This window comes from Nelumbo lutea, chromosome 7, assembly GCF_056320005.1.
Source record: "Nelumbo lutea isolate HS-2025 chromosome 7, American lotus-T2T, whole genome shotgun sequence".
Lineage (NCBI taxonomy): Eukaryota > Viridiplantae > Streptophyta > Magnoliopsida > Proteales > Nelumbonaceae > Nelumbo > Nelumbo lutea.
Genome location: NC_142690.1, coordinates 58,382,415 through 58,526,593, shown reverse-complemented (window position 1 = coordinate 58,526,593; position 144,179 = coordinate 58,382,415). Strand labels below are relative to the sequence as shown.

The 144,179-nt window shown below is 36.8% G+C and overlaps 2 protein-coding genes across 11 annotated transcripts; both read right to left on the bottom strand.

Moving 5' to 3' along the window:
- Positions 1-322: 322 nt before the first annotated feature.
- LOC148846555 (uncharacterized) lies at positions 323-1,257 on the bottom strand. The gene has a single exon (XM_088955014.1). It carries the CDS (start codon positions 1,220-1,222, stop codon positions 581-583), a length of 642 nt encoding a protein of 213 aa, XP_088811140.1. The 5' UTR covers positions 1,223-1,257; the 3' UTR covers positions 323-580.
- Positions 1,258-48,570: 47,313 nt separating this feature from the next.
- Positions 48,571-140,388, bottom strand: EMB2247 (protein EMBRYO DEFECTIVE 2247). 10 transcript variants are annotated; one of them, XM_088953289.1, is made up of 28 exons: positions 139,983-140,335; positions 138,496-138,580; positions 136,002-136,128; positions 134,271-134,354; positions 130,691-130,785; positions 125,580-125,671; positions 122,273-122,326; positions 121,461-121,513; positions 121,297-121,364; positions 108,593-108,668; positions 103,810-103,893; positions 102,569-102,717; positions 102,356-102,473; positions 102,132-102,248; positions 98,393-98,613; positions 96,266-96,355; positions 84,540-84,651; positions 76,588-76,698; positions 76,293-76,430; positions 75,655-75,693; positions 72,771-72,821; positions 72,580-72,692; positions 69,606-69,753; positions 67,284-67,388; positions 67,048-67,149; positions 52,642-52,714; positions 52,301-52,467; positions 48,571-49,254 (listed from the first exon to the last, which is right to left on the bottom strand). In XM_088953289.1, exons 1-28 carry the CDS (start codon positions 140,116-140,118, stop codon positions 49,126-49,128), a joined length of 2,937 nt encoding a protein of 978 aa, XP_088809415.1. In that variant the 5' UTR covers positions 140,119-140,335; the 3' UTR covers positions 48,571-49,125. The 10 variants fall into 10 exon arrangements, with proteins under 10 accessions (XP_088809415.1, XP_088809417.1, XP_088809419.1 ...); XM_088953291.1 differs by having other exon boundaries at positions 52,347-52,467; XM_088953293.1 differs by having other exon boundaries at positions 125,588-125,671; positions 139,983-140,286.
- Positions 140,389-144,179: the final 3,791 nt, after the last annotated feature.

Genomic DNA, 144,179 nt, shown 5'->3' with positions numbered 1-144,179 from the left:
GCAAATCTTCATTTATTCTTCATCAAATAGGGTACCCTTTGGATTGGTCATATGTTTAATGTGACAGCACACAGCACTTCTATAGTTCTATGCCCCACCATGTGTTTGATTTTTCTCCAAGAAACTAAAACTGTAGATTTTAAAGCTTCAAATTGAGAGAGAAGAAGAAAAAGAAGGTAATGTGTCAAAACATGTGGAGCCATTTCTTGGCTGCCACTTGAAAAGCTATCTGTCTAGGTTAGGTCACCTAGAACCCTCCCTTATCTGCACAACTTGCTTCAAAATGAGAGCTCAATTAATAGTCATCATCAATGGGAATATATTTCATAAAAAAGCCAACATTTCACTATTAATATTATTATATCAGAAACATTATATCCGTTACATCCAACAAAGAAAAGTATAAATCTAGTATAACTAAAACAATATTTGTGGGTAAAAGATCTAGTGGAAGGCAAATATATACATTAGTTAATGGTCCTCTCCATCACAAGTCAATACCTAACTTCCTTCCTCTTTCTACCTTCCTCATAAAGGTTTAACTATTGCTCCCCTTTTGCCTTCCCCACAGAGAGCAGGCTTAGGAAGCTCGAGGAAGGAAATGCTCCACAAGGAAGTCGTCGGAGACGGCCATGTTAGCTCTAGGGTTGTTATATTGATGAATAAAGGCATCATCGGAGCTATTTATATTTGAGAACATATATCGTTGTTGTGGCTGTTGTTGTTGTTGGTGTTGCTGTTGTTGTTGCTGTTGGATGTAATCATGATTATATCCTGTTGGTATTGTCATTGTTGCCGTGGTTGTAATTGAATCGTAAGAACGATTGTCGACCCCAAAATTAAAATTGAACGTACCGGCTTGGGACCCCGCCGAAAAAGGCGTACTTGGAATTCCGGTGAATTGTTGAACCATAGCTCGGAAATTGGTTGTATCTGTGTTGAGGAGTGTGGTAGGAGCCCTCCTAGAAGCCCTGGACCTCCTCCGGTTTGGTCTTGAGACACGACCTTCAGGGTTCAAGGCCATAGTACTGATGTTGGTGCTTGAATTGCTTGAGCCTGTAGGGTTCAGCGTCAGTGTGCTTACGGAGGTAGCAGTTGTGGTGACCGCAGTGGCGTCGGAGACTTGGCCTGACATGGCCGGCGGCACTCCCTGTCCGGCAAAGTTCCGCTGATAGAACCTCATCCAGTCACTAGGATTTGACATTGTATCACTCAAGGCCATGGATGACTTAACTCTCTTTTGTAAGAAGGAATAAGCAAAATCAACCTACATATATATAGAAACTTGGGGATCCCTTTGGTGAAATACTGACCGTTGATCCATGAAAAAGGATCTCAATAAAAGTTTGAATGGCACGTCAGCTGAAATTTCAACGTTTTCTGTGGTTCTGGAATCTTGGGGCTAAAGGGTGTCTGGTTTCTTGGAAGCTACACTCTTGTACCAATGAACTCATCCTCTAAAATGTGGACGTCAATAGCCGGCTCGTGGTAGGTGTGACCTTGTTGGTCTTTCCAGAAGAGAGAGAGAGAGAGACTTTGGCCATACGTAAAGACTTTGTTCGAGTTAACTCAATTGACTCACTGGGTTATAACACGGGTTTTGGTATTGATATTTAAAAATGGTGAACTGCGTGTTGGATATTTAGGGTCCATTTGGCTTGTGGGAATAGGGGTCTGCAATCAAAACCAGAATGTTCTATCTATTTAAATTCCAATTAATTTTTTAAAAAATGACATGGAAATAGAATCTTTCTGGTTACCGGTTTTTGGGTTGATGGTTCGACTGTCCGTTTCAAACGGATGACTTGTTTTGATAAATAAATTAAAAAAATAAAAAAATAATTAAGAGCAAAAACTGTTGAATGGGTCAATGGTTCGATCGTCCGGATCAATGGATTGTTGAATTTTTCAATGATTTTTGACCAAAGATCGGGTTTGAGGTAAAATGGAACCGGTTGCCTGGACGGTTCCCAAGCCAAACGGTTCAACCGTCCAGATCAACAGCGGTTCGAAAACCTTGATTCCAATTATTTGATTGGATGAAATTGGAATCCCATTTTCACTTCTGATGGAATGCTATTCTCTCACTTGAGGGAATGGACATCCCCTCCCCCTCCTTGGAAATAAAATTCCATTCCAACTGCTTTTGATTTTGATTCTAATTTCCATCTGAATCAAACAAGCAAGAAGAATAGAGTCAATAGATCATTCTAATTCTGAACTCTAATCTAAAACTAACAGAAACCCGTACTGAATTTTCACACCCAGAGATCAGCCATGTGGATTTGACCCTCCAGAGTTGACCGAGCCGATGAGTTCAAACTCACTGTAGGGTGGGACCATTAGGCCATGAAACAAGGCAGTGATCAGCAAAGCACTTCATTATTCATCACCATTTGTTTACATTTTTTCTCAAGAGGCAAATGGGCAAACTTCTTTTAAGACAAATTCGTGATCCAAATACTATTAAATAATCTTAGATTAGTGTGAGCTTTCAGTTTATAAAGATTGAGTTGTTGTGTGGATTTGTAAATATATAATTATATTCCTAAGCATGGAATAATTAATTAGCTTTTCTCTTTGGATCAATGTGAATCTTGTTTAACTTTTCTCTGTTATTTTACTTTATTTAATTATAATTTCTAGGTCGGATCAGGGTGCCGAAAACTTATTAGTCATGTTTGAGAATAAAAACCTATTTAGGGGCTCACCCAATCGTTTAAGCTTTTAAGTTAAATAGTTCCTTTGAAATGGTATCAAAACCTGTTTGACCAAATGGTCAAGCGTTCGATCCTTTTAACATAAGATATGGGTGGTCTTGTAGTTGTCCATGCTTTAAACCTGGTGGGCTTTATATCCATGTTAGAAAATAAAACCTATTTAGGGACCTTGCCTAATAGTACAAGCTTTTAGGTTGAACTGTTCCTTAGAAGTCATTCCACGATGTTTTCCATTTAATTAAATCGATTTCATGCACAAAATTAATGACAAAATGAAGGTTAACCCTAATAAAATTAAATTTTATAATTATATATTTTCTTAAAGTAGCTATAATGCGCTATGTTAACTATTCTAATTGATATATTTTCCTTGTATTAAGAACTTTCATAGTGGGAGAAGGAATAAACGTGATAAGGAAATAAAAGAGATGAAAAGAAAGAAAGAAAGACTGAGGCTAATTAGGGTTAACAAGTTTTACTGCCGGTCAAAGGCATTATTAACTCATGTTATAATATGAAGATAATGGTATTATAGTGATTTTTAATTATTTTGACTATGTTACATTAAACTTTGACTAAGTAGTAATTCTTAAATAATTATATGATATATTATATATATTTATTATGTTTCATGGACCCATTTTTTAAATATTCTTCTATTTTGTCAAATTTTTAAATAAATTACAAAATACAATGCATTAAATAAATGTAAAGTTTCTGACTATATTGGTAAAAAACTAATAAAAAAACAGAAGAGAATTTTCTACGGTCATACCCTTGTTGTCATTATCCAGAATCAAAATTATATGCCAATGGTTCTTTGTCTTTTTCTTTTTTTTTTTTGGTTTTATCTCTTAATTTTCTTTGTGCAGTGTGGTAAATAAAAAGATTTACAGCAATCACTTTTCTTTCTTTCTTTCTTTCTTTTTTTAATTTCCTTTTTTACTTGTATTCTCTTTCAAGAAAAAAATTCAAATTAATTTGGATGGTTTATGTTATGCATACATGTTATATATTGAATAAATACTTTCTTCTGAATTGAGGATCCACGATTATCAGTGATAAATACATCATGTAAAATATGAAAATTTACCTTATGAAATGATAACCAATAAAAAAATAGGGATTTTTGGACTACAATCCGTCTCAGAAATCTGAATTACAACCCCCTCCTAGTCTACAAGTAACTTCCTTATAAACCGCATCCTACTCGTTAATTTGATATCAATTCACAAGCAGGATTCATCTGACCTATACAGTATGGGTTAGATTTCTAAGGTGGACTAAACTATAAAAACCCATAAAAATAAATATCATGTGACTTTAATATGATTGACTGAAATTTAGATGCAATTCAAAGTTGAAAATACACTATATAGCTAGACTCCTAAATTAATCCAACAATCAGAGTATTGTCTGGTGAATCCATGAACCATGGACATATTACAGTGTCCACATGCATGATGTGGATGTGGGTCATACATAGGAAAGGAATCCAAGTCTTACATTTCTATCAAATATATGACAAAATAGAATCAATTTGAGCCACGGAATGGCTGATGAAATATTTGACGTCTGATTTGATGTGGGTCTATATGTGGGGCCATGTTGGCATCATAGCTGACGTGTGAGTGAAAGAGAAGGCTAACTGTAGCTGGATTTAACGCTAATAATCAGTCAAAGAAGAGCATATTATCTGCTAACAAAAGACTAAACTAATAACAACGGTAACAATTAGAAAGCATTCAAAGGCGTGATCAGAAAATTTATTTGACTCAGTCTTTGTGTCAGTTCAAATGAATCCATCAATTGCTTGATAACCGGGAAGAAAATATTGACCATCTAACCACCACAAAAAGCAATAAACAACAACTCCACAGTCTACACAGCTCCATTGTATATAATTGGAAAAGAGAGACAGCTAAGAAAAGAAAATTGTTCTAGACAAGATTACCTTGCTGTCTTTGCTAGGCGACCACTCATTTTCAAGCTACTAAGAGGAATATCATGGAGGGATGACTCAGGCCAACTTAGGCTGTCCATCAGATGGGGAGCTCTTTGGATTCATTATTTCATCACTTGTTTGTCAGCGCCTGAACAGTCCAAATTATCTCTTTTTTGATTTCATACTATACTTCCCAAAGCAATTCTAACAATTCAAGTTTTCAGTTTAAGGATTAGAAAAGAGAAAAAGGGGGTTTAGAGGGTGTGTTTGTGTTTGTCTTTCCTCTTTCTGTTCAATGGCTTTGTATTACCAAAAAAATTCCATCTTAACCCTTCAAATAGATAACCATTAATCAAACAGAAGAGATCAAAATCTACATCCCACAAACACTTCACATGCACATCTCAATATGCATTGAAAACATCTCCCTAAACTATCAGTGGTAGATATTCCCAATGCACGGTTGGGAGATGCTCAAATGCCTCATGAGCCCAAAGTAAAATAAAATGCTAACTCGAGCCACTCTCATGAGCTACAAATTATATTATAAGCTAGGATCAAAAGAAGAATTATACAACATATTAGTCATCCGGTTTGGAGGTTGGTCATACCAGATCCCATGAGCCCAAAGTAATATAAAATGCTAATTTGGGCCACTTTGAGCTACAAACCATAATATAAGCTATGATCAAAAGAAGAGTACAACATATTAGCCATCCAGTTTGGAGGTTGGTCATACCAGATCCCATATCAACTAAATTTTTAACATGCTGGTCAATTAAGATGAACATGTTTGATATCTAAATTTTTAACATGCGCCTTCTTAAGTCAAGACATTGTAGTCCATCCCTGCACTGACCCTTGTGGCTGGGCGGGTTTGGGGTGAGGCATCCATTCCCTATTGGGGATGGGGAATCCCTAAATTTTTTCATCCAGAGGCAACCATCTAAAAAAATCTAATTTATGGATATTTTACAAATAGGATTATGGGTCTTTGGGGGTATTTTAGGAATTGGATTATGACAATTTAGAGGTATTTTATAAATGAAATTATGAGATCTTAGGATTATAAGGATACGAGGAAAACTTAGTGATATTTTAAAGATCAATATTAAATCTATGATTATTTTACTAATTTACCATCAAGTTCGGGGAATTATATGCAAACCCCATCCCTAGTTTGGGGCAAAAATATTTTCCTTTTCCCCACCCCGACTCTACCCCATCCCCATTTAGGACTTGAGAAAACTTGCCCCGTTCAAGGCGGGGCAGGGTAGGACCGTAGTTTTACAGAAAATTGCCATCCCTACAATTCTAATAATTTTCTACAATTAATTAACTAATGTAAATTAAATAACAACAAATTACAATATTTTATGATAATTTCCAAAAAATTATTGAAATTGCTATTGATTAGTAATAATGTATAGTAAATTACTTTTATAGTAACAATAAATTAATGTAAATTATTTACTTTTTAAGCCTAAGTTTTTTACTATTAATCAAAGTAAATGTAATTATATTACATTAATGTAATTATGGCAAATTACATTATTTTTAATTAAAAATAAACCATTTGTTGTTAATTAATGTAAAACCATGTATGGTTGAAGTCAACCAAGTGGTCTAGATCAGTGTAGATAGACTTAATAAAATTTCTAAATTATTTAATAATTGTTCATTAAAATAATAATACTGGGTTTTTATTTAAATAATTATGAAACAATTTCTAATAGATTAATTTTCTAATTTAATTTTCATAATTTTTTAATAATTATTTAGTTAAACAATAATTATAGATTATTATTTAAATAGTTTTGGAGAATATTTTTTCATAGATTAATTTCTTAATTTTAAAATAATTACGGATGATTAGTTAGAGATTTTACCTAAATTATTTGATATTTGTTAACCATAATTATTGATTTTATAGAAATTAGTAAATTAATCTAATTAGTAATATATTTTATCGATAAATTATTATTTTAAAAATTTAATGAAAATTTATTAAATTACAATGATTAATGCAAATTTCACAAAATGTTGAAATTTTGAACATTTATTAATAACCCAAAATGATTAAATAATAGATTGTTTATTAATTTTTGGTTGATTATTAAATTATTTAATATTTGTTAAATAATGGATTATTTCTAAAATAATTATTTCATAATTTTGGTAAAATATTTTCTAGAAATTTTTAATAATTTTCATAACTAATGAATTATTTAAAAATAGATTATTATTTATGAACCGATTAGTTAACAATAATAGAAGATGCCATGGCTATAGGAAATATTGAATTCTCCTTATTCCCGTCTCTTTGCTTGAAATAACATCTATAGATATTGTTGTTACCAAATATGGAGTTGAGAGAAAAAATGTAATTTCCAGCATCCGTGGCCAACAAGTCCAACCTATTGAGGGAAAGATGTCGGAGGCCTCAGAAGTTATCCTAGGGGCGGAGACTCCGACGATCAAGTTAACCGAGAGCTATGAGAGGTCAGATGAAGCAAGAGATGAGACTTAGAGCTTAAGTTCCAGTATGTCCTTACCTCAATGTGGGAGCCCCTTTTTATAATCGGAGTTGCCTGAGAGGAGGAGTAGTTGGGAGTAGGTGGTGGCGGTTGGTAGTGGTTGGTGATGGGTGGTTAGGATACGCCTAATCGACACCATGTGTCAAGATCTGCAGGTTGGCTAGATACCTCTACATCAGATATAAATATTGTTTGATTTGGAAAACTAAATCTTAATAAATTATGGCCCTATTTTTATGGGAAAGTAGAGAGAATAGAAGGGAACTAGAGATAGAAGTGAAGGAGAGGACAAAACATATATTGAGCTAATTAAAGAGAGAAGTTAGGTTGTTCTAGAGAGTTGTGGGGGGAGAGAGAGAACCCAATGGGAGGGGAGAGGAATGAAGAGAGAGGGTGCTGAGGTAGCAAATTGAGAGTGGTGGAAAGGAGAGGAGAAAGAGTAAAGGAGAATGGAGGGTTGGGATAATGGAGCAAGGAGAAACAAGGTGATGTGGATAGATAAATAGATGCTCCTATCATGTGGAATGTGGACCGTCTTAGAAGAGTCACAAGAAAGATGCCCCCACATCAGCCTACTCTTCTCTTACTTTAATTTTAAAAAATATATTAAAAGTATATATTAAAAATAAAACATGGGCTAATCACAACTGATTTAATTTCCTTTTTCTTAGGAAACTTGTAATCACTCCCATCCCATGTAATATGATCATCTCTTCCTCGTGGATGGCATGGGCCTCTTCTAATATTTTATTAATTTATTTAGTTTCTTGGGGGGTAGCCTATTCCTCATCCCCTTAACCCTCCCAACCATGGTGGTAGTGGGATTTGATCCCATGTCTCTTCTACATTGCATGAGGCTCTTCTAGTACTTTCAATAAGTCTGTTGATACTTATAGATTTGCAACGTGGCCCCACCTGAAAAGCCTAAAAATAATGTTTGTTCAGAAATTTCGAGAGCTTGCCTAAATGGTGCCACTTATATTAGAGCTGCAAATGATATCTGATTGTCCAAATTCAATCCCGAATTTGATCTGTATATAATTGAATCAAATATATACGTCTATATGTACTTAAAGCTTATATTGGATCTTGTTAGTAGGTTCAAATTTTCTATTAGTCATCATTTTATTTTCTATACAAGTAATTTTCTATTTTCGTTTATGAAATATAATATTAGTCATCATTTTTCATTTTATTAATAATATAATATCAAATTAGGTCCTACCTATATCAGATTTGATACGATCAGTTGCAGCCTTAACTTACATGGCTCTCCATCTGAGCTTCAAATTAGCTTAGCTAAAGTAATTCAAACAAAGTTTAATCCCTCACAAATGGGGACAAAACAAAGGTGCTTTATGGTCTTATGGGTTGAAACTCCTGATGAACAAAGAGGAAACTCTGATAACCAAAGAGTGGAAGGCCTGAAACCTCTTTAATTTGGGTACGGATGTCAATGTGGTGGGTTAAATGATAAACCTAGCTTGGTCCCACCTATAGAGTTGGGTTAGGATTTAGATGGTTCAACACAAGTTGGGTTCGGGTCAGGTTTAGGTTTCATTAATCTTAGCCATCAGGCCTTGATACCCTTACATAGAGGGTATTCTTATAATTTGGTATGACCTCTAACCCTATAAACTTAAAGTGTAGGGCTTCTTTTCATGGAGGAAGTGCCACATTACAATCTATAAATCAAATTCTAATTTAAATTAATGACTCTTGAATTTTCAAAATATGTTAAAAAACATACAATGATTGAAAGATTGTGGATTATAAGGTTGGGTGGGTTTGGAAATTGCATGTTATTTAGGGGTGCTCATGGTTTGGTTAATCAAACTGTGGGGAACTTTTTGGAACCGAATTGGTAGTATTGGTTTTCGGAAAATTAGTAACCAGAATCAAATTAAAGCCAATCGGTTAACCGATTGATCAATTCAGTTAATTATCTATTTTTTGTTTTTTTAGTTTTTACAATATATTTTATAAAAATATATAATAAAAATTATAAATATATATAAAAACTATATTTTAAATAATAAATAATAAATAATAAATAATATATTATAAATATATAAATTTATATATATATAATACATATTTATTAATTTATAATATATAAAACATATAATATATAATATATAATATACATGAATATATATAAAATACATAAATGTATATAAAATATATAGAAATATATGTATACCGGTCGGTTTGATTAACCATCGGTTTTTATATTAGTTAACTGAAACCAAACTGGTACCTTCAATTTTTCAAAAACACCGAACTGACCCGGTTTGATTAACCAATTTCGATTCGGTTTCGGTTGATTTTTTTGGTCAATTCGATTTTTTTTCTCACTCCTAATGCTATTAAGTTGGGTGGGGTAGATTTCAGATCGGTGGAAGCATCACAAGCTCTGATTATGATGAAGACAAACTCTGAACCCAACCCATTAGCATCCTTAAATTAGGGTGACCAATTATATGAACTTCTATTAGGATGGATATTATCTTGTTTACCTTCCAATGCTTATTTTTTTTTTCTTTAGGCTGTGTTTGGTTACAATGCAAATTTATTTGCACTTCAATGCATGGGAGTGCAAGTGTAAAAAAAAGAAATGCAAATTCTTCTTCAATTTTGCTTTGCATTTTACTTTATTCTGCTTCATGTCTACTTCATTTGTATTGCAGACAAACAAAATAAGATAAAATTTGAATAATAATAAATCAGAATTTACACTCAAATCATTTGCACTGCTATGGTTTTGCATCAATGCAAATTTATTGGCATTGCAACCAAACACAGCCTTAAATGATTAAATTAGGGGGTGTTCAATACTATGGAAATGTGAATTATAATAAATGACTAGGATATTTTTTTTACTGACAATAAATCCACATCCATCCACACCACAATGCAAAACAACTATAGAGTGTGGCATGATTCAATTCATGTGGTTCCAACAACATTATAGTGGGGTTCAGTAGATTCAAACACAAAATAGAAGACAGAGACCACTAACTGAACACCAGTGGAAATCCCATTAGGTTTTTGCAGGAATAAGGGTCTGGAATCAGAATTGGAATGGGCTATTCTGATTCCAATTATTTGGTTGGATAGAATTGGAATCCCATTCTCTGTTCCTCATTTGGGAATGAAATTCCATTCCTGTTGATTCTAATTTTCATTTTCTTTTTATTTCTATTTGAACCAAAAAAATTATAAGAATAGATCATTCTAATTTCGATTCCGAAGAATTTTGATTCTAACTGCAAACCAAATGTACCCTAAATAATTTATTCTCAATAAAAACGATCCGGATTGCCTACCAAAACCTTATCTTTGAAACATTTTATGGCAGCTGTTTGTTATGTTTCTACTCTCTGGACCATGTACAGAAAGTCAATGCATAGTTTGGATGGCCAAAAGTCATCTACCTAACATAGACCCATTCAAACAAAGGCTCTCATACCATAAATAAACAACAGGTGGTGAGAAATGAATGGGGCATTGATTATATATTGCAAATCTGGTCCTATCTCCTCAAATTTAGATGATCATGACAATGCAAGTCATGGGTCAAAGCGTATATATAATTCATAGACTGGTTTTGGATGATACACCCATTAGTTAATGCATGTTAAGATTAATTCAAGGATTTTCATACGCAATGTTTCCAATGAAATGATTCAATTAATCAATACTAGATCATTCTACACTATTTTGGTAAAATCAATTTGGTGGACTCGGTGGTTAAACAAGGTTCAACCGAAATTGGACCTCTCACTAATCCAAACAAAGAGTGCATCAAATATAGGAACCAGAGGGTAAACTAGATTGGACCTGAGTTGACATTTTTTGGTCGAAGCTGCAGTCTATACTAGAATTGAAAGTGCTGAAATGCACCTGTTTTGGTATTGTGAAATGCACCTTAAGTTGTAAAATTGCACCATCATGCTTCATTTAGGCCGCGTTTGTTTAAGGTGTAAATGAGAATCGGAGTAAACTTTACACCCCGGTCCGACTTTGTTGGTGTTAGATTTACATAAAAAATCAGTGTAAATCTCTGCTCTAAGCAAGTTTTACATTAAAATTCGGTGGAAAGTTACCATTGATGAAATCAATGTAAAACTCATCTTTTCTATTGGTGTAAAATTCCCTGCTCGCACCTCCTCTCAATCACTGTAACAGTCAAATGGCATTGACGCTTCCTCTCAGCAACGATGCAAGTATGAGGACTCTTCCACCATAAAATGGCATGTTCTACAAGATTTTGGTACTGGATATAAGTAAGGTGTGCCTATCAGTCTCAGATTTGCGCCATTGAAGAAACCATCGTGGCGATCTCCTCTTCTTATCTAGAGAAGCCAGCGAAAGCCAAAAAAGTAGTCCAAGAAGCCCTTGCTACCTTGACTGAACCCAAGAAGAAAGAGGAAGAAGTTGTTGTGCCACTTCCACCATATCGCTCCTCAAGGATGAGAGGAGCGATGTGATTCATGTGTGAGACAGACAAATTTTCGTCATTTTTGTTTTTGGTTTATCTTCATGATTTTTGTCGTTCCATGCTAATCTGTGACGGCAGGTCTGCCTTTCTGCCCATCTCGGTCTCCCCTTGACCCACTCACTGCCCTACCTTTCTGATTTTCTTCTCTTTCTGTAGTCTTCATCTCCTTTGGTCATCCCTAACAGCATCGCCTCTATCGGAAAGCCTATTCTGGCACTCAGCCTTGACCATTTTGCTGAGCCTATAGCAAAGTTCAGACACACCACCTCAAACCATTCTCTGCCTCTTCCTTTCGTCCTTAAAAACCTTTTTAAGATTCCTGGAGGCCCTCTCAGCTCTACTACTGGAAACCCAAGTCATTTTTTCTAAAGCAAGAATACTTGTTTACTTCAACAAGATTTATGTTTTTTGATGTAGTCCATTGGTTTTGCTTTGTTATTCAATTAGGTTTTACTTTCTGTTTGTAGAAATTGATTCAGTCCCAAAGGCATCAACACCATCATTCAATAGAGTAAAGGGTAAATTTCGTAAACTACTCTTATGGTTTAGCTAATTGAGTGGGTGTGTCCTTACTCTTTGAAAATTGACTAACTACCCTTACTGTTTCTGACAATTGACTAATACTTCCCTTCTTGTTAGTGTACATTAACTGAAAGACGAAAAAGACTATTTTACCCTTTATTCTTTTTCAAAATTTCAAAATAAAACAAGGAAAGGAAAAATAAACGCTGGTTTGACATTTTAGGAATTTTCAGTTCGGTTTCTTAAATCAACTTTTGAAATAATAAAATTTTAAAAAGTCTTGTTCCTTTTGGACTTCTATGGATCGAAGGAAAGCAGGTGTTTCAGAGATAGGTAGCCAGATTTTGCAGAAAATAGTTTTGTTTCCAGGGTTGCACAGCTCGTGCACTACAATTTCCATTTCCAGATCTTGAGGCCTACATTGCGGGTTTTGTTTATAAGGGAGATCTGTGTGTACACTTAGCCCCCTTTCAGCAACGGAAAATTGAGAAAGAGTTCATGATCGTCGGTTGCTGTACAGGGGTTTAGCAGAAAAATGTCGAAGTGCGGGTGTTTTAGATATAGGATTGAAGGAAAGTGGAAAACTGAGAAGGGGTTCTTCTATGGATTGAAGGAAAGTGGTGTTTCAGAGATAGGTAGCCAAATTTTGCAGAAAATATTTCTGTTTCTAGATCTGCACTGCTCGTGCACTACAATTTTCATTTTCAGATCTCGAGATCTATATTGCAGGTTTTGTTTATAAGGGAGATCTGTGTGTACGCTTAGCCCCCTTTTAACATCGGCAAACTGAGAAAGAGTTCATGATCTTGGATTGCTGAACATGGGTTTAGCAGAAAATGGAAATTGTAGTGCGGGATTTTCAGAGATTGGATTGAATCAATGGATGAAAGCGGCAAACTGAGAAGGAGGCCTTCTATGGTTTGAAGGAAAGCGGGTGTTTCAGAGTACCCTGATTTTGCAGAAAATAGTTTTGTTTCCAGGCCGCACTTCTCCAGGAACTTACGGATTGCAAGAAATAAGTCAGTTTCTAAGTTCTCTAGGAAGCTAATTTCTATAGCTCCATGGGAATCGGGACGAGTAATATTGGGTTTTAAAAGAATTTTAAATATCACGTAGATATGGGTTTTGACGGAATAATACGGATACTAACGGTAAGAAGTATTAATCAATTGTTGGAAATAGTAGGGGTAGTGTCGGTCAAATTTCAAACAGTAAGGGTACACTTAGTCAATTAGCTAAACCATAAGAATAGTTTAAGAAATTTACCCTAGAGTAAATTCCAGCAAAGCACCGGTTCCATTTTACATCATTCATTGGACTGGAGCCTCAGTCGTCAAGGTGTAAATATGCATTTACACTTCAAACAAACACAGCCTTAGGAAAATGCAAATGCCTCTTCAGTATATTGAGAATGACATCAATTACAGATTCCAAGACATGTTTGCATTCAAAATTAGAGCAAACACAACAAACTTGTGCACTCAAAGTTGGTCAATATTAAAAGGTGGATTCTAGTCTTTACATTCTTATTTGTACCTATCACAAGTAAAAATCATCATTTGGCTGGGATAGAAAACTATCATTGCAAAACTAAATCAACTTTGCATTTTTATGAATCGGAAATATTTGCATTTTTAGTGATTATTGAACTTTTTTGTATTTGCACTCTTCCTAAATAGAGCCTGAGCAATTTTAATGTTGCAAATTATGTTGCAATATTTATGGATAAGGGTGCATTAGGTTGTACATTACAACATTTATGGATAATGTTCACTTTGGAAAGAGTACAAATACAAATATAAATATGTACTATACAAATAAATACAAAAATAGTACAAAATACAAGGTTTTGCACCCCACATATTTGTATTTATATTCCTTCCGAAGGAGTACAAATGCAAATATGTAGAGTGCAAAACTTATATTTTGTATTATTTTGTATGTATATGCATTGTACATATTTGCATTTGTATTCTTTCCGAACTGAGCCTAAAGTCTTATATCTATAATGTAAAAAGTAATTTTTTATAGATTTGATATATGAAAACAACAAAATTGTTCTTTTTTTTTGTCTTAAAACATTAATAATATTATCGTGGTTTTCAAAACCGGATCGGACCAGACAGGAAAAACCAGGAACTGGTCCTTTTTTTTTTTTTTTTTCCAAAACCAGATTTTCTCCGAAAACCATTGATTTTGGTCAGCAAACTGCTGACCCGGGTGATTAATTGTTTGAACCATTCAAACGGTTTGGACCATTTTTGATTTTTTTGTCAAAACAGGCTAATCGTTCGACCTAAGAATCGGACCCTTGACCGATTCATTCTCCGAATCGGTTCTAAAAACCTTGAATATTACCAAAAAAAGGTGGCCATTTTAGTTATTATGAGCCATTTGAAACATGTCTAAACTAGGATGAAAATGGGGCTGGGCAATGCCGGATTTTGCATGTCCTGTTACCGACCTTGAACTCAAAAAGCCCTCCCATACATACCTCAACGGGTCTAAAAATCTCAATCCCATCCCCATCCCCGCAAGAAACATAGATCCTCGAATTTACCTCGTCATACCTCGGGTCTTATTTGCAAATTATTTCTTTTTTAATTTTTAAAACCTACCTAAAACTATATTATATTATGCAATGTAATATAATAATACATATTAAAAACACACTTTTAATTTGGGTGGAGTGGACTAATTCCATCTCCACCTTATTCCCTGTCATCAAAGTTTTAGATTTTCCTGACCCAAAACCCACCTTGAACCTGATCAATAGTCAAAATGTCCACACCAATTGGGATGGGACGGGTCAGAGGAATCCGGCTTTTGTAAGGGCAAATTCACACGTGTTTTAGAGACGTATGCACACTTGAAACGTGCAAAGTGATTAAACGTTTTAGCAAGTTTCTCATCTCACACTCTCTCTCCACACCGAACTGAATCCATCCTTTTCATTTTTAGTTTGTCACTCTTTCCCTTTTCAACCGACGGCGATCAATAATTATGAACATTATAGTTGATAAGAGCAAATTTTGGATCCTAATATCAATAAAAATTTATATTTTTAATAAAATTTTAAAATCTTGCCGCCCACCTCAGACAATGCCTCCTCCTAGATCTGCAGTTTCCGCCCACCTCTGCCTCCGCCTCCAACAAACAACGTTGGGGGAGGTGGGCAGAAGCAGAGGCTCGACTACGATACAATTGGAAGTTTAGACTGGAATTGTGACCAGACTGGGCATTAATGTTAGAAACTAGTACAAGTATGAAAGACCGGGCTTTACTCTACGTCTCTTACCGACCAATTTCGACAAGAACCCAACAATTAATCAACAGGGTTTTTGGTCTTTAGGCTCGACTACGGTAGAGAAACCAAGAAGCGGTCAGTTGATTTGTCTCTCACTCCATTCCAAGCTCCTTCCATTCCATTTATTAATCGAGTAGCCTGTAGGCTAGCTTGTACCAAATGGCTTTTCCAATGGATTCTGCAATTCTTCATATTGCAACCCTCTTACTACTGCAGCTTCTTTTACCACATGGTACCACAGCTCAAGCCTATAGTAACGTAACTTTGGGCAAATCTCTTACCACCGGTGATGACAACACTTCTTGGCCTTCTCCTTCCGGAGACTTTGCATTCGGGTTTCGCCGGCTTGGCAACACCGACCTTTTCCATCTGGTTTGACAAAATACCAGTTAAAACCATGGCTTGGTATGCAGACGGAAATAACCCAGCCCTGAGAAGTTCAGCCGTTCAGCTTACAAGTGATGGAGGCTTGGAGCTAAATGATCCTTAGTGCCAAGAAATATGGAAATCTGACCCCAACAACGTTGTCGGAGGTGGAGGCAGAGGCGGAGGCGGAGGTGTGCGACGTAAGATAGAGAGATAGCAAATGTGAGTTTCACAGTGGCGAGCCCTAAATGCAACAGTAATATGTTGAGAGTAGTGTGAACATATGAGAAGTTGGAGATAAATGTCCACTGTAGCAATGGACTGTCCAGGGGAAATAACTGTAAGCAATATTTTGCCTTATAGTGTAGACCAATCCATGATATTGTGTGGTTTGGTCTACACCACAATGCAACTGAATCACTGGTTTTGGGTGGTGTGTTTGAAAACACAATAATTGGTGGTGCGTCCACACCACTGAACACCACCTTAATTGCTACCTTCAATTCAATTTTTGGAGCAAATTTCAATCAAATGAACCTTGCCACATATTCACAGCAAAGAAAATTTTGTGGTGAACAATTTTTAAAATTAAGTTAAAATTTTAATGAGTCTCTTAATAATAAATAAGTTACACAACTTAGGCCATATTTGGGGGTGCTTATGTTAAAAAAAGTATTTATTGAATAAGAGCTTAAAAATATGTGATTATTAGAATAAGCATTTATTTGCATTTGGTACCCAACTTTTTCAAGTGCTTATTTTTTAAAATAAGCACTTATTTCATATTGGACATTTGGTAGTCTTTTGCTCTAATAAGCACTTAAGCAAACATCTGTGACCATTTTGTCCTTCATTTTCTTTCAAATTTTATGAAAGAACTTTTATAAAAGTACCTTTATGAAATAACTTTTATAAAAGTACTTTTATGAAAGCACTTTAATAAAAACACTTTTATATAAATACTTTTATAAAATCATTTTTTATGAAAGTACTTTTATAAAATTCAACTATTGATAATTTTATAAGTGGTATTTTAAAATTCAACAAGGGATAATTTTGGAAGACAAAATTTGAATAAGTGCTTATTTATAAACACTTAGAAAAAGCTAAAAATCTGGGCTTAAAAAATAAGCATTTATTTTGAGTTTATTTCCCAAACACCAATAAGTGCTTAATGGTATGGTCGCGACACAAGTAATCACTTATTTCAAATAAGCACTTATTTTTAAGCACTCCCAAACATAGCCTTAATTGTATAAAATTATATTTAACAATAAAGCTATTTATGTCATGCATTTTGGTGAAATATTCATTTCCATCTTAATTCCGTCTTAAGTCTTAACAAATCGTAATCAAACTGTTATCAAAATATTAATTAGTTGTGCCTACATAAGAAGAAGATAGTGAATGAAACAAAATAATTATCTAAAGTCAAGAGTAGAATTTTGGAAGGTTCTAAAGGTGTATTGGAAAGATTCTAAGTGTAGAGAATGCACAAAGATTCAACGCTCAAGAAAAAAAAATATTACACTTCTATTCTTATGTATTTTCTCTAGTCATTCACAGCTAAGCTACGCTAGTTGGTGGTTATTCTTTTCAAGGATTGGACCCATATGTATCTCTTTTTTTATATTAGGTGTTGCCTTTTATTGTATTATATAGAAAGGCTAACTTTTAATGTTATATAGTGAATTGGTTGTTTGTGCTTTATTGTGGTTCAGATGGGTCTCTATCCATTCATCTTGTGATTTATTGGCGCTTTTATAAGGGTCATAATTCATTTCTTTTTACGGATATAATAATCATTTTTTTAGCAACAATGTAATAACTCTTATTTAAAGATGGTGGGAGCTAATAGTGGGATTCGAAACTGTATCTTGTCTGAGACTATCTAATTTACATATACCAACTGAGCCACCACTCAGTAGGCTGTGTTTCTTTCGTTGGATATATGTATTATACCTTTTCTATGCAGTAACTATCTTGTATATGGACTCATGTAGGAGCCTTTTGAAAAGGGCTTCTTGACTGTATTCCATTTATATTTGAGATTGTAGATCTATTCAAGATTCAAAGTATTGATATGTATTGTGCTGATGGCTTTCCAATACGCCCCTATAAGGATTATATTGGGTCAGACCATGGTTCAAAGGGTAGTAAAGACTTAAACCGACCCCTCTGAACTACTCTCTGAACTGGTTTTGAAAAAAATAAATAAAATATAAAAGAAAACACTGACACAGGCCGATATGGCCCGTGTCGATATTTAAAACCTTGGATCCATTATTATTATTATTTACCAATGAATTTAAATATAATTGAACCATCTGGAGAGATAGGAGCCACCTTCTTATATATTACATATTTGTTATACATTTTTGAGAGGTTTCTTTTTAATTTCATTATGTTTCTCTCATAAATTTCTTTAAAAAGGCAAAAGCCTTGATTTTGGGTTAGAGAGTCCATCCATAATCGGTTGTATTAGGGATGTTAACGGGTTGGTTCGGTATGGATTTATCTAAACCTAAACCTGACCTGAGGTAATACCTATTCAAACCCGACCTGCCCTCTGCGGTCTCATGTATAGTATACATGTATCCAATTGACGTTATATATACTAATTATCTTTAAAGCTCCGGTGGCAATGAATAGGGTCAGCACGGGTTCACCCTACATGAACCTCGCGCAAAACCCATTTAAGACCATTCCAACCCTAACCCAATATAGTCGGGTCAGTGTGGATTTACCTCCTACCCCGATCCACTGACATCCATAGGCTGGACCCATATGTAAATATTTTGTTATCTGAACTAGATTTTGTTGACTAACTCTTAATGGCTGTCATGTTGGTGGGTAAGTGACTTTAACTAGACCAAAAATTAGCTCAAGTCATTATTTCAAGTCATTATTTGGGGGTTTTTATTGTTCAGTCCATTCAGAAATCTGAGCCCATTATCTTACAGGTGGGATAAACCCTGACCGTGGATTGATAGGGGTCTACTAGTAGATCAGGAGGGGTTTATTTTCAAATGTGTGTTAATGTTGGTAAATTACAGGAAACTACCATTGTACTTCCAAGGTAGTTAAGGGTCTGAGCTTTCACTTGCAACAATGAGGTACTTTGTACTTTCAGATTCTAAAACACCACTCAGGATTTCCTACTTGATAGTGTGCGATCCAGATTTTCCTAGCTGGAAGGTAGTTCGCCTAGCTGGTCGGTCGAACTGGAAGGAAGTAGAGATCAGAGAACCCAGGGTGGCTAATTCAACATGGTCACTCCAATGCTTAAATTAGTATTACTAGCAGTGAGCTAAAAGTTTGAGAGTAAGAGAGCTAGAGTGCACTAAATTGCGCGTACGTGGGTCTCAGGTGCTGGTGCTCTTATATAGATGAGCTGCCGTGGGTCTCACGAAACACCTTCAAGATACTCGACTCATGTTGTTAGGAGTTAGTTCTGCTCTAGGAGGTAGATATCGTGCTAGCCGATAAGGCTTGTCGGGTTCGTCCAATCCGGGCGGGTTGAGGATAAGGCCTACATTCGTGCGGAGTGATCTCGAAGAGTTCAGAGACAACTGGCATGCTTCTAGAAGTTTTCTACATGTCACCTCGGTAGGCTGGGCCTTCCCAAGCTGCTCAGACCTCGGTCTTGGCCGAGGCACCTGAGGCTCCCAAGGTGATCAAGGTTCCCGAGGTGACTTATCCAGCTGAGGTGGCAGGAATTGCTTAGTTGTTGTCTAGTCATCAAATCGTTTCCACGTGTCTGCTGTTTAGTAGGTCGGGCTAAATCACCCCTCATCACTACCCATCTCTACCCACCATGAATTGGAGCCACACATCTCTATTATGAATTAAGAGATGTGTGGCTGGAATTCTCGACAGGTAGAGAGTGGGTAGGAAAAGTGAGTAGAAAATCTGGGCTCCTAAAACACCAGTCCAACGACCATATTTAAACATTTCAAAAATCTTAAAACTACATTTTGCTTATTCTATGCGAGCATTTTGCCCACTCCTTTATCGAGTCTCTAAAACCCTAATTCATCAAGTTGGCTTTGGTACACGTAAGGTTATTTTCTTTTATATTATTTGCTATATGGTATATGTTATGAAGTCCCGTTCATCACAATTAACAATCCTAATCCCCCCATGCTCTAGCTAATTGAAGGGGTACAAGTCGAGTATCTGATTTTGGGATTTTACAATGCTATCAGATCTGGGTTTTTGGTCAGGCCTATTCAAATTTTAACAAAATCCCAACCCAAACCTGTCCAAGTTGTTAGACAATGTATGCCCTTAGCTTCAATTAGAATGATGTACCTTATGACATTTAATGTAAATGAATAAAGTATATATTTGATTCATGTTATTATGGTGTATTTCTATGTAATACCCTTAAACTGGACACATATGAGACTCATGTTAGTTTAGAATCTTCACAGCCGTTGGATAGATCTGGGGAGATTTATCCTGCCAAGGCTGACACTGATGTGCCGCCAAGTTGGTTGGAGTGGCTTGTCTCAGCTGCCAGGGTGAGACCTGAGGTACATGTAGTGTGGATTTTCTTGAAACCCAGAACTGGACCAAAATTCCAGTATTGCCTTGGACCTTGTAGATAGATGGGCAAAACTGGATTGTTACACCTGACCCCTAGACTCGATTATGATACTGCACTAGGTGTCAGATTGGGCTGTTTTTGATATGCCAATCAGTGAGATCCTTAGAGGGAGTCAAAACTTGGGTATGTTGGGACAATCCGAGAATTCATCTGAGTGGGTGATCATAGTGACAGGATCGGCCCCTTTGTCAGACAAAGTGAATGATTGAGGATGCACTCTCTCTAATGGAAACCAAAACTACTAGTAGTCAATTTCAATCGTTGAAATTTGTTTTGCAATATATATATATATATATTATGGTTTCAAAATGTTTGCAAAAGGTTTTAATTCCCAGGATTCATGTGAGTAGAGAGTGCAACACTGTACTTTGCAGCCGAGGGAGAGGTCCTCTCTTGTCGGGCAGTGTTTGATCATTATGGGCTGAGAGGTTAAGTGTAAGACCATTGAGAGTAATACCTGATGGGCTAATCTTGCATCTTCCCACAATCCTTGGGTTTTTATAAGGTGGCTTAACCTAAAGACCATTTAGTGTAAATGTTGGGCCCATTAAGAGCTCATGGTGATGGAATCAGGGGTTCACTGTCTCCTACAGTGAATTCGGCCAGACCTTGTAACAGAGGCTGGGCTGAACCCATGTGGCTGATGTGTAGATCAATGTTTGGGTCCCATGCCGTACAAGGAGAGCCAATTGGGCAGCAGATTAAGAGGATAGGTGAGTACATAGACTTAATGGGCCTAAAGCCCAATTTGAATTGGCTTAATAAGATTAATTAAATAGGGGCGGTTCTGGGATTTAGATCAGCAGATAGGATAAGGGATTATCCATATCCACTCAAAGAGTCCAGATCCAAATAAAGATTTGGATTAGGAAACTCCTAATTTGATTAGGAAGCCTGATATTTATCTGTAGATAAGATAAGGATTATCCTTATCTCTTAAAAAGAGTCCAGATCCAAATACAAGATTTGGATTAGTAAACTCCTAATGAGATTAGGAGATCCTCTCTTTAAAGGCCATAAATAGAGGAGTAGGGCAAACCTCCAAAACACAAACAAGAAAACAGAACAAGAGTTCTCTGTTCGCAAATCAAAGAGAGAAGAATCTACAGTTTGATTGCTCCTGTCTTCTGCTATTTCCTGCTCTTGTCGCCCCTGTCAGTTCGATCTCCACCTATGGGAGTGATCAAGAAAGGTTCTTGATATTGCCTTTCGGTAGAAAAGGTAATCTGAAGTCGCGCTCAACAGTCCTCCATCACATTCTTGCTGAAGAATTTAGTTTTTGTTGAAGAACCATCCTGCTGATTCTGCTTCATCTTACACCATGTCATCTTCGGTGGAAGCATTCTTTGGACTTCTCCTTGGGCGTGAATACTTTCATTGGGGGTTTACTATTACTCCATATCAGGTATATTCCTCTCCTTCCTTTTGGTTTCAGATCTGGTCCGATTTGGATTCAAGATTGATATTTGAAAATGCAGTTTTATAAAATAGGGAATGCGATTCCCACATGGGAGAAAGAGAAATTTTCCTGCAGGGTTTGGCCATCCATATGATGAATCTCTCATCCCTTCAGAAAGACTAGTGAAGAAGGGTATTGTCTTAAGGGCCAGGTCTCTTCGAGGGCAAAAGCCAACCCAAAACTCAATTCGGTGCTCAGAGGATTCATGGAAGCAAACTCTCCATTGTAGACGGACTAGACCAGACTGCCCTCTTTTGGCCCCTGGTCCCAACTGACCTCTTAGATTTTGCCACGTAGCTCCTACTAGGATTTAACTCTCACATACTTGAGATGGGATTTGGGGCATGACCCACTAATCAGTCCCATGAGTGGTTATCGGTTATCACCAAATAATTAAGCTGATAGAGAAACTAATTTATGGTTAAAGTATTAGCTTAATATAATGTAACAATCTTAAGCAAGGATTAAAATATCAATATGCTTGGTACCTAGTATTTGTGTGTCATATAGTCGATACTCATTCTTTTTTTTTTAATTTTTATTTTGTAATTATCAATAGGTTGGGGAAGAGGATTGGCACCTTTTAAATGTTTCAAAAACGTGTATTGGTGTATCCAAGTGCATCTGGGTACATTGGTATTGATTCAATAAGCCATGTACTGATATTTTAATCCTTGATCCTACGAGGGAATGAAATTGACAATTTTCCCTTCACATTATTGGCATTCTAGGAATTTACTCTAGAAGAACCATTAGAGTGATTATGCATGAGAAATTGATAATGCTCATAGGAAGCAAATATGGGGTAAATTCCATGTTCCTTCCCCACTGTATAAGTAGCTGAAGCAAATACCCATTTATATCGTTTGAGCCGTGGATTGGAAATAACCCAAATTCATGCTTTACAACAATCTGAGTTTGAGCTATAATTTGACTAGTTAGAAAACAAATTGTCAATGATTTTGCAATAAGAAAAATGTCCAGACATCAGACTGCAAGAATTATATATTTTAATAAGAAAACAGAAACAGTTTGTCAATGGTTTGACTTGTTATTTTGGTTAAAATCGAATTTTATCACTATATGTATATTAATATATAGTATACATATTATATATGTATTATATATTAAAAATATAATATACAATATATAATGAATTATATTTTTAATATATAATATAATACAATATAATATATATTATACATATTATGTTATAGATAATAAAGTTTGATTAATTCAATTTTTTTAAATTAACTGAAATTTTATAAAACAGAAATAACTGGACTAAAATAACCAAAAACCAAAAAAAAAAATGAATCGAAAAGGTCGAAACCAAAAATTTTGGTTCATTTTTATGTTTTAACCAAAGAATGCTCACCCCTAACTATAGGAGCAAAGATGTATTTTTTGACCTAACGCAATTACCTAAGAACCTCAAACTAGAGCTAATTGGATGCTATCAACTATCAATTTCTTAGTTCGAACAAAGAAAAAGACAATTTCGTAGGTGTCCAATGAATCAGTTGACTCCACCCCAAAAGGCCTTTATATATTAATGAGAACAAGTTATATATGATCACAAAAGTCACCTTACATAGGTGTCCATTGAAATTGATATGTGGACATAAGCATCGGTTTGCCTATAAGGAATAGATGTTAGGATCTAGTCATAGCCTTTATTAAGATGTCACCAATCTATTCATGCCAAAGGCTACATTAGGAGGAGAAATAGACCCAACCAGAAACATGTCTCTAATAAAATGACAATCCACCTCAATATGCTTAATGCTTTCATGAAACACAAGATTTGATGCAATCTTGATAACACCAATATTATTAGCATAAAGAGGAGTAGGGGTAGGAATCTAAACACCAAGATTCATAAATAGTGATTGGAGCTAGATTGTCTTATTGCACATAAAAGGCATTGCCCTATACCTACTTTAGTAGAAGGCTTGGAGACAATCTATTATTTCATGCACTTTCAAGAGAAAAAAGAATCACCCATAAACATATACCACCCAGTAGTAGAATGACGAGTGTTCAGGAAACTAGCCTAATTTGCACTTGCCTCTTAATTGTATGGGTCAAGAGGAAGCCTTGAGTAATTGTACGACAAACATAATGGACTGCAAAATGAACTACAACAATGTGAGGCTGATGAGAAGGAGAAACAAACTAACATACAACCTGAACATCATGATAGATATCAAGCTGAGACATAGTTAAATAAATAAAAGATCCCACAATTTGTCAATATAAAGTGGCATTAAGAAGTAAGGAGCCTTTTGATTTAGACTAATTAATATTCAACTCTAAAGGAGTATCAACATGCTTATCACTTGTAATCTTGGCCAGTTTGACTAAACTAGTGATATTTTTTGCTATTAGACAAAATACCCTCAATCACTACATTGAGCTTCTAAACCCAAGAAGACTTTTATGTTAAATGAATTATGAAGAAGGTGTTTACCTTATGTGTTTTGATGTTAGCAAAGTCATTGAGAGTACTAATGGTGTGACTAAGTATGCCGTTATCTCAAATAAGCTTCCTTAAGCCTCAATTACGTAAAAGGAAGGTTGCTACGAAATATGAATATTGAAAATTCTACTTGATTAGTTGCTTGAGATTCATGATCTCATCACCATCATCAATTCTCTTCAGTGTGGATGCTCAAAGAAAATTCAAGCTTGACAAGGTTATTACAAGAACTAAATGATTTGGAATTGCTCAAATGGCTATTTGCTATAACAACTCATTAAGGAGGAAAATTACATAAATTTATGTTCAAATGTATCAATCTTTTAAGGATCTTGATGCAAATAATTGTTTAAAATGCAATATTTGTTAACAATATTGAACTTAGGCTAGGCAATCTTAGAGACCAATGGTTAGAATATATTTGGTTTCTAAGCTTTCGTGGACTTAAATAAGAGACTACAATCTTAAAATTTTGGTTTAAAAAACAAAGAAATAAATTCCAAACCATAGGATGAACATTTCCAAGATTTCTAAGTGTTGGGTTATTTGAAAGACATGTCATGCCAAGGTTATGAGACATAATCGGCTACCTTAAAAGGCATAATCAACTAATTGGATAGTTGAGGCATAAAAATGCTTTGCTTGAGAGAGATTGTTGACTATTAAAAAAACATAGTCAATTGACCCAAACAAACTAAGTTCAAATTGATATCATTCAATTGATTGAAGAAACCAACTTACTACTAGATGAGGAAAAAATTTCTTTCTTGTATATTGTAGTTGACTAGTAAAAAAATTTGGCAATCAACAACTTCAAAGCATTTAGTGTCATTTGAAGGCTTAAATGACTATTGCCATATTTGGAAAGCCTTCTATCATGTTGGAGCAAATTTGAATAATTTCTAAGTAAGTAAAAACCACTCCATAGAAAATGACTACTTGCTTTTAAACCATCTATAAATAGAGGTGTTTAGTTTGATTCAAAGCAAGCAAGAAGAATCAAGAGAAAAAAACAACCTGTGTTGTCCTTGTATATAATGTATAGTTATTTTTTAGAGAGAAAAAGTTAGCAAGAATCATTATTTTGAAAAGATTCTTGAGTTTTAATAGTTTTAGAGGTGAGAAAAATTTAAAGCTTTGATAGAGCTTTAGAGGCCTTGACCTTGTATAGTCTCATCTATTCGTAGCAAATCCCTTTACTAGGTTGAGCATCTTGAGAAAACTCTTTGAATATTAGTTTGAGCTTTTTGTTGATATATCTACCTACTTAGAGGTCTCTTGCTATACATGCATTATCTTGTGTGTAGGTAGGTGTTTAATATTAAACACTATTAAGGTCTTGTTAGCACCAATAAAAAATCCCAACTACAAGGTATTGTAGGCTCCCACAAGTCTTACTGGTTAGATATTATAGGCACCTACAAGTCATGCTAGAAAAGGTATTGCAAGACCTGGGAGTTTTGCTAGTTGTAAAGGCTTTGTTAGTGCCCATAAAGTCTAACTAGTTAGTAAAAATCCTTAGGGTTGGCCTAAGGTAGAAGATATAGGTAGGGGTTTCTACCAAATCTCTATATTTTCTTTGTCTTTCTTTATCTTGTTTCAAGTTTTTGTAGTTTACATGATACTAATCCTACTTACATCTCTTGACATCGGATTTATTGCTTTTATGTATATTTTTTGCAATTTATGTTGTTTTATATGTAATATGTATTATTTTCTGATTTTTTAGTTAGATATATATTTTTATATATGTTTTTATCATTTTTATGTCTTTTTGTTCTTTGAAATATATACATTTTTCATTTTTATGTTTTTTAGTTAAAATATATTATTTTCTGATTTTTTGGTGCACTATATGTTTTTATTTTTATTTTTCATCGATGCTTATGTTGGTCAATTTCAGGTATATAGGTTGGCCCAACCCAATTTTATCTCAAAGCAGTGGTTTGTTTTCCTAAATTGTGGTTGGCTTGGATATGTGGGTTTACACAACCCAGGTCTGCCATGTGCAATAATGAGAAGGAAAATTTTGATATTTAAGGACTTGGGTTGACCCCTACTATTTAGAAATTGACTTAAAGTACCCCCCAATTTTCTGACAAAGGAATGTCTCCTACCGTTGACTCCATTAACGAAAAGGTGGAAAAGACTATTTTATCCATCATTCTTCTTTAAATTTTCAAATTGAAGCATTTGAAAATTTTTAAATTAACCAATTTTGATTTTACTCTCCATTATTCTTCGAATTTTGAAATCTGCAAACCTAACTCTCACTTTTCTCTCCATCTCCATACATTGCTGCATTGAATGAAAGCTACAAACAGATATTTCAAAATTCCAAACCGAATATCTATGTCTCAAAATAATTTTTTGATGGACCCCACATGAATCTAAAAAAGAACATGGTATCTTCTTTCTTAGAGAGTGTTTGTTCCATCATTTGATACAATTGCTCCTCTTTGCCTTGAATTATCAGTGATTTAAAAAATTCTCTTCAATTCAATATGAGGAAACACTTTATACAATTGCACACTTACCTTTCCACAAACATTAGTACTTCCAGTGAGTTTGTTATCATCAAAACACATTGGCTCAACAAAACCTCTATAACATTCTAAGATCACCCAAAAACATGAAAACACCAATCTTCACCACCAAATTCTATAAAATCAGTGACAAAATTAGTGGATACCCATTAAGGGCTAGATAGAAATAGACAATGATTTGACACAAGTACACCAACTACTTGATCAAACCATCCTAACACACATAAAACATTTAAAAATAGGAGAAACACTAGTCCCCCATCCAAACTCTTTAAATCAACCTTGAACCCCATTTGTTACCTTTTCAAAGGTTTAGATCAATGGAACCGATGAGATCAATATTTGATATCCTATGAATGCTAAGCACCAAATCAGATACCCTCATCAAACCTAGGAATGAATTTCTCCTCAAAGCCCCAAATATCCACCATTAATCATACACATCATAGTTCTAATATTCCAAATTAAAAGAGTTGACAAGTTAGATTTCACACCATATGTACATAGTCCATCTATTCATACCTTATCACCACCATTGAAAGTTACACCAAACCTAACCAGAACATTGATTTTTAACCAAATATTCACTCAAGATTCTACACTTTCAAAGTCCATTGATTTAGCATTATCCTATGTCACACCTAGGGGTAGACTCAAGCATGCCAAGGCAATATGAGGCTCGAGCTTGAGCTCAAGCTTGGTTTGAGCTAAAGACTTGATCTTGAGTTCGGCTCAAGTCAAATGCTCATAAGCTTGAGCTCGGCTCATCTCGAGCTTGACTATGAGTCAAAGGCTCTATAAAAGTAAAAAGTTATATATAAAAATTTTATTTTTTATTTAATGTTTAAAAATCAATAATTATAATAATTAGTTATTATTATTGTATATAAAACTAAAATATTATATAAGTATGTATGTATACATATATGTAGAAGTTCGATTAGGCTCATGAGCCTCACGAGCTGAGCTTTATTAGGCTCGAGCTGGCTTGATTAGCAAACGATCCTATAATTGGACTCAAGATTAATTTAAACTGAATTAAGTTGAGCTCAAATAACTCACGAAAAGCTTGACTCATTGCCACCCCTAGTCATACCTTTTCAATACTCAACTAGGCCATCAAAACCACACAAAATTAAATTACCCACCATTTATACTCAATCAAATATTAGACAGTTCCATCTATCTCGATACCTCAAATGTGTTCAGTGTGTCAATTTTCACTCCCAATTTAAACATTTCATTGTTGATACCAACATGTGTTGTCTTGATCAAAATAACAATACTTTTGAAATAGAAAATTAAAAATTGTCCAAAAATGCCAGACCTAAAAACACCAAATTTAGGGGGTGTTCAACTATATGGTCGGTTTTGTTTCTCAAAACGAAAAAAATTACTACATCAGCAAAAACAATATAATTTGTTGATGTGATAGTTGTTTTTGTTTAAAAAATCAAAATCAACCATGTTGTAGAACACCCCCTTAGTGACCCACTAGGTTTGATAGCAAAACTTTCCCAATCAATTATTGATCCTCTATAGATTCCATTTCAATGAACCAAGTAGAACATTGTTAACATCTAAAAGTGCTTTCCCTATGAGCCCAGTCTCGTCCTAAAGCCCCAAAAATGACCCTCATTGAAGTTACTTAAATTCCCCCTAAAACGTCCACTAAAGATCCCCTAAAAATAAACCTATAAACTTTTCCACTAAAGCCCAAATGTCCAAGAGCTTCATCCGAATAAGCCAACATCGATTTTCCCTTGATCAAGCTAAGATTCTAATCTGAGTTCCTTCATTCACACAGGACAAGTAGAACCCCGACTACCAACTCCAACAAGAACCCTAACCATGGGATCCACAACCATGAGACCACAAGATCTTACACCAACATAAATCTAAGTCCAACCATAGACCTGTGGAGTCGTGGTCGCATGACCATTTGAAACTAAATCTATGTCCTAGTACTAGTCCCTAACTACGGATCCATTGGCAATGACACCAACTCAAAGACCTAATCATGAATCCATTAGCCACAAGACTAACCAAAGGATCCCTAACAACAAGTCTCTAACCCGAGACCCATTGACCATGAGATCCTCAACCGAAGTCCCATAATGGATTGTGTTCACTTTGTAATCCTAGCCCATCACAACTTACTCTAATCACAACCTGTGCCTCTGCCTCACCACTAGCAAGTTCCATCGTTTCACTATTCAACCCATCAAAATATATCACCATGTAACCTAGGGTGCTAAAGCCTAGTGTCGCCTCATTGCACCTTGACCCAATGCACCAAGACCTAAAACCAACCCATCATATCCCAATATCCTTACCTAAGTATCGCAACTTAACTTAGCCTTTTGCAATTACAAGCCTAACACTTAATCCCTCAATCTTTGCCTTGTAGCAACACATTTGACCACAACCTTGACCTCACAACTCGACATCTTCATAGCTTTGCTCACCTCGCAACCACATCAACCTCGTAACCCTAACCCCACCAATTTTACACAAGCCAACTCGGTCTCACTGCACTCAACTTTTTGAACTGATCTCACAAACCTAACCTCACCTTGTCACCTTAATGTGGCCTTAAAATTAACCACAACTCCCCATGAAATTGAACACACCCTATCACAAACTAAATTCCTACCTAACTCGATTTCCCAACGCTCATCACACTTACCCTTGATCACAATAGTACCCATCACACAACCCCCTATTGTAGATACAACCCACACATTTGAATTCCCTACACAATCCTACTCATCTCACCACCCCTTAACTTCCTCAAAAATCAAACTCAAGATCTCACCTCGCCCTCCCCTTGTAAACCCTCTTGCCAACTAATACCTAAGATCGATCACTCCTTAGTGCCAACCTAAAATCACTCCTCATTGAACAAACAAAGCCTTACCTACACTCAATCAAAGTTTAGCCTTGAAACCTTAGACAAAAACCGACCTAGTCCTTACCTATCAAAATGTTGCCTCGTCACAACCTTTGCCTTGAAGCTCAAGGTGTTCTACCCATCGCAACCTCCCAAACTACTCATCACACTCAACTTCACCTTGCTTCATAACACATCCCACTGCACTTAAGGCAACCCACCCCAATCCTTAAACTTATCGTGCATCCACTTAATAGATGCCAATCTCATCACAAAACCAATCAGCCCCAACTTCCAAAACTCCAAATGTAGACCTAAAACTCACATTTCTATCCACGACCATAGATCCTACCATGAACCAACCTTCCCCATTTAAACCATGGTTTAAAGATTAATACACCCAAATGTATTGGTAGGGGTGTATCAATACTTTTTTGGCCAGGTGCTTTATTGTTCCTTTTAGTTTTTTTTTTCAAATTTCATTTTGTGCATGTTCTTATATTATTTATTCAATAAAAATTAAATACCCCAAAGTTTACTCTTCGCTTCAACTATAAATAGAGGAGGGGAGAAACCCCTAGGGCCTAGAAAAGGACCATCAAGGGAAGGCCCATAACCTAGAGAGCACATTGGAGATCCTTCCCCTTTTCTTTCACTTCCATGCTTTCCTTCCTTTATGGTTCTAAGTTTGAGCTCTCACCTATCAAACACCCCTTGTTCTTCCATTCTTTTGCTTCACTATGAGGATTGCTTGGGCTAGGATGTAGAGGTTGCTGATCCTATGTGTTTTGATAATAACAAACCCATTGAGAATACTAATGAGTTATGCTAAGTGTGCAACTATTTTGGTTAACCTAAAAATGATTAAAGTGTTAGATAAAACAAAGCTAATGTGGAAGTATTAGGCAAATGTCGGTCTTTGATGAATCTCTCTAGAAAGAAGTCTTAGCTACAATGAGTAGAATGAAGCTAAAGAAGATTATTCAAGTCCAAGAAGTTTTCATTGGGTTATGTCTTGTCTAGGACTTGTTGTAATTCATAGGATTGGGATGCACACAATAAGTTCAATATTGTGTGCATCCCAATATTGTTGTAAGTATTAGGCAAATGTCGGTCTTTGATGAATCTCTCCAGAAAGAAGTCTTAGCTACAATGAGTAGAATGAAGCTAAAGAAGATTATTCAAGTCCAAGAAGTTTTCACTGGGTTATGTCTTGTCTAGGACTTGTTGTAATTCATAGGATTGGGATGCACACAATAAGTTCAATATCGACCAATCTATAAACCTGAACTTTTGAGAGTAAGTTAGAATAGATCTAGTTCTTAGGTGTTCTTGAAATAAAAATTTGGTTAATCTCTCCTTAGAAGTCTAAGGGATAAATTTCTAGACCTTTCAAATGAATCTATAAAAGGTAAGTTGACATTGTTCATAAGTTGACTACTCATTTTGAGGAATTCATTGCCTTTGGTAGCTGATTGGTGAGTCTAGGGATGCCCTACAACTCAAACTCATATAACATTAAACAAGTGAAGAAAAAGATGCATAATGGATCATTAATGACCATGGTTTTCAAATCATCATTAACCTGGATGGTCAAACTATTCGACTTGGAAACTGGTCAAGATACCAATTCTGCTTCACCCTAAACTATCCTTTTTTCCAAAACCAAGGGCAGGTTCCAAATCAGGGATCAGGGATGGGGGTTCATTTTTCTCCCCTAGGAGGATTAAATTGAGAACAAAGAGTTACTTAGAAATTGGGGTTGAGGATGGAGAATATGACCTCCACTAAACCCAACTTGTTGCCGAGTCCAGATCTCTTACCCACACAAACTCTGCTCACGTCTACCCACATATCATTGCAGCTACACATGGAGAAGATCTCATCCTCCTATATAGTATTATGCAGGGGAGATGTTCCCAATTCACGGGATAGTGTATTGTGGGTAGATGTGGGCAGAGTTCTTGTGGATAGGAGATCCGGAGTCCTTGTTGCCATTCACTCCATTCTTAAACTAAATTAATTACTTCTATTTAACTTAACTTCACTTAAATAGATTAATATGTTAATCATTTAAACCTCAAGTATAGCTTAACCAACCTCCCTTCTACTTATTTGACCTAGGCAAATACCTTCCCTAAACTAACATAGTTAATTTAAAAAACTTAATTAAGCTACTAATATACCAATTTTATGCACGTTATTTTCATTGTATAAGCGACATCATTAGTGTTTTTAGTGAAGTGAGTTCTTCTAAATTAATTAAACCCCTACTATAATTTACCGTCTACAAAAAACCTCTCATCTTTAAATTGTAATGCAATTTCCTAAATGACCTTGTTAGTTATTAAAATCAATGAATAAAAATCTAAAATTGATAAAAACATTTAAATCATAAAATTTCTTCAATTTCAATTTCTCCTCACAAAGCACGTGCATCGTATAGGTGTCAACTAGTATGAGCAAACAAAGATGTGGTAAAGTGAGATGTGGAGTATTGCATCCAAATCCAAGGATCAAAACTTTTTTATTTGATAATTAGGAATAAGAAAGAAATAAAGAGATATTTTTTCATTTGACAAAGATACTAAAAAGAGATTTTTAGGTGTATTGATTTGATTGGTGATTAAGTAAGACTCTATTTGGATAAGCTTTTGCTTTGAACCTTTTAGGCAGTCAAAAGAAATTTTTAGCCAAAAGAAGCATCTTCAAGTGTTCAATAAAAGTTACTTTAAATATAAATAAATAAATATAAATTAAAATGGGTATGGAAAGAGCACTCATTTTGCTTCAAACGGAATCTCAACATGTGAGGAATCTATAAACTCACATGAAGTATTTTGTTGTTTCAATACCGGTGGTGCATGTGGATGTTCATGAGCATTTGCTAATTACAAGAATATCATTATTTGTCACTTTAAATTCTTTACTAACTACAAGAGTGCCATTATTTGTCACCTTGAGTTTTTTACTAATTACAAGAATTTCGACATTGAGTTTTCATGTAATTACAAGAGTGTCATTGAAAAGTAATCAATGCCTCTTTTTTAGTTGTAATATGACATTGAGATTTTATGTAATTACAAAAGTGTTATAAAAAATTAATTACAATATTGCAACAAAATTGTTATTACTCTCTTTACTTTTCATTTAATACCCCTTCTCTCTCTCTCTCTCTCTCTAGGATTCTCAATGGGTCAGGGTTGGACCTGATAGATCCAAACCAATTGGGTCAGTTTTGGTTCCAAGAACTAGAGCCAAGGGGTCGTTTCGATTCTTGATATATTGTCCCGATTCTTATTGGGAGGTATATAAATTAAATTAATATTATATTGTAATGTTGTCAATAGGTTTATTACAATCAAGTCTATCGAGTCAGACCGGATTGTCTTGAGAACTAATCAATTTGGTTTTTGGTCTATAATTATAAACCCTATTGGGTCCGATTCAGTTTCAGGTCCTTAATAATTCTTGTTGGGTTCGTTCTAGTTCTACCTAGACCAGTGACCCGTTGATAACCCTATCTCTCTCTCCATTCCTACTATAATACTATTTTTATTTTTCATTTATCTTTGTTTTCAAATTTTCATTTATCTTTGTTTTCAAATTTTCATTTATCTTCAACCACTCTCCCCATAAACTTTTAATATTATTTACAAGAGCGTTGGGGGCTAATTGGCTAAGGGCAACCCCGTACCATTTCAGTAGCTTGGAGATCAGCGGATGAAGGGGAACCTGAGGCTGAACTCAAGGAAATGTTGACAGACATAGATCTCCCCCTCTTCCGACGTCCACAGCTGATCACCAGCGTCGGGGACCCTCAGTCTATAAGACCAAGGGATATAGTACCTCTTATCTAGGGACATCACTTGGTCATAAGCAAGGATACTTCCATGCTCTGAGCGTAACAGACACTCTATGTTCACACATCAAGTAGCATGCTCGGCCATTGTCCTCGGGTTGAGCTCAGGAACTGGTTCCCCCTCTACCACTAAGGGGGACCCCTTGGCCTCCCTAGGCACCTCACTCTCTAAGAAAGAAGATACCATAGTCCTGGTTTGGCTGAATCTATATAAATCTTGTGTGCTGTTTGGTTATTTTTCTCGTTATTCTTTACATTTTTTGTTGATATGAATTCTTCTTATTGTCATACTTGTTATATGACATTATTGCTTTCTATTATCCTTTAATAGCACTCCAGTTTTAGAAGGCATTAATTGGAGGAGGGGGGGGGGGGGCATGTAGAACCCAATTCACTCCTCTCTTGGGCTATCTAGGCAACAAATTTGATTGGACATGAAGTTTTTGTATTGTTACATAATGGCAATTTTTTATGAATTCTGGCATATTCAATGTGTTTAATCTAGGGTTATCAAAGGGGTTAGGGTTAGGGGATTGAGAAAAAATTTAGTGCTAGTTAACCCAAAAGAATAATTATGGTTGCAACATTTAATCCAAAAGAATAATTACGGTTACAATATTTTAGGGATAGCTTTGTCACATGAATAGTTTTAGGGTTTATGAGCCCAACACCTTAGCCATATCAGGGCAACAAGTTGGGATGGGTCAATGGGTCAAGTTATGTAGTAGGCCTACCATGACCTAACCCTATCATTAGGGGTGTTCATCGTCTAGTTTGGTTTGGTTTGGAGAAGATCTCATACCAAATTAGTAAATTATGATTTGAGAAATTCTCAAACCAAACCAAACCGGAACCAAAACATTTTATTATGGTTTGGTCCAGTTTCTAATGTGGCTTAGGCCATTCTATTGAGCTTAACTCAATTAGAAAGATCAAATAGCATGCATACCTACATAAATAACAAATGTAATTCAAATATCAAATAGAAATGTTAACATGTGCCACCTATTACTATTATATAAATTGCATTCACACTTTCTCAAACATAATCAATTCCTTTGGCATCAAATTACAAGTTAAAAAATTGAAACAAACAGCCATTGGTTTATGAATGGATTTAGGCTAGACTTAGGCTATTTAGCGGGGTGCAAGTTAGGTGAGCTGGACCAGGTTTAAGATCACCTAGGCTCGACCTATCCAACCAAGGCCGAGTCCACATTAAAATTTGACATAAATGTATACCTTTTAATTATGCATATATGCTTGTATGCATGCAATATCTATACTATCTATAAAAGTACAAAAACATAATTGTAATACAGGTCAATGGAAAAATGGCCCTTCTTTCTCATTTAATGCTTATTACAAAAAGACACAAAACTCCATTCTCTTTGTTCGTAATTATAATACACGTCAAAGGAAAAAATGTTATTTAACATTTCCATTTAATGCTCGTTAGGGAAAATACACAAAAATCCCTCTTTTTTTCAATAATTGTATAACAAACCTTGGTAATTGCTGAAATCTCTCTTAAAGTTTTTTACCATTGCCCAAACCTCCCCTAAAGTTTGGTAATTACAATCACCTCCCCTAAACTTCTTAACACATTTGCAAGTAGACCCCCTTTGTAAAATCCTTTAACAAGAGCCATGAAAATGTCCAAAATACCCATGTAATTATTATTGAGGCTGGTTTATATATAAAAAACAATATAAATGTTATGAACAACAAAAAAGAGAGTTTAAAGTTGTAATTTTACCTTTGAGCAATTGATATGAAGGGCAAATTTGGAAAACACATCAATTCTGAATATGAGATTAGAAGGGATAGGGTAGTGATTGATATGAATAAAAAATTTGGAAAATAAACATTTTGGTCAAAAGTAACTACATGGGTATTTTGGACATTTTTTTGCTTTTTGTTAGAAGATTCTAACAGAGGGTATACTTGCAACTGTGTCAAAAGGTTCATGAGAGGCGATTGCATTTACCAAAATTTAGAGGGGGTCAACAATGATAAAAAATTTTATGGGAGGTTTTAGCAACTTACCCTTTCATTTATTTAAATTAAAAAAAAAAAAGAAAATACAACGTATGTTCTCAATAATCAATGTTAGGCCACATTAACCACTATGAAGAGATTTCCAACTTGCAAATGGATTAACAATTTATTCTTTAAACTATTTTCTTATTTTTTAAATATTTTTAACATATTTTCATTGGCTTAGTTTTTGATCATTAAGGTAAAAATGGTTTTCTATTCTTTATTTCCACCATATGGTGGGTTAATTTGTTATTTTTCCTTTCCATTATCTTAAAGCCTACACCATTGGATGTAAAGATATTTGCAAGAGTAAGTGATATTTTTTATTGTAGTTCATTGTATGGTTTTCAATAGTTGAAGGAGCTGAAGTTGGATTTATCATATAGAAGTTATTTCTTGCAAAAGTAAAGAGAATTCAAATAAAATTCTGATGAAGGGAACAAATAAAAATTATTAATTTTATTAATGAAATTTTATTAGTTTTTGTTACCTTTGCAAGAATTTTATTTGGACATATCTTTATATTAATGAACCATAATAAATGTGATAAATAAGAATGTTTTTATAAATGTAGGAATATAAAAAAATGCAAAAAAAAATTAGAAATATATTATATACTATCACCATTACAAAATTTGTCACGTGCAATGCACGTACAAAAATACTAATTTATCTATATGTGCAATTATGTGGCTTCAAGAAAACAAAAAATACATGCAATTATGCATGTATGTATGTGTATAATTGGGTTGGGATAAGGTTAGGTTGGGCCCACACTACTTAAGGATTAGGCCTCAGCCCAATCCAAAATAAAAAAGTGAACTTTTGATGCGAGCCCAAACCATGAACCATGAATCCAAGCCCAGACTGTAAAATATTGTGGGTTGGGTGGATCCAGCTTGATTGGATCCTCCAAATTTGCATCCCTAGGACTATTCATAAAAGTATGAATTACTTTTATGACAAATGGCATAATGACATGAAAATATTTGTACATGTAGCCTTTACTAAGAGTAGGGGTATGACAAAACTATAGAAAGGGACATGTCAAGTTTGGTAATAATTCTATTTTATCAGAAACCAACCCAACATGGAACATAACCCATTCCTACCTATAAATAAAAAATCAATAGCAAGGTGCCAACCAGCTGATTGGTAAGGTCTTCTGTTGATCAGAATACTGCCTGCACCTAGGTTGGGGGATGGGCTGCCCCATACGTTGTGTAGCCCTTCAAAAGAGAAAAGAAGAAAACAATCAAGACGGTTTTTAGGTTTCTTGGTTCCTAGAAATGTTCTCTGTGTTTGGCAATGGGAAGTAAATATCACTATCATAACCTATAATGTTCAGTATTAAAAAAAATTAGGGTAAATTGTTGAAGCCTCTCTTTGACTGTTGTTGAAACCTTCCCTGAGGTTTGGTAATTGCAATCACCTCCCCTAAACTTTATGACACAGTTGTATGTAACCCCCTTTGTTAGAATATTGTAACAAGATATATGAAAATGTCCAAAATACCCATGTAGTTACTTACCATTTTGGTTTCTATAGAAAGAGCAATACAAAACTTTATAAACAATAACAAAATTTAAAGTTGTAGCTTTACCTTTGAGTGATTGATATAAAATGATAAATTTGGAAAATAAATCAATTTCGGAAAAGAGATGGAAATGTTTGGTCAACGATTCATATAAAAAGAAAATTAGGAAAATAAACATTTTGATCAAAAGTAACTTCATGGGTGTTTTGGACATTTTCTCACCTCTTTTTAGAGGATTCTAACATGTAGAGGTGTTAATTGGACTGGATTTGGTCCAACCTGATCCAATCCAATGTGAGTCCACTTACAAATGGATTGGACCCAATCTAGTCCAAATCCAATACATATCAAATCCAATCCAATCAATTAAATTGTAAATGGACTAGTTAGGATCCAATCCAAATCAAATGAAATATAAAAAATATAACATATAAAAAATTACAAAAATATATTAAAATGAAGAAAATCTGAAAATTACAAAAAATACCCTTTTGGCATTTTTGTAAAAGTTCTTTGACAAAAGTACTTTCGTAGAAATGCTTTTGTAAAATTACTTTCGTATAAGTGCTTTTATAAAAGTGCTTTTGTAAAAGTACTTTTATAAAAGCACTTTTGTAGTTCTTTATACAAGTTCTTTGGTAAAAGTGTTTTTGTAAAAATGTTTTTGTAAAAGTACTTTCCTAGAAGTGATTTTATAAAAGTACTTTCGTAGAAGTTCTTTTCTAGAAGTGCTTTTATAAAAGTACTTTCGTAAAAGTGCTTCTGCAAAAGTGCTTTTTTAAAAGTTCTTTCGTAAAAGTGCTTTTACAAAAGTGCTTACGTTGAAGTGCTTTTGTAAAAGTACTTCCGTAAAAGTGCTTTTGTAAAAGTACTTTCCTATTAGTGCTTTTATAAAAGTGCTTTTGTAAAAGTGCTTTCATAAAAGTTCTTTCGTAAAACTGCTTTTATAAAAGTGTTTACGTAAAAGTACTTTTATTGAAGTAATTTTATAAAAGTGCTTTCATGTAAAAGTACTTTTATAAAAGTGCTTTCGTAAATGTACTTTGTAAGTGTTTTTATAAAACCGCTTCTGTAAAAGTGCTTTCATAAAATTACTTTTGCAAAGCGCTTTCATAAAAGTATTTTTGTAAAAGTACTTTTCATAAAATTACTTTTATAAAAGTGCTTTGTAAAAGTATTTTCATAAAAATGCTTTTATAAAAGTAGTTTCATAAAAGTGATTTTATGCCAGTTTTAGTTTTGGTCGGTTTCAAATTGGACATGGGTTTGGCCTCATGATTGGATTATTGGAAATTTGGTTTAGCTCCAATTCATACCATTACGAATATGGACCAATTTATTTTAGATTGACCCAATCCAATAATTATAATGGACTGTTCAAATCTGATTTGATAAGGTTTGGATCGGATTGGATCCGATTTGAAACCGGTTGATTGACACCCCTACTAACATAGAAAATTTATTTTCAATTTTATCAGAAAATTCAAGAAAGTGATTACAATTACCAAACTTCTGGGGAGGTTTCAGTAATTTACCCAAAAACTATAATATTATTATAAATACTATATATGTGTATGTTGAACAATCGAATCAGATGATTTTCGACCCAAGACCCAATGACCAAAACAATTTTGTCTAAATTTGCTGCATCTTTCGGTGGGTGAAATATTCATATAGTCAAGTATTTAGGGAAAACGTGTCAATCCAATGTGTCATTTCGCAATTAAGGACCTTCCAACTTAATTTATTCAATAGACGAAAAGTCAATAAACAATTCAGTTCAGCCAATTCATCTATTATCAAATGGTCCCTCAACCTATATAGATCTAAACATGTGTTGTTTAATTCAGGATAGAAGTATTGTAACCTACATCCTTTAACTACAAATAAAATCCAATTTAATATCCTAAGCCCAATCAAGAAAATCTTCACATCAGCAAAAAAAAAAATATATATATATATATATATATCTTGAATCCTGTGTTTTTTGTTTTCAAAGGAAAAACAATTTGGTTTTGTTTAGAGAAACAATACATGTTTTTGGAACCATTGAACACCCTCCAAAATTAAATCGTATGCTTTATAGAACAGAATAACCAAATGAAAACATGTTTTTGAAACCATGAAGTGAAGAATATGTTTTTGGTTTCAGTAGTTTTGAAAACAAAAAACACATAAATGATTTTTGTATTGGAATTATGTTTCCAAAGTAAATAAACATATGCTTAATGGGTCTCAAAAACACATACACAATCAACTTATTTACTATGAGGCAAGCATTACTTGAACGCCCTTGGCTTCCAAAGTCAATTTGAAAAAGAAAGCCAACTCTATGGCTTTCAATGCTTGCCTCATATGGGTAATGGGTCTCAAAGTAAATAAGCATATGCTTGCCTCATTGTAATTAAAGACAAGATCATGATGTTGTAATGTTGTATTGGTATTTTGTTTGATATCTTTTAAATTTTGTATCAGAATCAGGGCAACAACTCTAGTGAGCTCAACCTGAGCTTTTGAGCTTTTCATGATATTCTTTGGGCTTAATTTAGCGGGCCTGAAGAATTGAAATCCAGACACAACCCATCCTATGTTCAATTTAAACAAAAACTTAGGTGGCATTTGGCAAGTCTTTTTAGGAAGATCTTCCAAAAGCTCAAGACCTCAAAAGACTGACGAGATTTCATAGGTAGATCTTTAAATACCAAAGACCGTTTAGTTGCAATTTTTTTTTAAAGATCTTTCAAAAGCTAGAAAGATCGAAAGACCGTTTGGCAAACATGCTTATCAGTTCTTCTTACATACATGTTAAATATTATGTGTGAGACCTAATAACACATTCAAATATGCAAATATTACTTGTGGGTCCCACTTACACATTTACCTAAACAAAATATTAAAACGGACCGTATTCATGCATTTTCTTATATAAAATAACAATGTAATCTCTATTTGCACATTAATACGAATGCAACATGTTTCGATTTTGTACTGTGCCATTTGGTATCAGAGCTCATGTTTGATCATTTTTTGGATTATGGCTCTTATAAGTAAGTTTCATAATCTATGATACACATTGAGAAAAACTTAGAATAAAAAAGTAGAATTCGAACTACCAAGAAGAAGAATTCTTCACTAAATAATTAAGAAAAAATTCAATATCAAAAACTGTCTTAGCCTTCCCCTAGCTACTCTTTATATAGGCATACAACCTTATGGCTCCTATTCCTAATATGAAAACACTCCATAATGGAATCCTACTAAAACCTTTCAAAAGGAAAGTCCTAATTGAATATAAATTTTAAATCTCTCTATAATGCTAACTTGGTAAAAATGAATTAAGATAGAAACTATGTAATGGCGCTAATTTGGTAAAAATGAACTAAGATAGAAATTTTATTACGATGCTATATCGGTAAATATTACTAAGCTAGGTTGGTGGCGTCATCTCTACTTCTTATGTGTCTTGGAATGGTCCCAACTTGTATAGAACTTATTTGTTTCCTTCTGTGCTGCATCATCTTCTTCATATATGTACTAAAATGGATCTTCAAAAACCAACTTTGTAAATGTTTTCTCAGTTGGTCCGAATCTGTCATTGGATTCATACTACTATGTGAGATTCATCCAACATTATGTATTATGTTTTGTTTGTACTTCTCTATTTCCAACTTTATAAAAGACAATTAGTGGTATAACCCTCTAATATGAATTGAAATTCCTTCATTACATCTCTTAACTTTTAAAACACAACTATTGATCTCCAAATAATTTAGTTCTCCATTTACTGACCATTTTGAACTTTGCAAAAATGATTGTCAATATGGATCCTCATAGACTTGTATGAAGACAATGCTATCAAAGCCTCCAGAATGATAAAAATTGTCTCCATCTTCTTGAAAATCATGATGAAGGATAACCTATTCTTCATGAGCAATGGGTTATTCATCCTAGATTGGAGGTTTGTTCCAATCAACATGTTGCTCTTCAATAGATGTTGAGGAGAATGGTCACGCAAGATTTTCATAACAATCCTCAACAATATTAAAGCAATCAACAAAGTCATAAAATTTGATTTTACCTTCTGACTCTGAAACTGATAACTCCTCCATGGAACTCCTATACATGAATTCATTTGAGGATATACCTCCATTAAACTCCGGGAACTCAAACTTGAAATTTGTTTTCCATCACTTCTGTTCACCACTTGCAACTATAGCCAGTTTGGTTGCTTGCCAAGTAGAGAAACCTCTATGGAACTTTGGGATCTCAATATTGAAACCAGTTTTTCACTATTTCTGGTCACTATGCACAACTACGGCCGACTTGGATGCTTGCCCTGATGATGAAAAAGAACGAGCGGAAACACTTGCATTGGAGTTGTTGTCCCCAAACAACGATTTCAACTCCTGAACAAGTGCCTTGACTTGTTTTCTCAGCTCTGCTATCTCTCCTTACGCTTTGTTGTTGGATGCTTGCTCCATGATATGAGCTATTTGTTTCTTCTTAGGATCCATAATCCGAAGAATGATCAAACATGAACTCTAATACCAACTATTGCAGTACAAAAATGAAACACATTGAGAAAAACTTAAAAGAAAAGAGCAGAAGTTGAACTAGCAAGAAGAAGAATTCTTCATTGAATAATTAAGAGAAAATTCAATATTAATTAAAAATTGTCTTTGCCTTCCCCTGACTACTCTTTATATAGGCTTACACCCTTATGATTCCTATTCCTAATCTGAAAACACTCAATAATAGAATCCTACTAAAACTCCTCAAAAAAGAAAGTCTTAATTGAGCAATCATAATCTAAGAAAACACTCCACAATAGAATCCTACTAAAACCCTTCAAAAGTAATGTCTTAATTGAATATAAATTCGAAATCTCACTATAATGTTAACTTGGTAAAAACTAATTAAGATAGAAATCTGTGATAGTGCTAACTTGGTAAAAATGAACTAAGATAGAAATTTTGTGATGATGCTACATCGGTAAATATTTACTAAGTTGGGCCAATGGCGTCATCTTTGCTTCTTATGTGTTTTGAAATGGTTCCAACTTGCATAGAACTTATTAGCTTCCTTCTGTGCTGCATCATCCTCTTTATATATGTACTAAAAGGGGTCTTCGAAAATCAACTTTGTAAATTTTTACTCAATTGGTCCGAATCCTGTACTACATCAAAACACAAAGGCCATGGAAAAAAGCTTGTGTCTTTGCCTCTAGCAAGTACATTTCTGAAGTGGAACACTCCTTGAGTAAAGATGATGATGATTGGGATATTGTAGAATGATACATGCCCCTGAAAGTTGTGACACTCACATAGGGCGAATTTTTCTATTCAAAAAAAGAAAAAATCCAAACTAGGGTTCAAGAGTCCAAGAATTTGGCTAGGAGAATGGCAAAATCGCATAGGAGAAAACTTGAGATTGTAACAGTGCTTGGTTGCCCAAGTCACCTCTATTAATTATTTTATGAATTAATAATTAATAGTTGATTTTACAATAAATAACAACCCACTTATTACTTATACAAATCAAAATATTATTTACAAAGTTAACTTAATTTTACATTAATAACTTTTGAAAGTTATATGACCATTGAATCATAGTCTTAACTGATAAAGCTAAAGAAGGATTAAATGTTATTTTTTTTTGGTAAAAATGCAAAATTAGATTTATGGACAATTACCTTAGAAATAATAAGTTTATAAGTAGAACTAAGATGGAATATAAGCAATATAAATTTAATAATAATAGGAGCAAAAAGTAGGGTAACCTTAGGATTGGAGTAAGACATTTCTGAAATCTTCTATCATATTGATTTGATGATTACAAGAGAGAGATTGAAGTGGATGTTTCTCAAAGAGTTAGAGCAAGCAAGTTTTAAAATATTGTCACATATTGGCCCGTATCAACTAATACGTATTGTATTGGAGTCTTCCCAATACACCCCTACAGGGGGTGTTTCAGGTCAGTGAGTGGTTTAAGGGGTGGACTGGCCTTAGATCCACCCCTCTGAACTAGATTAAAAAAAAAAATTGATACTGGCTAATACGCCCTACCGACGTATCACCTAGTATCAATATTTTGAACCTTGAGAGTAGAAAGGGCAAAATAGAGTGTATCTAAAGTCTTATGTTATGGGAGAATGAAGAAAAATTTTATATATTAGTTATAAAGCCAACAATATTGTATGAAGCAAAATGTTGGGCAATCAAATAAGAACAATATAAAAAAATGAGGGTAATAAAAATGTGAATATTTAATGAAACTCTCTACTGGGGGATAGAATAAGGGATAGTTGATTAAGATGGTTTAAGCACATCCATAAAAGACCATCCAGCTACAATAATAGTGTGATCGAAGTCATCTGTTATGTGAGCTGAAGTAGTGAGAAATGATTTAAGGGTCCTAAGAAGAATGTGATGCTTGAGAAGGATTTACTTGGCAACCTTATATGAATGGGGCAAGGCTTACGTGATGATGATGATGATGATGATGATGATGATGATGATGATGATGGTGATGCAATAATTAATTAGCAAAAAATAGAATTATTGATTTAGTAATTAGCAAATAATAATTAACTAACTATTTAACTTAAATTGATAATAACATATTAATGGTTTTATACATGTAATAATTGGTAAGATGCTACATTTAGGGCTGCAACTTGGGATGGGTTAGCCCCAACCCAACCCTGAACCCAGCCTGAAAAAGGTGTGTTGTGTTGAAGTTTGGGTTAGGGTTGAAAACTATGAGCTTGACTTAATTAACATTGGATTGGGCTGGGGTTGAGGCATTGGCCAACCTGCCCCAACCTGAACCTGATTGCAGATTTATAGGTATAAATATTATATAAACATGTATTTATATATGTAAATACTTATGTATTTATGTATTATTTTTATTGCAAGTATTTTTTCATTTATATATTGATATATCTACCTATTTTGTATGTCAAAATTGTAAAGTTTAAAGGAAAAAGCTTTCTAAAACATGATAACTAGGTTCTTTTAGACATAATAATGCAAAACTGAATTAATCTGAACTTTTCTAGCAAATAAGAACATTTGACAAAAGGAAGTAGTTAGGAATAGAAACGGGGTGGGGACCATACTCCCCATCCCTGACCCCGACTTTGAAACAATTCCCTGATCCTTGGCAAGGATAAAAATGACTCTATCCCCGATCCCTAATGGGGATGGATTCTCGTTGGGAACCTGAATCATGAAATATTTAAATTAAAACTAATTTTAGAATATATATATATATATATATATATATATATATATATATATATATATATTTATATATATGTGTGTGTGTGTGTGTGTGTGTGTGTGTGTGTGTGTGTGTGTGTGTGTGTTTAAATATTTCATGATTCACTCCCCATTACCTCTCCAATCCCTGCCCTGGCAATCTCCATCCCTAAGCCCATCAGTATAAGGAAAATTGTCATCCCTAGAAGTAGTAAAGTCAGGCCAACCCAAACCCAACATTAAGTTTTAGGGTTGGGTTAGGGTTGACCTCAACTCAACCTAAGTGGGCCCAACTTGTACCCCTATATGGTATGTGTATTGTACTCTTGGTTAGTGCATCATTAATAGTCATTGGATTGTATGTAATGTGCTAGTATATTAATTGTAATATATTTCGTATGTGTTTCTTATGTGTTTTTCCCCATTTATCACCGTTCTTTTTTGGTTAAATGGGGCTATACTACCACGGGGAGTAGCCCACCTCCTATGCTCATAACCCCCAACCCTGGTGAGGGTGGGATTTGATCCCAAGTATCCACTACAACCAGCTAGATACCTTATAATTGAGAAAACACCTTCCATTCATAGTTATTTCAACATTAGATACTATTAATGCATATGAAATTTGTGAAAGCTTTCTTAATGTTTAAATATTCATTCAGACCATTCCACCATATCCATGCATATCCAATGTGTATCCATTTCTGCTTTACTAATACATTTTTCCATATTGTTATTTTGAATCTTGGTGATTGCCATGGTGCTTTTTGCTTATTGTTCACAATATCCTACCATTCAATTGTCGTTTTTAAGGGAGAATTATTGGGGGGGGGGGGGGGGGATTTATTAGATGGAAGTGGAAAATGACAGTTTTAAACTTAACATCCCTTCAAACAAAATGGAAATGTCATTATTGTCCGTAGTAAAATGCGGGCAACAACTTTATTCGATAAAACTTGTTGTTTATTTGAAGAAGGAAGACACACCATTACTACCCTAGATGCCATTGTTCTCTCCCCATCATTCTATTGAAGCCTGATATTTTTTAATAGATCTTAAAATCAAACCTTGTTTCTTTCTAGAATCTTGATATGAAGTTTTAGGGGTACTTTTGGAACAAAAAACTTGGGCTCATGCCCTTAGACATTTTTCACTATTTTTATATGGTCATTTTACCATTTTTAGATAGAAATACAAAGGATTCTTGACAGAAGATCGATTATTGCAAACTATAAGGGGTGTTTTTGTAGAACATAAACTATAGGATAAGTTTTAGTAAATCCATTAAACTACAATGGGTGTTTTAGTAAATGACCCTAATAAAAATAATATAGTTCAAAACTTATATTACCTTTTATTGAATCGAGTAATTTAATTTGTAGATTATCATAATATATTAATATATTTCAAAACTTATCATTTATAATTTATAGACATATCACATTTTAAATTGAAGGAAAATGATCAAATCACTTAAGTGACTTGATGGTCAAATGAGACCATGGCCTTTGTAACCATGAGTGCTTAGGTTCAAATCTTCACATCCTCAAATTTTCTTGGGATTTTTTTCTAAGGCAAATTATGTTCTAAGGCCAATTCCACCAAGGTCAACCAAGGCCAGTTCTTTGGGTTGGTTTGGGTAAAGTATACCCTTAGACCTTGGAACCGGCCTAGGTGGGGTTGATCCTAGAATTTGGAACTAGAACCTACCCGGTAATAGGTTGGTCAGGGTTAGTTCAAGGCCCTAGTTTGAGGTCAATTCCATTTGGTTTTGAGTAGAACCTACCCATTTATTCATCCCTAGTGGAAGCAAAATCGGTTATGCTCCCAACACAATTTGGCCAAGCAACCCAATGGGGGATTTGGCAAGCAAGGACATGAGGCTAAACTACATAAGTGAAATTCTAAGTGAGGGGTGAACAAGGTTCTAAATATCGATACACCTGATATGTCAGTAGGGGCGTACCGTGCAGCATCGATACTGTTTTTTATTATTTTTTAAACTTTTTTTCAAATCCGGTTTAGGGGGGCCGGTTTAAGGTTCCTCCACCCCCTGAACCGAGTCAAAACTCCGATACACCCTCTATAGGGGTGTATTGGGGTGCTCCCGATATGATACATATCGGTCGATACAGGCTGATACGTAACGATTTTTTGAACATTGGGGGTGAAGAGTTTCTAGTCTAGACTTAGGTGAGGAAAGTTCATAAATATCCGAGGATCACAATACCTAGGGTGCAAGTTGTGTCTTTGAGGTCGTGGGTGAGCAAGATCATAACAAGGTACAAGGAACTTGATCATGGAGTTGGTGAGGCCACGACAAGGTTGTGAGGGGCAAGGTCACGGGAAGGTGCAAGAAGAGTAGTCGCAAGGTGGGCAAGACACTAGCAAGGTTGTGAGGGGCTAGGTCACGACAAGATTAAAGAAAAGCATGAGGGGGGAGATTGTGAGGTGGGCAAGCCCACGACAAGGTTGGAAAGGCTGTGGCAAGGTTGCGAAGCTTTGGATTGGCATAATGGACTAGGTTGTGGCGAGGCTAAGTTTGAGGTCATGGGGTAAGGGTGCTAAATTGAGGTACGAGGAGAAGCTAAATTATGAAATGGGCAATGTGGGGCGAGGTTGGCTAGACTACGATGAGGTTGCAAGGCTTTGGATTAACGAGGTTGCAGCAAAGATCATGTGGAGGGTAAGTGTAGGTGGAGATGTTTGAGCAAGGAAGGCTAGTTGCATGGTAGGCTCCATGATCGTGGATGCAAGGTTCAAAGTATCGATACTGGCCGGTATTAGTACTCTTTTATGTTTTTTTTTTTTTTTCTTTTCAAATATGGCTCAGAGGGGCCAGTTTAAGGCTGGTCTACCCCCTGAACCACTTGCCAACCTGAAACACCCCCTGGAGGGGCATATCAGGAAGGCTCCAATATGATACATATCGACCGATATGGGCCAATATGAATCGATACTTTGAACCTTGTGGATGGCAATGCGAGTTTTGGGAGTCCATGTTTGAAGTTTTGGAAGTTAGGGGGGTGATTAGTTTCGCAATAAGATTGATGTGCGATAAACTTAAGGGTTGGGTGCTTTGGCTTAAATGCAACGAGATGTTGTGAGGCAAGGGGGAATTGAATGCGATGAGTAGTTTGTGAGGTTGTGATGGGTAGAGAACCATGGGTTTCAAGGCAAAGGATTGATAGGTAAGGACAAGGTTGGACTTCAACTAAGGTTTCATGGCTTAAACTTTGAGATATCTAAGGCTTTGTGAGTTTGTTGGCTCAGTTGAGGAACGATCTTAGGTTGGCCCTAAGGGGTGAACTAAGGTGACTTTTGGTTTGTGAAATCAGTTCAAAAAGTTAAGTGAATTCAAGTTGGCTTGCTTGAGGTCAAGGACTCGAAGCTGCAGGGTTTTGGATTGGTGAATTCTATTCCACTACCGGATTGAATTAGAATACCGTAGTTTTGAAATTCACGGAAGCGGTTCTATTGAGCATGGTTTTCAAAACCGGACCAGACCGGACGGTCGGACCAGAAAAACTGGGAACCAATCATCTGACTGGTTCCGTTTTTCCCCAAAACCATTGATTTTGGTCAGCAAACCACTGAACCGACCGGTTAACAATTCAAACATTTTTTACCATTTTCCAAATTTTTAAGTTTTTTTTTATTTTTTTGTCAAAACAGGCCGACCATTCGGGTTGAATGGTCAGACTGTTTGAACCGGTAACCAGACCCCTGACCGGTTCGTTTTTAAAAACCATGCCATTGAGTATTGACTCCAATTTCCATGCCCATTCCCATCAAAACCCTAATTCAAACATGGTTTTTAATGAATATGAGAACACTTAAAGTTGTGAAGAATGAACAGTTTCTGAAAAATTCCTTCTGTTTAAAATTATGCACTTAAAATTCTGAAATTGCAAGCCATTTAAAATGTCCTAAACATTGAAAATACAACCTTTTTAGCTTAAGGAAAAAGTTAATAAGAACCACTTAATTGTGGCTTTTTCTTGCTTAAAAAGAAATTGTGTATTTACAAGGGGAGTCTACAAATAAAGTTATACATTAGAAAATAACTGACATAACAATACCCAAAACTCGCTAAGCCCTCAAAATTTAGGTAAGTGTACCTTAGATGATGCCATGACTTTGTTCAAAATTCGAACAAATACAAAGGACTAACTGCAATCCCATAAAATATCTTTTACCAAAATTTCAACTCTTCTTTTATTGCTTGAGGCTCCTTCTTGAACGGTAAACCATGTGAGACAGGCCAAAGAGTTTCTCTGTGATAGAAGTACCTGATTGGCACCAAATACTAACTCGACATGGTAAAATGGGGTATGAGAATGCCAACATGGCACTATGACATTAAATTTCATTAATTACAACTTGATAACATGCTCAATGGTTGCTGGCATATTCAAAATCTCAGGGACTTTGCTGATTTGATCTGCAATTACTCACATGAAGAGGAAACAAAGGATTCTTTGGGGCGAATTGGAGGCAAACCCAGTAAAAGCCTTGGTGAAACCTATTCTGAAACCAAAACTGTTGATTCAAGGAATGCTAGACGGTTCTTGGTTAGATTTAACTTCTCCTCTACTTCAACTGCCTTCTCTCTAACCCCACGAACAATATCCTCAGGAGCCTTCTCTACAAACTACAAGCAGAAGTACAATATGCACATATCATGAGGTACAGTACTTATGAATACACTAAAACTTGTAATACAAGAACTTGCATACATGCATGCTGTATGACTTTAGCAAGAGGATTCATTACTGACAGATAGTGAATCTTTGTATTATTTGGAAGGTTGTATAAACATGAAAGGACTCAGATTCGTTCACATAGAAGATATGTAAGCAAAACTTCGATAACAATCTGATTGGTAGACTTCTTTCTAAATAAGTTTCACCATAATTTCTTTTTTCTTTTTTTTTTTTTTATGGAGACTCACAGGTTTGGCATGTGCAAACAAATAACAAGATACCGGAGAAGAATAATTTATTAAGTTGAAGGTTGATGGCAAGGCAGAAGTGCAGTAGAAAATATGGTAGAAGAAGGGAGCAGGACACCTCTAAACTTTGTTCTAATATATAGGCAGATAAGAATGTCAAGGAGGAGAAGGTGTTCCTTGATTATATAAATGCATGTGCATAAATTCATTTTTACGTATAAATGGCATAGATTATGTCGAGACCTTTTCTCTAGTTGCTAAGTTGGCTTCAATGTGTATGACTATTAGCTAGATGTGAAAAATCCCTTTCTTCATGGTAACTCACAAGAGATTTACATGGAACAACCCCCTAGATTTGTTGCTTAGGAGGAGTGTAGGCTCCTTAATGGCTGAAACTGAAGTTGGGTAGATCACCACACCCTTGGGAATTTTATTATTTAATTTAACAACTAAAAGGCAGAGAAACAAGTCTTTCAGTTCAGCAACTTCAGCTATTATCAAGTTACATTATGGATGTTAGACTGTCACAATGAAAAACAAGTTACATTATCATCAGAAATGATGATAAACACATTATTGAGAAGTGTGCCGATCATCTATGGATGATTGGTTAGATTGAAGTGTGCCAATCATCTATGGATGTTAGACTGTCACAATGAAAGTATGTTCCTCACTTATCTTACTCTTAATAACTTATCATGACATCATATATAATAGTAAGACTAGTTGTCTTTCATGTAGGTATTCTAGGTTCAAATTACTTGACATGTGTATAATTTTTACATGCTGAATTTAAGTGGAGCTAAATGGCTTGAATTAGTGGGTGTTATGGCTAGAGTTAATTAAATCTTGGAATTAATTACAGTAGTTATTTATGGGTTAATGCATTATTTGAATTCCAATGGAAGGACAAGGAGAATTAACGTGAAAATGGAAGTTAAGACTCAATTACAGAATTGAGAATTCAGAGGGAATAGAAACAATAGAGAACTGCATTGGGAGAGAGAGCAGTTCAAAGAAAGGGTTGAGTGGGGAGAGAATATGATCAGGGAGAGAGTGTAGAGGGAGAGAGACTTGTAATCTCATTCTTGTAGCCAATCCAATGGGTTCCCACAACCAAACCCAACCCAACCAATTTAAATCTACCTAATGGGTGATTCAACACATTTCAACCCACTGAGTAAATGGGTGAGTTTGGGCAAATTATAAATGGGATGGTATGGTTCACATGGGTTGGGCCAAAAATTGCCAGCCCTATTTTATACCTATAGATACAAGGAGAAGTTAGTTGTAGAACAAGGAGAAATTATTGATGACTCAGTAGATATTATAGGCATTTAGTTGGAAACAAACTACCTTAGTACCTTACTATTACTCAACTTGACATCTCTTTGGAAGCAGTTTACCTCATATTAAAGTATCTGAAAGGGTCAGTAGGTTGTGGATTCTTGTATAATGATCATGGGAATCTAAATATTTTAGGGTTTACTGATGCTGATTCGGTTGGCTCACCTTCAAATAGGTGATCTACCACAGATATTATATTTTTCTAGGGTGTAATTTGGACTGTGTTTGGAATGGATTTAGAGAACTATTTTTGATTAATCTTGTGATTCTATGAATTACTTTCAAGTTGGATTTATGAAAATTGTTGGAACTGACATTCTTTTTCCATGTTCAAAACTCATTCTACAAAATAGTTCTTTTAAAAAATTTAGCTTCAAAAAGAATCATTTTTGGCTCAAAACTTGTTCTACAAATAATGATTTTTTGTAGTACAGTTTTCACCAAACAAAGCATTAGTTACCTAGAAGAGTAACAAGCACAGTGTAGTAGAAAGGTTGTGCTATGGCTCATACCACATTTGAGTTGACATGGATGAAGACCTTATAATAATTGAGGATGCTCTAACATTGACCATGGATATATATAACGACAATTATATTGCTATCCACTTTGCCTTGAATCTAGTATTTCATTAAAGGGCAAAGTATATCATAATTGATTACTTCTTATTTAGGAAAGGCTATTGAGTAAGGACATTTCTACACCTTATGTTAAGTTTGGAAATCAACTTTCTGATTTGTTCACAAAAGCCTTTAATTGGCCTGAAGTTGGGGCTATATGATATACACTATCCATCTTGAAGGGAATGTTCAAGAGAGAAGAGTAAAGTTATGTCTATGACATGTGAGTAGGGGTCTTTTTGGCATTGTTATTTTAATACTAATCAAGGGATCACAAGTCTTTTTCTCTTATTTAAGTGTCATCTCTCACAATCTCCTTTTTTTCAACTTCTCTCTAATTTCTGCTCTTTCACCACCACTTTTTCCTCTTTTTAATTCCATCGCATGTCAGATTATCAAGTCACAATAATATTTTGTATGTATTTTATCAATCATAGGGCTGCAACGGGTGGGTCTTGGTTTGGACAGGGTAGAACCAGGAACCAACCCGACAAGAAATATTAAGGAGCTGGAACAAACCAGACCTTATAGGGTCTCAGGTTGGGTCTGGGTAGAACCAGTTGTGAACTGAGAATAATTGGGACAATAGAGCAGGAATTGGAACTGAGCCATCAGAACAGATCCTGGAACCAGAACTGGCCCAATCAGTTTGGGTCCGTCAGGACAGACCTGATCCATTGGCAGCCATAATCATCATACATGTAAAGGTAACTAATACTTATGCAGCTGCACAAAGGAGCATGAATGTAAATAGGTGATGAGGATGGGTAAATATGTACACTAGGAGAACTGAGGCGAGCAATGAGTGAATTATACTCCACTTGCATCTTTGAAAGTCGCTTAGAAAGGCGCTGGACTTCAGCAGAGATATCTACCATATCAGAAAGAGGAAGATAAGCCTCTAGTCCTTCACCAGCCACAAGGTGAACTGATTGTTTTGCATAACCTGAAACATTGTCAGTGAAGAAAACAATAATTCATCATCACCTTGTGATTGGTTGGGTAGTATGAGATTACCTGAAAACAAGAGCCATCCAGAGGATAATGCAAAACAAATTGCACAACTACTTTATCTTTAGCCAAAAGAATTTATAACTAATAAAGAGAAAAAGAAACATGCCTGGAGGAGAATCTGTAAAATGGACATGCTGCAGATCTAATCTAGACAGTAGTGCAAGAACCTCCCTTTCCTTCTGCATAGTGTAAAGAAGACAAGTAAATATAATGACATAACAGTAAAGAGATCTATATACACACATTTAGGAAGAAATTTCTTGTAATAGGGTCGATGGGGGGGTTCCCTATTTGACTCTACCTTTGCTATGTTGAGAAATTTTGTGGATATCTGGAATGCCTATTAGATAGAGGACCCTCTGGATCAGCCATTTCTTCATTTCCCAGGTCCACCTTAGCACCATACTCCACCATGTACAGGAATTTAGTCCTATTAATATTAGTTGTTCAGAGTTTAGTTGTATTCTTTAATTCAACTGCTGCCTGTAAAGTATGATTTATGGTGAACACATGACAAGGACAAGGTCTTTTAGCTGGAATTACTCTGTTGTTAAAGGACACAAAAGAGGAGCATGACATCTTTTGCTCTCTGTAGAGAAGATGGGCCGAATGGCCCATAGGCTGTTATTCTTTCTTACTGTTTATGTTCCTTTCTGTAACGGGCCTTATTCTGGGCTCATCCTCTTCTATGTTATGTTCTTGTAATTTCTTGCCCAACCAAGGGCCCCCCTTGTAATTATTCAAAACTAACTTCATGAAATAGTATTAGGGTGTTAGAGGGAGAGAGAAGTTCGAACCTCTCATACTCTAACCCTCTTTGTTGTCATCTCCCTCTTCATCTTCTACTCAATAGAAGCAACCTTCTCTGCAGTTTTTTATTCCTTTTGATTTCTACATCTATTCTAAACAGTCCCACACACTCAAGGACTGTTTTTCTTCTTGGTATCAGAGCAGGTTTGGACTTGGCTTGGCTCTCATGTGGGTGTAGTCCAGCTCGCATGAGGGTGTTCTAGGGCTGGAAGCTTCAGCTTGTTCGCCTGATTCTTGGAGGTCATTGGAGGGTGCCCAAGACTCTAATCTCTTGGAGAGAGGTTCGGTGACCAGGAAGAATCAGAGAAAAGGACTGTTTGGTTCCTGATTTGGAGCTCAAATCAGAGATTGATGAGATTGTAAGTTGCACTCAGTTATTCTTGAGTTATATTTCTGTTTTGGGGACTGTTGAAGTGTTCGAAGTTCCCTTGAAACTGTACAGCTGTTCGGCTGTGGTTAATCTGGTTTAACCCAAGGATTTCTGGGTTGGTTTTCTCCCTTTTTTTGGACTGTTAAGCTACCGAAACCGGTGTGAGTTCTTGCTTCTGTTTGGTTGTTTTTTGGACCTGTACGGACTGCTCCTGAGGTGTTTCTCACTTGTTGACAGTGGGGTCTTCTCTGATGCCCACACAATGTTCGTAAAAAGGCCCCTTAATCACTACAGACTGTTTTTTTCTCTTTTTAGAGCACTTGTTGGTGAGTACCTAGAATCCCTGATTAGAAAAGGTACTTCAATTGGGTGCACAGTGCTTGGAGGTCTGTTGATTTCTTCTTGAAGGCTGAACCAAGCCATTTAGTGTCTCGTGTAGACAACAAGGTGCTGCTGCCAGACTTGGTTCTCACAGCTTCCGGGTGTGGTTTGGCCTTGTGTATTGCTGTGTTTGAGGCTGATTTAACTCAGTCCTAGCTCATCCTCATTCAGTACACTACTAGAAGTTGACTGAAACCCTATTTGAAGTGTTTACATGATGGACTCCTCAGAGATTGAGAGTAAGAATGTTGCTGAATTTGGACAAGTTCAGGGAACTCCAGTTGATTCTTTATTGACTGTGACCATAGTTAAGCTTGATGGAACCAACTATCTGGCATAGTCACAATCGATAAAGATTTATATATGTAGTAGAGGAAAGTGGGGGTTTATCTCCGGGAGCAAGAAGGCTCCCCCAGAGGATGATCCATCCTATGAGAAGTGGATGCAAGAGAATTACACTATTATTGGGTGGCTTGTGAACTCAATGCAGCCACTGATTAGCCAACACTATCTATGGATGAATTCAGCAAAAGAAATCTGGGACAGTGTTGCAGAAACCTATTCTCAGAAACTAAATGTGGCCAAAGCCTATAAATTGAGAAGTGATGTGAAAAATTTAAGGCAGGGGGAGAAATCCCTTGCTGTATACTTCTCAACCCTGAAGTCTCTGTGGCAAGAAATTGATCTAATAGAAGCTGTAACTTGGGACACCACCAATGATGCAGAGACCTATAGGAAACTAGTTGAAAGAAATAGGGTGTCTGAGTTTTTAACCGGACTAAACCCAGAATATGACATCACAAAACAGAATATTTTATCCAAGGAAAGTGTCTCATTGTCACAAGCATATGCTTTGGTGAGCAGTGAAGAAAGCATAAGGATGGTCTAGGTTCAAGGGGTTGGTATTAGTGATCACTTTGTGAATATGGGGGTTAAACCCAAAGGAGTTGTGGGGGCTCCCAGTGGCTTTGGAAAGAAAGGGGTTGTATGTGAATACTGCAAGAAGCCAAAGCACACCAAAGACAAGTGTTGGAAATTACATCCCGGTCTTGTTCCTATTCGGTTTCAAAAAAAAACATGATAGTAGAAGGACAGGGAGTGCAAATGTGGTTGTGGGTCCAGATACTGAAATTGAGTCTACTTGTGCACAGTTGGCAACCATGAAAGCAGAGTATGAAAAGTTTGGGAAGATGATCAGTCATCTCGAGGGTGTAACTTCTTCTTCCAACCCTTCAGGAAATTCAACTCCTTCTACATTTGCTCATTCAGGTATAAGGGCTTTTGCTAATTGTAGAATATCAAGACTGTAATCAGTCTTGAATCCTAAAAGGTTTTAGGTTTGTAAAACAGAAAAGAAGATGAGAGAAAAGGAGAGAATAGAAGAGAAGCAAGAGAACACAAGTTGCTGAAAGGAGGGACAGATTCTAACAGATCTGCCGCCGCCACTCTCTTAATATTTATAGGTTTATGTTTAGTACATGATGAAAGGACACATCTGCCCTTGGTACTTACATAATAAAGAAAGTAAATAAACTGAAATAAATAACAGCTGAATTAGCAAACTGACTCAAACTGACACTACTATAACTGAAACAAATACTGTTGTCCTACGAACACAATGGGGACCACTGCAGTGGGGCCCGCATCAGTGTTCTCTACACTCCCCCTCAAGTTGGGAGTAGATGTCTATCATGCCCAACTTGGATAGGTCTGTCTCTAACTTCTTCCTTGGTACAGCCTTGGTGAGGATATCCGCGAGCTGCATATTGGATGTGATGTACGGAAGACACACTTCTTGTGATATAACTCTTTCTCACACAAAATGTCGATCAACTTCGATATGTTTGGTTCTGTCATGCTGCATTGGATTGTGTGCTATATTAATGGCTGCTTGATTATCACAATATAGCATCAGAGGCTTCTCATACTCAATACCCAACTCCTCAAGTAGAGATCTTAGCCATAGGATTTCAGCCACTCCGTTGGCCATGGACCTGTATTCTGCTTCAGCACTCGACCGGGAGACAACACTCTGCTTCTTACTTCTCCAGGAGACAAGGTTTCCTCCCACAAGGGCACAATATCCTGAGGTAGACCGTCTGTCATCAAAACTCCCAGCCCAATCGGCATCCGTATAGACCTCCACCTTCATGTGGTTATTGTTCTTGAACAGTATACCTCTACCTGGGCATCTCTTCAAGTATGGTAGTATTCTTTCTGCTGCTAGAAGGTGCGTGGTTCTAGGAGAATGCATGTACTGACTGACAACACTAACTGCATAACTGATATCTGGCTAAGTGAGGCACAGATATAGGAGCTTTCCCACTAACCTCTAGAACATGACTTTGTCTTCAAGCAGCTCTCCACTCTCTGCACTAATCCTGTGGTTCTGTTCAATGGGTGTATCAGCAGGTTTGACACCCAGCTTTCCAGTTTCAGCCAACAGATCTAAAACATAATTCCTCTGTGAAACAAAAATCCCCTGTTTAGATCTAGCAACCTCAATACCCAAAAAATACCGTAGTGGACCCAGATCTTTCACCTCAAACTCTTGATGAAGAAGCTGTTTGAGGGACTCAATCTCATGGCTGTCATTTCCTGTCACCACAATATCATCAACATATACTGCAAGTAGTGTCAGTGAAGACTCCACCCTCTTGATGAACAGTGTATGATTTGACTGGGCATGTACATAACCGAACTTCCCAAGAGCTAGTCTGAATCTGTCGAACCAAGCTCTAGGTGACTGCTTCAAACCATACAATGCCTTATTGAGTCGGCAGACCTTCTTACCTGTCTCTGTATCATAGTATCCAGGAGGCAACTGCATGTAAACCTCTTCCTGCAAGTCCCCATTCAGGAAGGCATTTTTAACATCCATTTGGTACAAAGACCAAGAGTGGCTTGCTGCAAGAGATAATAAAACCCGAATGGTGGTCATCTTGGCTACCGGGGCAAACGTCTCCAAGTAATCTATACCATAAGTCTGAGTGAACCCTTTTGCAACTAGCCGAGCTTTGTACCTCTCAATGGAACCATCTGCATTGTGCTTTACAATAAATACCCATCTGCATCCAACTGATTTCTTTCCTTTGGGTAAGTCAACTAGCTCCCAGGTATTATTTTTCAACAGGGCATCCATTTCAAATTGCATTGCACTTCTCCACTCTGAGACTGATAGAACCTCTTGCACTGTTCTTGGAATAGGGACATTGGAAATGGAACTAAGGTAGGACCTGTAGGTAGGTGATAGGCGCTCATAGGATAAAAAATGGGAAATACAGTGGGCTGTAGATGTGGTACAATGTCATTTCCCTTTACGGACTGCAATTGGAAGATCAAGGTCATCTGTAGGAGGTGAAATGGCAACAATAGAAGAAGTCTTTGTGGGTCCTGGGGCTGTAATGCCTGGACCTGGAGCCGTAGATGAGATTGGAGCTGGCCTGGACTGCTAATGATCGGGATCAACCTGCCTGCACCGCCTGTGATAGACCCTCAACTCCTGATCCCTCTGACTACCCTCACCATTGCAGCTTCCCCTCAACTCCCGATCCCTCTGGCCACCCTCACCATTGCAGCTCCCCCTCAACTCCCGATCCCTCTGGCCACCCTCACCATTGCAGCTCCCATCACCCAATGGAATAGGTAAAGGAACTACCCCACTCTCACTGCTCTCCCCCTGAAGACATGGACCTAAACCCCTACTCTCACTGCTCTCCCCATGAAGACAAGGACTTAAACCCCTACTCTCATTGCTCTCCCCCTGAGGAGAAACCCGAGGATAATAGGGTGTCTCCTCAAAGAAAGTGACATCCATGGAGACGAACTTCCTCCCTGAGACTGGATCATAGCAGCAATACCCCTTTTGAGTTCGTGCATAACCAAGGAAAATGCATTTGGAGGCCTTGGGTTCAAACTTGGAGTGATGGGGTCCGAGAAGCTGAACAAAGAAGGTACAACCGGATGTCTTAAGGGGAATAGAAAACAACTCCTCATGTGGGTATAGAATGGAAAAAGGAGATCGCAAATCAAGAACCCGGGAAGGAATCCGATTAATAAGATAGACCGCCATGAGGATAGCATCACCCCAGAAGCGAATAGGGACACTGGAGGTAAACATAAGACTTCTACCCACCTCCAAGATGTGCCTGTTCTTCCTTTCTACAACCCCATTCTGCTGAGGTGTATGAGGGCAAGAGCTCTGATGGATAACCCCATGAGTAAGAAGGTAAGATGCCAATGACTTAGCAAAGTACTCCTTTGCATTAAACTGGGTTAGGATCATTTGGTGAAAGTTTTGGGTCAGGGCGGGAACCTCATCTCGTGAACGCATAAGATAAACCCAAGAAAACCGGGTATGGTCATCAACAAATAACAAAAAATATTTGTATCCACCCATAGAAAGAATGTGATATGGCCCCCAAACATCCGTATGCACGAGATCAAAAGGACGATTACTCCTTTTATTACTCAATGAATAAGAGTTTCTACAATGTTTAGCAAACTCACAGCTTTCACATTGCAACTGGGACAACTCAACAGACTCAAACAAAGTAGGAAACAAACTCTTTAAGGATCGAAAAGACAAATGACCCAATCGGTTATGCCAAAGCATAACCGAACTCACACTCTGGGAAACAAGTGGCCTCTTACCCACTGACTCTTCCCGACGAGAACTCTCCCCGAGCAGATAGATCCCATTCGTCTCACGGCCAGAGTCCCAATCACCTTTTTCGTCTCCAGGTCCTGAAAAACACACCGGTCAGGGAAGAAAGTTACTGAGCAGTTCATGTGTTTGGTAATACTACTGACTGAAAGGAGGTTAGTATCAAGCTTAAGAACATGTAAGACAGAAGACAAGGAGATCGTATCTGATAACTTAATGTCCCCCTTCCCAGAAATAGGAACCAGGGAGCCATCAGCAATAGATACTCTATCCCTACCAGATGACAAATGGTAAGAGGTAAACAATGAAGGCAAGCTAGTCATGTGGTCGGATGCACCTGAATCTATTACCCAACAAGGTTCAGTAGTACCTGGAGCTAAGGCATGGTAGGCTGAAGCTAGAGTACCTGAATTTACGGTTGTAAGCTGACAACCCATCTCAGAAACACTACCATAACTGATGCTCCCAAAGCTGCCTTCTGCCTGATTTTTAAATTCCATATCGGTCAAGTCTTAAAACAGCACTTGGACTACCAATCACAACCAAAAACAGTATAGGCCTGATTTGTATTCACAGTGTATGTGCACAACTGGGATAACTCTAATATGAAACCAACAAACAAACACAACAGTGGCTGTCCGTAGAGCTCTAACCCCTTTAAGAGAGTTCGAAAACCCCAAAAAAACTCTGAAAAACAGCTTAGAAGGAGGTCTGATTTGCCTTTGCAGAATTAGGGTTTTAATCAGTCCTTAAAGTGATCAATTCAGTTGCATAATCTAATCAGTACTATATAGATAGACTTGTAGTAGGGTTAATATGAAACCCTAGAATCTGATCAATGCCAACAATAAACTTGAGGACAGCTCTAGGTAGATCACAAGGTTCAGTCCAGCACTAGGGCTTGCCGCAAGATCACTTTAACCTACCTTTTCTTAGAAAAGTAAATGACTTACAAGAAAAGAATTGATCTGAAAGCTGAAAGCTGATCCAAAACTGATCTGATCTGAAAAGACAGTTACTTTTCAAACAGATCAGAAATACCAACACAAAAACGATGTGATCTGAAACTGGTCTGATCCGATCAGGAATACCAACACAAAACTGATCTGAAATCAATCGCCTATCAATCTGAGATGCTGTTCTCTGAAATCACTACTGTGGGGCCCACTACTGTGAGAGCAAAAATAGGGTTGCAACTGTAGGTTTGAGGAAAATTAGTGATCTGAAATCACTGAAGTGCTCAGCTGCACTCTCCAAGCAGTCCGCACCAGTGGGACTTGTCGTAGGGCACTGTGAAACCCTAAAAACTAATCCCCTTTGAAGAGGAGGGTTCTACCCAACAATCAAACCCTAGACACAAACTTAATCACAGTTCGGCAAGCCAAACCCTAGAGCAAACTTGAACACAGTTCGGCCCCTCTTTCTAGATAGGTCCAACCTATCTCAGCTGATTGCAATCTCTAAAAATCAGTAAAGAAACAAACTTACTTACCGATTACCTGCCTTCGGTGTACTGTCTTCTAGGGTTACCTGAACCCTAACCTTCGCTGCCTCTTCCTGATTACCAACTCTCTGCAGGCTGCGGCAAGTCTTCAACTGCTGCGAACCTCTCCTGGTAATCTCCAAGATTCAGCCGCCGAAAAACTTCTTCAAGACTTCCAACCCTAGCTAGTTCTCATGTGGTCGGCTGGACTAGATACACATGAGAAGCCCTAGATAGGCTCTGATACCATGTAGAAGATCAAGACTGTAATCAGTCTTGAATCCTAAAAGGTTTTAGGTTTGTAAAATAGAAGAGAAGATGAGAGAAAAGGAGAGAATAGAAGAGAAGCAAGAGAACACAAGTTGCTGAAAGGAGGGACAGATTCTAACAGATCTGCCGCTGCCACTCTCTTAATATTTATAGGTTTATGTTTAGTACATGATGAAAGGACACATCTGCCCTTGGTACTTACATAATAAAGAAAGTAAATAAAACTGAAATAAATAACAGCTGAATTAGCAAACTGGCACTACTATAACTGAAACAAATACTGTTGTCCTACGAACACAGTGGGGACCACTGCAGTGGGGTCCACATCAATGTTCTCTACACTAATCATGCAACCACTTTAGGTAATCTTAAGATCCCTTGGATTATCAACTCAGGTGCTTCTGATCATATGACCAACCTTTCTACTTTGTTCGTTTCATATGATTTGCTTCCTGGATGTGATAAATATGGTTCTCTTGCCTCTATTTCTGGCAAGGGAACCGTCAAGGCTACAAATTCCTTGCTCCTATCTTCTGCCCTTCATGTACCTAGACTAAATACAAAATTGTTATCTATAAGTAGTTTAACCAAGTCATTAAATTGTTGTGTAACCTTCTTTCCTTCCTACTATGTTTTTCAGGATCTGGAGTCTCAGAAGGTGATTGGGAGTGGCCATGAGGCGAATGGAATATACTTGCTTGATACTCCGGGACAATGCCCTGATCAGCCTGGGAATGTTCCTTTTGGGTCTGTTTCTTCAGAGTCTACTAATCGAATTATGTTGTGTCATCGTCGTTTGGGTCATCTGTCTTTTTCTGCTTTAAGCCATCTATTCCCTGAACTGTTCAAGAGAATTAGTGTGTCTAGTCTTCATTGTGAATCTTGTGAATTATCAAAGCATTGTAGAAACAATTATCCTTTGAGTAATAAAAGATTTTTTTTCCTTTTAATATTGTGAACTCTGATGTGTGGGGGCCTTACCACTTACCCTCTATGGGGGGCTACAAATATTTTATCTTGTTGATTGATGACTTTTCTCGGTTTACTTGGATATTCCTGATGAAATCCCGTGATGAAGTTCCAAGACTTTAAGACAATTCCATGAATTTGTTCTAACCCAGTTTGATACCATGATTAAAATTTTCAGATCTGACAATGCAAAAGAATATTTTGAGAAGAGCTTATCCTGCTATCTCTCTGACATGGGGGTCATTCATCAAAGTTCTTGTGTTAGGACCCCAGAACAGAACGGAGTTGCTGAAAGAAAAAATAGGCATATTGTTGAAGTTGCAAGAAGTATTTTGTTTGCCTCACATGTTCCTACAAGATTTTGGGGTGATGCTGTCCTCACTGCTACCTACCTCATAAACCATATGCCATCTAGGGTTTTAGGGTTTAAGTCTCCCTTCAATCTTCTTCATCCGAACAATGACCTTTTTCCTATTCCTCTTCGTGTCTTTGGTTGCACCTGTTATGTACATGTTCCAAGTGTCCAAAGACATAAATTTGAACCAAAAGCCCACAAGTGTATCTTCCTTGGTTAATCCCCCACACAAAAGGGTTACTTTTGTTTTGATCCAAAGACTAGCACTCGATATGTCTCAATGGATGTCACCTTTGATGAGTTTTCTCCCTTTTATGGTTCCTCTCTAGAAGGACATTGTCCACAGGGGGAGGGTTTTGTCACAAGTGTTTGCTCTTCCTCTCCCTGTCCCAGTTGAGTCTTTTGATGAGTTTGCATCTCCTTCAAATGAATCAAGGGAGGGTCAGTCATTCCATTCTCCCTATCCCAGTGTTCTTCCCTCTTTACCACCTCGTCCTATCCTCAATCCCAAGGTGTATCAAAGGCAAAGATCCAGGAATGAGCAGGTTGTTTCCCTTACAACACATGAGCATCATGCACTTCCAGTCACAGATGAGACAACAGGTACTGTTTCAACCCCTTTGGAGCCATCTTTCCCTGAGCTTGATATTCCCTTCATATTTTTCCCATCTCTCTTCAGTTGCCTCTAACCCTATTCCCAGGTCTGTGTCAGAAGCTCTTAATATTCAAGAATGGAGGGATGCAATGAGATCAGAAATTGATGCCCTACACAAGAATGACACTTGGGAAGTGGTTGATTTGCCTGAAGGGAAGGATCCAGTTGGTTGTAAATGGGTCTTTACTATTAAATATCGGGTCGATGAGACCATTGAGAGGTATAAGGCCAGGCCAGTTGCAAAAGGCTATACACAGACGTATGGGATTGATTATCTGGAGACCTTTGCACCTGTTGCTAAGATGACATCTTTTAGGGTTCTTCTATCTCTAGCTGCTCACTTTGACTGGCCCCTTTATCAATTGGATGTAAAGAATGCATTTCTGAATGGTGAATTACATGAGAAGGTTTATATGTCTCTTCCTCCAAGGGTGTATGGAAGAGATATGCAAGGGAAGTTATGCAGACTTCCTCCAAGGCCCCTTTATGGCCTCAAACATTCCCCTAGGGCATGGTTTGAGAGATTTAGAACAGCACTTATTAACTTTGGCTATGTTCAGACACAATCTGATCATACTCTTTTTGTGAAAAGGAGTGGACCTCTGGCAGTATACCTCATTGTGTATGTAGATGATATTGTTGTGACTAGTAATGATGTTTCAGGAATTCATGCTCTCAAATCTTTCCTCCACACAGAGTTTGAGATTAAAGACCTGGGGAATTGAGATACTTCCTTGGCATAGAAGTTGCTAGATCCAAGGATGGGATTCGTTTATGGGCCCGTGCGTAGGATCTCGTCACGGGTCGGTCCACGGAGAGAACCTCTTGCTTCCCCTTGCGCCTTCCCTTGCGTGCAGACCCTATTTGTGGAAAACCGAATGGGTGATTTGTCCAAGAGACCACCCAAACTCTCCTCACTCTTCTCTTGACTGGAAAACCGAATACTTTATTCCCAAATCACAGCTCCTTAAGTAGGAGATTGCAAGAGGAGACTCCTTACTCCATTCGACTAAGCTAGGACAATCCAGCTTTAAATCAAACTCCTATTTCTAACAGACTTCTAACAGAACTCAATTCCTATCTCTAATGGATAAGTAAGAACTAGTTAAGTAAGAACAGAACTGGAATAAGTAAACTATTGGCGAGCTGGCAAGGAGAGCTGACGTGGCAAGATAAGTTGTTGTGTGGGCCCCCTTCACTGCTGCTGCTGGCGGCGATAATTCTTCCCACGAATGCATCCACAACATTACTCCCCTCTTGGACTACGAGCTTGTCCTCAAGCTCGAATTCGGGATGCATTTCGGGAAACACCGTCAAAGGAATCCCAGATAGGTGGAATGACTTTGCCCTCCTGGATCGGGTGCCAATGAAGGGGGTTCATCCTCATCTTCCTCTTGTTTCACCAGGAGGTAGAAAAGTCTCTTGCACTTGTGCCCTACTGAGTAGAATTCATCGCAATTAAAGCATTGCCCCCTCGCCCTGCGTTCTGCCATCTCAGCCCTGGACAAGTGCTTAATAGGGGGTGTAACAACGCTGCTCCCCACATTGGATGCTGATTTGGAATTGGTGTTTGTCTGTGGCTTCTGTTCTTGGCTGGCTGCTGAATATGGAGCCACTCCGAGTGGTTCCGGAGATGCCCATGCTAACGGAGGCCGCCCCATACTGAAGGTTCCGTGGCTGAGTTGTAGTTTGCGTTCGAAGGCGCATGCTAGGTTCATGGCTGTGACCAGGTTGGGAGGGTGTTGCATCTCCACGTCCACTCTTAGGGGTTCTGCTAGCCCCGTGGTGAACATATAGACTTGCTGATCTGCGCGAACCGAGGTTGCTCTAGCGAGAAGGGTTTGGAACTGGCGTTGGTATTCTGCCACGGTTCCAGTTTGTTTGAGGTTGATTAACTCGCCCAGCGGGTTGCTTGTCAACGGTGGTCCAAACCTGAGGAGACAATATGATTTAAACCGCCCCCAACTGAGCCCGGGTTCTTCTTTCTCCAGTCGGTAGAACTAGAGCTGCGCCTCTTCTGATAGGTGGAAGGCGGCCAGACTAACCTTATCTGTGTCATCAGTGCGCTGATTACAGAAGAACTGTTTGCAGCGATACAGCCATCCTAACGGGTCTCCGATGTCGTTGTAAGATGGGAATTCCAGCCGGCTATACTTGGGAATAACTGCGACTGTCGGGGCAGCGATCTGTTATTTGCTGGACGCCTCTACCCAGTCCGGACGGCGACTGTTTGTGGTGGCGGTTCCCTCAGAACTCCTTTCTTTGTTGGAGAGGAATGCTTCCAGCAGGCGTCGCAGCTCCCGGACATCTTCCTTGACTTCACGAACCTCCATGCTGGTTTCTGCTAGCCTATGTCCCAGTTCGTGGACCCTGGAAGACAGCGGCTCCTGTTCCCCCATGACGGTAGGCTCTGATAACAGAATGTTATGGGCCCGGGTGTAGGATCTCGTCACGGGTCGGTCCACGAGGAGAACCTCTTGCTTCCCCTTGCGCCTTCCCTTGCATGCAGACCCTATTGTGGAAAACCGAATGGGTGATTTGTCCAAGAGACCACCCGAACTCTCCTCACTCTTCTCTTGACTGAAAAACTGAATACTTTATTCCCAAATCACAGCTCCTTAAATAGGAGATTACAAGAGGAGACTCCTTACTCCATTCAACTAAGCTAGGACAATCCAACTTTAAATCAAACTCCTACTTCTAACAGACTTCTAACAGAACTCAGTTCCTATCTCTAATAGATAAGTAAGAACTAGATAAGTAAGAACAGAACTGGAATAAGTAAACTATTGGCGAGCTGGCAAGGAGAGCTGACGTGGCAAGATAAGCTGCTGTGTGGGCCCCCCTCACTGCTGCTTCTGGCGGCGGTAATTCTTCCCACGAATGCATCCACAACAAGCTCATCCCCATTCAGTCCCACACTCTTAAGGACTGTTTTTCTTCTGTCTCCGAACTAATTTGCTGTAGAAATTTTGTAGGTCACCTATGGAATCTTACTAAATCAACTAGCAAGCCATTCACATTTGTGTGTATTTAACTATTTATACATGTAACAGTTCGCATGCATGCTCATGTGCATGGACAGAAGGATGCTTTGTACAGATGAGAGAGTACAAACAACAATGTGCCTCACAAGAGGGAGAAGTACTTGGTATATCGCACTGAGGGGTAATCTGAATATCAAACTGATTGGACACTCTGAACTCTTACCTACCTAGAGGAATGTGGCTGACCAACAATCAGACTATTGATATCATCAAGGTCACAGAAAAGGCAACTATGAGTTTTGAATTTGAATATTATATTTCTTGCTCTCACAGTGAAAAGAAGACCTGGTAAAGTTTATACCGATATTTTAAATGTGGAGGCATGACATGAGACATCCCACTATCTTCAAGGCATTAGAGAGTGAACCCATGCAATTAATGGGGTTGCATCAGGCTTCCCTTCTTGGCTTGTCAAGTATCTCATTTTACCTTTTCCATCAACAAATTGTGCACACTCAAGTTCATTGAAGTAATTTGATATTTGGTATCCAGTCCTCAAATTCTATCACACTACATCTACTAACATTATCAGAATGACTACTGAATGCTTTCTTTATTTCCGGACCAGTCTCCATAGCAATACAACCAATCACCAAACACCAGAAAACCACACACTTGCTCGGGTTTAGCAATTGACTTCTCTTCTAGCTCAATCAAGACAGGTGGCACAAAAATAGAGTGAGATTAATCTCAAAAGTTCTGAAAATCAACTTCCATTTGATTATGGGATTCACAAAATATCATCTGGATCAGACCTTTGTGGCCACTGGCCAAACAAGCTTTTCTGCTCTTGTCAAGTCATACTAATCCATAAAACATCCATCTGATTTTTAGGAATTTCAGAAAACATGGATGGCTAGGCAGAAAGGTTCAAGAAAAACACCAAATATCCCTAAAATATCATATGCTAGGAATGGCAACAGGCAGATTTCATAATCAATCATAAGGCCTTGTTGAACCTAAGCCACATGAGAGTATTGTTTTCTAGTTGTAGGTCAGAATAGCAATACACAAAGGGATCTAAGTGCTGATACCAACTTGGAGACAATAAACCTGTGAAAGGGAAAATATAACTGAAATGTAGAGGGTAAGATAGAAGATATAACCGATAGGTTGGCAGATGAATCGGCAAAACAAGGGGTAGAGAGAGAGAACTCATCTTGAGGAGGAGAAGGAAATTTCTGATGTATTTTATTTCTGTTTTGGCCATCCCAATCTCTGGGATGTAGCCTCTTCCTTTTCTTTTCCAAACAATTGGCTGCTTAAAAGATCAGTGACAATCAAAAACAAAATACACATTTTGGTTCTTAATAAGAGAACTAAAAGTCATACAAAAGACCATAAAGAAATAGACTGAAGTATCCATAATTACTTAATAGATTAACTAACTTAATCTGAAAACTTTACCTTCCTCCTACTTGTATATTATTTTTCTTATCAATCCAAAATATACAAATCATCAAATTTCAATTATAAAACTGTAGCAGCAGGACTGAGGATACTCACAGAGATATACTGGAGAACATCATCATTTGCGACTATAGAGGCAGATAAACGTTTTGCAGGCTCAACAGAGTATTCGGCTCGAGCATTCCGAATTGCTCTAGTCTGTTCCACCAAACCAAAAATGATAAGAGACTCATTCCCTCCATAAAAATATGAATACATTGACAACAACATTCATGAAGGGGATTTTTCTTTTTCTTCTTTTTTTCCAGGAGGGAAAGATTACTAAATCTTACCAGAGCTTGTAAGTTCTCAAATTTCTTTATAGAGTTGGCATCCCTTGGTAGTGATGTTTCAGGCCAATGAGATACAATAAGAGCCTGTCTTTGATGAGGTAATGCCTATTTAGATCAAAGGAAGCATTGTAAGAATTTATACATAAACATGCATTGGGTATTGTCATATTTATTTAGTCAAACTTCCACTCTCCTAGAAGAACCGCGACAGTATATTGGCTTTCACATGCCAGTTGAATTTTAAAGCAAACTGTTAGAAGGTTCATTATGTGATATACTAAGGGCAAATCATTATTTTCTCTTATTTAGTATATGAAGGGGCTGGCTAGTTGACTGGGTCATTAGACTAGTTGAGACCCTGCTTCTTTTATTCTCTTCTCTTCTCTTACTGCTTTTTTATTTGTTCTTTTTTTTTTCTTGCCTCTGTTTATTCAGACTTTCAATCAGAGGTTGGTATTATAGAACTTTCAAGAGCTTGAAGAATCAAACAGAGATCTGCTTATGCTGTTCAACATGTTGTCAGATGATGTAAGAAAACTAGCATGGATTCCATAAGAGCTTCCAAAAGCAGTAATTGATCTCTTCTAGGGATTAAATGAGACTGAGAAAACATAGTTATTGAAAAAAAATGAGACCCAGAAAACAGCAATAGCCAATCCTAGTAGATCTCTAACAGGTTTAACAACCCAACTTAGGTAGAAAGCTTCACCTTTATCTGATTTCTGGGCAGAAGCACTGGGACAACTTCTAGGCAGCTAAAACGGATTTTGAACCTCTACCAAAACCTCTTTAGGCTGCGCTTTTTATCAGTGTAAATGTGAATCAGCGTAAAACTCCACCGTCGGTTCACATTTACATGCATTTGTTTTCAGTGTAAATACGGACCGGTGTAAAACTTCACACCTGGTCTGTATTTTCACGCATTTGTTTCCACTGTAAAAGTTACATCGAAAATCGATGTAAACCATCTAATCGGCTGACATTTCCATCGACAATCAATGTAAATAAAACATCGATTTTATCGATGTACATTTACATCGATTATCACATAAAAAAACTCCAACAGTCCACTCAAATTTTAAACCAATCAACTGACTTTTCCATCGACTGACTTTTACATCAATGGTTTTTTCCACCAAAATCAAACGAAGCCTAAAGGCATGCAGTCAGATAAGAAAACTGATAAGCACCTCAATCACCAAGGTGCCCTGCTGATCTTAGGGATACATGGATCTACCATGCAAGAAAGAAGAAAAAGAGACTTGCTCTGATACCAACTTTTGATTTAATTTACAATAAACCCAGCAAACTTAAACAAATGTGTGCAGAAAACTGAGAAGAGTTGCAGCAATGAGAAAGGTAGAAGAAGAGAAGAGAAGCAAAAAAAGGAAATTGAAGAAATCCTCAAGTTCATGGCTGACAAGTGAGAACCCACTAATATTTATATTAAATTCTTAATGCACAAGAAAAAGACTATTCTTCCCTCTCCTTAAGTCAGCTGGGGCAGAATGTGAATACAGAATAAATAAAAACACAAATCTGCCCAAAACTCATCACCCACTAACATAGTACATCCCCAACAAAAAGGAAATAACAATACATAACAGGCCCACCAAGAGTTTGATCTCTCAACAATGTTGATAACATAGTGGTTATAGGCAGTTCTGATTGGACTCCCCTAAATGGATAACGTATTCCTGTTGGACATGCATTGGAGTTTGGCACTCCATAGATTCTTGATGACACTTCTACATGACATTTCCTTCTCCTACCTTATTTGACATAAATGAGCAGCTAATTTATGGAATGAATGCCATTTTTGTATTAAACATTACACAACAAGATTTTTGTTTTCCTTTGCAGGTATAGTGGTATACAATGTTAGAATTCAAAAAATATGAATTATTTTAATAGTATGCAGTTAGCCAAAGACATGTCCACAAGTCCATGTTCTCTGTTTTACGAGACTCCCATGTCTGCATGCATGCAACACTGGTTACAGGAAATGACTATAGAAATTATGTGGCAGGCAAATTTTCTTGCCATAGAATTTGTAATCAAGGATTAAGCAACTTGAAATATTCTTTGAGAAATGAAGTTGCAAGATCAAAGAAAAGGCACACTTATTTTTTCGTTGCAGTATGTTTTAGATCTTCTAAAGGAAACATGCCCCTTTTTTACAAAGATGAGATTGTTAGCAAGTTTGGGCAAAGCTCAACACAGTAGAAAAACAAACATGAATGGACAAAGTATATCCAATTTGAGGGCAGTTTTAATTCAAACATATCAAGGTTAAAAATAACTAGGGAGCAAAAAAAATACCTGCCACAACTCCTCAGTGACAAATGGCATAAAGGGATGTAGAATTTTCAATATATTCTCAAAAACATATAGAAGAACTGCTTGTGCTGCAGATGCAATTGCAGAACTTTCTGAGTGGTAAAGGTGTGCTTTGCTAGCTTCAATGTACCTAGGGTGCAAGTAGAAGAAATCAACCATCGCAAGATAATCCAATCTGTTTGATTGAAGAATGAAAATAAAACATCTAACCACAGTTGTTAAGGTTCATGGGTGATTCTAGGTGATTGTGGGGCACTTAGTAGCCATTTTATTAAAAAAACTAAGTTCTAGGTTAGTTACATAGTTTTACATACAATCAGCATGAATATGAATTGAAAAATAGCATATCTCCCTTTTTGCTAGAATTGCTAGACTGCCTGCTTCATCTGTTTCTATTTTGCCAAACTTTGATTCATAGGATGCTCCACCTCCTACCGCCAAGGACCTTTTCATCTTCTCTTGCAAGTGGTTATGCACTTTAGTCCTTGTGCCTGCGACCCCCCTTCCACCTAGTTCAGATCATCATCTCACCACTGCTCCTATAAGTGATACTTCTATTTCTGCTACTACTATTTCAGATGCTCCTCTTACCTATGTTCCTCTTTGCCATTCTACTTGTATCTCTAGACCTCCTAACCACTATGGTTTTCCTTTAAACCATAGCTCTTTGTCTGCTAATGTTATCTTCCACAAATATTCCTCACTCCTATCAGGAAGCCGTAGTAGCCCTTATTGGTAGGAAGCCATGGATGTAGATATTCACATTCTTTACATGAGAATGACACTTGAGACCTTGTACTTGTGCCTCCAAATGCTTCCGTTATTGGAGCCGTTGGGTTTACACCATTAAGTTGAAATCTAATGGATCTCTTGATCAATGCAAGGCTCAGTTAGTTGCCTAGGGATATAGTTAGGAGTATGGCATTGATTATGAAGAAACCTTTGCCCTTGTTGCTAAGATCACCATTGTTTGTTTTTTCTTAGCATTGTCTGCTATCCAATCTTAGACCATCTGCCAGTTAGATGTGAAGAATGCCTTTCTTCATGGTCAATTGAAGGAGATAGTCTACATGAAGCCGCCTCCTGGATATTGCAGTGATTCTTCTTCAGCATATTGCCTCAAAAAATCCCTATATGGTCTAAAATAGGCTCCTTGGGCATGGTTTGAACACTTTGGAGATGTTGTAGGTGCTACTAGATATAGTTAGAGTTCCTCTGATCACTTTGTTTTTGTTAGGTGATGACTTCAAGGTATTACCATTTTTTTGTTGTATGTTGATGACATGATATTGACTAGGAATTATGATGAAGGTATTTGTGAGTTGTGAGTTGAGAGTTGAAGTCCTTACTTCATGATTCTTTTCATATGAAGGACTTGACCCCCCTCACTTATATCTCTAGGTTTAATATTGATATTTAAAATATCTCTAAGTTTTTCCTAAATTCTTAAAACCCTAGAATCCCAAAATTCCATTTTTGAATTACCCCTAAAGTATTATAATTCAATTCCTAAAATACCCCAAATTCCTGTTCCTGTGTAAATTGTCCATAAATAGATAACTTTTAAGTAATTGTCTTGGAGGGGGGAAAATTCGGGGATTCCTTATCCCTAACGAGGAGTGGATGCCTCGCCCCACCATTAGGGACAAGGCAAAGTATCTTGACTACAGGACGAGGACAGGGAGGGGGTGCCCCGCCTCAAACCCTCCCCATTGCCATTCCAAGTAGTGATCGGGGGTATTTTGTTTGTCAACATAAATATGCCTCTAACATTGTTAAACTTGCTAACATTACTAATGAGAAACATGTTCATACACCTCTAGAGTTGAATGTTATCAAAATCCGAAGGTCCATTGCTTCCTAACACTACCTTGTATCGCTAGACACCAACTTGTGGGGTCTCATTTATCTCACTATGACTCGGCATGATTTTTCTCATGTTGTTCATGTTGTTAATTTATTTATTTCTACTCCTCGTTAGCCTAATATGGTTGTAGTTCATCACATCATTCGTTATATTTGAGGCACGACTTCTCAGAGACTGTTCTTCTCTTCCTCTCTTATTTAGTTGAGAGCATATGTTGATGCAAATTGGGCTGGTTACCCTAACATCCGTAGGTCCACTTCTAGGTGGTGTGTCTTTATGGGTGCTTCACTCATCTCTTGGAAGTCTAAGAAACAACAGACAATCTCCAACTCTTCCACTAAAGCGAAGTATAGGGCAATGCCTTCTGTTTCCAGTGAGATTGTTTGGTTATAATCTCTCTTTATGAATTTTGGAAATCAACTTCCTACTCCTATCCCTCTCTATGCAAACAATATGAATGCTATCAAGATTGCATCTAACCCTGTCTTCCATGAAAGGACTAAGCACATTGAGGTGGATTGCCACTTTATCTAAGACCTTTTCATTGTTAGATTTATATCACTTCCTCATGTAGCCTCGGACATGCAAATTGCTGATACCTTGACCAAGGCTATGACTAGAACTCGAGAACTCTTTCTTGTAGGCAAACTAAGGTGGGGGTCGACTATTCTGCACACCTCTAAGATTATTCTTGCTCTCTTCTCTATTTGGCCAAGAATGTTGACATTTAAATAGATAAGTTTCTAGGGAAGTGGATAGTTTTTTACACAACATATAAATTCTACATTTTTTGCCTTTTCTCTACTAGGCTTTGATTGGTGCAAAGTTGATATCAATGTCTTTATTAGAAGGCTAGAAGGAATTAGATTTTCTGAGTTTAGAACGAACTAGTTTTTGCATTTAGAGGAGAGTTCGCTCAAGATCATTTTCGGTGTTCGTAGGCCTTCTTCTATAGAAGTTTGTTTGTGCCCCTTTCAATTTTGAAAAAGGCTGCAGTATGGTTCATAGCTTTCCACAGGGTCTCCATGCCCCAAATCACTTATAAAAAGAAATCCTTTTAAGTGTAAAGAAATAAAAAGAGAAACATACCAATCAGCAAAATCACCCCAAAAGAAATCATAGGTTTCTCTTGCAACATCTCCAAAGAAAAACTTGTCATAGCTTGTTGTAACAGTGTCAATAAGCTGATGAAGTTTTGAGACCTGGAAATTGAACATATTTTCTGATCAATCATGGGGAGAAGAGAAATTCAGATCCCAGTGATTTAACAACTGACTTACCACCCAACATTCTGGCAAAGGTAATTTGAACAAAAACTCCTCCATATCAAACTGGAAAGAAACATAGTCCTCTTAATTAGAAAAACTATATGCTTGAAATTATACTCAACAAACATATGTAAATAATATTAGCTGTTACCATAAACAAAAAAAAAAAGAAAAAACAAAATGTTGGAAACAACAACAATAGGAAAGGAAACAACAAACAGATATGTTACAAAGCGTAGTGCCAAGCTCAAGCCAATAAAAATTATCTCCCTCTATTAATACAAATTTAATACATATAACATTTATTAGAGAGAGAGAGAGAGAGAGGAAATGCCTTCGCAATGGCAATTAGTTTTTGCCAGTCATATAACATTTATTAGAGAGAGAGAGAGAGAGGAAATGCTTTCGCAATGGCAATTAGTTTTTGCCAGTTTGATTATATTTCATTCAAACTAGATATTTGAATCTTTTGTGTGATTGATTATTTGTTTTAGAGAGAAAATATGGGTCATTGCTTGGCATAGTTGTAAAATCTTGGGATAACAAGCAAGAGAATGTGGATTTGAATATGAGTGGTCACATTGTACTAAAAGATGCTGAACATTAGGTTCATATCCCAACAACTTGAAAAGGTGTACCTCAGGCATGCCTAGGAACACCAGCAATGTGCATTTCAAAGCCCGTGCCTCGCCTAGGCCGAGGTGCAACTCCTTTGCAAAGGTGTACACCTTGTGCCTCAGTTCAGGCACGTGCCTTGGTTAAATTTTGCACTTTTTGAAGCATGGTGATTGAGCCAAAGGCTTTGCCCCCAGATCCTCGAACAAGCCCAAATAAATCCATGTTAGGGTCTTAAATTCTTAATTCATACAAAAAATAACGTCTTTATAATTTTAATTATCTTTTAAAAGAAATGTCTCGCATTAAGAAGAATGAACAAATAACATTAGCAATAAGGGAGTGAATCGTATAAAAATAGTAAAACAACCATTCAATCAGTCAATCCCTATTTGTTCTTTTAAAAACAAAGTTTTAGAAAAAAAAATGAGGGTTTTGATGAAGTATTTGCAAATTTCTAATGATATTATAAAATTTTAAATCTTAAATGTATAGTCTATCAATGAAACCTGAAATATTGCCTATATATTGAAAATATATAAGGAAATATTAGGAAAAAATGATTCTTTGATAATTTTGTAGCATCCCCTAGCAAAGCGGGGAAATTTCTACAAGGTTCCCTATGTATTGCCAATCTCATGAACCACTAGTAAGACATAAGTATGGGAGTTATCCAACTAGTCTTTGATACTAACTCTTGTCCTTTAACAAGTCTACACCACCAGCCCTTAGTCTATGATTAGGATCAAATAGGAATGCCAAATGTATTAACCCCCATGTTACCAGCATTCTTGAGCAGACATAATACATACATGCATTAAGGAATGAATAATCCCTGCTTAGACCAAGCAACCTCTACACTCAAAAAGTATCTTAGATGGCTAAGGTCTTTTATCTTGAATCTGCTACTAGAAATTTAGCTTGTAGATCTTAGTCGGATTGTTGCTTGTCATTACAAGGTCATCCACGTAGATTGAAATAACCTTGGTAGAGTTGATACACTCTTATGGTGTTGTCTTGACCAGAATAAAGTTTCATAGGATGACTCCATATCTCCTTGACTGTATCTAAAAAAATAATTTTGACACTTATTTTGGGCTCCATACTATTCCACAACCATGTCATAAATTTGAGCATCTTCTTGCTCCCATTCACTATACCCCTGAGATTCAGCCAAGGGTTTCTCATCTTTCAAATGCTTCACCTTCTTCTTGGCCCTAAGAAAAACCTCCAGCAATATGGCCCACGGTACATAATTCTCATCATTGAGTTTAATCGGTGCAATTTCCACACTTAGATAATCAGGGGGAAACATTACACTTGATTTTTTATCACTACTCAACTGCTAACTCACAAAAACAAACATCCACACATGAAATCTGTTATTACCTGGGCATTACAGCAGCCTACTTATCATCTATACAGCACTATTTAATCCTCACAGAAAAACGGGAGAATGTAAGAGAGAACTTTAATCACATTCTGCCACTATCTTCACCATGGAAACACAGATCACAGCTTCAGTGGACATCTACACTGTCAACCACAAAAATACCCTCCTGAAACCGCACAACACAGGGCTCACGTCACCAAGTGAACACCAGGACTTTCAATCATAATGACAGCAGTCAACTGGGTAGAAGAAAATAGGTTTCTGCAGCCTTCTACTGATCTATTTTTCACACCGCAACCCAGAAATAAAAAGAACAAAACTGGAATGATAACAATCTCCTAGAGAGTAGAGAGTAGCATCACAGCTTCCTTTTCCCTTCTTAGTGCTCTTATACCATGTTTTAATGGTTTTTCGGTTCTTGCTGGCTGCGGTCGTTGATAAAAAGGGAAAAAGAAAGAAGAGGAGAAGAGAAAAGAGAAATAATGGTCCAGTCTGGAGAGTCTAATTTCTCACCCATCCAACCAAGGTTCAAAGTATCGATATGTATCGGCCCGTATCAGCCGATATGTATGATGCCAATGGCTTCTCGATACACCCCTCCAGGGATTGTATCGGGTCAGACACTGGTTCAGAGGGTAGTCAGGCCTTAAACTGACCCCTCTGAACCGGTTTTGAAAATAAATAAATAAAACCTAAAAAAAAGTACCGATACTTTGACCTTGCATCCAACCTCAACTTTATATAGATTTGCCAAAGAATGTAAAGACTATTATGCCCCAATTTAAGTATGGGACATGTAACTTAACTAAAATAAAAGGGTCAAAACAAAACTTAATAAATAAGAGTGAAAAGACTAAAATAACCTGGTTTAGCTGACTCTAACAATACCTTTCCATTGTGAATAGCCATTTGCATCCAACTAGATACCTGTCATTTGAAAGCTCAATCCCATTTTTTTTAAATTAGTGTCTATTTCCAGATTCATAGCTTCTCTCCAGTCAAATTTATATAACACTTTTGCATGAAATGAAGACTGCAAAAACTTAAGCAACACAATAATAATTCCATATTTTCACATCTGACAATTGTCTCTATTTTTTTCTCCCTTACTTTGGATCTAGAAATCTAAGTAACATATTTGAGATAGAATTTCCAGAGAATGCTGTACAATAAGATAAAGTTAGAAACCCCTAAGGAATAACAAAACCGAGTAATGTGTTTCTGTTTTTTCCCTTTTTTTGTTGAATTACTGCTTGTTGAGTCAACCATGCCAGGCATTTGTCACTTACTTTTGGTTCAATCAAGCATTTCAGACAGTTGACCAGGTTCTCCATAAAAATCAAACAGTTCGATTTATTCCTACCAGTTTTTACTCAACTAGATTCAATAATAGAACTGAATTGGAATTGTGAGTTCCGGTTGAGCCTGGTCTCGCCATCTTTTCCATTTGGTTTTTAACACACTGAATTACAGTACAGGAAGTTATCACAACTTCATTGGCAAGGTAAAAGACAGAAATATCATACCTTATAAGCTAGTATGTTTTCCCAAGCAGAGGTATCATTTTGACTGGGCAAGTTCTGTAGGACAAACTTGCCGGCATTCCATAACTTGTTAGTGAAGGCCTTGTTCGAAGTCAATCTCTCAATTGACAAATTAAGGTCCTAAAAGAAGTAGAATTAAGTAATTACTCATGAAGAAACAACTAGCAACAAAATTAGGTACCAAAAGAAAAAAACTAGCTTAAGTGCAACATCTTTCCTGAAACTTTAAAGTAGCTTAAGTCCAACATTTTTCTAAAACTTTAGAGGCTAAACAAACCTGGCCAGCAGTTCCCAAAGCAAGAGTAAAACGTAAAGCATCTGTGCCAAAATCTTTTATCGTGTCAATTGGATCTATAACATTCCCCAATGTTTTAGACATTTTTCGTCCCTGAAATTAAGCGGATTGCAATAACATATAAGAGAATAAACTTAACAAGTGAAATTAAGGGGAGATATGAAATAACATTTTAATTTAATTTTTGCAACTAAATATTGAATGAGAACATTGATATTAATTTTTCATTACTCTTCATCCAAGGAGTACATGTTGAATATTGCAAGCTAATTGGGAGGTAGTTGTTGGAGAAGGTAGGTTATTGTTGGCATGGTTTGTAAGTTCAATATTGATGAACATTTCACCATGTAGAGTTGGAGAAATTTCGCTAATTTTGATAAGATATTTGGAATTAGTTAATAAACCTTAAAGAGATCATTAGAAGAAATACAATTGCACATTTAAGGCTCAAAAAACCATAGCAAAAGAAGTATACAAATAAAATAGGAAAAAACTATATAAATCCCTTTTGGTCTTTAGCCATCTTTTCTTCTTTATATATGCTAATTACTTGCCACTTTGACTTTTGCTTTTGATGTTACTATATATTTTGATTATATTGAGAATACTCCTTTGTAGTTATATGAATTTTTATTTTTCTTTTGAATTATAGTGACTTAGTAAGTGAATCATATCCTAGTAGTAAGCCAATTATCCAATCGCCAATTCCTTGCTGATTCTTTTAAGAAAATAATTTTTAAAAATTTTGAATTTATGATGATTTTAATGAAATATTAAAAGGTTTTTAACAATAACTAAAATTTAAAAATTTAAATATAGTCTATAAATGAAATTTGAATCATTGCCAACCAAGGTTCAAAATTTCGATATGATACACCCCATATCGGGCGTATCGTATCGTATCTTTTGGGTCCCGATACACCTGTTTACAGGTGTTTCCAAACCCTCCCTTTATTTTAATAAAAAAACATGCCTAAAAATCAAGTTTTGAAAAAAAAAGCTAAGAAAAAACAAAACATGCATATCGAAATGCCTCTGCCGATACATAGAAGCGTATCGATATTTTGAACCTTGTTGCCAACATATCGGAAGAATATTATGAGTAAGTGAAAAAAAAAAAAAGATTCCCAGAAGACTTTGTATTGCCACCTAGCAAATGGGGATATTTCACCAAATATCATCAATATTGTGAACTATGATTGTTAGCTACTTGATTGGGATAATCAAAGAAGCTTGGCGCACAAGGTTTTTAGATGCCTAGAGCAAAAAGGTTTATTCCTATCGGGAACCCAAGGGTAAGAGTAGCCTTAAGAAGGACTTACTAAGGGATGATCATTGTAAAACTCAAGATGATGGTGGGTCCAATAGCTACTTTGCATGACTGAAGAACATAAATAAATTGGGTTTCTGGGAGAACAGTATGATTATTCCAAGGACTTTTTGTGACACTTGAATAAAGGGATCCCTTAAATTGGAACATTGTTGGGGAAAGAAGGGAGCTTGAACATAATAAGCCTACAAATTTTTTGAGGAAGCCTCCAATGGAGCAAGAGGGAGGGGTAATAAGGGTTGTTCAGTGATGTTCTCTTGTTATGTTTCTTCAGTTTGTCCTTTTTTAGGTGTAGTCATGTTTAGGGGAACTAAGGTTTCACTGTTACAAGTGTGTGTTAGAGGGGATTAGGTTTTATGTATTAGTTCGTGAGAAAGTGAAGAGACAAGAGGAAAGCCAATAGTCTAGATCTATTAGGATTGATCAATCTAATCAAACCAACCCAAAGGATAGTATTTATATTAAAGAAATATGAATGGACAAGTTTGTCCTTACAAAAGAATTCAAGAAGATGTACACTAATGTATACACCTACTAAAATACAAGAAAGATAAAATTACATAACTACCCTCCATCTTCTCTATACTCCCCTTCAAACTGATGTTGGGGGATAAGCATCAGCTTGTCTATAAGAAAATTATGTCAGGCTTTGGTCATAGCTTTGGTGAAGAGGTCAGAAAGCTGACATTGCTCTATACTTTGCTTGGGTGAAGAGGTCATAGCTTTGTTGAAGAAAATTATTCTAGGGATTTTTTTGAGCCAGACTATTTCACTACATACTGAAGGCATTGCTCTATACTCTACTTCTATAAATGACTTGGAAATGGTTTGTTGTTTCTTGCATTTCCAAGAAACCAAAGAATCACCAAGAAATATACACAATCCAGTAGTGGAATGACGAGTGTTAGGACAACCTGCCTAATTTGCATCTACATAAGCTCGAAGTTAGGTGGAGGACGAAGATGAGAAAAACGAGCCATGAGATAGAGTGCCCTTAACATAACGAATGAGTCGGAGAACCACAGAGAAGTGGGGCTAATGTGGAGCAGATACAAACTGACTCGCAAGCTAGACCACATAGTAAACGTTCGGTCCAATCATAGTTAGGAAGATAAGACTACCTACAAGTTACCGATATAAAGTAGCATCAAGGAGAAGCTCACCCTCATCCTTGCTTATCCTATGGTTAAGCTCCATAGGTGTATCCGCTTGTTTAGAATCAGTCAAGCGGGCAAGTGTCACCAAATCATAGGCATATTTTTGTTGGTCAACAAAATAACATTGAGGACATCACTGAATTTCAAGCCCAAGAAAATAAGTGATAGGCCCAAGATCCTTCATTTTGAAGGAGTTTCTTAGAAGGAGCTTCAAATTGTTAATGTCATCCACATCATCTCCGGTGATAAGTATATCATCAACATATACCAAGAAAAGAGTCAACCCCTGTGCCTGCTGGAGAGTGAAAAGAGAGTAATCTGAAGCACTTTGCTGAAAGCCAACCTCCAACACCATTGTACCAAAGCAGTCAAACCAAACCCATGGAGCTTGTTTAAGACCATATAAAGATTTCTTCAGTTTACACACCATAAGAGGATCATCACAATAGCCGGGAGGTGGTTTCATGTAAATTGTTTCTTGTAAATGCCCATGGAGAAGGGCATTTTTGACATCCATTTGATGAACTGTCCATTGTCTAATAGCAGTAATGGCCAAGAGTAAACGGACTATTGTCATTTTGGCCACTTGAGCAAAAGTCTCATCATAGTCAATTCCATATTCTTGCTTGTAGCCTTGAGCAACTAACCAAGCCTTATATCTGTCTAAAGTACCATTTGATTTAAGTTTCACTGTGTAAACCCATCAACTACCAAGGATGGAGGCATCTGGGGGAAGAGTGACAAGCTCCCAAGTGTCATTCTCCAACAAAGCCTGAACCTCTGAGTCCATAGCATCTTTCCAATGCTTAATTGCTACAGCTTGGTTGTAAGATTTAGGAATGCCTGTGGATGACAAAACAACTAAGAAAGGGCTACGGCTAGAAAAAAAGCTATAGCAGTCAGGTGGACAAAATAGGGGCTCATTCCTTTGGTGCGTGTGTATATGTATGTATGTATTCTAGCAAATCAAACTCTAATTGATTCCAATCACATATGAATGCCAAAGGATCAAGAATATAAAATATAATGAGAGAAAACTGTGTGCTTAAACCAAAACAAGGGCAAACCAGTACTTTTCTTTCTACCTGTTTGTGCATGTCAACAAAAGCAAAAGTGAGACTGCCTTGTTTCTCTCTCCCCCTACACTTATCTTTCCTCTTCCTTCTAAGAACAAAAACAGGAATAGTCTCTCTCTCCATCTCTTTGTAACAGTGCAGGGAAGATAGGTGGGATTCTTAGGATTAACTTTTAGGATTTGGGGAAGGAATGGAATTAGAGCAGGATGGGGAAAATTGCAGGATGCATCCAAAGTCTTATGTAATAGGCAAATACTACTTAGGCTGAAAGTAATATTTTATAAAACTGTTCGTAAGACAATTAATTTTATGGAGCAGAATGTTGAGCAGTCAGAAAATAACATACCTAAAATATGTGTGGAAGAAATGAAACTGTTGAGATGGATGAGTAGAAAAACAAACAACAGGATCATAAATAATTCAATGGAGGAAACCTAAGAGTAGATCTAATAGGTGATAAAGTGAGGGAAAGTAGACTAAGATGGTTTGGTCACATGCAGAGAAGACCAATGATTTTACAAGTTGAAGGGGCTAGAGCTAGGGGCAGACCAAATGATTTAAGCATTCATAATTTAAGAATGCATATGGCATTGAATACAATGTGCTAGAAATTATTTGATTTCTTAATTGTATTAGGTGGTTGAGTATAAGAGTCTTTTTATCCTTTATTTGTTACTTAAGTAGGGGTATTTGTTACTTAAGTAGGGGTATTTCAGACATTGCCTCTTCCTCCTACTATAGAGGATTCTTGCCAATTGCTAACCCACCAGCTCCCACTGTTGAGGCTATTATGTGAGCACCTGTTCACAGAGGGTACACTAAAGGACTACAAGGGATTTTTTCTCCAACTCCGACTTTTTTCAAGCCATAATCATTTTTGTTGCCAACAGATCTGCCCATTGCACTTTGGAAGGGCAAGTGTGCTTGTACCAATCATCCTATTCACCGTTATGTGTCATTTTCTTATTTGTCTCCTTCCTACAACCAGTTTGTGTCTTTTCTTCTATATCTGTTCCCCATTCTTTTCAGGAAGCCCTTGCCTCACCTGAATGGAAGAAGGTTATAGATGAAGAGTTTCATGCTTTTGAATTTAACCATACATGGAAGCTCACCTCCTTGCCTACCAACAAATTAGCAATAGGGTGCAAATGGGTTTATACAGCTAAGCCAATGTTTTAAAAGCGCAAGGCGCAAAAAAGGCGCAGGGGTCAAATTGCACCTGAGGTGCAAGGTGCAAGGCGCAAGGCGAGGCATGCACCTTTTTGAAGCAAGGCACAAAAATACAAAAAGAATGCTAAAAAATCAAAAAATGCCAGAAAATTCAAAAAAAAAGCCAAAAATATTAAAAAATATTAAACATAATATTAATAAAAAATATAAACTTAAATTTTAAAATAAATGTTTTAAAAAACCCATTATCTAAAATTACAATACATAAACATAAGATGTAAAGCATATTCAAATGAGAATTTAAAAATAAAATCAAACATATAAAACATTTTCAAGCATGTAAAACCTCTAATCTCTTTTTTCACTCAGTTGCATTACTTCAAGTAGCTAATGTAATGTAAAACATATTACATTCCTGATTCTACAAGCCATCTTTGTGCCATGCCCCTCGAGGCAAGCCCAAACAAGTCCACGTTAGGTCTTAAATTCTCAGTTTTCCCACAAAAAAATAATGATCTTATAGTTTTAATTGCTTTTTAAGAAGACATTTTATTAGGATGAATGAATGAGCAACAGTACCAAATTGGGGGTTCATGTTTGGGCTTGCCCCCAGCCCAGCCGCTACATTCAAAAAAAAAGCAAAAAAGTGTCAAATTTTCGAAAGGCGCACACCTAGTCCTAGGACCTAGGCGAGGTGCACACCCTGAAAAGCACCTCCCCTGTGCGCCTAAGCATGCCTTTTAAATCACTGAACTAAGCATTGCCCTAGTGGTAGTTTTGATCGATAGTAAGCACGATTGGTAGAAAACAGGTACACTCAAATGCATGAGGTTGACTATACTGAGACCTTCTCCCCAGTTGCCAAAATGGGTATTCTATGTGGGTAATTGGAGGTTAATTTGGAGCAACCTCCTAGGTATGTTGCCCAGGGGACGTAGCGAAGGTGGTGTGTGGGTTAAAGAAAGCAATTCATGGTTTGAAACAGTCACCATGTGCTTGGCTTAGGGGATTTAGTACTGAATTAGTAGTGTGATTTACATTGGGTGCAGTGTTCATTTAGAGGAAACATGGTTACTAGGGGCTAAGCCAGTTGAAACCCCTATTAACCCAAACAACAGAGATCATTGATAGTGAGGGGAAGCTATTGGAAGATCCATGAAGGTACAAGAGGTTGGTGGTAAAACTTATCTTACTGTCACCAGACAAGACATTTCATTTAGTTTAGGGGTCCTCTGATAATCAAGTTGCAATTCACATCTTGTCCAACCTGGTATTTCATGGAAGAACCAAGCATATAGAAGTGGACTGCCATTCTGTGAGAAAAAAGGTCACTAACAGAGAATTGATTACCCTGTATGTGAGGTCAGAAGATCAGTTGGCTGCCCTCTTTACGAAATGATTAAGTCATACTTGTATGAATTACATTTGTAGCAAGCTGAAGGGGAGTGTTAGAAATCATCTAGTTTCTTAATTGTATTAGGTTGCAGGGTATAAGAGTCTTTTTACCTTTTTTATTTCACTTTTATTTATTACTTAAGTAGGGGTACTTCAGACTTTGTAATAAAAGAGGAGTGGCAGTTAGAGGCTTAGAGCTAGTTAGTTTTCTCTTCCTCTCTGCCACAGCCCCATTTTCTTCCATCTTCTCTCCTCTTCTCTTCTAATCTCATTCCAAATCAGTTCTGCATTTTTTATTTTATTTGTCCTTACTCCTTACCTATATCCTCTGTTTTTGGGCAGACCACATAATGGAATGGTAAAAGAGGATCCACGTAGCTGATACCATATAATTAGGACAAGGCTCAGATGATGATAGTGATTTGGGGAAGGCTTTGGAATGCTCTTAAGGTTCATGGATCATCCCTTGGGAAATTTTGGAGCTTATATATGCAGCCTTTACCAATAGAGAAACTATCAACCATAGGTTAGCTTTCACATAGGTTTAAGCTAGTTCTAGGGTTGTAGGAATGGCCCTAAATTAGGAAAAGTAGCTTTCACATGGGTTTCTTTTTCTCATGATGGATGTTTGATTCAGGACTAGTACAGAAGGTGAGGAGGAAAGGGCATAGGTTGGGCTGACTGTTTACTTTGGAGTTCAAGAAACCACAGGCTTTACAAATTTCTTTCTGTTTACTTTCTACTACTCCTATTTCTGAATTTGTTTGTAGAAATAATGTGTGGTGACAAAAGCCTTTGGAGGGGCTTGGTGAAAAAAGCCTTGCTTAGAGTTACCTTTGACCACTATCCTATTATGTTAGGCTAGGAACCCTTGGTGACAAAAGCCTTTGTTAGAGTTTCCAAGCTCTTGTTCCTAAAAAGATTGATGCTAAACACCCTAAAGATTTCAGGCCCATTAGTTTGGTGACAAGTATTTATAAAATCTTGACAAAGATGTCTTTGAGTATTAAAGTGGTTCTCCTGTCTCTTATTAGTCATGCTCAAGGAGACTTTGTACCAGGAAGGCGAACAGCCGATCAGATTCTAATAACCAATGCGTGTGAAGGAATGAGGAGATTTGTTGCTTGTAAGTTGGATTGGAGTTTCCTTTTAGAGGTACTTAGGAGTTGGGATTGGGGAAAGATGGTGTAATTGGGTTTTTGGCAGCCTCAATTCAATTCATTACTCTGTGTTAGTTAATGGAATGGTGACGGGTTTATTTTTTTTCAGCCTACAAGGATTTAAGACAAGGTGATCCTCTCTCCCGTTGTCTTCATACACTGGTGACAGATGTGCTTAATAGATTAATCTCAAAAGCAGACAAGGAGATAACAAGTGATTGGAATAAAAAAAAAATGGAAAAGACAAAAAATACCCCCTGCAGCTACATACTAGCAGAATTACAACATTACAACAGACTACAAAAAACAAAGCCATCAATAACATGTCCAATTATGGAGCAAGATACAATTACAACTACAATGATTTTCTGCTCCCTGATTTTTAGATAAGTTGCTAAATGGTTCTAAATGATTATCATGCTTCATAAGTAAAGCAAAACCAAATCATTAATACAGTTCAAGAACCATGCACCTAGTAAATAGAAAACATAAACACAAATACATAAAGTAAAAACTTACAACTAAAGTACTCCTAAATCACAATCAATTATTAGCTCTTTATATTTTCAAAATAAGGGATTATTTACTGAATACAGTAGAAAAACAAATGCAGCTATTCAGAAGCAACACTTATTTAATTATTTACTTGAGAGTCCCGGATGAGTCCATGCAAATAAACATTAGAAAAGGGAACAGTCCCTGTGAACTCGATCCCCATCATTATCATCCGTGCCACCCAAAAGAATAAAATGTCATGCCTGTCCAAAAAATAGAACATGTTAAAGACAACTTTACATAAAATAAAATTGAACTAAGAAAGGGAGGCATCAAAGCATTATTCAACCAATTAATTAGACAAATAATTTCCCCATGCCATTATGCAATTGACTAGCTAGAAAAAATAAAAAACAACACCAATAAAATCATATCCATTATAAAGGAAATAAACTTGACATGCTGCAAGGAAATTGAGATAAGTTTTGGGTCCTTATGATGAGATAAAGGTTGTTACAATAGAGTTTGGGATGGTTTGTGATTAGTTTAAGATGGAGCTTTGATTTTATTTGGTCTCTAAGTCTCTCAGTCTATAAATTGTGTGATGTATTTATTAGATTTAGCAATACAATACTTTCCATCCTCTGAAATCAAACATGGTATCGGAGCATAAGGTAGATCAGGCCTAGAAGTCGTTCAGCTAGCTCCTACTCTTCCAGCGGGAGGCCAGCACCTTTGCCACCCAATAGGTCCACTCTTTATTTTGTCTCACTTCCTTCAGGTTTACTTCATAGTTTTATTTTCTTGTGTCTAATGATAGAGGTACTTCTCTGATTTCTCTATCCAATTCAATCATTCTATCATATACCACCACCCACTAATATTCACTTTGATGTGCCTGCGTCCAAAAGGACCTATTCTGCTCATATGTGAAAATATCATGGTCATTTACTTGGTACTGCATAAAAATTCCTCACCTTTATCATTCTCCAACAGCTATAACAGGTTGGTCTGTCTTTTTCCTATCACCATTGAAGCTCTTACTGAACAGTTCCATCGCCAGCAAAACACACCTTCATCACATCTGTTAATTTTTCATTCCAGATTTTTTGAATTTTCCATCACTACCAACGAACCTGGAGTTAGCAGACCAAGCCAATATCCATTACAGTTGGGTTTCCTCAATTTGCAGCTTGTCCCGACTATCTATGAAGATGGTCATTCATACTATTGAAAACATGAACCGGACCATCTATCATCATTAACAGAGTTATCTGTAATAGTGTGTGCTTGTCAGTCTCTCACTTCCGCTGCTGTCGGATCGACAACTTATCTTAGATTTGAGTATAATGTTTTGTTTTTGCCTTTTTGGACCAGAATGTGCTTCATCATTTAATTGATTTCTAATATTTGGTGCAGCTCTAAAGCCTTATGCTCTATTTTCATTTGCTAGTGTATGCATCAAGTCATCGTATGCATTCCATTATTAAACAGGAAAGTGAGGTGTAATGATCAAGTTCCAAACGCTGGCATTTCTCGTCTTCATGGATGTTACTGGTGACTCCAAAGCCTTCTCAAAGGTTGTTTCATTCATCCAAATCATCCAGAGTGGTGAACATGTTTTCAATATATTGGTTTCAAGGTTTTTCTTGGTTGAGATGTCCCAGCACTGGTTGATCCATATCTTGTGCTGATTATTGGAGGTTGTGCACTGTCACTATGACTGGCGTTATGTTTATGAGCTCTATGATATCAAATCTGGATGGGCCCTGCTGTCACTACAAGTGTTTTTTAAGAAATGATTAACCCAGTTGGACCGATTTAGACTAGTCAATCTGGTTCACACCAGTCAAATGTGTTCAGACACAATTTTTGATAGCCCTGCTGCTCTTCTTCAATCTGGCCCATAGAGACCCATTTCAGGAACAAAAACAAAGAAAAAGGAAGAAGTTCATTGAGGCATTTTCGTCTTTGTTGACCCACTATGGGCCTGACGTGGGACATTATTGGATCAATTCCTAAAGCCAGTCCATAATGGCAGTTTTCGTTGACTCAATGCGGTCTATTGTTGGCCTATTTTGGCTCATTTCTGTCTAGCCCATGTTGGCCACTAACTATCTTCATAACCAGCCCATAGTGGCTCTCTCTCTCTCTAGAAGCAGCAAGACACTATCACAGTCACCATGATCATCAGTCTTCCCAGCAGGCTTAGAGTTCAGAAACATCATCGCATTGGTCTCTGAGTCTCAGTCCAAAATTTGTGTGGTATACTTCTCAGATTTATCAATGCAATTCATTCTAGCCTTATCTGAAATAACACATGCCATTACCATCAGTAAGAAATCCCACTTCACCTGTCCCTCTTGAATCCACTAAATACAATCAGAAAGTATGCTTTAACTTAGTGTTGAATCCACTAAATACAACCAGACCTGATTACATGCAGAACCAGTTCTAAACCAGACATTATAGGGTCTGTAATTGGGACTATCAGGTCTGACCCAATAAAACCTGATCATAATTGACGGCTATACTTCTAACCAGTAATTTGATAACATAGCTACTTGTCAAATTGACACATTTAGATATCATAATATGATAATATTACACAAATATCATCTGGCTGAAGCCTTTTAAAATTGAAAACATGTGGCTGAAGCATCCACATTTTTTGGATTTTGTTGAAGAAAGATGGAGAAGTTATTACTTTGAAGGAAGGGCAGGTTTTATTCTAATGAAGCAGCTAATGGCCTTAAGGGAGGATTTAAAGTGTTGAATAAGGAGGTGTTCGGGCACATTTCAAATAAAAAAGCAGAAAATCTCAATAAAATGGCAGAGTTGGAGAGGACAGAAGAAAGGGACATCCTATCAAGGGAAGCAAAGAGGGAAAAGATGCTCTTAAGGGGGGAACTAAAGGAGGTAATTCATAGGGAGGAAGTAATGCAGAGGCAGAAATCATGAGCTTTATGGCTAAAGGAGGGAGATAAGGAATACACCTTTCTTTCATGTGTTGAGGTTGGACGAAGAAGATAGAGTTATCAAGGATCCAAAAGGAGTTGTGGAAGCAATTATAAATTTCTACATTAACCATTATAAAGAATTTCTGTTTTTTTTTTTTTTTTGGAAGAATGGAGTTTGGAAGAATTGGGGAGGGTTTTAAACAGTGACTGGAGAGAGAGTTTGATGCAGTGGAAGTGTGGGAAGCGGTGAACAAAATGAAGGGTGACAAGGCTTCAGGTCCAAATGTTTTTAATCTCTTGTTTTATGAAAGCTGTTGGCATATCCTAGAAGGGGATGTAATGGCGATGATGAATGATTTCTAGAAGGAAAAGTTGATTGAGAAGAGTGCAAATGCTACATTCATTTTCCTCATTCCCAAAGTGGGGGGAGCTTGTAAAGTGAAAGACTTCAGACCAATCAGTTAGATTTCAAGCCCTTACAAGATTGTGGCAAAGGTTTTATCTAGAAGGTTAAGAGCAATACTGCATGAGATAGTAGGTCCAACCCAAATGGCTTTTGTACAAGGTAGACAAGTTCTCAATGGAGTGATGATTGCATGTGAATGTGTGGACACAAGATTAAAAACTGGCAAGGAGGGATTGATCTACAAACTTGATATTGAAAAGGCTTAAGATCATGCTGAGTGGGGCTTCATGTCTAGAACGGGTGTTGGGAAAAGGTGGGGAAGTTGGATGTTTTATATGTCTCTGCAATGTCTTTCACAGTGCTTGTTAATGGAATATCTACACCTCTTCTTTCAAGCTTCAAGGGGTAAAAGACAAGGAGATCCTTTCTCTCTCCTACTGTTTGTATTGGTGGAAAAAGTTTTAAAACATTTATTGCTTAAAGGAGCAGAGGTAGGATATTTGAGGGTTTTAAAATAGGTATAAATGGAGTTCCCATTACTCACCCCCAATTTGCAGATGACAATTTGAGGGGCTAGAAGGGCAAAAGAACAACCTAATGAAAAGTGTGATGATTGGAGTAGGAAACATTTCATAGAATCTCCTAGAAGATTGTTTGCAATCTTTGGGTTGTTTGGTGGTGTCACCAACTCGGCAACCAATTATTGATAGAATAGGTCAAAGACTGGCAGGATGGAAGGGGAGATACTTGTCACTTGGAGGGAGGATAACTCCTATAGTAAGTGTGCTTTCCAATCTTCCAGTGTTCTACATCTCATTTTTGAGAAAAGATAAAGTATTATTTACAGTAATAAAAGGTCCTGTATACAATGAGTAGCAGTACAAAAGAGGACCTCAAAAAAGGGGCACCCTCAAAAAACAATATATAATCAGAAGTTTTATCTTTGAATTCAGAATGTATAGACATCCAGCTCCTAATAGCCTCTACAGCCGAATTAATGACCCTCGGCTTCAGTACATCTCATTATTAAAAGTACCTTCCTCTATGGTAAATTCGATAGAAAAAACGCAAAGAATTTTAATGGAGAGTCAAAGGGTTTGAAAAGAAATTTCATTTAGTAAAGAGGGATAGGGTCTGTAGGGAGAAGAATGATGGGGGTTTCGGAATTAGTAAGTCGAAACCTTTTAATAAGGCGCTCTTGGGGAAACTCTTGTGGGAATTTGGGAGGGAAGCTTTATTGAGAGGGGTTGTGGCATGCAAATATGGGGTGATTGGGTTCGGGTGGGATTTCAAAGAAGTAAGGTCCTCTTATGTAGTGAGTGTTTGGAATGGCATAATGTGGTTTTCAATCAGCTTTCCTTAATCTTCTTTCCTTTAGAGTTGGAGATGGCTCAACAATTAAATTTTGGGAAGATTATTAGCTAGGATTTGGAAAGTTATGTATAAAGAGACTGGGCCGAATGGGCCCTAGTATATTCTCTTGTAATATCATTTCTTTTATTGTTGGCTAATGGGCCTCTGTTAATGGGCCTATTATTTCTTTTTGTTTAATCTCTTTATGTTACTGCCTACCTGGCCGCCCACTTAAGGGAATACTTGTCATTACCTTAACTTTAATTCTTAATAAAAAAAGGGTTAGAGGAGAAAGGAGAGATGATTCGATTTCTTCTTCTTCTTCCTTCTTTTCGCCATCTTCTTCTCTTGCATTGCTGCTCTTACTTCTCTTCTTCCTTTCCTTCTAATCTTCAAATTTACACCTAATATTGAGGACTGATTTGCATCTTGGTATCAGAGCAGGTCTATTTCTTCCTTTTCCTTTTCTTCTTTTCCCATACACCCTTAGGTTAAGAGAGTGTATGGAGAGATAGATTCTCTATAGTACAGAGGATCTCTGGCCTAGTTGGTAGAGGGTTTGGAGAGTTTAAATCTAGTTGGATATTGCCAAGAAGCGGTGTTGTTCTGTTGCTGCCCGAAACCCTAGCCGATTAGAGATTTTCGAAGGTACAGGTAAAGGTGAAGCTTGGGTGTGGCGCTCTGTGCTTGGGAGGTGTCTTGTGACTCCTAAAGGAGGGCGGTTCAAGTTTGGAAGAGATTGGGAAGGTCTGGTAGGAGTGCATCTTCTCTCTTTCTCCCCAATAGTTGAACAGAGTAAAACCCTAGTTTTCAAGCATCTGGGTACTGGTTTGACTTCAAGTAAGTTTATATAGACAAAATTTCAGGTTCTTTGATTTTCGTTTGATTAATGGAGCCATACGGAAGTGAGTTCAAGCAAGTGCCGGTTTCAAGCCTTGGCTCGGTAGATTCCGTTTTGACTGGTGTAACCACAATCAAGCTAGATGGGACAAATTATCTTGCTTGGGCACAGTCTATAAGAATTTATGTCTGTAGTAGAGGAAAACTCGGGTATCTCACAAGTAGTAAAGTGAAACCCGAAGAGACAAACCCTGAATTTGAAAAATGGATGCAAGAGAACTATACTATCATAGGATGGTTGGTCAATTCTATGCAACCTCATATAAGTCAACACTATCTCTGGATGTCTTCGGCTAAGGAGATATGGGACAGTGTTACTGAAACTTATTCACGGAAATTGAATGTAGCCAGAGTATATAAGTTGAAAAGTGATGTGAAGAACCTAAGACAGGGGGAGAAGAGTGTAGCAATCCCTATGGCAAGAAATTGATGTTATGGAAACAGTTGTATGGGAGAGTAAGAATGATGCTGAAATGTATAGGAAGTCGGTGGAGAGAAATAGGGCGTTTGAATTTCTCATTGAACTCAACCCTGAGTTTGACATCATTAGGCAAAATATCCTGGCCAGAGATGAGGTTACTCTTTCACAGGCATATGCTATGATAAGTAGTGATGAGAGTAGGCGGCAGGTTCAGTTGCAAGGTTCGCCTACAGAACACTTTGCACATGCTGGAATAAAGCCAAAGGGTCCTATTGAGAAAAAGAATAACAACAGCTCTAAGAAGGGCAGTCAGGTAGGAAAGCCTAAGACAGCTAATGTTGCTACAGTACCTGAAGAAGGAAATAAGGAGAGTGAAGAGAAATAATCAACCATTGAAAAGTTGGCAGCAATGAAGGCAGATTTTGAAAAGTATGGGAGGCTCCTAAATAACTTGGAAGCTACGGTTTCTTCATCTCACCCTTCCAACAACACATCATCTTCATCAGCATTTGCTCACTCAGGTATTCGCGCTTCTGCAAATCATGCTTCAGTTTCAGGTAATCATAAAATCCCTTGGATTATTGATTCCAGTGCATCAGACCATATGACCAGCCTGTCTAATCTCTTCTGCTCATACCACCTTCTCTCTGGCAAAGAGAAAATATCCCTTGCTGATGGGTCTCTTACTCTTGTCTCTGGTAAAGGAGATATAAAGACCTCTAACACCCTTTATTTATCCTCTATCCTTCATGTCCCTAAACTTAACACAAACCTTGTATCTGTTAGCAGCTTAACTAAATCCATGAATTACAACATAACCTTTTTTCCCACCTATTGTGTTTTTCAGGACCTACAATCTCAGAGGATGATTGGGAGTGTCCATGAGGCGAACGGAATATACTTGTTGGACACACCAGATCGAGCTTTGGGACCACCTCATGGAGTTTCCTTAGAGTCAGTCTTGTCAGAGTCTGTTAACAAAATCTTGTTATGTCACTTTTGATTTGGTCATTTGTCATTTTATGCTTTGAGTCATTTGTTTCCAAATATGTTTAAGGGAGTGTCTTTATCGAGTCTTCATTGTGAGTCGTGTGAACTGGCAAAGCATTGTAGACATTCCTATTCAGTAAGCAATAAAAGATCCCTTTCTCCTTTCCATATTGTTCACTCTGACGTGTGGGGGCCATATCATTTGCCAACTATGGGGGGTTACAGGTACTTTATCCTTTTTATTGATGACTATTCGCGTTACACTTGAATTTATCTCATGAAATCCAGGGATGAAGTACCAGTTATTGTGCAAAATTTTCATGAACTCATCCTCACCCAGTTTAACACTCGTATCAAAATATTCCGTTCTGATAATGCTAAGGAGTATTTTGAAAGAACCCTCTCCACCTATCTTGAAACTTTTGGGGTTATTCATCAAAGTTCTTGTTCCTACACTCCACAACAAAATGGGGTGGCAGAAAGGAAGAACAAACATGTGGTTGAAGTTGCTAGATCCCTCTTGTTTGCATCTCATGTTCCTATAAAATTTTGGGGAGATGTTGTTCTTACTACTACTTTTTTTATCAACCGTATGCCCTCCCGAGTCCTTGACTTTAAAACCCCCTTTAGCCTTCTCTTCCCAGATGCGGATATCTTTTCTCTTCCTCTCTGTGTTTTTGGGTGCACTTGCTATGTGCATATTCACAATCATCACAGGCACAAGTTTGAACCTAAGGCTCATAGATGTGTTTTTCTGGGATATGCTTCCACACAGAAGGGATATTGCTGCTTTAATCTAGTTCGTGGCACCCGTTTTGCATCTCAGGATGTCACCTTTGCTGAGTTGACTCCTTTCTTTAGCATTCCTCCTGAGGGGGAGAAATCTAAAGAGCCCTTTGCTATGTCTCCAGTTGTTCCTCTTCCCATTCCTCGAGTCCTATCATGAGGTGTCCACCTCTACCACTGGACCTACCTCTGATATTCCTATTCCTCCTCCTCCTGTTCTCCAAAGGTGGTACCAAAGGCAGAGATTCAGGCATGGGTAGGTTGTTTCCACTCCTTCAGAAGAGCCTCTTGCTCCTCCCATCATTCCTGAGGTAACAGGTCAGCCTTCTTCTGACCCATCTACAACTTTCCCAGACCTTGACCTTCCTATTGCTCTCCGCAAGGGCAAGCGGAAGTGTACAGCCCATTGTATCTCCAAACACCTGTCTTACAGCCTTCTCTCTCCTTCCTACTACTCTTTTCATGCATCTGTTTCTTCCCATGTGATACCCAAGTCCATACCGGAAGCCTTATCTCAACCTGAATGGAGGAATGCTATGATGGCTGAACTGGATGCTTTGCAATAAGAACCATACCTGGGATATTGTTGACTTGCCTAAAGGGAAGGAACCAATGGGTTGTAAATGGGTGTTTACCATTAAATATCACTCCGATGGCTCTATTGAGAGGTTTAAGGCTAGGCTGGTTGCTAAGGGCTACACTCAAATGTATGGCATTGACTATCTTAAGACATTTGCTCCGGTCGCTAAGATGACCTCAGTCAGAATTTTGTTATCTCTCGCCGCTACTTTTGACTGACCCCTACACTAGTTTCATGTTAAGAATGCCTTCTTGAATGGCGACCTGCATGAAGAGGTCTATATGTCTTTGCCTCCAGGGGTGTATAGGAAGGAAATGCAAGGGAAGGTGTGTAAACTGCAAAAATCTATTTATGGTCTCAAACAGTCTTCTCGGGCTTGGTTTGAGAGCTTTAGGGTTGCTCTTGTCTCCTTTGGCTACACACAAACTCAATCTGATCATACCCTATTCTTGAAGAGAAATGGCTCTCTAGTGACCTTCTTGATAGTTTATGTTGATGATATTGTGGTCACGAGTAATGACACTCATGAGGTCAGTAAACTAAAGAGGTTTCTCAACTCAGAATTTGAGATCAAGGATTTGGGAGATCTTCGATATTTTTTGGGCATTGAAGTTGCTAGATCTAAGGATGGTATCTTCATTTCTCAGCATAAATATGTCCTTGACCTCCTTGCTGAGATTGGTAAACTTGGAGCTAAACCAATCTCCACTCCTACTGATCCTAATCATAAGCTTTCTGCTACAGATGGTGAGCTTTTATCTGATAAGGGGGTGTTTCAGAGACTGCTTGGGAAGTTGTTATATCTTTGCATGACACGGCCAGATATTTCCTATGCAGTAAGTGTTATTAGTCAATTTATGCATTCTCCCAAAGATACTCATTTAACTGCTGCAGAAAGGGTGTGTTACTTGAAAGGTACTCCAAGGAAAGGTATTCTATTTGCTAAACATGGACACATGAAGCTGGAAGCTTTCACTAATGTTGATTGGGCAGGATGTATTGATGATAGGAGATCCACCTCAGGTCAATGTGCTCTGGTTGCTGGGAACATTGTGTCATGAAGGAGTAAGAAACAATCTGTAATTGCTAGATCCTCAACTGAAGCAGAATACAGGGCAATGGCACATGGTGTGTCAAAATTATTGTGGCTACGATCTCTTCTAGAAGAATTAGGGGTTGACTACGAGAAGCCAATGATGCTCTACTATGACAACCAAGCAGCTATCAGCATTGCACATAATCCTGTTCAACATGACAAAACTAAGCACATTGAGGTTGATAGACATTTTATAAGGGAAAGAGTTTCCTCAGGAGAAGTTTGTTTGCCATTCATCACATCAGACGAACAATTGGCTGATATCTTGACCAAGGGAGTTCCAAGAGGGAAAATGACACACTATATAAGCAAGCTGGGCATGATTGACATCTATGCTCAGCTTGAGGGGGAGTGTAAAGAGACTGGGCCGAATGGGCCCTAGTATATTCTCTTGTAATATCATTTCTTTTATTGTTGGCTAATGGGCCTCTGTTAATGGGCCTGCTATTTCTTTTTGTTTAATCTCTTTATGTTATTGCCTAGCTGGTCGCCCACTTAAGGGCATACTTGTCATTACTTTAACTTTAATTCTTAATAAAAAAAGGGTTAGAGGAGAAAGGAGAGATGATTCGATTTCTCCTTCTTCTTCCTTCTCTTTTCGCCATCTTCTTCTCTTGCATTGCTGCTCTTACTTCTCTTCTTCCTTTCCTTCTAATCTTCAAATTTACACCTAATATTCGAGGACTGATTTGCATCTTTATGCAATCTCTGCCCATGTTTATACAATTTGGGTATGAAGAATAGTTCAATTGCGGAGAAATTTTTATGTTAATCAAGGCAAAGAAACTTGGAGTCCAAAATTCAAAAGATCTCTTTGTGATTGGGAAATTTGGGAATGTGTGGAGTTACTCCCAAAACTATAATCAGCTGAATTGCAAGTAAAAAAGGAGAGACTCAAGATGGTGGAAAAAATCCAGGAATGGTTTGTTTTAAGTCAAATATTTATAGAAGGCCTTGCTAAGAAACAAAGGAGAAATAACTGAATTAAAGGGGGTTTGGGGAAGCCCTGTTCTTCTAGGGGTGGAAACTTTTGCTTGGCTAGTGGTATATTCAGAGTAGAGCCTTTCACTTGACCGTTAGGTGCTACTTATGTAAAAATGCAGGGAGAATGTTCTTCACTTGTTTATTGGATGCCCTACATTAGATTTGCTTGTCACTTTTCTTTGGTCTCTTTAAAGCTAGTTGGGTGGAACCTAGATCGCCAGAAAAATTTTTTGTTCAAAGGCAAAGTATGAGAGGAATTATCAAGGTAAAAATTAATTGTAGCTGCAATTTGAAAACAAGAGATCAAATCATTCTTATTTGTGGGAAAACAATTACTGACTGGGTTCTCATTCTTCCAGAGTTTGACAGGGTTTTAAAGGAAGATCTTGGTGTTAGTATCTGGATTCTTCTTGAGTTGAACTAGATCACCCTGTTTCTACTTTTTTTTCTTGTACATCTTTTATGAGTTTTTTTTTTTTTTTTTGCTTGGTGATCTCTCATCACCGTTCAGTTTTACCTCCTTTATTATTAGTAAATAACTTGAAAAAGAGATTAGACTGGGGGTATCTTGATCTGTTAATGTACATGTGTTTGATTATATATAGTCAGTTTGGCTTTTAGCTGTTTTGAAACAACCAAAACCAATCCTGACCCAATTACCACTGGATACATGATTCAGATCCAAGCCCTATATAATTGGGTCAGTTCTATCAGATCTGTTCAACCAGTTGACAGCCTTACTTCCTTTTTGGGTTATTGATAGACCTGCTTTAACTCTCAATGACTTCCTATTAATATCTTGAAACCAACTTCATGTAAGGAGCAGAAACAGAGGCTACATTATTAACAGACAATATGTGCCAATGAAAGGTAGAATTACAAATGAACACAAAGGAGTACATTGTATTCTGACAAAGAAACTTAGAGCCTCTTTAAAGTTTCCAAGATTTCTACTAAAGCAGAAACGCGTAGAAATGCATGCAGATGCCAAGAGCTCAAAGTAGCTAGATATCAGAAAACATGATGCTTGAATGTGCTCAACAAACTATTTCTTAAAATAGAGTAGCATTGTTACAAATTCTGCAAGAAATTGCAACTACAAATTTTATGTCATTTCTATTAATAACTGAAAAGGAGTTTCATAACCAAGGCTGACTAGGTACAGTCTCCCAATACACTCCAACAACAAAAAGAAAAACTCTAACCTGGGAGGCTGGCAAAATTTTGATACTTGCAGAAATGGGGCCCTAGGTCTATTTAAAATGTAGTAGACTTAAAGGATGGAGGTAACAGAAATATGTTGTATCATGCAGCAAACCAATATTATCTCATCCTTCACCATGGTTTGAACAGAAAGGTCATGGTTGAAATGAAGGAAAAACAAGGAATGCAAGTACATACCCAGTTTCAAGGACTGTTGTTGGATAAAAGTTCCTAAAATCATCCGCAGATGTATCTGGCCAACCAAGAGTGCTGAAGGGCCAAAGTGCACTGCAATATTGATAGTATAAGAAAGATCTTAGTAAAGAACCATATAATTAAGAGGGGGGGTTACATCTAAAACAAATTTTAACAAGCATTCTAATTTTCCTTTTATTAGATTAATAGCAGGAATTATATAACAGGAAAAATGTTTAAGTGCTTCAAATCTAGAGAAAAGGACTTAAAATAACTACACCGATACCATCCAAAATATAGGCACTACATCTTCCATAATACAAGTCTCCTCAACTTGTTCAGACTTCAACATTGAAACTTAGATAAATTAATAAAAAAGATATTGCAATCAGATATTACATTTTTTATTTTCAATAAAAACAGACAGACTAGCAATGTCATTTCAAACGAAGTGTTAGGCAACGACGAAATGTGTCCTGCAAGTGTAACAGAGATAAGGATATCAAGATGGCATAGCAGCAACACTATCAAGGATAGAATAAGAAATAAATACATCCAGAAAGACTAACCCCAAAAGAAGATAAAATGATGGAATGTTAATATAGTTGGTTAGACCTAATGAAAAAGGACCAATAAGAGAACCAGTAAGAAGTAAACAGTGAGAACAGAAGACCCTAATTGAAAATGGAGACATGCATCGAGTTAGTAAGAAGTAGTCACAAGAATGTAAAATTTGACTAAGAACATGACCATTGATAAAATTTCAATGGTAGAACAGGAATTGTTAAACTGACACCAAATAATTGGAACCAAGGTTGAAAATATCAATACAGACTGATACACCAGATGGGGTGCACCGGCATATTGGACTTTGTCACAGCACGTTATATTTTTTTAGTTTTTTTTTTTTTAAACTATGCAGGGAAGTTTGTTTAAGGATTGTCTACCCCCTGAAACACTGACTTTCGTGAATCAGTGACCTACTGATACGATACGTATCTACTGATACGGGCTGGTACATTGCAAAATCTTGATCCTTGATTGGAACAAGGTATTTGTTTAATGTAGTTGCGACCATAGCTGATTATATTATAGAACTAGTCAAAACTTTAAAGACAATTGTGCTCCCAACAACCACAGTTACAAAATGAAGAAATCCTCTCTTCCATATTGAAAGCTGCCTTCCACTCATCTCTTGTCAAACACAAATTTAATGAAACTCACTCTATAAATCAATATTTGAAAAGATTTAAGCACCATGTAACATATCAGGCATGCCACCCCATCATGTCATGGTAGTGGGAACTAGTATAAATTCATTAATTGCTGCTCTACTATCCATTATGCCAAGATCCAATTTCCTTTGGAGACAACAAATCTGGAAAAACACATGGGCTCATTGACAATAGAATAAAACCCCCTTCCATCAATTCTCAGAACTTGCCTTGCAACTCTTCATGTTTCTAATAATGTGGCAAATTTGGTTAATGAACACCTACCACTAGATTAAATGGTGCTAGAAATTCTTCATAGAAGATAATCCATTGGGTACATCTTCAGGTGCTACATCATAAACTCTCCTAGTATGGTTCCATCTCTCATGGCACTACCTTCTCTTCTATGCTGCAAAATCAAATTTTGAATTTTCACTAGAATACATATTATAGTATTGTATGGATTGAAAAAAAGAGGTAGAAAGAATAGATAGAAGAAATAGAGAAGAGAAAATACAAAGATTGGAAGAGAAAAAAATGGGCCTGACAGAACCCAATGTGTTATTATATTAGGGTGAATTAAAAAATGAAATGACATAATTACCCCTGCACCACTTAACATATTAGAACATTCCCCCGCAAGTTGGGTCATAAACGCCAATCAATCACAACTTGTTACACAAATCATTATGGCACAGGATGTTTACACCTTTTGTAAAAACATCAACCAGTTGCTCCTTGGAACTAACATATGGAGTACAAACTTCACCCTTTCTATTTTCTCCCTAATGAAATACTAATTAACTTCCATATGTTTAGTTCAATTTCAATCATGAAGAACAGGGTTGGCAGCTATGTTAATAGCAGCCTTATTATCACATTAAAGTCATCAGTAAAAATAAGTATAACAACCAACCTTGAGAACCAAGTATCAAGAACATCTGGATCCTGATAGATTTCTACACCTTCCCCATACTTTTGGCAAGCTTTTTCTAGAGCTTCTTCAGCATTCCGAGCAACAATATATTCTTCTTCAGAATCTTTACCTGTAACATACCAAACTGGTATACGGTGCCCCCACCATAGCTGTCTGCTTATACACCAATCTTTAATATTTGATAGCCAGTGGTTATATATCTAAAATCAACAGAAAAGATCAAAGTTTTAAGAAACCAAGTAAACAAAAAAAAAATGAAGAGAGTAATCTTGACTGCAAAAAAGCAACTGGCACAATATGACATTGAGTTTAACAAAAAATATGACATTTGGGTGCTAATAGGAATGAAATGAAGATAATTAGATGGCTAACAAGAAATATGACACTGAGGTTACAATGAATGAGGTCAGCTAATGCACTTGCTGATATTCTAGCTAAGCAAGGGGTGAATAGGGATCAATTGTAATTTGCATCTTTTACATTTTATGACGGGAGAGATTGCAGCTCACACCTCTCTTAGGGATGCTTGTACTGTTTTCATTTCTTGTTTTATAAAATGAGTTTGTCTATCAAAAAAATGCAATTGGCACAATATACACATTGATAAGTGGAAGAAAGAAACCCCACTCAATTGAAAAGAAAGCTCAATAATCTAATATTATCATGATTTATCATCGATACCACATAAGTGAGTCGAGAATCATTTTCTTTTTCATTTTATATGTTTGGAGGGAATGGGAATCAATAACAAACTCAGACAGGTAATTAGAGTAAAATAAAAATATAAAGTAGGCAAAGAATCATGGAGCGTAACAATTGAACAAATCATAAAGTATAAAGCTAATACTAGGGCTTTCTGTTTGGACTTGGTGGGAGGTAATACATTTGAAAATCAATATTTGTGAAAATCTTCAAAAGAGGAAATTTGCTTGTCTTTATCCCACCTATTTGTTTTCTTTGCATTGCAAGCAGGAAAGCTACCTATCATCTACTAATTTTTTGCTTATTTATCACTAACATTTCAGATTAGTTCTTCCATTTCTGGTTGCAAGTGGGCTCCCTCTAAAAAGACAGGAAGTCTATTTAGCTCCTCTTTCTTCACTATGTCCACAAAGAGAGGTAGGATAGAATGGAGATGTACATGGTAAATGGTTCTATGGACAATATGATAAGAGAGGAATGCAAGAAGGTTTCATGGGAAGGCAGAGAGCAAGGAAGATCATTTGGAAAGCATGTAACTTAAAGTGGTGCACTAAGTTAAAATGCCGCATGAATTTGCCCCATTTTCTATAGATGGCATCCTTAGGAGCTGGGAATATCTGGCATCATCGAGATTAATTTCCCCTTTTTCAAAATCATTTAAGGTTTCCATCCTTTCTGAGGAACGAAACTTATTTCTCTTCCACCCCCCCTCCCCATTGTTCTTCTAGCTCTAGAACGTCTGTCAACAATATCCTGTCCAAGCCCTTGCTGCCACGTGGCCTCCAACCTGCCACATTAGCACCATCTTCAACCTCTTGACCTTCCCTTCACAATGACGCTTCATGCTCCATCATGATCCAGACCCTCGCCCACACACCCTTCGAGAAAACCTCAACGGATCAAGCGACATCTTCCGGCTTCACTCCGACGATTTCCACCATCACACAGCTGAGATTCGTCATGCTGCAAGAAATGAAGATTCCTCCCTATTGCCGCCACTATCTTTTCCAGAATTGTTTTACTTCCAGAGGTTGAAAGGAAATCCGAATAACCTAAATCACGCCCAACTCAGTTTTGAAGACTCCTCGCTATTACAGGAGATTGTCCAGCTATGCACCAAAATCACGCCCAACTCAGTTTTGAAGCTGTCGAACTCAATTGTTCTTCAACAACCAGTAATGCTTCTCTTTTTTCCAAAGGGAAGATCGTCACTCCTGCAACCACTTGAAGTTTCATTTTCATAACGTTCAAAATGACCCCCCAGTCCGTAGCAACCACTTAATTTTCTATCCCTTCTTTTTTCCTCCGATCAATTTATCAACTTTCATTAACAGAAAAAATTGAAGTTTCTGAGCAAACAACCTCCAACCCTATCCCTGTTTTCCTTCTAGAAGACAGACCAAATGTTTTCTATTATTGCCACAGACCACAGTCACAGCCACAAACCAACCCTTCTGATTAGATGTTTAAACCACCTGATATTTTCTCCCTTGAAATTCCAGCGAACTCATCCAACCAGTTTTCTTTAATGAAAATAGTGCTCCATCGATGAACCCTTTCAGCCACTATGGAGCTTCTTCTATTAAGAAAATAGTTGCTCTTCCTTCTTCTCTTAGTTTCAAAACTGAAAGATTTCTGCTTCCTCCTTCTTCAAGTATCAACTTCTTCGGTTCAATCGTGAACTGTAATCTCCATCATCTTTCTATGGAAAAAAACCTTTCCTTTCCTTTCACTTTCGTTTTTCTGGATTCTGAGAGAGGGGAAAGTTGGTCAATAGGATTTTGGTTCCCATTGACCAAGATGCCCATGTTCTTTTTTCAGATTTGTCTGGGGTCCATGGAAAATTTAATAATGGATTTCATTCAGGTAAGTGATGCCCATCTCTCAGGTGGGTAAGTAACTTTCCCACCTGGGGGGAAGTTGTCAACACTTGGATGGGGCAAAATTGCCCCTTTTAATAATGGATTTTTAAGGCTAAAACAGTCATTATATTATTTACCTGGGAAATAAAAGAATAACCAGGTAAGTGCATTTACCCAGGTAAGTAACTTCCCGAAAAGTGAGCAGGGCTTTAGTAAATAGACCAGCTAACTGATCTTCAGATTTAACAAAAGGAGTAGCTATATCACTACACGTAACTTTCTCCCTCATGAAATGACAATCTAATTTAATATGTTCAGTTCTCTCATGAAACTTGGAATTAGATTGTTATTGGGCAGCAGTTTGATTATCACAAAACATATTGACAGGAACAGTAACCAATATGCCAATCTCCTTAGCCCTTTGTTCTGCTTTGGCATTGCTCCTGGACACTACACTCTGCATCTTATTCTTCCAAGTGATAAGATTTCCTCCTAGAAAGGTGCAGTAACCTGCAGTGGACCTTCTATCCAACGATGATCATGTCCACTCTGCATATACCCTTCCAGTTGCAGTCCATCCTCTTTTTATATAACAAACCATGTCCTAGAGCACCTTTGAAGGAATCTATTACTCTAGTAACTGCCTCCCAGTAAGAGGTCCTGGGACTTTGTATCAACTGACTTAATACACCCACACTAAAAGAGATGTCAAGTCTAGTAATAGTTAGGTAATGCTTGTACAAGAATAATACAAATATAAATTCTGAAAGAAAATAAGATATTTCAAAATTTCTAACACACTTGGTTAGATTATATTATTAACACAAGTTTGATGCCTTTACATTGAAAATCTACATTGGCTTACAAGTTTAAGCTCTAAGCTTCTAAGCACAGATGCAACCTACAATATAGTAGCTTACATATATAACATCAATTTTCAAGGTTAATTCAGCATTATATAGCGACAAGCCATGTGAAAAGCACTTGGTGAGGCACACCCTATTAAGTGAATCTCACCTACGAATCTAAGCATGAATTCTAAAATACTGACTAAGATGAGGATGGTCTTGAAATATTAGGGCAAGGCAGTTGAAATTACAAAAAAAAAATGTACAAATGTTTAATAAATAAAAAAGCTCTTCAGTAATATTTACCTTCTCAAATCTTTCAGGCATTATGGTTATTTGTCCATTTTGAACTGCACGGAGGGCCTTTTCTGCCAAGGGCTCCATGCTAACAAACCATTGCTTACTTACTAATGGCTCTATTACCTAATAACAATAAGAACATTCTATGAGCAGATCTTGCGCAAAAAGGGGCAACAATACAACATTTTTTCTCAAAATTTAAAGAGCAACATTTGAGAAGAATATCACACTTCTCCACCACGTTGGGATCTGGGAACTCGTGAAGTGTGGGGCTCCTTTCTCACGGCTAGACCTGTCTCCTCAAGATCTGACCATAACTTTTTCCGTGCCTCAAACCGATCAAGGCCACTGATAAACATGATCAACAATCAATGGGCAGAATATAGAAAGCATTTAACCAAATATAATACAGTTTTAATAGTCTATTTCTTCAACAACTTTACCAGTACAGACCAGCAACCTCATTTAGTGTCCCATCCTTGTTCATTACATTAAGTATTGGTAGACCAAGCTTTCTAGCAAGCAGGTAGTCATTGTGATCATGACCTGGGCTTATCTTCAATACCCCAGTTCCAAACTCTTTATCAACATACTGTCACAGTTTCCGTTTTCAATATGGTAATGAGTATTGATAATGAGAAAAAAATAATAAAATATCTAGCACAGTGCCTTCCATGAAAACATTCATTGAAAAGAAAAAAAAAAAGTTATTATATACAAAAATCCATTGCCATGGAAACTATTCTAGTCATTTCATCCCTACTTAGCATGAAAAAAAAAATTCAAAACCATATTTCGGGATTTTTTGTCTGGGCGAGCAGGAGAGGTTATGTTTGAAGTGATTTGAATTGCGAACCATGCCAAACCAACTACACCTTCCTCCCTCCCCCATCCAGTGCACAGTACTCCAAAACTTAGGAGCCTTTTAAATTTGGTAACCTAATTACACAGTTTCATACCCTGCACCCTGCTCCACTCTACAATTTGTACACTAAGATAAAGAAAGCCCTTGCAATTTCCAAGAATTTAATTATGTTGTGATTTCAAGATAGCATTTTTTTTCTTTAGCTGCCAAGTGAATTTAGGAGGCAAAGATCAGGATTGGCATGAGGTACTGTATCAACGTTGAGAGCATTTGACAAACCTTACAGGTTGAAATTTTCAAATATAGGTGGTATCTTGACATTTCCTTTTTACCTGGTAGGTAAACTAAGGTTGAACTTCATGGCAGTCAATACAACAATTCAGATACAAGCTTGACCCAAAAGAAGCCGTAATATGATAATGGCAAGGGCAAGGCAAGATGAAGAGAAAAAGTTCCAATAAGAAAATAACACAAACAATATTGGGTACATTGGAGGAGAGGCTCCATAGGCTTTCTAGCTAATAAACCAAATGCCTCTTCCAGATGGATTAGAAGATTGAGCAAATTCCTTAACTGACAAGCAGGAAGAGATGGAGTAAATCTGGTAGAACTTTATCGAGGACCTTTCATTTCTTGGTAAGCAAAGTGGACTTGTTTTGTACCAATGAACTTGCACACTAGTAACTGTGGCCAATCATTTTGTCTTCCTATAATGAAAAGCTTTGGCTTTGAGGATCTAATAAAAGTTTTCACAGATATGTTAATGACTAAAAGACAATATTGTGTAAATTTTTTCCATAAAATATCATGAATATTTACCCTATCAGAGATAATGGGGACATGCCGGCCAAATGTCATGGGTACAATTGCCTGCCCTCCAATATACTTTGAATAACGATTGTCCTGCATATAATAGTGATCAGATAAACCATTATCAGAAGTCATACAGCATATACCACAGAATGAAATACTACAAGAATAGATCATTAAAACATTGTGGAGAGAGAGAGAGAGAGAACAGTCTGGTCAGTAATATTATCACAACAACGTAGAGACAATATATGGATTTTGAGAAACAAAAGAAAGAGGACGAGATGATGGTGCTTTTTTTAAAACATGGTTGTCCAGGCTTCTCTGGGACCAGGAGGTTTCTCACATTCAACACCTAACATGACAAGTCTAAAGCGGTCCACACAATGTTTTAAAAGCGCAAGGCACAAAAAAAGTGCAAGGGCCAATTTGCGCCTGAGGCACAAGGCGAGGCGTGCGCCTTTTTAAGAAAGGCGCAAAATTACAAAAAAAAAGCTAAAAAATAAAAAAAAAGGAAGAAAACTCCAAAAGAATGCCAAAAATTTTAAAAAAATGCAAAAAATTAAAAAATATTAAACATAATGTTAATAAAAATATAAAATTAAATTTTAAAATAAATTATTTAAAAAACCTATTATCTAAAATTAAAATACATAAACATAACATGTAAAGTATATTCAAATGAAAATTTAAAAATAAAAGCAAACATATAAAGAATTTTCAAGCATGTAAAACCCACAATCTCTTTTTTTCCTTGATCGCATTACTTCAAGTAGTTAATGTGATGTAAAACATATTGCATTCTTGATTCTATGAGTTGCCTTTGTAGCATGCCCCTCGAGGCAAGCCCAAACTAGTATATGTTAGGGTCTGAAAGAGGTGCACCTAGGACCTAGCCGAGGCGCATACCCCAAAATGCGCCTCGCTTGTACACCTAGGCACGCCTTTTAAATCACTGGGTCCACATGATTACCTCATCACCCTTTCCATTGTGGAAACAGCCCTATAAAACATCACTGGTTGTGAAGGAAAATAAGGGTCTACTTATAATTTGCCTTCCAAAAAAAGTAAATCTACAAGCAGTTGTCCACGAGGAAAAAAGCATAATATGATTATGATTATCATGTAGAAAGGGAACCATCCACATTGGCAATTTAGAGGATAATCTATCTGGCCACCATTATTTGTAATACCAGTGAGATTTGCTGAAATCTCCCCATTTTTTATAGAAGGCAATATGAAATATTCCAAGAATCATCTTGGGGATATTTCAAATGAGGTCGATAAATTAAACATCTTAGATTTGAAAGTTCAAAACATCATCAAAACTTTTTAATATTTCATTAAAATTTTGAAAACTTTTGGAAAATCTTTTCCTGAAAAAAAAAATGGGGATTCAGTGATGGGATGATTGGCCTATTATCACCAATCTAATTCACAAGTCACAACAATTCAAAAAAAAAACAAAAAAGAAGAGGGAAGAAAGAAAAAGAGACAAAACCGGAAAAGGAGGGCTCTCAAATCTCAATCTAATAAAAACATATGGTAATAACAAAAGACAGGAACCAAACTGACAAATGTTTGGTTAAAAGAAATACAAGGAGAAAGATAGTGAGAAAGAGAGAGAGAGAGAGAGAGAGAGAGAGAGATCTATTTAAGTCTCTTAACCTTCTATCAATTGATAAACACAGTCCTATTTAAAGTTTTTAAGTCTTAAGCTTGAAATAATACTTCCTCTAACAACCCATTAAGTTTCATTAACAAATTTCATGTTTTTACTAATTTCCCAATTTTTTTAGAATTTCCAAAAATCCTAGTCAAATTTACAAGATGTAACCAAATTTTCCACCAATCCTACATGGAAAATTGCCCACTGATTGAACCATGTTGGTCACTACAATTGGCTAGCCTCCTATGTTAAGGAAAAGGGATATGTTCTCAGAAATGTATGCAATAACCATCAACAGAACCTTTTTGTTGCATTTGGTACCATTCATTATCTCTCAAACTTCTGCTTTGTTTTTCTCTTCCCTCTCTTCCTCCTCTTTTTACAGGTCGATTTCTCCCTCAAACTACAATTTCCATGATGACTTGTAAATCAACATGGAAGAGGGATTTTAACCTTGAAGCAGAATGAAAGAGCCCAAGAATGTGGGAAAAGGAAATAGGAATTGAAAAGGATTGGTAGAATTGGCTATTTACTCACAGAGCAGGGTATTTTGGCACAATAGATTTTTTGGTTCAAAGAGTCAGCTTTTAGCAGAGAGGAAACAAAATAAAAACAGGTTTCTGAGCATTACTGGGAGGTCTTCTGAAATTTTGTGTAAGATGATTTACATTCCAGAGGGGAGAAGATCTTTTGGTTGTGGCTTGCTTTCGGACATCCTTCAGCAACTTTTTGAATGGAAATTATTGAAGGCCTTGAAGGAAAAAGTTTAGTTGGCCGAAAACAAAGGGAAAGAAGATGTAGGTCGTCAAACGTGTGCTGGTAGATTGGTGAATCCAAAGGCTAGTGTTCAGGAAAGTCTTCATATGTGGGAAAGGAAGAAGTTATTGAATATGAGAGTCTCAGTGAAACCTTTTGATCAGAATAAGGTTCTGATTCTCCTTCCTACTGACCAGGAAGTGTAAAGAAATCAGTTTCAAGATGGAGCCCGACCACAAACATGGTTTTGATGCATCACTCAACAGATTGGATTCAAATTGGCATTACTCGTCTTCCAATTAATCTCTGGACAGAAAAGACACTGAAATTGTTGGATATTTGTATAGGACATTTTTAGAGGCCAGTAAGGAGTCGTTAAATTTTGAAGATCTTCATGTTTCAGTCATTAAAATTGTGGGAAGAAGGCCTGAGTTAATGTCGAGGTCAATAGAGTTGCTGCATGGTGGTTTGAGGAACAAACTCTGGATCCTGTCAAACATAGAGTTGTATATTTCGCAGGGGAAGCGAAAAGAAGACAATGATGATGTAGTTGAGGATGGAATACATGGAAAAGCTTTATTGGATGGTGTGAATGCATGTGTTATTGCAAATCAGATGGAAATGATAACAGGAATGGAAGATGAAATTGTAAATTCGCAAGGTAATGGGAAAAAGGGTTGGTTAGCTAGGAAGCTAATGGGGGTGGAAGTTGAATAAGCTATGAGTTTGTCGAGAGGCATCTTTAATGAGGGCCCTACAGATTCTGAATTTATTAGGGGTGAAAAGAAACATGGAGATGAGTTCATTGGAGTTGAAGAATTCAGTTGGGCTCAATGGGGTGGCCCACTTTTTGATATCTCTGGGCTAGTGGAGTGTGCTAAGTCAAGGGGCGGGTCACTTGTCTTGTTAAGAGGGCATGTGTCTTCAAAATATCAAATACGGGAGGGGAGATACTTGGAATCTAAAGTGAAAGTTTTGGGAAATAAACAAATTGATAAAAGAAGGTCAGGGGTTGCTGTGGTTTTTCTTTTTTTTTTTTTTTTTTATTGGGGGGGGGGGTGTTAAAAAAGGGTTGGTTAGTTAAGGAAGCCAATTTACAACAATGTCATTATGTCATTTAAGATCAAGTTAAAAAGGACAGGAAGGAATGGAAAGGTAACAATTTAAAGAAAGGTAAGAGTGGGTGGTTTCCAGGTTCATCCAAAATGAAGAGAATGGGATTTTGGAAGATTTGGCAAGACTTCTCAACAAGGATGGGAAAGTGTACAAGGCATATCAGGAAAAACTCTATTTGAGTCTCAAGAGATTGAAACCAGCAAGCCAGTGGACCCTTCCAACGGTCGAAATTGAAAAAGAAGAAACAGGGGTGAATGAGTGGAAACTTCAACAATCATAGATCTGTATGTCGGAAAGGAATACCGTGGTAGAAGAAGATGCAAAAAGATAATGGCACAGTTTCAGTGGGGAGTTTAGAGGTCAACAATCAAGATAATGTGATGGTGGTTGCAAACATCATCAATCTGGAGGATAATGATGATTGTGACCTTGCTAGAGAATCTGATAAGGTTTTCTCTGAAGTGATTGTGGGCAAATTAGGCAAAACCTAGGACAATTAACAGATAAAGAGGGTAGAGCTTTGATATTTCACAAGAAACCATTAGGGTCAACCAATGGACACTTAGTGCATGAAATTAAAGTGTTCTCAAGAATGAAGGATAGATTTGTTTGGGGCAGGAACATGTGACAGATTCTGGAGGATTTACAAGAAAAGGGAATGATAATCAAAGAATGAAACCAAAAGGATCCTGGGAATCAAGAGTGTTCAGTTTAGGATAACATTTCAATGGATAAGGAAACCTTTTCAACGAAAAGTTACAAGACCAGATTGCCCCTGTTTAGTCAACTCTAACACTCTCCCCTCAAGCTAGAGAGTATATGTCATATAGTCCCAGCTTCTTACATATGTAATCCACTCTCCCACGACTCATTCCTTTTGTAAACAAATCTGCCTACTGATTTCCTGAGCTCACGTCCTCTGTGCTTATTACTCCAACAAGGATCTTTTCTCTTACAAAATGGCAGTGAACCTCTATGTGCTTTGTCCTCTCATGAAAAACTGGGTTGTCAAATATAATTCAGAAATATTCCAACCATAATAGATCTTTGATTGACTACTACAAAATCTGAAGTTGAAGTTAAATTTGCAATGATCTACATAATTGACCTAATGAGGAAAATCAACTAAAAGAAGTCCAAAATTTATTTTTCTTGACATAAAATTTGATAGGCTTTAATTTCACAATGTACCGAAGATCAGTTTATATTGACTTCCCAGTCAACCATCATCAAAAGAATGAAAAACCCTACCTCAGGATGCACTGCTATAGCAGTATCACCAAATAATGTCTCCGGGCGTGTTGTTGCTATTGTTAGATACTCACTCCTTCAACATGAAAGAAAAACACAATTAATGATATTTGTAAGAAAGGGATATTATATGAATATGATTAAACAAGATAATGTCAAAATACACCACACCCAGTAATTCTGCATACCAAAATTGCAGCAATGAACCTGGAAACCAATGTCCACCATTTTGTTTCTAAAACCTCGAGAAATACCTTCGAAGTATGAAAATGGAATACCATATAGAATTACCAAATTAAAATCTCCTAAAGGTTGTTAATTGATGCAAATACATCTCCTACACCTAAACTTAAATCATGGAAGATAAGAATTGTAACAAAACCAAGAAAATTTTCTAGGTTTGCAGGAGCTTATAGAAAGGTCTGCAAGTAGTCATTGCTTTGTATCTGACTATTGAATCCTCTTGAAACATCACCTCTACCATTATCTTGCCATTGTGAACCTATTCCTTAAGTATTTTGAAAATAAAATTAGTAAAAGCATATCCATAGACAAATTTACCAGAAGTGGATACAAACTCCTAAAGTATTTTGACACCAAACCAGTAAAAGCAAATCTGTTTGATTATGAAATATCAGCTAGATGTTCATTGATATCAAAAGTTCAAACCATGCCATAAACAAACGTAAGCATTAGATGTAAAGTGGAAAGCCATCAATGCTAGCTCAATCATCTAAACAGTTGATAAAGTTCTGCCATGGCTTAAAATGTATAAATATTTCTACGAATTATTTGGAACCGACACGAAATATTACTCAAATATAGCTCAACATATTATCTAGTGTTTTAAAATTGTATGTATTGTTTTGAAGAAAGTTTACCATGTTAGTTATATAAATATAAGGCTTTTAACTTACATGTACATAGCCATCAACCAAATAATTTGTTTTAATATTATTCTTTTATTTTCAAACCCATTACTTTTCAAGCTAATCATTAGATCTGACTTTCTTTGTCTTTTTTTCTTTATATAACTATACATATACTAATGATACAATTGATGCTTAAATATTTTATACTTTTGTGAAAGAATAAATGAAATAATAACATAAGAAGCAAGTACATATTTAAATCAGGAATTTACATTAAATAGATCATAATTACGAAATATTTCTAAATAAAATATCAAAAGTGAATTGTTTGACAGCTGTGCTTAGGTAGTTCGAACCAATAGAGAGAAGGGAAGAAGAAGAAGAAGAAGAAGAAGAAGGAAGAAGAAGATGAGTCGAATCTGATAGGTAAACCCTATCAGTCAACCATAATTTAGATTAGCCTCTAATTAGTTGTACAAAGACTAAACTGCCCCCACTTAAGTATGGGACAGAAAGTCTCTATTAAAACAGCTACATAAGCACATAACTTAACAGAAATAAAATGACTAACCTAACCTTATTTAGCTACCTCTAACACTCCCACTCAAGCTGGAGAATACATGTCATATAATCCCAACTTATTACATATATAGTTCACTCTCCCTGAGTTTAAACATTTTGTAAACAAATCTGCCCATTGATCACCCGAGCATACATGTTTTGTGCTTATCTCTCAAGTAAGGACCTTCTCCCTCACAAAGTGGCAATCAATCTCTATGTGCTTTGTTCTGTATACCCAATTACCTCAAGTCTTCCTCCTAGTTTATACAATAACGCACGGCCTGGAGCTCCTTTCAAGTACCTTACAATTCTAAGAACTACATCCCAGTGAGGCATCCGAGGGTTCTGCATAAATTGGCTCACCACACTGATTGCAAAGGAGATGTCTGGTCTTGTGATAAACAAATAGTTCAGCTTCCCCACTAACCGTCTGTATCTTCTAGAATCATCAAATATTTCCCATGTATCATTGCTTAACTTAGCATTTGGCTCCAATGGGAGTTTCAGCTGGTTTTGCACCTAACATCCCTATTTCATCCAGCAGATCAAGAACATATTTTCTTTATCTAGTAACTTCTATACCCAAGAAATACTTCGACGTCCCAAGGTCTTTTGTTTGAAAATGACTTGTAGAAAGACCTTTAATTTATCAATCCCCAATTTGTCACTGCTAGTTATGACAATATCATCCACATAGACCACTAATAAAATCTTTCCAACTTCTAAATCATAGTTGAACACCGAGTGGTCAACCTGACATTGTTTCATTCCAAAATTCTTCACCACTTCACTAAACTTCCCAAACCAAGCACGAGGCGATTGTTTCAACCCATAAATTGCCCTTTTCAATCTGCACACCTTACCATCCTCACGTTGAACAACAAACCCAAGTGATTGCTCCATATATACCTCCCCCATAAGGTCACCATGAAGGAAGGTATTTTTAATGTCAAATTGAAACAAGGGCCAATCATACATAATTGCCAGGGAAATTAAGACACGAACAAAGCCAATCTTAGCCACTAGAAAGGTCTCAATATAGTCCACCCCATACAACTGTGAATAACCTTTAGCAACAAGTCTAGCCTTCAGACGCTTCACACTACCATCCGGCAAGTATTTAACAGTATACACCCATTTACAACCCACAACATGCTTACTGGGAGAAAGAGTAGTGACCTCCCACGTTTGAGTATGCTGAAGGGCAGAGAGTTCCTCTTCCATTGCCTACCGCCACCCAAGTGAGGTAAGAAACTCTTGGACATTCTTAGGTATAGAAATAGATGACAATACTGAAACAAACTGGCGATGTGAAGCGGAAAGGCAAAAGACTGAAACAAAATTGGAAATGGGATGGAGGGTAGAACTACGTTTACCTTTCCGTAAAGCAATGGGAAGACCAAGTCCTTAAGGTTATGGGACAGGAGCAACAACAGGATCCACAGACAAGGTAGAAGCTGGCGGAGGAGCCGGTGTCTGTCGATGAGTATACACGTGCCGGATTAGTGATCGTTCAATAAGGGTCTGCACTGGAGGAGGTGAAGGGTCAGCCCCAACTGGAACAATCGGAACGGGATCACGGATTGGAAGAGGAAGAGGAAGCAAAGGTGGGGACACCGATACTTCAGGTCCCAAGAAGAAGGGGATAGACTCAAAAAAGGTGACATCAAGACAGACATAGCACTTTCAAGTAATGGGATTTTAACACTTATACCCTTTCTAGGTCCGAGAGTAGCCAAGAAAGACACATTTAATAGAGCGTACATCCAGCTTGTCTATCCCAGGACTCAGATTGTGAACAAAGAACACACAGCCAAAGACTTGGGGTGTTAATGGAAAAGGAGACAAGGTGGGGAACAAAATAGAAAAGGGAGACCGACCATGAAGAATGAAGGAGGACATCCGATTAATAAGGAAACAAACAATAAGTATAGCATCATTCCAAAATCGTTTAGGAACACTCATATGATGAAAAATATCATTGACCAGATTCAAGGAGATGACGGTTCGTTCGCTCAGCCACCCCATTTTGCTAAGGAGTGGGTGCACATGAAGTTTGATGAATGATGCCATGTTGTTCTAAATACTGTTGAAAGGAAGTAAGAAAGTATTCACAACCGTTATCTGAACGAAGAACTTTGATTGGAACACCAAATTGTGTATGTATTTTAGCATGGAATTTTTGAAAAATGGAAAATAATTCACTCCTTTCTTTCATTAAATAAATCCATGCCATCCTTGAACAATCATCAATAAAAGTGACAAAATACTTGTAACCATTATAAGATTATTTTAATCGGACCCCAAACATCTGAATGAACCAAAGGAAAAGGACTCAACATACGACTAGTAACCCTAAGACTGAAGGGAACCTAACAATGTTTCCCATACTGACACGACTTACACTGTAAAGACGACAAATGACTCAAAGACATAGCCAGTATCTTGAGTGCCTTGAGATAGGGATGTCCCAGTCGACAATGCCATTGTAGAGAAGTGAGTGAAGTCTGAAGTGCAACTAACGATCCACCACCGTTAAAGTAATATAATCCACCGGCCTCATGCCCCCCACCAATCTTCTTCTCCATCTTGAGATCCTGAAGAACACAAACGGGAAAAATGTAATAGAGCAATTAAGAGTCTTAGTTAATTTACTGACAGACATAAGATTGAATGGAAATTTAGGTAATATATAGAACAAATGATAAAGAAAGAGAAGCTATGTCAACATTACCAACACCATAGATGGGAGAAGAGGAACCATTGGAAAGGGTAATAGTTTGAGATGTGGAAGTTTTAGAGAGGGAAGATAACACACCTGGAGTCTCGGTCATGTGACCAGAGGCTCCAGAGTCAATAATCCAGGGAGAGGGTTTGGATGCCAAACAAGCTATACCTAAGTGTGCAAGGGTGGTTGTAGTATGCTGTGAAGTAAACTGGAGGAACCTTTCATACTCATCGCGCGGTACACTCACCATCTCCTTCCTAGAAACAGATGTAGATGTGGAAAGTGTTAGATCTGCCTGTTGGTTATCAATGACATCAACCCCACTAGCTACTACATGATTAGCCCATGTAGAAGGTGGGCTATGGAGATCATAACAGAAATTCACCAAATGTTCGTCCCTACCACAATGGGTATGCTTCCTAGTAGATTTACTTTTTCCTTTACCGCGGCCTCCCCCTGAGACACGATCACCACCACGACCAAATACGGAACCACCACGACCACCTCGGGAGGCATGTCCTCCCCCTCTAGTACCACATCCACCTCCTCTAGCTATCACAAATGTTGATTTGTCAGACGGAGTGGGATTCTCTATAGATCCCAAAGAAATCCTGCGAAACCGTGCTAAAACTTCGAGTGTAGGAAGAGTAGAGCCTCCCGATATTTGGGCCCTAATTGGTTCATACTTTGATTTTAACCCCACTAAAAACCTAGTGACATCTAGTTGCTCCCTCTGTTGTTGTTGAACCTTAACATATGGAGTGAAGGGATGATAAACATTGAATTCATTTATGAGGTTCTTCATACTGGCATAGTACTCCTCTAGGGTTTTATTTCCTTGTTGTAGATCAAAATACTCCTGATAGAGCTGATATACCCTTGTAGTATTATCCTGCCCAGAATAAAGCTTCTTGACATGTTCCCATATGTCCTTAGTTGTATCTAAGAGCATAAAGTTGGCACTTATTTTGGGTTCCATACTATTCCATAACCACGTCATAATTTGGGCATCTTCCTATTCCCAATCATCAAACCCTGGAGAGTCAGCTGATGATTTATCTTCCTTCACGTGTTTCACTTTCCTCTTTGCCTTGAGGAAAACATCCACTGACTTGCCCAATGGCACATAATTCTCACTATTAAGTTTAATGGAAGTCGTCTGCACACCAAAATAGTCAAAATTATGTCAAGGCAACCAAATACTATTGTCAAGGCAACACTAAAGCACACTGATAACAATCTCACAACTAGTCACAATCAACACTTGATGTAGAGTAACATTCAGGTTAAGAACTAGATGTTTTAATCAGATTCAGCTACCATCCAGATTAGAACATTGATGAAGGCTATTCAGCCACTTCTTTCAGCACAAAAAAAAAAAAAAAAAATTTGTTCACACCACTACTGACACCCCAGAATTATTAGGCACCATTACAACAACACAACACTGAAGCAACCACACAAAAATTCTGTTCACACCACTATTAACAACCCAGAAATAGTAGTCACCATAACAGCAATGTAACCACTCAAGCAACCACACAAAAACCCTTTTGAAATGGTTCAGTAGAGGGTAAACACCACAAGCACCACCATACGACTAGGGCTGTCACACATGGTGACAGCAGTATAAGGCTGATATCCTAGGTCTGCCGCACCTTGCTAATACTTGTAATAGGGATTGCGGCAGTCCTAAAAAAAATAAATTACAGATGCAGCAGCTTTCAGATTGTGTACCTCAGATTCGCAGCCCAGAGAAGAAGAAAAAAGAAGAGGGAGAAAGAACTTGAAGTCGCAGGATGGAAACCTTGAAGTCGCAGCCTTCTTCTCCTTCGTTTATGGCTCTGATACCATGTTTGACAGCTGTGCTTAGGTAGTTCGAACCAGTAGAGAGAAGGGAGGAAGAAGAAGAAGAAAAACAGTCGAATCTGATAGCTAAACCCTATCAGTCAACTATAATTTAGATTAGCCTCTAATTAGTTATACAAAGACTAAACTGCCCCCACTTAAGTATGGGACAGAAAGTCTCTATTAAAACTGCCACATAAGCACATACTTAACAGAAATAAAATGACTAATCTGCCCTTATTTAGCTAGCTCTAACATGAATAATATAATTATAACATTTAAGGCCTTAAAACTATTTTAAGTGGAAGAAGTGGTCATACGAACTGGTGTAATCATTTTATAAGCATTAGTTTGATCACTTTTATAATGAAATAATTATTTAAAACAACCTATAAAACTTATAAAGAATTAAAGAAAATCTACATGATATTTCTGACATATTTCTTATTTTCAAGTGGTCAATATTTCCCCCAAAACCAACATGTTAAATCTTGTTTTGGGGCAAATACCCAAACAAGGCTTCCCTACACTAAATGACTTCCTCCCATGCTTCATATTGTGCAATGCAAGTTTAGGTGGGAAGTGAACAAAGAAAATCTCCTCGAACAAAGCACACAACCATAGGGTATTCTTTTGTATAGAGGCTCTTGTAGGGAATAGGGATTTGGGATGCAAGGCCAGTCCCTTTTTCTGTCACACCATGCTTGCTTTGCCTAGGATGTGCTTCTGTATACAGGTTGGCTGTAGTGTTTATCTTGTCCATCTTTGGTTGGCTGTTGGCCTTGTACATTTATATGCTGCTGTTTGGGTAGTATTTTTTAAATGAATAAAAAAATTAGTAAAAGAAAAAAAAAAATGTACAAGAAAAGTGATAAGCAATCACCCAAGAGAAGATACTACATCCAAAGGGAAAAAAAAAACCAGAAAAAACTAAGCTCAGAGAAAACTAGCAAACCCTTGACAGTACAAGGACCAACCCTCCTATAAATCCCCTCTCATTGTATAATAGATAATATAAATAAAAATATCACGACCCAAAAACAACAAAGTTATAGTCCACCATTCCTAAAAGAATTCAACAGAAATCTTAGCCCCAAAATGAACACCACTCCTTTATCTCTCCCTCACTGTTTTTTGAATGGAGTTTGCTTGTCTTCTTCTAATTGGTCTTTTGAATTTTTAACTAGCTTAGTAGCTTGTTAGGCCCTACCCCAAACAATCCTCCTTTTATCCTTGTAAAGACCTTAGAAACTAGAATCTGCTGTTGATTTCTTTGACTCTTTTGAGTCTTCAATTGCCTAAGCTTCCACAACTTCCTTTGACTTGGCCAAGATGGTCTGATCCCTGTATGGTCCCACCGCAGCCTCTGCCTCTCCTTCCACCCCCTTAATGATTTCCCCACAACCTCTTTCGAAGGCATAAACTCCCTTTATCCTTGTCCTTCTCTGTTACTGCCGAAACCTCCTCTTTTCCAAGGTAAAACACTGCACTCTTCTTTCTTAAGAGAGAAAACCAATCTTCTTGATTCTTAAAGATGGAGCTCTCGCTTTGTTTTTGTAATAATGTTTTGTTGTTCTCCAAACGAACCCTTAATCGTCAATAATCGACTCTCCTCATCAACATAACCTCTGTGATTTCGAGCTCCCTTAGAGAAACCAAAGGAATACCATCTGGAAAACCCAAACTATTTTCATCACCTTTGGAAGTCGCCTTCCCAACTACATGTCACATGCCTCAAAATTTCTAGGTCCAAAGGTCAACTCAACATTTGGAGCACTATATCACAGGGCCATCCACTTAGCCCTAACTAAATGAATTAAGACCCCTGGAGTCCTGGACCCACAATAGTTATCCAGCCACTTGTCCATCTGTTCCCCTCCCAAATTTTCAACTCTTCTTTCGTCCACATGATTACTAATAGCATCACATGTTGGGCCAAGCAAGACAGGCCCAACCAGCTGAAATTGGCCTACCTTCTCAATAGACACCTGTTAACCTACTCGTTCTCCCATTTCAATCCTTCTTCTCTTGAGAAACCCATCATTAATTACATTTTTGAACTATGATCAATTGTTTTGTCAAGCATCATCACTTTAACTCCCAACAACTCTTGATTATCTCCTTTTTCCTGAATTTCTTCCCAAACCATGTTTGCCATGTGGGTTCCACCATACCCAACCAATATCATCTTCAACCTCTTTCCTCCCAAACCAGAGAGACGCTTCAACTTCCAATGTAACCCAAAGTTTCCTCCATCTTCCTTCTGCTAAGAAATCGAGCAAGCGACAAATTACCTTCAGTTTAGCACCTGAAATTTTGATCCTCATTGCTTGCAAATAGCCGAACTTCTTCCAAGACTCCATCACACACAGCCACAATCTTTTCAAAGACATGCTTCAATGCAAATTAAAAGGTAGACCAAAAATCTTCAAGATCAAGCTTTCTTTAGGGATAGTTTTTTCATTGCAAGAATTTTAGCCTCAGATAAAGCCACAACTTCGAGGGGCGAACCTCTAGAGTTCAAAGAGAGAAAAGATTGAGAGAGAATGATGGTGATTTGATCTATTCATCTCCTTATTACACAGCCTCTTATATAAGCTTTACAATCAAGATCAAGAATCGAGATTTGGTAGTTACAATTTCAGGTAATCAGTTTCTTGTCTTCAATTACTAACGTGGCTTCTTTTCTTATTTCTTGAATATACTTGTTGTATAGCTGTCTTAGCCATGCTTCCACTTTGGGTTCCTAACAATTCCTCCCCTGATGAGGTACACTTGTCCTCGAGGTGGAATTGAGGAAATCACTGCCTCAGAACCATACAATGCATACCTGACTCCCAAGTTGCATCTTCTCTTACTAAGCCTTCCCATTCAATCAAAACTTGTTTCACTATCTGGCTTCCCACCTTAACCCAATGATAATCCAGAACTGTCTTGGGATGTAATTGTAGCATACCTCCTTCATTCAAATCTAGTAATGCCCAACATGGTGAGGTATGGGGAGCTAAACATCTCTTAAGCAAAGAGATGTGAAAAACTAGGCAGATGCGTAATGTGGGAGGTAGGTCCAATCTGTAAGCAACAGATCCAATACGTTCTAAAATTGTATAAGGACCATAATATTTTGGTGACAGCTTATGCCACCCTTTCTTTTTTTTTTTTTTTTTTTGATCAATAACAAGAAACTTTATTAAAGATATAAACTATGTGAAGCTTATGCCACCCTTTCTTTGCTAGTGAAGTTTGTCGGTATGAGTTGAGCTTAAGAAACACAATGTCCCCCCACTTGAAGTTCTAGTGGTTGATGCTTCTTGTCATACTGGGCTTTCGTATAGGCTTGGGACCAACAAAGATTTGCCTTTTAAATCTTTAGTATGTTGTCACACCCAGTCGGATGATAGTCTAATGCCACCACCATGGTGGAGCCTCAATCATATGGTAGAATAAATGGGGGTTCTCTTTCATACAGAGCTTTAAAGGGATCATTCCCGCTAATACTTGGAACGTGATGTTGTACCAATATTCAGTCTAAGGGATCCACTAAACCCACGAGTTTGGATTTTCACCAGCAAAACAACACGAGTACGTTTCCAAGCAACAATTAAGAACCTCTGTCTGCCCATCAGACTGAGTGATAACTCATTGAGTGGTTTAATGTTGTACCATGCAATCTAAAGTACTCATGCCAGAAATGGTTGAGGAAAGTGTCATCTCAATCTGAAATAATCACAGCAGGAGTTCCATGGAACCTTAGGCAAGTACATTTCTAAGCAATGATTAAGAACCTCTGTCTGGCCATCAAACTGAGAGTGGTAACTCATTGAGTGGTGTAATGTCATACCTTGCAAACTGAAGTACCCACGCCAGAAATGGTTGAGGAAAGTGGCATCTCAATCTGAAATAATGACAGTAGGAATTCCATGGAGCCTTGTTATCTCTCATATGATTCAGCTATTGTGATTGTTGTGTAAGGATGGACTAATGGAATAAAATGCTCATATTTTGAGAGTTTGTCAAACTCCTGCAACACCTCTGCTATTGCAGCCCAACCCTGTTTCTTTCTCCCTTCTGGCAAACAAATGATATGTCTCCTCTGTCTCTAGATGTTTCAACAAGCATCAGAAAATGACTTTTGTTATTAACTTTCTTCTCAAGTCAAAAAACATTTCCCATCTCTTCTCAATTCACTGTCCCAACCAGGTGCTGTCACCGCTTGGATCACCCATCAATAAATCCTTTAAACCAACCTGCAACATCTTGAGTCAAGAAGGTTGCGGCTCTCCCACCTTCTCATAGTTTCGAAACTCCTCCCCCCTTGCTTTCCTCAAACAGAAAGTGCTTTTTTTTTCTACTGACACAACTTTCTTCCATGACACATCCATCTTTCTTCCACGGCACATCTTTCATCTTGAGATTTCATCCTGATATGTCACCTTCTCCCCATCATGTAATAATCTTGAAATAAATTTCTTTTTGCTTCAACCATTGGCCAACTGATGGAAAAATCTTGAGTTCCCATCTCCTTTAACCATTTGCATCTGGATTTCTCCATCCAGGTAGTCTTTTGGGTAGTTAGGATTTTGAATGAATTAATTCGTGCAATTTATCCAAAAATAAATAAAAAACTTGTACTATCAAAAATGCATACCTAAATGCCATGACCGATGCTACAAACATGTTAACGAGTTCTTAACGATCTAAATTAAGATGTAAAAAGCTTCCCTTGTAAGAACAAAAGGAGAATTTCCCTCTAGAACTCCCCTCCAGGCTCCAGCTAACTTCTTCAAAAGCACAGTTTTGACCAGCCACTGAGACAACTTCACCTCCTCCAGAAACATTTTATTTTATTAACATGGTATCAGAAAGAAACTAGGTTTACCTTCCATTAGCATCTAAATTAATACCTTACAAGAAGGTTCGACAAATAAATATCTCAAACGATCAAATGTTTCAACCAAAAAGAGGTAAATGGGCTATTTAAAAGCAAAAGTTTTAAAGAGACGGAAGAAATATTCTCATCCTGAGAGTAAGAAGGGTCCTAATTTGGGCATATTCCATTTTCAATAATACAAAACATCTCATAGTCAAAAGGAAGAACCTACTATGATGAAAAAAATCTAACACAGGGATATTTAGAATACTTTTAACTTCATTACGATTTTAACCATTCCATCAAAAATGAGATGTGCCTAAAACATAGCCCAAATTAGTTTGGTTTGTAATGAACCACATGTCCTCTCACTCTCAAATACTTTTTTAAAGCCTCATAATCTTCTCTGACCTGTTGTAGATTGATTTTTTACATAGTTTTTGCAAGTGCTGATTATACAACAATGGTTCATTTAACATCCCCTTAATTCTTTTGAAACTTCTACCTCTCTTCAATCCCTATTTTCATGAAAAATAAGGAGAATTCCTAATATGGAAAGAAGAAACTGTACATAAAATCAATTGGATCACTATCAACAAAAAGATGACCTATAGATTACTGCACACAATCTTAAGAGAAAGGCTACATAGAAAAGGATTCTCTATAAACCATAAACAACAATCCCAAGGACATCCAAAAACTCCATCCCCAGAAGATAATCAATCTATCAAGAATCTCAGTCATTAGAAATTGAACAGCAGTTCTCACAAAACATTCGTAACACCACTCAATCACTCCCACTTTGGATCCATTCAAATAGAAAGTGTTTCACTAGCCAGCACATAATAGTCACGGTGAAAAAGAAGGCAATAAGCATCTTATAGTCTGATCAGTATAAAACTGATTTGCAGGGGATAACATAGATCCAATGAACTTAATAAAAAGATAGAAATCAGAACCAGAATCAATGCCATTCATTTTGCTATCATGTTGCTCCTTCCCCAAATGGGAGACCAATGGTTGAACTTGCATCATTGCCCCTCTATGATCAGTACCTACCATTCCATTGCCTCTAGTTGTTTTCCTCCTGTAGATCCATATGTAGTTTTTTTGTAGGTCAAGCCCCTGCCAGACCAAGCTTTAGCCTGGAGAAGATCTTTGTCACATGCACTACATTATGATTTTTCATGTTTACCTTGGGATCTAATGGAAATGTAAGTGAAGAAAATACAAACAGTTTAATGCACGTTTGACTGTATTTCATTCCAAACTCCTCTAGATGCTTCCAATATACACAATGAAAAAAATTTATTATTCTTCATAACAAAAAGGGTAGAAGGGGAAAAAAACACTTCCAGGAAAAAAAAAAAGAAGATTAGTACAGTCTGTCAAAAGCCAGTAAAGAAATATGATTTACTAAAAGAAGGGCTGGTATAGCATCCTTAAGTGTTTCTACATCACTGGGGTGAAAAGATGTTACAAACATATTCTCAGGAGACAAGTTCTCCAAGTACCTTGCTGCACTTTAGTTTATGATGATTCAATCATAGCAAAAAATTTATAGCTGAAAGCACATATCCTCTATAATTACATGAATAAATAATAAAATCAGAATTTATTTTCCTTTTTTTCGTTAGTAAAATTTCTTTGTTGCCGGTCTACATACATGAAATTTCCATAAAAAGAAAGAGGGCAACAGAATAAACTTATAAAAATTGTCTTGGTGGAAAAGTATATCAAGGACTCAACAATATTTTTACCAAAGAATAGAATGACATTGGATAATATTTAGCACAAGGTATGAGGTGACTGAAATCTAAACTACCTTGAACCTCCTGCAATGCGATACTTGATATAATATAAAGTACCAGGTTCTTCAGAATATTCAACTTCCTAAGAACAAAGAAACAAAATTCATTCCATTCTGTAGCATCTTAAAATTGAGCCAATGGAAACAGCAAAACTTGTATAAATTTTGAGGCATTATACCAAGTCAGAGACCGCTGTCTGCAGACTAGGAGACCAGTTAACCATGTAAGTCCCTGAAAGAAAAAGCATCTTGCTTAATACAGAACTAACTACCATCAGGCCCTCAAGTATATCTATTGCAATTCCATTGAAATCTGTTGCAACGAGATAGGTAGCATTTTTTTAAACAACAATGATACCTAAGAAAAGACAGAAACACATAATTCTTGCAAATTAGTAATCTAGCTTGTGGCAGGAATATCCATTGTCCAGATTTTTATTCAGTACAGTTGATGAGGTTGGAGTGATGATCTTAATTGAGGGTAAAACCTCTCCTTCTATTGCTCTTTACACGGATAATTTTATAATTTTTAGAAAATATCAATATGACAGCATGTTCTTGAGATGTGTGTTCATTTGTGTGGAAGCAGTGCCGGATTTGAAGATTAACATTGACAAAAGCAAGCTCATAGTGATTTCAATTTTGAAACAGTGCCGGATCTAACTGCAACCTTGAGATGCAAGTGTGTGATGCCTACTCTTTCATTTTGAAACAGCATCCTTGATGAAAAATAAGTTTAAAATAAGCATGATAGTAAACCATTTCTATTAGTTCCTAGTGATTTCAATTTCAGATTGTATGAGATCAATGGATACTGAGGGTCCATGCCACATACCTTTTTTATCAAATAACTGCATCAATTCATTAATATCAGAAAAAAGATACAATAGAATACCAAGGAGAGAGGAAATTCTCTTAACTCTCCCCTTGGGATTAACACTAAGTACACTGATTACACAAAGCCCAAAAAAGTTTATCTCTCCCCACATACCTTGATAGATTAGGCCTTTGTCATGGAGTCTCACAAAGGCCTCAACCACAGCTCCTGCATTTATTACAACATACAAACTCAGCATACATAAAAATGTATTAATCGAATATAATGGCACTGCATTGTACAAACATTTGAGCAAGACCATGCTTTTCCAAACGCCTACACATTTATATCTAAGGCCACATAATATTTTTATTTTTTATTTATGTTATTAATATTAGTACAACAAATTTTTTTTGATAATTTAGTAGTATAAAAGATATTATTAGACTAAATTGTTCATATTAAGGGTTTATAGTATTGATATTATTATTCTTATATTAGATTCTTTTTATTATTTTCTTATTTGTTTGGGTTCAATCAACACACAAGTCAATAACATAGCCTTGAATCCTTTAGGACTTTAAAACTTGAACTGATAAGTAAGAAATAACTTGAAGATTTTATCCAATCGACATAAGAACAATCAATAGGACTTCTTCTTCCTAGGACCAAACCAAGAGCTCAACCCTTATGGTTTGTATTTTTCTTTCCTTATTTTTCTTCTCATAAATATGTTAATTTTCCATCTTTTGATTCAGGGCTTATACTTATTTCATGAGGATTATGGTAATTATTAGTTAAAGATTATTGCTTATTACCATGAAACCCAAGGGAACTACCCTAGGATTTATACTTTTTTATTTAAAAAATTCATCGCCTAGGTGACTAGGTGACAAGGCACTCCCTATCACCTACTTCACCTGGTATCTTGAAAACTATGCTGATAACCTATTCAAAACTATAAACAAATTCAACCAAGGCAAACTAAGGAATAGATCAAGCTTAACAATTATGCTATAGGAAACAACAATGAGCGTGTAAGAAGTGATAAGCTTACTGAAATCCAATTTTCTGATATCATTTTTAATAAACTTACAATGATGTGTAAAGATTTCAAAGTTATTCTAGGAGAAAGCTTAACAACACAACAAAGAATAGTGGTGGAAGATGTGTGCATTAGGAAATGGAAGAGTAATAGGGACAAAATAATCATTTATCAAGAAAAAGGGACGAAAATAGGTCTCCAAGAATTAGGTAGGAAAACTTGAAAGGGGATAGTTCAATTTAGAAGCAGATTGATAATAGAAGGGAACTGGAATTTATATAGAAAGATTAATGATATTTGGCAAACAATATAAAGAAAGTAACAAAGGATGTCTTAAGAGAATATAAAGGAAAGTAGCAAGGTATTAAAGAAATTTGTTTGTGGAATGAAGAGGTTCAAAATATAATTACATTAAAACAAGCATGCTACAAAGAATTGCAAAAGGCTAGAAATGTAAAAAAGTGGAAAAAATATAAAACAATAAGAAAGGAAGTTAAAAAGAAAGTGAAAGAAGTTAAATGAAAGGATTATGATGAGCTTTACCATAAATTAGGTACTAAATAGGGAGAAAAAGGAATGTAAGTTGAGAGAAAGGAAAGGAAGAGATTTAAACCATGTTAAGTGCATTAAAGAAAAAGATCAAATAAATTTGGAAAAACTATTTTGAAAAATTATTAAATGAACACTAGAGAGAAGGTGCTAATGGAGAAGAATCTAACAATACTAGTAGTGTTAAAAATAATATGTACCTCGGGATCAAATCCCACCTACACCAAAGTTGGGGGGTTATGGATTGGGGGATGGGCTACCCCCGTTGTGTAGCCCTTTAAAATATATCAAAAAAAAATTAATATTTACCTTCATAGAATTAAGCATACTAAAGTAAAATAAGCACTAAATAAAATGAAGAAGGGAAAGGTGTCAAGACCTTATGGGATTCCAATAGAAGTATGGAAAGGTATGGGAGAAGTAGGCTTGTTATGGCTAACCAAGCTATTTAATAAGATAGTGAAAGAAAAGAAAATGTTTGATGATTGGAGAAACAGCAACATGGTGTTTATATTTAAGAACAAAGGTGATATACAAAGTTATAATAACTATTGGGGAATTCATTAATCAAAAAAAGTAACTATCAAGGGATTAAATTTATGAACCACACTATGAAACTTTGAGAAAGAATAATTAAACAAAGATTACGACTTGAAACTAGTTATCAAAGAACAAATTAGGCTTAATGCTGGAGAGATCAACCAGGTGATAGAAAATCTCAGAGAGAAGAAAGATATTCTATGGTGTCATTGATCTAGAAAAGGTAAATGATAGATTTCCTAGAGAGATAATATGGTGGGTCTTGGAAAAAAGGGGTTCAAAAATAGGTACATATACCTAATTAAGGATATGTATGAGGGAACAACAACCAATGTTAGAACGCCGTGGGAGAGACTTCAAATTATACAATTACTATGGGTCTTCACCAAGTTTCAGCACTTAGCCCTTATGTATTTACACTAATCATAGATGAATTGACTAAACATATTCAAGGGAAGTTCCATTGTAAATGTTGTTCATGGATAACATTGTTTTAATTGATGAAACTAATGAAGAATTAAATGCAAAATTAAGCTTATGGACAAATGCCTTAGAAACAAGAGGTTCTAAAATAAGTAAGATCAAAACATAGTATACGACATGTAAATTCAGTAATAATAGGAGTGTAAATCAATATACACTTGGGATTGCAGACCAAGAGATAACTCAATGTGACCATTTTCGGTACTTTGGTTCAATAAATCATAACAACGGAGAGACTGAGGAGGAAGCCACCCAAAGAATTAGAGCATGATGGGCAAAATGGAGGGATGCATCTGGACTTTTATGCGATAGGTGAATAGCACTTAGATTAAAAAGAAAATTCTATAAAACTGTTGTAAGGCCAGCTATTTTCTATGGAGAGGAGTGTTGGACAGTCAAGAAAAAACATGTCCAAAAAATGAATGTGGCAAAAAGGCGAATGCTAAGATGGATGGGTGGAAAAACTATAACGGATAGGATTAGGAATGATGTTATCTGTAGGAACCTAGGAGTAGCTCCAATAAGTGGTAAAATGAAAGAGGGTAGATTAAGATGGTTTGGGCACGTGCATAGAAGACCAAAAGTGGATTAGCGGAACAGGGTAGACCAAAAATGAGACTTAAGAACTAATAATTTAATAGTGGATATGGCTTTAAATAAAATGGATTGGTGAAACAGGATTCATGTAGTCGACCCCATATAGTTGGGATAAAGCATGGATGATGATGATTTTTAATAAACATTTCTGATGTGCAAGTAGAAGAACAAAACTTCCATGTGCTAAACTACAATTAGGTATCAAATATTAAGTCATCATTCACACCAACTCATCAAAAATAATGATTGGACAGGAAATTGTCTTACGACTTAGCTGCTCATCAAGGGTGAAATGTTCTCTGGTCCAATCACAAGATGCACCCAATCTCCTAATCTGGTTTGTAATGGTTCGACCATATCTGAAAATTGTACCAGATAAATATACAAATCACCAACAGAATCAGTGACATATAAAATTCCTCTAGAGAAAAAAAAGCAAAATTATCCCACATTCCACATATTCAGCAATAACAGGATAAAGCAACTTCTTTTCTTACTTCTTTTATTATTGGTATTAAAGCAGTCTTTTTGCACCATAGTTAATTTCTTTAAGTGGAAACACTATAAGAAGAATGACAGTACAATGACAACAGTAAGACAGAGACCTTTTAAGCCATGAAAAGGCAAACACCTTAACACCATATATCAGCTCAAATCCCCATAAGTTTGTCTTTTGTGATTAAGAGTCCGTGGCCAGCACGGGGTCATGATACTACATTGTTCAGTAAGTAAATATAGTCTACTATTGTCATGAGCTGTGTACTGGTGTGAGAGGAGAATGAAACAACGAGAAAGATGCATGAAAAGAGAAGACTTAGGGCAATAAAACAAACCAAATCTACCTCTTTCAAATGAGAGAAATGCTTAGTATTAATACTAGAAATATCCAAATTACAAAGCACTCCCCAATGGGGCAGATATTACATTAAAATCTCTCATTATTACAAAGCACTCCCCTTGCTCGCAAAGGAACATCATAACCTTGGTAGCAATATGATCAACTAGTCTTATAGGACAATTATCAAACAAAGAAAAGGAAGGTGGATGGGGGTCTAGGTTTGGGCAATGTGGGCAAGAAGAACCTAGCTCTGTTAGGTAAACGATTGTAGAGATGGCCTAATGAGAGCGATAAGCTATAGTATAAGGTGGTGGAGAGCATTCATGGCAGTCTAGAAAATGTATGGGATGCTGCCATTTCTTGTAGGGCAACTTTGACATCTTTGTGGATAGCCATTATGTGTATTATCCCTCAGTTTCTCAGCTTTGTTAGGTATGATGTTTGTTCTGGGAATAAAATCTTGTTCTGGGAAGATATTTGGGTTGAGGATGCTGATCTCAGGGCATGTTGAAATTGGAAAGGAACTTGGTCTTTTCTTTTTGGGAGGTGAGGCTTTTGTTAGGAGAGCCTTTGAAGATTTCAAGAAAAGATGGGAGAAATGTGGGAAGAAAAACATCATGGGGAAAGGAGGAGAGATTTGGAATGAAGCAGATGATGAGGGGTCTGATGGGCTTGAAGATGAGGGGTGACCGCTTGTCACCCCCATCATGTATGATTTTTTTCCTTTTTAATAAGTTTTCTTTTATCATCAAAAAAATATATTTTTCACTCCTTGTACTCCATATCTTCTTTTAAAAAGGACCCAATTGTGAAGTTTGTCTCTTTTCTCCTACTACGAACATTTCCTAGGAAAGGTCATTGAGTGAGCAAGAATGAGTCTATTTCGAATTTATTGCAACTAATTGAAAGATTTTGGCTAGACTTTCCAGATCATATAAGTGTATGTGGTCCCCCCATCTTTTTTTTTTTATTAATAACACGCAACTTTCATTAATAGAATAGAATTAACTACAGGAGAAAGAGAGATAAAAACTCTTAACTCCCCCACTTTTAGGCAAAAACAACAAGACAAGATTACAAGATAGCCCAAAACATTGAGTCCCCAGTCACCCCTTGTTTGGCTAACCCATCAGCAAAGCAGTTAACACTTCTTTTCACCCAGTTCAGTTTGACTTCAATATCTTTAGTCAACCACTTGAATTTCCTCTTCTCGTCACTGTAAGTCCAAACGCTAGCATTTTCTTCTTTTAGCCAGCCCACCACCAATTTGGGACCCCCTCTATAACCAATTTAGTGATGTTTAGCTCATTAGCCCTTCGAATTCCTTCTAGGACAGTTGAGATCTCATCCCTGAAAGCATCACCCAATCCAACAGGCGGCAGCCCTTAAAAATCTCCACATTACTCTTCCTCTCTTCTTTGGCCAACTAAACAAGGTAGGAGCAAAAAGAGTTTGTACATCCAGCGGAGGACACCACCTGCACCCAAACAACGAAAAACACCACTCCCAAATATAATTAGTAAAAGAGCAAGAAATCAATAAGTGGTAGCTGGTCTCACCCATAGCCTTGTAGAGAACACACCAGTGAGAAGATAGATAACAATTAGGTTTCTTTTTCTGAAGAAGATCACAAGTGTTGAATCTTTCCAATAAAGCTTCCCAACAAAAACTCCCTACCCTTAGTGAAATAGGTTTACACCAGACTTCCTTAACCGGGAAAGGCTGCCCTAGTCTTCTCCCCCTAAAAGTTAGTGCTTTTTGTTAGGAATTATTTTACGAAAAAATTAATACTATGATTATCTTCAAGAAAGAAGGCCTCTTCTTCGTTTGTCTCCGACCTGGTGCATTCTTTGTAAAGCTAATGGGGAGACTTGTTATCACTTAGTAATCTCCCATCAATTTATTGCATGTATTTGGGAAAGATTCTTTTCTTTACTTAGGTACAGGCGACCTTTACAATTGGAGCTGCATGCCCGTTTTTTTTTTTTATAAATAGCTACATGCCCTTTCTAACCCTTCCACTTTTAGATGACCAAAGAAAAGGGGTAGAATACTTTGGAGGTGCACAAGCGCAGCTTTGATTTGGTCGATTTGGGAATAAAGAAATGCTAGAATTTTTCATGAAAAAGAGAGAAGCTTGGAAGAGGTGGTAGTGTATAGCTATCAAGGCGCTACATTGGGTATAAACCTAGACGATTTTCTCACATTTATCCTTTGATGATATATGGAGCAATTGGGATTTGGTGGCAAAAAGTTCTTCAAGGAAGGATAAGCCTTTTTCCTCTTGCATCCCACCAAAAGAAGATTTTATTAAACTTAACTTTGATGGAAGAAGCTTACGCAATCCAGGGCCTTAAGGAATTGGAGGTGTGTATTCAGGAATAAAGAGGGAGGGGTTGTTGTGCTCTTCTCTAATCTGGTTGGTCTGGGAGATTCAACAACAGTTGAGCTTCTTGCAGATATTCAAGGTTTACACTAGCTTGAAATGGTGTTTTCCCCCTATTGGGAACATCTTTCACCTCTCCTGATCCAAAAAATTGACAAAGGAGTTATTAATGGTGTTTTCCCCCTACTGGACGAAGCTACAGCATAACTGCCACATGCCAGGCCTTCTTCACGTGAAGAGGTTAGTATTTCTTCTTCCTGCTCCACTTCTTTTGATAGCTTCAGGTTTTGTTTAACCACTTTTGGGAATAGGGTTCCATCATTCATGATGTGCAGTTGTTGTTTGCCACATAACACCCAAGTTCTCCACCCCTTCATCTTCCCCCCTACGAGCATCCTTCCACAGAGAGGCTTCAATGGAAGTTGCTAACCAGATGCTGTACAAAGTAGCATCAGCCAGCAACTCAACCTTTCTTGGAATGTCATCTGATTTTACAGGGTTCAGCAGCACTGCAGCAGAGTGTAAATTCAAACTGAAGACTCCACCTAAGCAGCCATTACAAGCTAATGCAATTGTCTCAAATAACTACTTCCAGAGATGAAACGGAAAACCAATCACTCACTATTACACCATCTTCTAAATTAAAATGTCTTGTGCTAGAAACTTAGAACCAGGACACAAATTTGATAGAGTGAGAGCCCCAAACTCACTGCTGCAATTTCAATCTTATCCTCCACCAGATCAAGTAACACTTTTCTACTTGGTCTGGGAGATTCAAAGTTTACACCACTAATGACTCCTCCATCACATGAAAGATCACGAGGGAACAGTCAACTGGATTTTTAAAAATGCTGCAACGGTTGAAAAGGATCTGGTTATATGGTATATCTTCGTCCAATCGTGAGGGGCCTAATGGAAAGAAAGTGGAGAAGCTTTGTTTCAGGAAAGGCAAGACAACTCTACGTTTCAGCTCCAGGAATTCAATTGCTGCGGAATCTCGACCACGAGGAACTTCAAAAGTAACAAGTCGAAGAATAGGAATGCTGATATGGTTTGGGAATGGATGGTAACAAAATTTAACCAAGAAAAGAGTGTGATCAGTTTGAATCTTGGACAGGAATGTCCTCCTCTAAAGGATCAAGGATGGGCCTCTTCAAGAGACCAAAATGATGGAGAGTTTGTCTTTCTCTGCCGGTCTGGAGCATGTGGATATTCGCTGTGGGAAAGAAAAAAAGCCAGAGTTTTCTCACATCTTTGGAAGGACTGGAGCAAGAGAACTCACAGCTTGATTGCAGCGGAGAGGTAGATTCTGGTTTCCCCTTGTCTATGGGTGAGGAAGAGTTTGTGCCAGAAAGTCAAGTTATTAGGGATGAAGCCTGCTTGCAGGAGAATGATGCTACTTCTCTTTCGGATGTTTCTTTGATCTCAGTGCGAAGTTCCAAAACTGTTGAGGGAGATGTTATAGTTTCTAGAGCTGGTAAGAATTTTGAGGAAGAAGAGATAGTTTTCTCTGAAGTCATAGTGGGGAAATTAGGAAGAGATCTTGGTAGCTTTGGCAGTTTTTTCCTTTTTTTTCTTCTCAAGCTGGTAAAAATTCTGGTCATTGGCAGTTTTTTTTTCTTCTTTCCTCTCTCACCCATTTCTTATGAGGGATCTGTATATTTATCATTTACACTAACAGCAAGAATTCCCCCCTCCCCCTTCCTGATTTCTTATTCATTCTTTGGTGGACAGCAAGTTGTCTACTTGCTTTCCTGTCCCTAATCACCTATAGTCCCTCCTTTGCTCCACAAAGCCCACCACCAGTTCTTAAATTAGTAGGACTCCCACCCCATCCTATATCACAACTGAAGCAAAGCAACACTTGTCACTGTAGAGAATGCATCAGGAGAATTTTTTTGCTATAAATGGAAGACCACTGAACTGGAGACAAATTGAGGTTTCTAACAGATTTCCGGCATGGTGGTTGAGAATTTGTAATAATAATAATAATAGATAAGAGTTAATACTTAGTAGAATAGTGGAAAAAAGTTGTATCGTATTAAGATTGAACAACTAACTACTTTTGCAGCCATAAAATAGGAATAAGCAGTGCAACAAAAAATAATAATTCTGAAAAATAAAGAATAACAGAAGTAGAACAAAGTGGCATACTTCTCTTTCCACTCCCAAACACGTCTTGTGAACTCATCTCTACCTAGTTCCGCCTTTTTAATTCCTTCAGATGAAAGCATTCTCTCCACAACCAGCTGAAATTACAGCATATTTAGAAGTTTAATGCCATAATGAAACTCTTTTCTTCTTTTTTTTCTTTTCTTCTTTTTTTCTTTTCTTCTTTTTTTCTTTTTTTTCTTTTTTTCTTTTTTTCTTTGTGTGTGTGTGTGTTGGGAAGGGAGGGGAGGGGAACTGCAACCTCATGTAAAATTGTAAAATTGTTTAAGCATAAGGAAAAATATTGAGCAGTTCGATCATTGAGGAGACAAGATTTAAGGTCCAACAAAGTACTACAAACAGAACAAAAGCCAAAGTGAAAACTTAAAATTTTTTCCACAAAAAAAAAAGATGGAACAGAGGAAATAGCAATAAAATCACTAACAGTTTAACCATATTGGGCAAAAAAGTTTTCAAAAACATGAATAAAAAGATGGCTATGGAATTTTGTTCACTGTATGGCTATGGAATTTAGTTGAGTCAAATATAATTCTTTGACTTGAAAAATTGCCACCACTGTCATATCTCATCAAACCATCTTTATTTTTCTAATTTCATTTTTCGAAATTAGAAAAATGTCACAATATTGTCATCTCAACACAGCCATGCTATTATTTTAATACTTTTTTGTTTTGAAATTTGTTATTATTTTTAATACTTTTTTGCTCCAAAATTTGAGCATAAAGCTGACCATGTCTCTCTCCCTCCTTTTTTTTTACCAATCTCTCCCTCTCTCTCCCTCCTCTTTCACCTACCATAACAAACGTCGCATTAGCATCTCAATTTTAACCCTTAATTTATCTTTCAGGTAATCCTATTACGAATTCGACACTACAACTGTAAAACATTTAAGATTTAACTCTCTTTCTAAACATTATATTTTTATTAATTTATTTATGACATTGTGGGTCAACCCATTCAACCCAGATAGTTGAACCGCTGACCCAGAAACCAGAGGGAAAACAGTTTCGTTTCTGGGTCAGTTTTTAAAACATTGCTTGAAAACACTGATTTGGAAAGAGGTGACCTGCTGGTTACCCATCACCCAACCCAACCCAACCCGAAATCTTTTCAGGTTGTGTCAACTTATAGTTTTTTTTATCAATAACAGAAGGTGAACTTATAGATCAGGTTGCTAGATAGAGGACCCTAACCCACTTTTTTCGGGTTGGATTGGCTTTTTGCCAGGTCTAAAAATGATTGTTCAGTCTAATCCCAAACCTGTCAAATGGCAAAAAGTCTATTGACTTGATCAGAAAAAACTCATAACTAAAGTTTAAACTATTAGAATTCAGAGAAGAAGCCGGAAGTCCTGCCAACAGAAAAGGGGCGAAGGAACATCAGGAGAGCAGTTGGATTGGTGAAGGTAAAACGAGGACAGATGCTTCGCAGCAATTCCAGATGCCTCTGAGCCAAGAAGCACATCCGGTGTCATCTCAAGATCACTGTCTGCAGCAGGAGGATGGAGAGGGGACTGAACCAGAACAAGTGAGAGCAACCGGCCAGAGCAGTGGTATCTCGAGGAGGGGGACTCAAGCGCCTGAAAGGCCTGACCAACAACAAGTCAGTGCAGTTCGGTGAAGAGGTATGTAGCTTAGAAACCTCCTCTGCCTTAATTTCTGAGTTCGAGGGTGGGGGGTCAGCGGCAGGAGGACAGAAAGGCAGGGACAAAAGAAGGAAAGACAAGGGGAAGAAAGAGAAAACAGCCTTTAGATGGGGGAAAGGAAGACACATCAAGGAGAGTTTACATCAGAAAGGGAAGATTGGAGGTTGGGGAGGTGATAGATGAAGAAAGGGAGGAAGACAAGGTAAAGGAGACAGAAAACAGCCAAGAGGACCAAAGAGGAGAGAGGGCAGAGGAGGGGGAAACAAGGAGCGAGACAGAGAGAGAAGTGGAGATTTCCAGAAATGGGGACAGAAATCAAGGGTCATTTGGCTAAAAGAGGGGGATAAGAATACATCATATTTTCATGCTTTTGCAAGTGCGACAAAGAGAAGAAATTCGACCACAAGAGTCAAAATAGGAGATGAGTTTCTGGAAACTTGGGAGGGGATTCAAAGGAAGATCATGGAGTTTACAAAGGTATTTACAGAGAGAGAGGGTGGAGTTGGGTGACTCTTGGGAGTTTGGAACCAAAAACAAAAAGTAATTTTTCTGCAAATTGGCCGAAAAGGGAGGTTAGGGTTGAAGAAATCAGAGAAGCTCTTAAAAAGATAAATGGGGACAAAGCACCAGGGCCGGATGGCTTCAATTTCAATTTCATTAAGGCCGGACGGAGTTTTTTGGAGGAAGATTTCACTCAGATGGTGAAGGAATTTTGTGATTCAAAAGTCTTGGACAGAAGACTTAGTGCAACTTTCATTAGTCTAATTCAAAAGAAGGATGGTGCAGTGGACATAAAAGATTTCAGACCAATAAGTCCGATTATCAGCCCTTATAAACTGCTGACCAAGGTGTTATCTAGGAGGTTAAAGGGGGTAATTCATGAGGTGGTAGGAGAAACCCAAATGGCTTTCGTGGAAGGTAGGCAAATTTTACATGGGGTGTTGGTGGCTCGTGAATGCATTGATTCCAAGACAAGAAGTGATCGTCCAAGGCTGATTTGCAAAATTGACATTGAGAAAGCGTATGATCATGTGGAGTGGGGCTTTTTAAAAGAAATGCAAAGGTTAATGGGGTTTGGGGAGAAGTGGAGAAATTGGACGTTTGCATGTCTCATCTATCTCCTTTTCCTTAACAGTGTTTTGAAAGGCGTGGGAGGTGTATGCTTGGAGGCGCACCTCCAGGTGAGGCGCCCCCAAAACACCCTGAGGCGTATGCCAGAGGTGCTGACACCTCTGAGGCATACGCCTCAGGTGCAAGAGACGTACGCCTCATACGCTTTTTTCATGAGGCGTACGCTTCATGTGCCTCATGCACACCTTATGTAAAAAGATAGAAAAAAAAAGAAAAAAGAAAAGAAGGGAGAGGAAAATAAAGGGAAGGGAAAGAAAAAGAAAGAATGAGAAGAAAAAAAGAAAAACAAAGGAAAGAAAAGGAAAGGGAAGGAAAGAAAAGATATGGGGAAAGAAAGTGGGCTAGGGGCTTAGCCCCTGAACCCCTTCATTCTTTTTTAACTTCTCCTCGGTATTCCTTGTCTCTGGCCGGAGGCAACAACATCTATTAAGTGTGATGACCAAAAGCAGCAAGGAGGCATTGAAGAATCACCATTGTCACCCTTCATCCTTCTTAGCTTCTCCTTCTTGGTATTGAAGCATTGTCATCATATAGGAGTATATGGTTGAAACTAAAAAGGTAACCTAATATCCTAGCCTAACAACCCAGACATGATGTACTGCTATAACAGCCTAACCTGTTCAACCCAGACAGTTGAACCATCAAACTATCACCCAAAAAGTAAATTTGCTCACTCTCCAGGTAGGTTTTAAATCACCATTATTGAAATTTAGAAAAGAAGAAAAAAAAAACTACTTGTATCATTGTCCCTGCTTAACTGCTTTATTGAAATGTAAAAAGACAAACCTGAGTTGCAATACCAGCATGATCGGTTCCAGGAAGCCAAAGAGTAGGTCTTCCCCTCATTCGATGGTACCTAACCATAATGTCCTAACAAAATAAATGATAGTAGTAAATAATGGGCATAATCTTTTTTTTTATGAGTAATAATGGGCATAAACTTGACAATGAAGTAAATAATATGGAACAACAAAATATTAAATAAGAAATGGAACTAATTTATCCACTATAACAGAAATAATGAGGTATTTCATAAATGGTACACTGCAGATCCAATAATAATCTAAATTCATAAACCAATCCATGTGTTGAATGCATTTCAAGTATCAAGTTCAAACTCATGTATAAAGCCAATGAAAAATGTCTATTGTAAGTTTCAACAAACAGTGCCATCTCAAATGTTTCTTCATAATTCCATTGAATTTGTGTTGGTGGATGGGTATGCATAAAACTATACATTACATGAGGATGAGATAGCCACCACAAAAATTGTGTCTACATGAAAATATATGAAATATACATGAGCCAATGTTCTACGAAACCCCCTCCCTATCAAAATTTATTCACCTCTTTCTTTAAATTCTTCTAGAACTACTGCCTAAACCATTGACCATAATTGATGAACATATATCCCTGTAAATTCTTGGCATTAGTTTCAATAAGCCTTCAAAATGTTTTCTAGTTTGCTCCTTCCAAATTCTTAGAAACCACAAAGTGGGTTAGTGGGGTTTAACTTCCTTGAAATTTAGCCTCTAGCTTAAAAAGGAGGAAACTGCCAAGATAGCACAAATCAATGAACCATGTCAGAATTCTACAATTCGGCCAAATACAAAGAAGAATCCCCAAGACTTGCCATCTATCAATGAAGAAACAGGTGCCTGCAAACTTCTTCCACTTTCTTGCAAATGATAGAGCTTTTCTCCAAGAAGATATTCCTTTACTTAAAATGATCAAGAGTCTATTTGTCACAAGCACCATCAAATGCATAAAGGACTAAACCCTAGGGAGAATGGACTGGTTCTGATCTAGGGTTTGGAGCTTTTTGGGATCTGAACCAGTGGAAAGGTTACCAGGGAGTGAGCAGAAATGTGTAAGAATGTATCTCGAATATCTCCCCCAAGAGTGGGCTCAGGCACCCTATTTATAGGAAAAGGCTGCCATAATCTGCATGGTATCCTAGGATAGAATTCGAGAATATTCACTCAGGGAAAGTCCTTTAGTTAGTTATGCTAGCTCAGAATAAGTAGTTGCGAGTGAAAGCATGAGAGAATCAGGAACTAACTAGTGCAGCTTTCCCTATCTTACCATGTGTCGCCATCCTAAGTTTTGCTGAGATTGTTATATTATCACTCATTATGTGACGAGGCTTGTGTTATGTTCACAGTATTTGAACATTTGCTTATATGCCAGCTACACATACCTGATATTGGGATTCACTAGGTACTTTAGTAAGTCAATGGCACTGGACATGTTATGCTCTCACACCTTGTAAATTACAGTGAATAAAACGATTAGTCTGCCCCTTAATAGGTGGCATCAATAAAAGAAGATCAAACAAATGAGTGTGTGACCCAATAGGTCCATTACATAACCAGCCCATAAAACAAATAAAAGTAACTAAGGATATAAAGCTATATGCCATATTTCAACAATGTAATAAGGAATTATACAAAAAGATGATACATTTGGTTCCACAGCTAAAATATTAACCAAGCTTTTAAGCATTCAATCACCAACCTCGAGAGTCACAAACATGGCATGCCCCATATGTAGTGATCCCGTAACATTAGGAGGCGGCATGGAAATAACAAAAGGATCTCCTCCTCGATCAACGCTTGGCTTGAAATACCCTTGAGACTCCCACCTAAGGACAACACTCAATCACATAAAGATACTAATAGAACATTAAGGAGAGCTTCTTTAAAATCATAACTAGTCTTTATTCTAAAGTGTGCAATTGCTTAGACTTCTACAAACACAAGCAAGCAGTCCTTGCCAACAATACATACAGTCGGAGCATGCCAGTGTAGGCAAATGCATGCACAAAATGATATGTGAATGCTTTCACCACTCCCAAAGAAAAGAAGCAAAAGAAAGTTAGTGAAAAATCATAAAGTTACAAGAAAATAAAAGGCTCACAATACAACTACACTCTCTCAGCCCCACTTTTGGCTAGTCATTTGGCCAACCACTGGCAGATTTTAGCATCTAGTGGAATGAGAGGTCCTTTTCTTTTTTATTTCGTTGGAAGGGGATTCAGTCATTTTTTAAACTTCCAACTTCATTAAACATCTTCATTGTATAAAGGGAGAAATTTCGGGAAATTTACAAAATTTCACTTAAAAACCTGGAATTTTAAGGAAATTGATGGCAAATATTAGAAATACATGGAATTTATGTATGAAACTAAAAGAAATATTAAATTATATTTACTACATCTCAAAACCTTAAAAGATCATCCACAATGTACAACAAACAATAAAGGATTAAGAATCTCAAATAAGTATCGATAGGAACATACCACAGACACTTTCCGCAGAAGCCTCCCCAATCAATGGCAAAAGCACAATACTCTCTTTTTCCCAACTACATCTCTCTATATTTCAGGATCCTCTAAGCCCAAAGTTTCTTACTCTCTAATCTCTACAATCAATCTCAATACTCAAGTTCTCAACTTTCTTTCAACAAGGAGGCTTGCTCAAGTGCCTCAAGTTAATTTAGGAGACTAAGAGGCTTCATCTATTGAAATCAAGTTAAGATAACAGATTGGACTACTGGGTAAGGGGTAATTTAATTTTCTTTTTTTTTTCTAATTTTTTAGTGTTTTAATACTTCACATGTATTAAAATGGCCGATTCGTCCCAAACACCGTTTCCCTATGGCCATGGCTTTGACAATGCATATTCTTAGTACCAATATGATAGCATCAATGTCAGTGCTAGTGCTACTAATGTTGATGCTAGTGTACCTAAGGAAACGAGAACAAGAAGAAAAACTAGTTTAGTATGGATTTTTTTTTTATAATTGAAATAAATTTATTAATCAGCAATAGACAATAGTACAAAGTCCCCGAGTAGAGGCACGAGATGCAACCTTTCTGGGCTAGTTAAGTACAAATTCCAAATTACTAATAGCTTACAAAGTAGCACCCTGGAAACCCACTATTTGGCTAAAGAATCAACCATAGAATTAGCAGACCTGATAACACATTGTCGGCAAGATATGATTTGCGGCAAATTAAGAAATATATGATTTGCTGCAAATTTAGAAAGATTTGATTTGACTGATTACAGATTTGAATAAATTTAGGAAATATTAGATTTGAATAAAATTAGGAAAGGCATATCCTAGGATTAAGGGAAAGATTTAATCAATCCCTAATTGAGAGAGATTCTAAGAGTTTGTCTCTCCTATCTTTTCTTATTTAAGTTGTATGCTCAACATGTTTTATCAACACATTATCAATACAGAAGTTTTTCTTCTCTCCCTCTTTATTTCTTCTTCTCTTCCTCTTTATTTTTCCACATGGTATCAGAGCTTTAGGGTCTGATCATGAATTTTAAGGCCGCCATGGTTGGCTCTGGTTCAGCCTCTTCAGATGCTACCAGTGGTGTGACGTCTTCGAAGGGAGGTATTCAGTCAGCGGCCATTTCTCTTTCTAAGAATTCTCTTCAAATTACCATTCACGAATTGAATAGAAAAAATTATCTTAAGTGGTCTCAGTCCGTGCGGTTGGTGATCAACGGCAAAGGGAAACTCAGCTATTTGAATGGCGAAGTGAAACCGCCAGCCACTGATGATCCAAAGTATAGGCAGTGGCGTTCTGAAAATTCAATGGTTACCGCCTGATTGATCAACTCTATGGATCCTATGGTTGGAAAACCATTCATGTTCCTGTCGGTTGCTCGCGATGTGTGGGAAGCTGTTAGGGAAACCTATTCAAATCTGGACAATCATTCACAATTGTTCGAACTGAATACCCGAATGTGGAAGATGCAACAAGGTAAGCGTGAAGTAACTGCTTATTATAATGAGATGATGGTTGTTTGGCAGGAGCTAGACTTATTTGAAGAAGAATGAATCTTCTTCCATTTTGGTTTATGTATATATTGTCTTACCAAGAAAGCAAATAAATGAAATTAATCTTAATAATTGAAACTGCTGATCAAAAAAATCCTTATTAATTGAAACCAAAGGAAGTAATGAAATCCATTTCAACTATGAACTTTACCAATTGTAGATCCGTTCCTCAGAGGTAAAATCAAAAGACTTTGCCGACTTTGGAGAGGTAAATATGCCATTATCTGATGCTACAACTGAAATATGATGAAAAAAATAAATGGTGAAGACCAAATGCAATAAAGAATATTCAAGAACATAAGCAAACTAACTAAACAAAGTAACTAAAAAGGAAAAAAGGAGAAAATGAAGTATCTGAACCAATAAGAAAATAATCAGATTCTTCACCATTCTCAGATCCCTACATAAGTATTGAGACCCTCTTTTCTTCAAAAAATATAACAAGAAACTCTATCCAACTATTGCAGCCAGCCTTCTCTTGCATTTGCAATTGCTCTTAAACTCAAATGTCCTGTTAAGTAAACAACGAGAATGATGAGAAAAGAATAAGAAGCCTCACCATTCTCAGCCTCTGTATAAACTCTTACCTTCCCAACCTCCGTAGTCCCTTCAACTAAATCTGCAGCTAAGCCTTAGCCTGCATTTTCTATTGCTCTTGTAATTTAGAAGCCCTTTTAAGTACATAATAAACATGATGAGACTAGATCCCTCTTTTTCATCTGTAATATCTAGTATACGTTCATTTTCTAGTATGTTGCTTGCTTGCAGAAGGCATGAATCTTTGGTGGTAGAGCCGTAGAGGAGCGTTTTCCAGCTCTATGTGAGGAAATCAAAAGTAGGGATTAATTGATCCAATAAAACACTTTAAAAGTTGGCCATCTTTTCCTCCATTATGAAATGGCTCCTATGACCCATTGCTTTAGCTAGTGGACATGACATAGGTTGCCTCCTAGATATTATCAGGAAAGTCTCTTGATGGAAATTTCATCTGTTTCACATGAAAGTAAGACCCTATGGAGTATACTACCTTACATAGTAACTGGTAATATGGTGTATTTGGGAAGAGAGGAACAAGAAGACTCCCAAAGCAACATAATATCTATGTGTAATTGGCAGTATCTTGTCTATAGCTGCTCAGTGGATGCTTACCTCTATCAAATTCAAGTGATTCTCACCATCAAACCATTCAAGTCACCGCACATGCATGAACCATGATTCTGCCACCACTGATTAAAACAGAAACCAAGTGCCAAGCGCCTCCTACTCTACTAACCCAAATTGGCACTGCAAAGTTTATGCACTTTTCAAAAACCCGTTAGGAAAAGTGTACGTTTTTGGACTTTCTGAAGCTAATCATGCCCTCCCTAATAATATCGTAACCAGGAAACCTCTTAGGCTCTTACACAAGAGTCCACTGCATTGCCTACCAATAAAAAATTCCACTGCATTATATTAAAGAAACAAGTATCTGTGCTTATCAGGGAGAATTACAACGTATATTCGACTTTAGACACTTGAATGGTCGAATTCCAAATGAAGCAAAATTTCGGAACTCTACTGGTGCCACAAAAATCCACTAAAAAAATTATGAGAAAAAAACAAAAAAAAAATATCATATCTACACCAGACTAAAATTACCTGCAAAAAATCTAGGGCTGAAACGCCTGAAACTCCAATGAGAAATATTAATCCCACGATTGCGACGAGAGAAAAGAAGAGGATTGAATCTGTAGGCGGCGCAAGTAGAGAACAGGGATGGATGGGACAACGCCATTGAAAAATCACAATCTTCTAGTGTAGCTGGGAACCATTTGAGGACGCAGATAGCAAGGGAAAGAGGAGGGGAAACTTTAATGACCGAAAGAGAAAACCTTTGCTGAACCGGATCTGGTTTCAGTGGCAGAGGAGAGAGATAAGGCGGGAGATTGCGAAAAGAGTGTCTACACCGAACCCACCACTTGAAACCCACTCATAAGTCATACCGAGATGGCACCTCACATGCACAACCACCGTGCATTGAGAAGAGATGTCTGGAGCAGATCTGGTCTCAAGTCATACCGGAAAAGTAATTTTAAAGATGTACCGAGATACGCCTTATACGTATCGAAGAAAAACTAAGATAGATAGATACACTTGAAAACACTCTAAATACTTTAATAAATCATAAAATACATCAACAACACTAAATATAAGACCTCAATGAGGTGTATATACATTAAAAATATATTTTAATGGTTTTATGAATAAATATAATGTACTTAATTATAATTTCATTAAAAATTATATGATTAACTATAACTTATAAATTATAATTCTTAAGTTTTTATGCTTTATGGAATGGAAAAAAAAACCCAACTCTATTATCCAACCATAAAATATGCATTGCCACAACTTCTAAGTGAAAATATAATTAATAATAATATTATTTAAATAATAATTATTTATTATTTATTTTCAAAAAATATAAAAAATAAATAAATATTATATGATATATTCAAAAAATAGTTATTAAAAAAGAAATTTCAATTTCTTTGTGGATATGATAGATCACCCATAAAATTATAATATATTCAATCATTGTGATCAAATGATATAATATAGTTATTTATTTATTTATTCGATAAATATAAAAATAAAAAAATAATAATTATTAAAGAAGAAATTTCAATTGGTGTTTGGATATAATAGATCATCCATAGAATTATAATACATTCAATTGTTGTGATCAAATGATAAAATATAATTAATTATTCTTTATTTTTTAAATTCTAAAAATATAAAAATTAAAAATATATTAAAGAAGAAATTTCAATTGCTCTATGAATACGAAAGATAAATCTATAGATATAAAACATATTTAGTCTTTATAGGCAAAGAAAATTTTATATTTTCAAATTTTTTGTTAATTTATATTTTTCCCAAATATCTTCATGAAATTTCCATAAAAAATTATGATTTGGAATGTAAGAAATGTAGATTAACATAAATTTATACATTCAATAAAAATAAATATATTATAAAAAATTGAAAAATTGTACCTACTTTTACAAATATTTTCAAATTTTGAAAAATATTTAAAAAAAAAGTAACGATTCACACTTGTTTCTTGCAATTTTTTTAAAATCTAGTACTCTAGGAAAGAGGTTTGGAGTTTTTAAGTCATTTGGGGGTGAAATAAAGCTTATTTCAGGAAAAAGAAACTTACTTTTCCCCTTTATATTTTTTCAGTTTTTGGCCATATCTTTTGTGGTGATACGCTATCGATACGCCCCGATAGACCCCCGATACACCTTCGAGACGCCTCCAATGCACCCAATATTGGTCAAGTAACCTATTAGGTCAATGGCATTGAGGACTATAGATCTACCGCAGCTTTTTTGATTTGCTACTCCAGCTACGTTGAGAGAAAATCAAATTGAATAGATCTGAACTTTTAAAACTAAAATTTTAAATGAAAAATCAAACCAAAACAGAAATAATTAAAATCAAATTTCTTTTATTCAGATTTTTGTTATTTTGGTTAAAATTGAATAGATTTGAACTTTTAAAACTAAAATTTTAAATGAAAAATCAAACCAAAACATAAATAATCAAAATCAAATTTTTTTTATTCAGATTTTTGTTATTTTGGCTAAAATTGAATTTCATTATTTTAATATATAGTATACATATTATATATAGAGAGATATATATTAAAAATATAATATACAATATGTATAATGAATTATGTGTTTTAATATATAATATAATACAATATAATATGTTATACATATTATGTAAATTATATATAGATAATAAAGTTTGATTAATTTGATTTTTCAATTAACTAAATTTCTAAACCTAAAAACCGAAATTGAGACTAAAATTTTATAGAATTGAAATAACCGAACCAAAATAACCAAAAACCAAAAAAAAAGAACTAAAAAGGTAAAACCCAAAAAATTTGGTTTGTTTTTAGGTTTTAACCAAAGAATGCTCACCCCTAACTAGAGGAGCAAATACAACTTTTTTGACCTAATGCAATTACCTAAGAACCTCAAACTATAGCTAAATGGATGATATCAACTGTCAATCTCTTAGTTGGAACAAAGAAAAGACAATTTCATAGGTGTGTCCAATGAATCGGTTGACTCCACCCCAAAAGGCCTTTATGTATTAATGAGAATAAGTTATGTTTGATTACAAAAGTCCCCTTACAAGGTTGAAAAAAGGAACAAAAATCAAAACAATAAATGTGATATGTACAATGTACAATAAGGGCTCCTAATAGGATAGATACATCAATTCCTTCATACTACCATTCAAATTGATATGTTGACATAAGCTTCAGTTTGCGGATAGATACATCAATTCCTTCATACTACCATTCAAATTGATATGTGGACATAAGCTTCAGTTTGCCTACAAGGAATAGATGTTAGGATATAGTCTTAGCCTTTATAAAGATGTCACCAATCTATTCATGTTAAAGGCTACATTACGAGGAGAAATAGACCCAGCAAGAAACATCTCTAATAAAATGGCAATCCAGCTCAATATGCTTAATTCTTTCACAAAACACAATATTTGATGCAATCTTGATAGTACCAATATTATTAGCATAAAGAGGAGTAGGGGTAGGAATCTAAACACAAAGATCCATAAATAGTGATTGGAGCTAGATTGTCTAATTGCACATAAAAGACATTGCCCTACACTCTACTCCAGTAGAAGGATTGGAGATAATCAATCATTTCATGCACTTCCAAGAGAAAAAAGAAAGACCCATAAACACATACCACCCATTAGTAGAATGATGGGTGTTTAGGAAACTAACCTAGCCTGCACCCGCCTCTCAATTGTATGGATGAAGAGGAAGCCTCGAGTAATTGTGCGACAAATATAACAAATTATACAATAAACTACAACCATATGAGGCTGATGAGGAGAAAAAACAAACTAACCTATAACTTGAACATCATGATAGATATCAAGCCGAGTCATAGTTAAATAAACAAAAGATCCCACAATTTGTCGATATAAAGTGGCATTAAGAAGTAATGAGCCTTTTGATTTAGACTAATTAACATTCAACTCTAAGGGAGTATCAACATGCTTATCATTTGTAATATTGGCCAATTTGATAAGGCCAATGACATTTTTGCCAATAGACAAAGTACCCATAATCACTATGTTGAACTTCTAAGTCCAATAAGTCCTTTATGTTAAATGAATTGTGAAAAAGTGCTTACCCTATGTGCTTTGATGATAACTAATTCACTGAGAGTACTAATGGTGTGACTAAGTATGCCGTCATTTCAAGTAAGTTTTCCTAAGCCTCAATTGCATAAAAGGAATTTTGCTATAAAATATGAATATTGAAAATTCTACTTGATTAGTTGCTTGAGATTTATAGTCTCATCACCATCACCAATTCTCTTTAGTGTGGATACTCCAAGAAAAATCAAGCTTGACAAGGTTACTACAAAAACTAAATGATTTAGAGTTGCTCAAATGGCTTTTTGCTACAACAACTAATTGAGGAGGAAAACTACATAAACTTATGCTCAAGCATATTGGTCTTTTAGGATCTTAATGTAAATAGTTGTTTAAAATGCAATATTTAGCAATAATATTGAACTTATGTAGGCAATCTTAGAGACCAATGGTTAGAATATAATTGGTTTATGCTAAGCTTTGATGGATTTAAATAAGAAACCACAATCTCAAAATTTCGGTTTGAAAGACAAAGGAAGAAATTCAAAACCATAGGATGAACATTTCCAAGATGTCTAAGTGTTGGGTTATTTGAAAGACATGTCTTGCCAAGACTATAAGACACAGTCGGCTACCCAA

Excerpts from the sequence above, each read along its gene's own strand:
- LOC148846555 (XM_088955014.1), bottom strand. The coding sequence starts at position 1,222 with ATGGCCTTGAGTGATACAATGTCAAATCCTAGTGACTGGATGAGGTTC.
- EMB2247 (XM_088953289.1), bottom strand. The coding sequence starts at position 140,118 with ATGGCGTTGTCCCATCCATCCCTGTTCTCTACTTGCGCCGCCTACAGA. Across the intron at positions 102,474-102,568 it reads GAGGTTGCTGGTCTGTACTG|TGGCCTTGATCGGTTTGAGG; the intron begins GTAAAGTTGTTG and ends CATGTTTATCAG. Across the intron at positions 102,249-102,355 it reads GATCCCAACGTGGTGGAGAA|GTAATAGAGCCATTAGTAAG; the intron begins GTGTGATATTCT and ends TATTGTTATTAG.